The sequence below is a fragment of the Cnephaeus nilssonii genome (assembly GCF_951640355.1).
Source record: "Cnephaeus nilssonii genome assembly, chromosome: 15".
NCBI lineage: Eukaryota > Metazoa > Chordata > Mammalia > Chiroptera > Vespertilionidae > Cnephaeus > Cnephaeus nilssonii.
Genome location: NC_137086.1, coordinates 52,167,398 through 52,311,576, shown reverse-complemented (window position 1 = coordinate 52,311,576; position 144,179 = coordinate 52,167,398). Strand labels below are relative to the sequence as shown.

General features: G+C 39.8%; 1 protein-coding gene and 1 pseudogene across 2 annotated transcripts; both read left to right on the top strand.

The window, feature by feature from the left end:
- Positions 1-1,951: 1,951 nt before the first annotated feature.
- LOC307111664 (alpha-N-acetylgalactosaminide alpha-2,6-sialyltransferase 2-like) lies at positions 1,952-3,004 on the top strand (the record flags this gene model as incomplete). The annotated part of the gene is made up of 1 exon (XM_079791645.1): positions 1,952-3,004. The coding sequence occupies one exon, from the start codon at positions 1,952-1,954 to the stop codon at positions 3,002-3,004; it is 1,053 nt and encodes a 350-aa protein (XP_079647771.1).
- Positions 3,005-29,613: 26,609 nt separating this feature from the next.
- LOC307111663 (neurofilament light polypeptide-like) lies at positions 29,614-90,293 on the top strand (annotated as a pseudogene). The gene is made up of 3 exons: positions 29,614-29,752; positions 29,825-29,970; positions 89,133-90,293. The product of its transcript is annotated as a neurofilament light polypeptide-like (transcript).
- The last annotated feature ends 53,886 nt before the right edge of the window (positions 90,294-144,179 follow it).

Below are 144,179 nucleotides of genomic sequence, written 5' to 3'. Positions count from 1 at the left end.
TGTAAAATTGTCTTGTACAGGGGCTGAAGTATCCGTATAGCAACTGCTGTTAGTCATTGGTGAGGGGTGGTTCTTGGGGGTTGTTAATTCCCTGACACTACTGGCCTGTCACATGTGCATTGATGGGTTCCAGTGGTCAGAGAACCCTCGGACAAAAGTATCTGGTGCTGGTGGTAGTAAGTCTGGGCTATCCTGCATGGGAATGCTAAGTGCTTAAGAGCTATGGAGGAAACATTGACAGCACCTGTTACAGTTTAGTGCTGTGGGGACCACCGGAAGAGAGAATTTCTGGTAGGCGGGAGTAGTGAACAATGTCCAAAAAGACTGACAAATCAAATAAGTAAAAGTAAAACTGAGAATGAGTCATAAGCCAAGGGGAAGGAATAACAAATGGGGAACTAAAAGTAAGATGCAGTAAGAGATGGAATGAGGGTGTATGTTCAGTTTATAACTGAAATAAAATATGCACACAAAGGCAAATTAAATAAAATTATCATAAAAATAAAAATACCCTTTTTTTTTTCAAGTCCAATGTAGATTTTATTTCTTTCTTTCAGGCAGAATCTTTTTTGTTTTCTTAGCCAAAGTCTCAATATTAACAACAGGATCATTTTGACATACACATTTCTTTTTGGAGGAAAAGAAATTGAGGTGTCTATTGGTTCCACCCTATTTAAAGCAAGAAGCATAGCATCACTGTTATGTTTAAAGTTACATTTAGACATTCTAACATTCTAAAAATACCCTTTTATGTTTAATTCCTATATGGGCGTATTCAGGAGACTCTCTTGGAACGGCTAAGTCTGGCGTAAGCGCCACTTCTTTTCTTTCCAATACACCCTTTGCTTATTTTTATGATGGAATTTACCTCACAGACTCCAAATTATTCATTTACTGCCTATGCTGGGATGGCATCAGGCAGAGACACGTTAGGGCTCCATTTGGTTCATTTGCACTATAAAGCTCTGAATTACTTTGTGCCCAGCAATCTTAGGACACATGAATAGAAACTAAACCAGCGTCCTGGGGGATATCACAGTGTCCATTCCAAACAGGTTAGTCACATCCTTGATGCTTTCCCTGACACAGTGATGAGTTGTTGCATTACAGCCCTCCATCCGAATACAGAATGACTGCTTTTCAGCAATCACATTTCTCCAGAACAGGCTCTAGATGGAGATATTCATCTACTGTTCTTTTGTTTTCTCAACAGCTGAGATGAACAATAGACTCAACAACAGAAAAAGTAAATTAAAATTATTCCTCATGTTTAAGTCCCTCAAAGACTCACAGAAGTGATTTAGAGTGTTACATAAGGCACATAAGATATGGGAAATATTTTTGAATTGTTAATCTGGATAATTTATTAAAGTGGGAGACGGTCGGATATTACCTCTTCCCATATATGTACATTTTCTAAATAAGGTGCAAGCCAGCCGCCTTTTTATATGGAATAAACTTAATCAGAAATACAAAGGAGTCCAAACATTTCCATTTCTTTTTGAAAATCTGAGTTTCATAAACAACAATGGGGAGTAGCAAAGTCAACCGGCCATAGAGAAGAAAAGCAACATTAGCAAATGTTCTGGCGTAGATAGTAACATGTAGGTAAGGCTTAGAAATTATTAATATTATTATTATTATTTATTATTATTGTTATAGAATAATCGCGTGCGTTACTTTCCCAGTAAACAGGCTATTCTGCACCCCGAGTACCTAGCTTTAGGAAAGGAAAATTAATTCGGATCCCAGGGAGAGACGTGGTCTGATGGAAGAATTAACCAACTCCTGACACTGGGCGAGCATTAAGGTCTCTGAGCTTGTTTTCTCCGCTGTCCGAAGGGGGAAGTTCTCCCTGCTGGACTCGTTCTACAGACTGGGATTGTGACGGAGGGTAGACGCTGGGCTGAGTCTGGCCAGGTGGGGACCGGCCTCTGCCTGGCGCCGCAGGATGGGCCGCAGGTGCCCCCGGAGGCTCTGGCTGCTGCTCCTGCTGGCCGCCTGCGCCGGGCTCCTCCTGGGCTGGTTCTCCGGAGCCTGGCCCGCAGTTTGGAGTTCGTGGCCAGGGAGGCCGGAGGCCTGCCCGCGCCCCCTGGCCGCGGCCCTGCAGGGGCGCCCGCGCTTCCAGCGGCTCTTCAACCTGTCCATCCCCGTGCTGCTGTGGGGTGGCCTTCTCACCCCGCAGCTCTGGGACGCCCTGATCCAGCTCCGGGGACCCTACAGCTGGCGCGGCCTCTCCCGGGAGGCCATGGCCTCCACGCTGCGCCTCCTGAACGGCTCCGAGAGCGCGCAGCTGTTCCCCGGGTCCCGGGAGCCGCGGTGCCTTCGCTGCGCGGTGGTGGCCAACGGAGGCATCCTGAGGGGCTCCCGCCAGGGCCGGCGCATCGACGCCCACGACTATGTCTTCAGACTCAATGGTGCTGTGATCACAGGCTTCGAGAAGGACGTGGGCACCAAGACCTCCTTCTACGGCTTCACGGTGAACACCATGAAGAACTCCCTCTACAACTACAGGCACCTGGGCTTCCGCTCCGTGCCGCGGGGACCAGACTTGCGCTACATCTTCATCCCTGCCGACATCCGCGACTACCTGATGCTGCGATCCGCCCTTTTGGGTGTGCCTGTCCCTGAGGGTCGGGACAAAGGGGACAGGCCTGAGGCCTATTTTGGACCAAATGCTCCTGCAGGTAAATTTAAGTTACTACATCCCAACTTCATCCACTACCTGAAGGAGAGGTTTTTGAATTCCAGCCTTATTCACATAGATGCCAAAGGCATATACATGCCTAGTACTGGGGCCCTCATGCTGCTGACAGCTTTGCATACCTGTGATCAGGTTAGTGCCTATGGATTTATCACAAAAAACTACCAGAAGTTTTCTAACCACTATTTTGACCGAGAAAAGATGCCACTGAAATTTTATATGAACCATGATCTGTGTCTTGAGGCAACGCTGTGGGAAGACCTGCACAGGGCTGGCATCATTCAGCTGTACCAGCGCTGACCCCAACGTCCCGGCGCCCTTGCGTCTCCTTGTCAAGCCTTGGCTCTGATCCTCTCAGTGGCTGAAACCTTTTTCTTTTTTTAACCTATGAGAGGAGCTCCATCTCCCCTCCCCTTCTTTCCAAAGGGGGATGTGGAAGGTGGGAAGGTGGGTTCAAGACTCTCACCAAATGTGAGACACCGGATCTTGCCCCTGGCTCTTCCAAGAGAACTCCCCTCTGGATCTTGCATTCCAACCTTAGCCAAGGAAAAATAAGACACCTTTGCTGGATCTGTTTTAAAGTGAAAAATAACACTCCCAAGAAAATAAGCTGTATCTTAGCTCGCAGAGGCATGCATACCTCCGTGTTTGGCATCATTTAAAAAAATGATTATTGTTGAAAGTATTACACATGTTCCCTTTTTCCTCCATTGACCCCACCCCAGGCCTTCAGCACCCTCTTGTCTGTGTCCACGGGTTATGCATATATGCATACAAGGTCTTTTGTTGATTACCTCCCATCCACCCACGCTCCCCCACCTTCCCTCCAAGATTCCACACTCTATTCCATGCTTCCATGTCTCAGTGTTTAGCATCTTGAAGCCAGCATTTGGCTTTGTGATATGTTTGGAATGTCAATTCAGCCATTGCAGACCTATCACTGAACCAAGATTAAGCAGCAGTAGAGGCAAAGGCACAATGCCTACCCCAAATCGTCCCCCTGTCTATGTCAGGATTTCACAGAACACTCCAAGTCTTCAGCAATTCAAGGCTAAGTCTTAGGAATCTTTCTGTAAGATGTTAATTCTCCTAGGACACGATCAGTTTGCTTCTGCCCTATGGGGAGTGGAGACTTTTTGTCTGATAAAATGGGAGCACAAAAAGAAGAAGAAAAGACACTGCAATTTTAGTTTAAATAATTATGTAAATGACAAAAAATCATTTGTGGGTTTTCTTTGCTTTTTTTTGCATTGGGGATGTAAAGAAAGCATATAAAATGCAGGGTGAAGGGTGAAGATCACTTAGAATTCAAGAATCTGGTGAGGTAGATGGAGGGTTGAGAGAGGGGAGGGGTGTTGGGGGACTGGGTGAAAAAGTGAAGGGGTTAAGAAGCACAAATTGGTAGTTACAGAATAGTCACAGGGATGTAAAGTACAGCCTGGAGAATATAATCAATAATATTGTAATAACTCTGTATGGGGCCAAGTGGGTACTTGTAATATTAGGGGGACCACTCTGTAAAGTACTATGCTGTATATCTGAAAATAATACAGAATAATATTGAATGTAAACTGTAACTGAAAAAACAAACAAAAGAATCAGGAGTTTCTGGGTGTTTGATGGGAGTGTCAATAATAGTGAAGACTGCCTACCACTGGAGTAAATACCATTATTAATTTATTACTATCTTGTGACAAAAACCAATGGGTTAGGAACCCTCAGTCAAATCATGATTCCAATCAATTTGAACTGAGGTAGTCAATAATCAGTTTAATGGTTTTAGATGGAGTAGAGCTGTATCTTCTGGGCTTTTATTAAGACTTGGTTGCTTCCCAGAGTGGTTTAAGGAAGTCTCATCCAACATATTATCACCATACAGCCTGTTTAACCAAGCCTTGTGACAATGTCTTGATAACTATAGCTATGGACAGTCTATTCCACTATACCAGGTGTTTAGCTGACAAGAGACTTTCCAAGGGAGCCTTTGCCTGGAAAATTCACCAAGGACCAGCATCTGGCCCTCAGGTCTGTGGTTTTGGAAGACAGAGTTTATCAACACTAGGAATGAATGAACTCAACAACTAGAATCAAGAGAGTAATGTTTATTTAACTATAATAAATTTATAGAAAAATCTGATAAACAAAATAGGTTGTGAGAGTGTTGTAAGAGACATTACAATAACCTTTGAATGTTAAGAGAGTACTCAGGACAGATCTGACCTAGCAGTAGAAGCTCAAGTCTTGGAAATAAGGAAGTTGTAGATCTAACCTCTTGATCTGTTTTCCTGATCTTGAAAAGCCAGCTGATTTTGAGTCGGGTTGTTTTCCTGAGCAGGATGCAAGGGTGATTTCTTTCCCGGGCTTTTGTCCAGATGGATTCCAAGAATGAAGCCATGGATAAAAGGTGGTAGATGAAAAGATGGAAATTTATTGGAAGCAAATACAGACTACCACGTAGGGAGGGGATTCCAAGGGGGTAACACACCAAGCTCTTTTTTGCTAAGTTTTATAAAGGCTGCAGTTATTTGTCTCTTGATGCTCCCTTCTTATTGGTCACTATAGCAGCTTCAGAGCCCAAACCCACATGGTGCCCTCCTCTTTCTCTCCCCCTTCAAGTGGTAGAATTCTCTATCCTCTGTGAAAATCTGTTTTCCTCTTTCTCCCCATACCTTGTGGCTTTTCCTATCTTCTGTGAATGGATGCCTTCCTCTCCTCTTATCCTGTGGCACCCTCTTTTTTTTTCTTCTCTCTCTCTCTCTATGGATGTATGCCTTCTGGCAGCTCCAAGCCCTCACCTATGCACTCCTCCCCCATGGACCCTCTTTCTTCCTAAAACTCCCTAAACCTGCCTATTTTATCCCTAAAACTCCTTTCACATTTTCTGTCCCTTTCAAGTTATGACCTCACCTATCCATGTTATATAGTGTTAGCACATGGTGAAGCCCTAAAGGCGAAGCTGTCTGTGACTATAAACTGCTAATGTAATTAGCCAAGGAGATTGCTTTGTTCAAAGAAGTTCAAATTTCCTGAAATTCTAGTGGGTGAGACTCTTCTTATGCTTTTCAAATTTCTCATTTTTTATATGACAAAGAAAATAAGTAAGATTCCACACAGTGGTTCCTTATTCTCCACCCTATGTGCTTCAATTCTTCCTTTTGCTCTTCAGAGCTCTCCTCAGCACAGAGCTGTCTGGCCTTAAAACCTGTACTGCTCACTCCAGGCAACCTTGTCTTCACATAAATGTACTGTGTTCATTTATTTCTCTTTGCATATTTTTTTTCCTCCTGTGCCTCATGCGATCACCTCTGTTCCCTCTGCTTAGCCAAGTCATATCCATCTTTAGGGGCCACTCAACTCATTCAAAGCAACCTTCTTTGATCACTGCAGTCATTACTGGACCACTTTTATTTTGAATCCTTGAAGCACTTACAGCTCAGTACACATAAATTGTTTTTAAACACATTATCATGTATTAGTAATACTATTGCAAGTACATTAGTACTTTCTCTCAAACCAGAATGAGAGCTGGACCGTATCTTGACTCATGCCACTTTAGTATTTGTCAAAGTGCTTAGCACTATTCTTCAACATTATGTGACACATTTTTCTGTCTCAGACTATTAATGCCTAAGACTGGATCACTCTAATACTCCTTCACTACAGACGTAGTTAGTTGCTAACACTATATAACATGGATAGGTGAGGCCATAACTTGAAAGCAGACAGAGGGAAAGAGGAAAAAAAAGAGTAAGCAAGTGGGTGGAGACCAGAGGGACAGGAAAGGGCTGGGAGCTGGAAGGTTTATGTATCAAACAGTTTTTTAAAAATTACTCTAAGTTTTTAATTTTGTTTCAGAGAGCTGGACAAGGCATCTACATTCTAGCACATCTTTCTATTTAAAAAAAAATATTTTTGTTGATTTCCAAGAGGAAGGGAGAGGGAAAGAGAAACATCAATGATGAGAATTATTGATTAGCTGCATCCTGTATGGCCTCTATTGGGCATTGAGACCACAATCTGGGCATGTGTCCTGACCTGGAATTGAACTGTGACCTCCTGGTTCATAACTCCACGTTCAACCAATGAGCCACACCGGCTGGGCACATCTTAATAATCACTAACCAAATGAAGTATTACTTACTTATATATAAAAAGGTAAGAGAAAAAGGTCATGATTGTTTAACAGGGAATTGGAATCCCCAAATATATTACCTTACAAAAAAAATCAAACTTATTTTTTGAAACACTTTTGTATTGGGAAGAATGAAGAAAAAAAGTTCACACTGAAAAGAAAAATCTGTAGGCTTCTTTGCAAGTTGAGAACATCGTTTTTATACCTTAAATAATTCCTTCAAATATTTTACACAAATTTACATTTTCAAAAACAAGTCAAATATTTGCACTATATTTGCTTGGTCAACTAAAATGTCATTTATCAAATTGACATTAAACTGGACTGCAGATGCTATCCTGCAAATGGCATACACACATCACTGAGGCTGTATATGCACAGGTGCATGTTACATACATTTGAAATTGCTAACACCGCTATGCATACTACTTCCATAAGTAGTTTTACCCTATAAAAATTCTTTAGATTATATGATTATTGTAGACACTTGCTCAGGCATTTAAAAAAATCCAAAAATTATAATGCTGTTGGCATTTAAAGACTATTGAACATTAAGATATAAGTCAACACTGTTTATAAAATACCTGAATATGGAGAACATATTCAGCATACCCCTGTGAACAGCACATGGTGACTGTATATTATAGAGTTCTGGATTCTATAGGTCTAGTCCTGTTGTTTTATTCTAAATTTTACATGGCTTTAGATCCTTAAAAGTTGGAGAATTAATCCAATATTATTACATTAACTCTTTGTTCTAATCACCAACTTTAAAAGAAGTACAATGGAAGGGTATAGACCTTAATATACTTGTAGTTTTAAGGCCAATTTAATTTTTATTGTTATGCAATATTTTAATTAATAGATGCCAGTAATAAAAATGACTGCATTATGGTTTTGTCCATGACATTTAAGTGTTTTATTACTAAAATATTCCAAAATAGCCTGAGAGATGAGTCCAACTATTTTTATCAATTACAACTAAACTGGGATGAGAACAGCTGTGCTAAAACCCAGTCATCAAAATGTCTAAAACACTAATGCTTTCATCCAAGACAGAAAAATGAGCATCCAAAGTAAAGAGCACCCATTATTAATCAAGTAACCAATCAACAACCACTTCTCTGTTACTCAAGCTAGGCGTTTTGCAAAGTTTGACATTTCTGCCTTCATTATTATTGGCGGTTCCCAGAATCACATTTTCAATGTCAGATGGGACAGCTCTAAGGCCCTTTTGCCCAGCAGTAACTGTGGGCAACTGAATGTCACCGTTTATATTTGTGTAAATAGCTTGATCCTTCTGCGGACCATCATATCCATTCTGTGCCTCTGCGTACAGTCCTCTGGTGTCTCTTCTCTCCAGTTGCCTCCCAGTTTCAACCCTGAATGTTAACGTCTTCCTGTGGAAATAAATTGGAGTGCTACAGTTGGAGAGATGGCAAGCCATCTCTGGGACTAGGCATTTTCCATGCTGTTCATAGCACTGCTCTCACAGAATCTGACCTCCTGGTCTCTGATTCCTGCCCATCTGGGACTCTAGACCTGCCTGCTCCTTTCTGCCTTAGTGGACACCTCATCATGTCTTCCTGGATTGCAGAATCTGCTAGGCTGCTCTGCTCCAGAACCTTTCTCTTCCTGGCTCATTGTAAATAAAACCTCTGCACAACATGCTACCCTGTCCTTTGTTCTTTAAGGATCACAGACTTGAGGATCAGCTAAATGAATTTGCTAATTTTTATTGAATGTTTACTATGTACCAGGCACTGTTCTAAATGCTTTACTCACATCAACTCGTTAAATTCTTGTGGTGACTGTGTGAGCTCCCTATTAACAATCCCCATGAAGTAACTTGCCCTAGATCACTCAGATGTTAGGGGATAGAGCCAAGATTCAAATCCAAATAGTTTGGATCTCAAAGTCTGAACTCTACTTTTAAAAAAAGATTTTTAAATTGACTTTTAGAGAGGAATGGAGAGGAAGAGAGAGAAACATTGATGTGAGAGTGGAACATCAATGATCAGCTGCCTCCTGCATGCCCACTCCTGGGAATCAGGCCACAACTTGGGCATCTGACCTGACTTGGAATCGAACCAGCAAACACTTGGTATATGGGACAATATACAACAAACTGGCCAGGGCCCAAAGGCTGAACCCTTATCCATCACAACATAAGAACTCTGTAAATAAACGCCCAGGTGGTAAAATGTAAAAGAGCCGGAACAGCAGGTTGAATCATTTCATATTTATTGTTATTTGCATCATGCCTCAGGCTCTTATATATGCAAAGTTGCACCAGATAACAAGTTTACATTCTCTGAGTTCACAAGCTAGTGAACATTAAAATAAAGGAGAGTGTAATCAACACTAGATGAAAAATGTAGTCTGGTTGCTAAAAGAGCACAGAAGAAAGTATGAGCAGACCCAGGACAGAGGATCAGGAAATACTGCATGGTCGAGACAGAATTTGACTGGATCCAAGCATACTATTTGGAAATCCAAAAGGAAGAAAGAGGGGAGCACTTTCCAGGTAAGGGAGTAAGAGAGGGAGAGTCCCAAGGATGCACTGTGTACAGGGGAAGTGCATGATTTTGGACAGAACTTGGGTGAGAGCAGAAAACAGAGTTGAGAGGTTAAGGGCAGAAGTCAGAGACCTTATATGCCAGATGAGAATTTGCATGCAGATTGAAAGGTGACACATGTCAGTGGTTTCGAGCATGCTTCTGGAAGGATGGACTGGCAGCAGAGTGTGATGTAAACTGGAGCTAGGAGCAGCCAAACAAAAGGTTAACATAGTCTCTTAGGAAGCTTATCAGGCAGTATACAAGAGAGGGATGAATTTGAGGGCCATTTTGAAAGCAGACACAAAAGCCCTAGTGAGCTGAATATGAGAGGAGAGGAAGAGTGCGTTGTTGGAGCCAGTGGGAGTCAGGGTGCCCTGGCCCTCACCCATGGGTAAGTATCTTTTTTTCTTTACCTGGTTTCTTAGCACACTTCACCCAACAAGCATGAAATGCAAGGCCTCCACACTCACTACCCTGTCTTCTGTGACCCTCAACAGAGGGATAATAAAGTCGTACTTGACTTTGAGGTGGCGACTAATCAAATCCTGCTTGGTACATATGAAATTGATACTGACAAGTGCCTATACCACTTTTGGAACCTTACTTAGGTTCCATTTAGAAATTGCATTAATTCTTATAGCCACTGGTCTTAGTAGAGTCAGGGGAACTCCCGAAGTAGCCTAGATAGCCATCGCTCAAACAGGGAACAGTATGTTGAATTAATCGCGCTCTCAGACCTTTATTTTGTTTTGGGACCTTAGGACAGGGGAAAAGACGAAGTGCTGTCTGGAGAAAGGCTCTGAGAGCAGATGTGTGGTACTGAGTAGCAACACTGGTTGTGGGTGTTGCAGGGGGAATGATGGACGTGTACCACATACAAGCCATCCGAACTCAGGTCCAGTTTTTGTGGGATGCTAGAGGTGAAATAGGTGAGGATCTGTAGTGCCAAGCCCCCTTGGATATCTCTGGGGACTTTAGGGGCCTGGTTTTTGTCTATGATAAACTTTTAATGGAAATGTCTATAGCCCTTAAAAAGTGTATGGAGATGATCATGTTAACGAATGGCTGTAGGAGATGAGCAGACATGCTGGGTCTAGTTTGGGCAAATAATTTTACCTCCTTTTTTTCAGAGAAAAGAGTAGGACGTGGATCAATGCCTGGGGATCCCCATTTACTAAGATTTAATACTTTTTCATTAGTGGTGGCCTAAAAGGGCCAACTTCCCTTGAAATTCCCCTTCATAGTATTTTCTTTCCCTTGTCCCAGAAGACTGAGACAATGGGAAAGTCTGGGATGATTTAAACTCATCTGTCCTTCCTTGACAACCATTCTGGCACAGCCATGTGATAATGATGGCAATCCCAAAGTCATAGTGTTGGTCCGAAAGCATGCCCGGACTGGATATAAGGCTGAATGACCTCCACAGCCAATCCACTACCCTAGTCCTAACTGCAAATTGGAATACCGAGTGCTGCTTCTCTAATACCACTTTATCACATGCCACTTAGTATGCTGAGAGTCTGGAGCTTGCTGAATCATTACTCCTTTCAGCTGAAAACCGTTATCAAAATAACATGCAAGGTATAGTCTCCATAAGGAGCAATGAAATTTCATAAAAGAGGTTGATGTGACTGCCTAAATCCCAAAGTTTTACTTAATTTGCTCTCACCAATCCTAAGAGGTCTCATTTTTCTTCCTTCTAGGTGTTTGGATTAAGCTATTATCTCTAAATTTGTCCAGTATGAGTCAGGTAATGGCCAGCATTATGTTCATCCTGATTTTCACAATTGATGCCTGACCTTTGAGCAGATGGCAACCACTTTAGAGGTAGGGGCATAGACAAAACTTGGCAGTGACATGGCAAGATCCTTTGCTCAAGGGCTGGAATCAAGATCCGCTTAGCTATGAAGTCATCAGGATATGGCATGAGTAAGAGATGGCAGTTGAGGCCAATGAAGCCAGATTGCTTTATCTAGAATGCTAGAAGGGATTAGCAGTGGGCTACTCCTCAGTGAGCCCAGAAATCCTTCCTCCCTGATGGAATCTACTGGGAAACAACTTGTTCCCAATATGTCTGAGGTTTACCTTTGGCTCTTTGCACACTGTGTGAATATTCAATTCAGTAAATGAGGAATTAGGAAGAAACATTTTTACATGTGATTGTCTGAAATATTTTCATAGGATCAATAAAATGGAAATGCAACTCTTTAGAGCATCCGAATAAACAGCAATGTAGGAAAGCCATTATCATGATTTATACTGGAATTTATTCAAAGCTGCCACAGGTCCCAAAGCATCCTGGGGCCTATGATGGCTGCATAATAAATTGAGCAGAGGGTAATAGGAGAGACCATCCATAAAAAACCCTGTACTTTGTCTGTGTCCATGGGTTATGCATATATACATTTATGTTCTTTGGTTGATCTCTTCCCTTTAACCCCTTCCTTCTGAGAATCCTCAGTCTGTTGCATGCTTCCATGTCTCTGGATCTATTTTCTTTGTCAGTTTATTTTGTTCATTAGATTCTATATATAAGTGAGATAATGTGATACTTTTCTTTTTCTGACTGTCTTATTTCACTTAGCATAAGAACTCTCCAGGTTCTTCCATTCTGGATCAAAGGGTAAGATACCCCTTTTTACAGCTGCATAGTATTCCATTGTGTAAAGGTACCACAGCTTTTTTTATCAATTCATCTAATGATGGGCACTTGGAATGTTTCCAGATCTTAACGATTAGACTTCAAGTCAAGCATTAGGGCTTAATCAAACAATCAGAACTATATCTTACATTTTATAAATGCAAGGAGGGCTGTTCCTCAGCCCCATATCCAAGTACTCACAAATATGACTGCCTCCCAGTATCTGTGTCCATTATCACTGAATTGATTCAGCCTCGTGTTGTCTTGCTCAAGCCATCGTATTTGCCCTACTTGATCTCTTTATCTTCAGTTTACATTCCCTCTGAGTATCCAGGTTACCAGAGAGTTGCCGTTCTCAAAATCACACTTCCCATTATAACTTTCCTCCTTTAAAACTTACTTTAGATAAATACTGCCTTCTGGATCAAGTCCAGATGCCTTAACGTGGCACATTAAGTTCTTTATTTTGTGGCAATGTTTGCCTTTTCAGCTTCAACTCCTGCCACTAACACAATCTTGACAAATTCTGAATACACTAGGACATTTATAATTTTGTGCCTTTCTTGTTCACGGGTTTTCTTTCTCTCAAGAATGTTCTCCTTTCTCTCAACTTTCTGCATTCCCCTTATTCTTCCCCCAAGACTCAGCAAATAGAGTCATCTCTGAAGGTTTCCTGATCTAGCCAGACAGTTGGTTTCCTAACCCTGCATTATTCCTCAGACAGCTCTTGGTGCAACCTCATAACAGCACTTTACAATGCTCAAGTTTTACTTATTCATATTTGTCTCTTTTTTCATATTATGAGTTCCTAAGTATTCATTTTTTTGGTCTCAGTTTTTAGTGCTCAGCTTAAGTTTTTGAAAAGTTAGAATGAAATCTAAGGCCCTGGTTGGGTAGTTCAGTTGGTTAGAGCATCATCCTGATACTCCAAGTTGTGGGTTTGATCCCCATCAGGGCATATACAAGAAGCAACCAATGAATGCATAAATAAGTGGAACAACAAATCTATGTCTCTCTCTGTCAAATTAATAAATATAAATTAAACAAAAAATAATTCAATCTAAGTAATTGTCTCAATCATGCTACTGGTTAAATCAGATATGGGAATGAAGTGGCCAATAATTCCAAATGCAAAGTTTTCAAAGTATTTGGCATCAGAGTCAAAGCCTTGAGTTACTAGTATTTTGGAAATAACTAACCTGAGACCAGTAGAACTGCATTCAGGATAATATCACCGCACAACATTGCTATCAAAGATATGCATTTGTTTACCTTTCCATGCCTAATGGCAGAAAATATATGTGAATATATCTTATTAACAAGAAAAAGCAATAATATCCTGTGAGATTATATTGTACTAGTGTATATATTAATCTTCAGTTGGCTGGAATAACTTGTCTAATATAATTAGATGGAAGTGGTATAAACAATGCATATTGATATCAAGGGAACCCATTGTATTTAATTTTGATGGATGCTAACATTGTCAATTCATATGTAGTTCCAACAGCAATGGGTAGCAACATTGCTTTGAGGCACGAGCCGTTAATAAATAAAGCTCATTGTAAAATGTCAGCCAATGGGCATATCTTTCCCCATTGGGGAGAAAAGCAAACAAACACAGCCTGATGTTTAGCTCTCACAGGTCTGAGGGAATTGGGCTGGCAGATGACTAATGACTGTTCTGTATTGGAAATTCTCAGGTTTCTGAGAAAGTAGAGCCAAGTGGGCACTGCCTTCATAAAAATTTACACAGAGTAGTGGCACTCGACTCATTCTCTCTTCCCTTTTCTCTCTCTGCCAAAGTGACATGTTACTTGTTTGTGCCCATTCTGTTTGGACAGACTATTTTATATTGTCTGTACTTTAAAATACATCAGCTGTGTGATATGTACATGGATGAAAAAATTAATTTTACACCAAAATAATTGTTTAGCATTTGATGTGCCCTATTTAAGTATACATTCTAATAACCAGGAGTGCACACTCAGAGCAGCCTCAAACAGGCACTTCAACATCACCCTTTAAATCTGTGCTGGCCCCTACTATTCCGAGTGTGGCCCAGAGACCTAACGGAGGCATCACCTACAAGCTTGGTAGAATGTAGTGTCTCAGACCTTCAATCCAGACATAATGAATCAGTTTGCACTTTAACAAGATTCCTAGTGGATTCTGTGAGCATTTAATTTGAGAATCACTAAAGGAGGCAGTCTGTTAATTAGCATGAGATGTTAGAAATAATTGTTGTATTGGTGAAGTGAGTAATGACCAAACATGTGTTTTATTAGAAATATTATACAGGTACATCTGCCCATGTTGGAATTAGATATACGAATCTTGAGAGCCCAGTAACTTTTGGGGTGGCACCCCAAAATGAATCTAGTGCTCATTTGGTTCTGTATCCCCCTACTTAATAGGAGATTCTGGCATCTGATCTGACTGCAAGGTTAGCTGACCCTGTAGTCAAAATATTGTCACATTTGCATTGGTATGAAACTTACATGAAAGTTAGTAGCTTGTGCCTAGTTGGTTGTATGTAGCATTGTTCTGCACACCAAAGGGTTTCAGGTTCAATCTCCAATGGGGGCCAGTCTGGAAGGCAACCAATCCATGTTTCTCTTTCACATCTATGTTTCTCTCTCTCTCTCTCTCTCTCTCTCTCTCTCTCTCTCTCTTTCTCTCCCCCCCTCTCCCCTCTTTCTCTAAAAAAAAATCAATAAAAACGTATCTTCAGGTGAGGATTAAAAAAAAGTTAAGCAGTTATTTGCTTGTTATTGTTTACAAGGACAGAGAATGAGTGTGCCACATGATTATTTTTGTACTTGATAGCAAATGTTTGTATTTGCTTACAAGTTTGTATGTCCAAGACTTCTTGAATTATATCATTATAGCATGCCACCTGATAGTGAGCCCAGTAATCATTGGGAACTTAAACATTTACCAGAAAGGATTCTAAAAGGACCAAATTAGTTTGGGGGCAGTTTAGAACAGGACTTGGAAGCTACACAGACCTACATTTTTTTTTTCTAGTGGTGATCTTGGCTTACAGATAGTATCATGACTAAGATTGTTTTGTATTTAAAAAAAACACACCAACTTGAATACAAGTAAGATTTAAGACTACCACTAATAATATTTTGTTCTTAAAGCCACTAGTAGGATTATATGTTCATTTTGCAAAAGAACATGGCCCTGGATTAATATTTCTCTCTACAGCATAATGTTAATTGCCAGCAAATGGCACAAATAACCTTATACACTTCATAGACATTTCTGCAACATTCTCTTACTTTGTCATTTTCAGTTAAGGAACCAACTCTGTTTATTTACACATCATTAATTTCATTATAAATGAGCATTAAAAAGCCTAACCTATGGTATTCCCACAAACTTTGCTTCTGATTTCATTTTTATTATTTCTTTTCTTCTGCTTACTTTGAATTTAATTTGCTCTACTTCATCTAGTTTCCTAAGGGGGTACTTAGATTATTAGTTTTAAATTGTTTTACTAATGTATACATTCAATGCTATGAATTTCCCTCTAAGCACTGATTTTGATGCATCCAACAAATTTTGATACATTGTATTTTCATTTAGTTCAAAGTATTTTTAAAAATTTGCTTGAGGTTTCTTCTTTGAATCATGTGTAATTTAGAAATGTGTTGTTTAATCTCCAAGTATTTGTAGATTTCCCCCCCACACACACATCTTTCTCTTATTGATTTCTAGTTTAAATCCATTGTTACCTGAGAGCAGACACTGTATGATTTCTATTCCTTTAAATTTGTTGAGGTGTGCTTAATAGCAAAAATGTGGTCTGTCTTAGTGAATGTTCCCTTTGAACTTGAGAATGTGTATTCTGTTGTAGTTGGAGGAAGTAGTCTATAGATGTAAATTATATATAGCTGATTGATGATGTTGTTGAGTTCAACTATGTTCTCAACTATGATTTTCTGTCTGCTGGATCTGTCCTATTCTGATAGAGGGGTACTTAAGTCTCCAAGTAAATGGAATCACCAGTTTTTCATTGCAAATCTATTGATTTTTGCCTCACATAGCTTGATGATTTTTTTGTTAGATGCATACATTTTAAGGATTGATATATCTTGGAGAACTGATTTCTTTATCATTTTATAATGCTCTTCTTTATACCTAATGACTTACTCTGCTTTGAAATTTGCTGTATCTAAAATTAAGATAGCTATCTACTCCTGTTTTCTTTTGTTAGTATTTTATGGTATTCTTTTCTCCACCCACTTATTTTATTTTTTGATGCATGCAGAGAAATTTTAATTTTATTTACTTTTAACTCCCCACTCAGTTTTAATGAGATATAATTGACATATAACATGGGGTATGTACAATGTGATGTGTGGAATCTCAAAAAGCTGAACTCATAAAAACATAGTATATTGATAGTTGCCAAAGGCTTAGGGGTGGGGAAAATGGGGAAATCTTGGTCAAAGGGTATAAAGTTCTACATATATATATATATATATATATATATATATATATATATATATATACACACACACTTATATTTAAAGTGGGTTTCTTACAGACAATATATATAGTTGGATCATGTTTTCTGATCCAATCTGACCACTTCTGTCTTTTTACTTGGTAAATTTAGGCCACTGGTACTTAAATAGATTATCAATATAGTCACATTTATATCTACCAAATGTATTACTATTTTCTGTTTGTTACTCTTGTTCATTGTTTCTATTTTAATCTCCTCTTTTGTAGTTTTAATTGAGCATGTTTTATTATTCCATTTTGCCTCCTTTCTTAGCATATCAACTTTACTTCTCTTTTTATAAACTCTTTTTAGTGGTTGTCCTAGAGTTTGAGATATACATTATAACTAATCCAAGTCCACTTTCAAATAACAATATGTCACTTCATGGTAGTGTAAGTGCCTTATAATAAAAATAATCCTAATTCCTCCTTCTCATCCCTCGTATCTTTGCTGTCAATCATTTCACTTACTATAGATATGCATATATATGTAAATATACATAATAACATCCATTGTTAGTATTATTTTGAATACACTATTGTTAATAAAGAATAAGACACATAAAAATTTTTGTTTTACCTTTACTATTTCTTTTTTGGTGCTCTTCCTTTCTGTATGTAAATCTAAGTTTCTGACCTATGTTCTTTTCTTTCTTTCTTTCTTTCTTTTTTTCTTTCTTTCTTTCTTTCTTTCTTTCTTTCTTTCTTTCTTTCTTTCTTTCTTTCTTTCTCTCTCTCTCTCTCTCTCTCTCTCTTTCTCTCTCTCTCTCTTTCTTTCTTTCTAAAGAACTTTTGTTAATATTTCTTACAAGGCAAGTCTAGTAGTAAATTCCTCAATATTTATTTGTCTCAAGAAGTCTTTATTCCTTCTTTATTTTTAAAGGATAATTTCATAGAGAATAGGATTTTAGGCTGGTGTTTTTTTCTCCCTAAAACTATAAATATTTCACCTCACTTTCTTATTGCTTAAATGGTTTCTGAGAAGTCAGGTATGATTCTTATCTTTGTTCCATTTTTTTAAATAAGGTATATTTTTCTGTCTCTTCTTTCAGTATTTTTTCTTTATCTTTGATTTCTTATACTTGGAAAATAATATGCCTAGGTGGCAGGGTTATTTTATTTTATTTTTTTTTAGTTTGGTATCTGATAATATTTTGGGGAAATTGTCAGTCATTATTGTTTCAAATATGACATATGTTCCTTTTGATTTTCTTTCCTTCTGATAGTCCCATTACACATATTCTTGGATAGTCTCTTCTTTTTTTTTTTTTTTTTTTGGTCTTTGTTTTTTTTTTTTTTGTTTTGTTTTTGTTTTTTTAGTTCTGGATGTTACTATTGATATATCCTGTAGCAGATGTTTTTCCCTCAGCCATGTACAGCCTATTAATAAGTGCATCAAAGTAATTCCTCATTTTCATTACAGTGCTTTTTTATTTCTAACATTTCTTTTGGTTGTTTCTTTTTTAATATATTTTTATTGATTTCAGAGAGGAAGGGAGAGGGAGAGAGAGATAGAAACATCAATGATGTGAAAGAATCATTGGTAGGCTGCCTCCTTCATACCCACTACTGGGAATAGAGCCCATAATCCAGGCATGTGCCCTTGACTGGAATCAAACCCAGGACCCTTCAGTCCACAGGCTGATGCTCTATTCACTGAGTGGAACCGGGTAGGGCTCTTTCGGTTCTTTCTTTGATTTTTGTCTCTGCTTACATTGCTTATCTGATCTCTCACTTTCTTTAGATCAGTGTTAGCATGATATCTTTCTTCGTTTCATCTTTTATGCTATATGCATCTTTATACTTAAAGTAGGTTTATTCTAGAAAACATATAGTTGGGTCAGGTTTTTTGATCCACTCTGACATGTTTAGGATAAACCTAAAGAAATCCATTGCCACAGCATATAAAAAATGAATCTCTGAAAACTAAAGGCAAAGAAAGTTTCTTAAAGGAGCCATAGAAAAAATGTTTAACCTACATGGAAAAACAATTTGAATGACAAGAGATTTCTCATCAGAAACTATGGAGGCAAACAGTAAATATCTCAATTTTTTTAAATAGTTGCTGAAAGAAAAGAAAATGTAACTCAGAATTTCATAGCCAGTGGAAATGTCCTTTAGGAATGAAGGGAAATTCAAGCAAGATATTATCAGGGGAAGGGAAACTGAAATAATTTGTCACAGTAGATCTACCTTAAGAAGGTAGTTAAAGGAAGTTCTCTAAATAGAAAGAAAATGATGGAAGAAACTTTGAAATATCATGAAATAAGAATAGAGTAAGCAAAATATGAATAAATAGAATAGGCTTTTCTTCTCCTCTTGAGTTTCCTAAAGTATATTTGATGGTTGAAGCAAAAAAATATAATACTGTTTGGATTTCACGTCATTTCTTGAATTTGTAAGTTTATGTCTTTTACCACCTTTCAGAAGTTTTCATTCATTATTTTTTAGCACTTTTTTGCCCTACCTTTTCCTCTTCTCTTTGATTACAAGAATACTTTATCTTTTGTTAGAGTCCCAAAGATTCCTAAGACTCTACTTATTTTCTAATCTATTTTCTTTCTGTTGGTTACATGAATAATTTCTATTGTTCAGTCTTTAAGTTCATGGATTCTTTCCTCTATCTCCTCCATTTTATTGTTAGGCCTGTCCTCTGAACTTTTAATTTTGGTTTCATATTTTTCAGTTATAAAATTTCTACTTGATTCTAATTTATATCTTCTATTTCTTTGCTGAGACTTTTATTTTTCCTTGTTGGGGTTTTCTATTTTTCGTCCACTAAATTCAAATGTTTGTAATTGCTCATTGAAGCTTTTTTTTTAGGGAGGAGGAGAGATCAATGATGAGAGAGAATCACGGATTGGCCGCCTCCTGCATGCCCCACACTGGGGATCAAGCCAGCAACCCGGGCATGTGCCCCCAACCAGAATTGAACCTGGGACCCCCCCGCCCCACCTCAGTCTGCAGGCCAATGCTCCATCCAATGAGTCAAACCAGCTAGGGCATTTTTTGATGGCTGCTTCAACATCTATGTCAGATAATTCTAATGAGCCTGTCATCTTGGTATTGGCACCTATTGGTTGTCTCTTTTCATTTTGTTTGAAATCCTCCTGGTTGTTGGTATAATGAACATTTTTATGTTGAAATCTGGAATTATGTATTGTGTTGTGATTCTACATCTCACTTAAACCTGTTTTAGCTGGATTTCTCTGACATCACTTCAGCAGCTGAAGAGAAGGCACTGCCTCTTTATAGTCAGGTGGTTGTAGAAACCCAGGTTTCTTAGTCTCTGTTGACTTGTGGATAAGAGTCTTCTTATTATTATTTGGTAGCACACCATGGGTGGGAAAGTGCAGGATATCAAGGTTCTGGAGAAAGATGGCAAGGGGCAGATGTGTCCCCTGCAACTCCCCAGCCTGAGGTACTCCATCTTCCAAGAGGATAGCTCAGGTCATGGGGGACAGGATCACCTCATAGCTGAGTACTACACGGTGCTGGGGGGTCAGGCTGGTTGATGGCGGGGAACATTACTGGGAGGTGCACTATGAGCCAGATAGCAAGGCATTTGGCTTGGGGGTGGCCTACTGCATTATTTAAGAGTATAGGGAGACACAAAGAGGAGCCTCATACATTGGGAGATGGGCGTTACTGATAAAGGGAGAACTTAGTACATTTGACAAGACTAAAGTTTTCCTTTCTGCAAGCTGTCTGTGGTTATATGATGGCTAATGACACATGCTTATCATTTCACCTCTACCCTTAAAGGCCGAGGCCGTGCTTTATGGTCTCATCTACTCGATAAAACTCATACATTGTGGACTTATTCACAAGTGAGTGGAAGGACAAATGAGTTCCTGGTTGATGGAGTGGCTTTAGCCTCATTACTCTTGGGTGATTCTAAAAGTCCTGTCTCCTCACTGGCTTCTTTTGACTCCACCCCAGCAGAGAGGGAGAGGAGACACCTCATTATTGTGTGTGTGGAGGGGAAGTAGACGTACAGATTTCCCTCTTGGTCTCCACTGTGGATAAACACCAGTGATTGATTGAATCTAGATTCCTAACAAGTTCCCCAAAGTTAAACTGCCTCTAAATAAGACATTTTAATTTTCCAAAGGAGAGGATACAGTTGAAATTTTGAGAAATCAAAGATAGTGAAAAAATGAAAGGGGGAATATACCTTCTGATTTTGTTCTGGAAAGTTTGCCTTTCTGCCAATTGTTACTTAACATGTTGATTTCTTTTGCATTCTCCTAGTTTATCTATTTGTGTGTGTACGTGTGTGTGTGCGCGCGCGCTTCTGGTTTAAGACTGAGCAATTGTATTCTTAGAGGGAAAGTTATAGTAACTTCACAGAAATATTTTGACCTCTCTGAAAGAAATTGCTTTTGCAGTATTTTATCTGCATGCTGTTCTCTCACTGCATCCCACTTCTTTAACACACAACTTTATATGGATGAGTACATTGCTGGAAAAAATTTCTTCTACCCATTCTCTCAGGTCAGAAATCTTGGTTGCTGGAAGCTCATGGTATATTGTTCTTAAATGAAATAATAATTTTAGAAGGAAGTTCCGATCTTAGCCACATATTGGCAACATGTCAACATGTCTATAAATTTTTGTTTAAATTATCAACTTACTTTCGTTACCTTCTGTTTGATGTCAATTAATTGCATGGATTCACCCTGTATATGGAAATTACTTATTTAGGCCATGATGGAGAGAGTTATGACCGAAACTTCCCCTTGTCTTATGTGTACCTGTCACAGTGTACAGAATCAAATTTAAGAGGCAGCTAAGGAGATTAGACTCTAAGAGGCCTCAGTGTTTTAAGGGATATGTCAAAAACTGTTGATGTTCAGATTTCAGGATAAAGGGGGAAAATATCAATTCAGAAAGTAGACCCAAGCTTGAAGGATATGAAGAGGCTACAAAAGCAAGTGTAGGGAAGAAATATTATTTTTGATGAGGAATTATGACAAAGTATGAGACTGTCCACTTGAGGTGCTGATTTTCCTTTCCAAATCTTGATGAGCCTTAATTGTGATCATTATTGCACTTCACTTTTTAGAGGTAGTATTTCTCTGATTATTACAGATAATATCCAGTTCTGCCGTATAATTTAGAGGGATTTGTCTAGGATTTAGCTTGCAAAATGCAATGGTAGAGAAATAGAAAACGGCTACAGTTGTAAGTGCTTTAAAAGTGCTGCAGCTTAAAGACCTGTCAAGGAAAAGTGAAGAGAAATTTAGAAAAAAATATGTATATAAACAAGACATACTTAAGACTGGAAGAATTTTGATATTCAGGGTCAATGTGTGGAAGGGGGAAAAATGTTTACTTTTTTCTTTCTGCTTGAAATCTATTTTAACCAGATCTAGTTATTGGTATCCTTTTATAGATTTTTTTAAACCTGATGCCTAATAAACTCTCAATTCTGGTTTTAACTTACTTTTCAGCTTGAGAATATATGTTTCCATTTTACCTTTGATTATTGTGTCTGTCTCATTTACTCAGGTTTTCCTATAGTACCCTGGGAATCCACAGGCTTAATCTCCATTTTCTGTCTATCATGTTTGTTATCTATCACACATTTTCATGGTGACTTACTCGATTCTTGGAGAGTTCCATGTTTTTCATTCCCCTATTAAGATGAGCAGCTTCGGGATGGGAGGCACACTATTATGCATAGTCCCAGCTAAATTCCTGGAATTATGTGGTTAGTGAAAAATTGTAAGCCACAGACTACTCTGTTCTCATGTATTTTATTGTCTCTTCAGCTTCCTATGGCACCTTGACGCTCAAGGATGCAATGGGCCACTCTCTTCTTGAGATCTTCAGTGGAAGGGGATGAAAGAGGGTATTGTCAAAACCTGGTTGTCTCAAAACACAGAAATTTCTGTCTTTTTTTAAATATTTGGGGCAAGAACCATATTCTTAAGGAATGCTGAAATGTTGAATTGGTCTATCTTCTTCCTATGTGACTCATTTGTTTTGTTTTAGAAGTCAACGCTTATGTAACAGGTCAAAGCTGATATTTTACATTATGACCCTGTTTGGTGATATAGTTAATAGAAATACCTGGATCTTTTCCTTTTTCCTCATAACATTTATTTCCATCTGTAATATTAAGTTATCATTTGATTATTTGCCTATTGTCTGTCTCTCTCTATTAGAACATAAGCTCCCTCTGAGCAAGGGATCTAATTGCTTTGTTCACTGCTGGATTCTCAGGGCCTGGCATGCAGTATATATGCTCAGTAGATATTTGTTAAAAGGAAGAAAGGACATAACTGTAAATTGGTGAAGACAAAGATGATTATCAGGCTCTTTACTTCAAAGACTCTATGGTCCCAATACACAAGGTGTCCCAAAAAATGTATACACATTTTGGTTACCATTATTAATTCCAATGGATTAAATCTGAAAAGAAAGAAACATCAATTGAGCTATCGGCTGTTAAAGTATGTATACTTTTTTTGGGGGGAACACCCTGTATACAAGTGTCTCTAAATGAAGATGAATGATTTAGGAAGGGAAGATGGATGGTTTATTTTGAATATATTGGGTTTAAGGTGTCCAAAATACATCATGGAGATGTCAATTGGTTATGTAGATAGAAAATATGAAGCTAAAGGGGTAGTGTTATGCAAATGGAGAAACTGGCTATTCAATAACATCTATATAGTATGCAGTGTATAAAAAGCACTAAGCTGATTTTTTTGTAGCATGGAATGACTAGGGGCCAAAGACTCAAACCTCATGCACACTAATGTGAAACTGAGAAAAAGATTGTTATATAATTATGACCTTTGAGCTAAGAAAACTAAGTAAATGGACAAACTTTGGTCATTAAAGAGTGATTGAATAGAGACCTCCGGAGATAGGGATTTGTCTCCAGGAGCTACGATTTCATATTCCAAGGAAGGAGGGTACAATACCTGGGGGCATCTGTTTAAAATGCAAAGAATCATAAAATATCAGGGAGAAAAGGATTATCTCCGTATTTCTGGAGGGGAGAGTGGTAGCTATATGGTAGTTTCTTTTTAAGCTCCCAGATTCATACATTTGGGATTATTCTCCCACAGTGCTAAAGAAAAAGTCACTTGTGGATGCATGGTTACATCTGTCTCTCGTTGTGTCACTATGAAGGGAGAACATGGGTCATGGAGAACCAACCTATTTGTTGCTGTAAAGTAATAATACTATGACTTTGATCCAAAAATCTAATGTTTGATTTTAGGGCAAGATAAATAAACATGGATATTAAAAAACATTGCTAATACTTACATTCTAATAAGAGGAGAAAAGAAACTATACAGATGACTGAGAACTGGGAAAGGGTGACATCTTAGAAGATAATCGAGTTTTTCAGTGTTTAAAGAGGTCCCAGGTAGAAGATGGATTTAATCTAGATTATAGAGGGCTGTATAAAGGGCAGTTGTCCCAGAAGGCAAATTTTGGTGTCAGCATCTTCAGTGAGGAACCACAGTCTGTTAGAATAAGAGAAGTAATATGTTGCAATGAAAATAATACCAAAACAGGAATAGAACAATGCTTAGGACTTTCCCCCCCTTCCTCATAGCCATGTTGTTTGGGGCAAGCAAACATGATCATCTTTGAGTCTCTATTTAACCTGTCTACTTAACAGGACTTTCCTGAAGATCAGTAATTGTAAATTTTTAAATGTCAGATGAATCTTAAATACATTCTCCTGAGATTAGGTGGCCATCTCTCAAACCATCTTGGATGTCTGACATTCTGATAACTGCAACCCCCGATGTCTGAGGGCAACCTCAAGGGGGACCACAGTAAGAACCACCCCGAGTCTAGTCAGCCCCCAGAACCATGAGATACAATAATAAATTGTTCTAAAGTGTCATGTAGTGCTGCATAGCAATATGCTTCAATGCATTTCTGTGTGAACTGGGAATATACAAGAAACTAAAATACCTGAGGATTCCCAAGGCTAATCACCCTATGTTTTGCTAAAAGTATAATCTTTGCTGTTATCACACAGTTAAGTATAACTTTAAAATTTTTATGTGCTAGAGTGCTCATTTGCTTTAAGCCTCCAACTCAGGTCTCTGTGGGACAACTGCACTGTGACTCCAGCTCCCCCAAAGGACACAATTCAACGTTTCTTTCCAAAGTCATTTATGTTACCAGGGAGTGCTGCCAATATATTGCAAAGGGAGAACATATGGGTTCCCTTATAGTATTTTCTTTGTTTAAGAAAATAAAATTACATTAAGAAAAAAAGAAATGATTTTCCCATCCTTTGGGAGGTCCCATAAGCACCTGAGAATTGTTTGAGAATATGATCTTGTTTTTGAGGAAATTGTATTGAAATTTTGGGCATACTTTTCCTGATGATTGAACACTGATGTTATTTCACCATAGGACACAGTCATTTATCAGCAAGGAGGCAATATATGATGATAATAGAGATATACTTTAATTTTGCAGAATTCTTTTATATATATTAATAAAATTACAGAGTTTTAAAGTGAGGAATAATGTTGGACAATAAGTGCAATCCCTTCATTTTTTCAATAAGAACAATGGAGGTGAGAGGGTAAAGTGGTTTGCTCATGGACAAATATTCACTTGACAGCACACACAATGATTTTAAGGTATACCCAGATTTTAATTAACATAAGATTAATTAATTAATTAGTAATTAATGCTAGTATTCTATTTAGCTAGTTGGTGGCAGAACCCAGATCCTTCAATCTTTGTCCACTATCCATCATAGCACTTCTGTTTTGGGAGACCTTTCCCTGGTAAGTATAGCAACACTTCTTTGTTTAGTTTTATAATTAAGGAAGAATATCATTATGGTTGAGTGATTTAATTAAGGTCAAAAAGGCAATTTAAAACATAACCCTAAGCACTCTTAAGATCCCTTCTCATCCCAGCCATTCAACTCCTGGGCATATTCCCAAAGGAGATGAAAACAAATATCCACATAAAATTTTGTACATGCATGTTGATGGAATTACTCATCCCAAAAGTGAAAGCAACCCGAATATCCACCTACTGATGAGTGAATAAACAAAGTATGGTATTCCATTTGATGGAATATGCAGCAAAAGAAAGGAATGAAGTACCAATATAGTCTACATGGATGAATCTTGAAAATATGCTAAGTATAAGATACCAGACACAAAAGTTCACATATTATATGATTCCATTTATATGAAATATCCAGAATAAGCAAATCTATAGAATCAGAAAGTAGATTAGTGGTTCTCTAAGGTTGGAGGTGGGGAAAGAATGGAAGAATAGGGGTGACTAATGAAGGGTACAAGGTTTCTTTTTGGAGTCATAACAATATTATAAAATTGATTGTGGTGATAACTACACAATTGTGTAAAGATACTATTGAATTATACACTTTAAATGGGTCAATTTATGCCTTAGCTGGTTTGGCTAAGAGCATTGGCCTGCAGACCAAAGGGTCCAGGTTAGATTCTGGTCAAGGGCATGTACCTTGGTTGCAGACACCTCTCTGGCCCAGGACCTGTCGGGGCTCATGTAGAAGGTGAGCAATTCATGTGTTTCTCTCACATCAATGTTTCTCTCTGTCTTTCCCTCTCTCTTCCATTCTCTCTAAAAATCAATGGAAAAATATCTTCTGGTAAGGATTAACAATAACAAAAAAATAAAATAAATGGGTCAATTTTATGGCATGTGAGTTAAATCTCAATAAAGATGTTAACAAAAGAGAAAGAGAGAGAAGAAGAAGAAGAAGAAGAAGAAGAAGAAGAAGAAGAAGAAGAAGAAGAAGAAGAAGAGGAGAAGAAGGAGAAAAATACTCTTCATCATGACTTAGGAAGTCAGGATGGGTTTTAAAAATGGCACATTCTAGAACACTGAGATATGCCAGCTAAGTAATTATATTCAAATGAGATGTAAATAGTTAAGGGTTGCGATTTATTCCTGATGTGGGCCTGATTTTCCTAAAGCAGTATTTGCTAAAGGATTGTAAATATTCACTTGACAGCACACACAATGATTTTAAGGTATACCCAGATTTTAATTAACATAAGATTAAGTAATTAATTAGTAATTAATGCTAGTATTCTATTTGTGATGTTGATATAAACTTTTTTTTCCTTGAGTTATAAATAATTTACTGTAAAGAAACAAAAATATATAAATAATGGTACAGTTGGTATGAAGATACAGTAAAAGTTATGAAGATGGTATATGAACAATTGACTTTTGGGGAACTTTGGTCCAGAGAAAACTTCTCCCAAAGCTTAAATTATTCACTAAGTTTCTTTAACAACAGGCAGCTTTTGGTTACCTAGAGGGTTTAGCTGTCAGTGAGTCCATGGCTCAAGGTCGTCTGTTCTCAAACCATCAGGCTTAAAATGGCAAATAAATAGTGGCTCACTTCTATGTTTTATTTATGCCATATTTAATTCAATGATATAGTGAAAAGAATAAGGGTGGTTGAACCTAAGGAATTTGGATTTGAGTATTTGCTGTGTGACTTTTTGGACACATAATAATATCTTTGTGTTTGTGTTTCATTTATGAAATGGAAATACCATATTTTTTTGTTAATCCTCACCCAAGGATTTTTTTTTCTCATTAATTTTTAGAGGGAGTGGAAAGGAGGGAGGGAGACATTGTTGTGAGAGAGACACATAGATTGGTTGCCTCTCCCAAGAGCCCAGACCAGGGCCAGGGATGGAGCTGGCAACTGAGGTTTGTGCCCTTAACTGGAATTGAACCCACGACCTTCAGTCCATGGGCCAATGCTCTATCCACTGAGCTAAACCAGCTAGCACCCATATTTTTTAAAATATATTTTATTGATTTCAGAGAGAAAGGGAGAGGGAAAGAGAGATAGAAACATCAATGATGAGAGAGAATCATTGATTGGCTGCCTCAAGAACGCCCCCCACTTGGGATTGAGCCAGCAATCCAGGCATATACCCTTGACCAGAATCAAACCCAGGACTCTTCAGTCCATAGACCGACACTCCATCCACTGAGCCAAACAAGTTAGGGCCCATAATTTGTTTTAATAGTGTGGTTGTGTGGGTTAGCTAAACAATATAAGTGACATATATCACCTGAAGTAGAGTAGATGATTAAAGACCAGTTTCCTTCCTTTCTCTGTAGGTCATACAATCACATTTCATGGAACAGAGTGGAAAGTTAATTGACTATGTTTTCCTGACAAGAAGATACATGTTAAGTCTGTTGTAGGGTTGAAGGGTGAGGTTCTCTGGCTTTTTTAAGTCAAGTGCAGTTATTGGTCAGTTACACTCCAGAGGCAATTAACACATTCTCTGGACAAAGTTCACTTTCAAAAGACTTCTCTAACTCTGCCATTCTGATTACTATTCTAGACACCTTGGTTGTTATGCAGAATTTTTTCGTGTGTGTGTGTGTGTGTGTGTGTGTGTGTGTGTGTGTGTGTGTCTGGTGACTGCATCTTCTCTGTATAGAGACTGGAAGATCATCCAGGGAATTTTTTTTGGGCCCCAGACACTTCCTACAAGAGGAAGCTGATCCCCAGGAGCCTGGTAGTTTGGCACATCTATATAGGGCGTACCTCCAAAATGTATACACATACTTTGAATAATTATAAAGATAGTGTTTATTAAAATACATTTCATTTTCAAAATTGAGCTATCAGCTGTTAATATGTGTATACTAGAGGCCCAGTGCATGATTTAATCATGCACCTGGTGCACCAGCTGGCTGTCTGTCCGCTGGTGCCCCAGGCCTTCCGAAAGCCTCCGGCGCGGCGGAGGCTTTCGAAAGGCCTTGTGCCGGCGCAGACAGACAGACAGCTCCCCCGCTTTGGCTTTTGATCGCGGGGGAGCCGGCTGGCTGTCTGTCCGCCGATGCACCAGGCCTTCCAAAGCCTCCGGCGCAGCCATGACACAGACGCTGAGCTCAGCGTCCTGCTGGCCCAATCAGCTACCCCGGCCACCCTGAGTCCCGCCCCCTGCGCCTCCTGCTGGCCCAATTGTGGGCGTAGCGGAGTGATGGTAATTTACATATTACCATTTTATTATGTAGGATATATTTTTTGGGTCACCCTTTAGATGAAGCAGAAATGGCTTCCCCTTAAGTACCATTGGACAAGTTATATGTAATAGGTAACTGGGACTTTATTCAGTCCATGATGTGAGATGATGAGCAGATGGCTTTGCAGTTTTACATATTTGCATGTACCTGCTAGCTCTAAGTTTCATTAGCTTTATGACCACTACAGTCACTTGTCTCTCTTAATCTCAGGGTTCTCTTTGAATAAAAAACAAGAAAAAGGAAAAAAGGGAGGTGGAGAGAGAAGGAGGGGAGGAAGAGAAGAAAAGAGGAAGGGAGGGAGGAAAGAAGGAAATTAATATCTTTTTCACCAAACTGTTGTGAGAATAAATCAAAATGAGATAATTTGGGAGATAATTAGAGTAGGCACTTAATAAATATTTTTGTCTCCCCCTCCCTTTTTCTTAAAACTGATTTTGGAGTTTAAAAGCCTTTATTAAATAACGAATCTAGACATGATGGGTGGAGATTACACAAGTGGAAAGAGTATAGTCCCTGTCCTTAAGGACCATTACAACTTAGATAGCACAAAAACATGTTTTACATAAATTGGATTGCAGAGTCCTGGTCGGGAACTGTGCCTAAAAGCTAATAAAATTTCTTACAAATATCACTGAGGAGCTTCCAGCGAGAGACTTCTTACTCCTATGTCATCTTGTTACAGTGACATTTCAGCCAATATACTAGTATTTTTGGCTAGATGAATGTCTGGCTTTGTCCTCAGCCAGTGGATACTGTTTCACTAGAGAACTTGTCATATTTAGAGAAACTCCAAGATGGGGACTGTATTATCGCCATTGTATTGATGAGGGAATTAAGGCCCAGTGAGGTAAAGTGACAAGTTCAAGGTCATATAAAAAGGAAGGGAGCACCTGGGTCTGTTCTATCCACATCTGGAGACTTAATCCATCGTCACCATGTGCTGCAGCCTCTGCAGCTCTTGAAGAAAGTAAGGAGAGCAGGTTGTCTGGCAGAGAGCATGGCTTCCAGAAATGACACAATAGAAGCTTTGGCAGGTTCTGAAGGGAAAGACATTCGACAACTTGGCACATCTTGCATAGGGACATGGGATAACTATCGGCAGCGGCTGGAACAATTTGGGAATGCCACTGCTCCAGGTTTAGAAGAACAAAGCACACATGAGGCTGGATGCTTGACTCTGCAGTAATGAACTTCCTTGTGTTTTATAGGTTGGCAGGAGAAAGAAATGACTGTGCCACGACTTTCCTTCTTCCTCTTCTTATTAACAGCTCTGCAGTCAAAGCAGTCAGTTAATATTCTCACGCACAGGCACGTGGAAACCAACCCTTCCTATCTGCTTATGCAAAGAGCCATTGTGATGTGAGGTATAAGGACAATGTAACAGACTTTATCTTTTACGTGTTGAGGGGAATGGCTCCGTTTCTGTGAAACCATCCATTACCTTTAGAGTGATTTTCAGCATAATGCAGAGAATGCATGATTTTTACTGCCTTTTAAATGTTTGCAAGATGGATGCTGTTTTTAAAATATTGAGATAAAACTGCGCATAAGGAAGGATGCTATGTGGGGTCTGTGTGGTGAGTGTTAGAGGCATATGGGCTTCTTTTTTTAAAGTGAAGGCTGGCCTAGGCAAAGTCATAATTGGGTAAAGTTTGTCTTTGGGGCATCTCTTTCTCTCCTTTCTGTGACTCCCTCTCCCCTACCTCCGGAAATCCTATTCCTTCACGAAACTGCTCAGAGCAGCTTCCTCCCCAGGGTTTCATCCAACATTAAACACTGCCCTCTGACTCCAATTCCCAGAGCCAGAAGTTCAATTTTGTAGAAACAAAAGTGCTAAAAAAAAGGTCTATTTCTTTAATCTCAAGGGAAGCAAGCATGTGCCCAGCCTTGCCACTTAACGCAGGGCCCAGGGCCAATGGCATAAGACCACCTCGGAATTTGTTTAAAATGGAGGAGTTTGCGTTCTACCTGAGACCAATCGAATCAGACTCTGCATGTTAACACGTTTCTCAGTTGATAAAAGTTGGGAAGCTCTGCTCTAGAGACTCAAGGTCCTTCCATGGGAACAAAATCCGGAGCAGAATTTCCTAGGCATCATGTCTTCACCAATTCCATGTGGTCTTAACCTGTGCTAGAGTCTGAGGTCAGTTTGCTCAGCTTGGGAATCTCAGGGTTAAAATAAATTAAATTAAACAGGTCATTAGAATGATGAAAATACTAACATACCCAAACTGCAACCAGCTGCCATGTTTGAGTACTTATATTCAGGGGCACTTGAAAATTTTTCTGATTTATTTTTTCACCATAATTCTATGAGGGAAGTACAACACCTGTCTCTATTTCATGTGGGGAGAAACTTACCTTCAAGGAATTAAATATGTGGCCCAAGGCCACAGAGCTGGTGAAGTAGAGATTAAATTGAAACCCAGGCAACCCAACCCCAGAACCTAAATGACTGTTCTGACCCTGCTGAAAGTCTACAAGCCCCTACAATTCTGATCTGCTTTGTGAATCGGTAAACCACATCTATAGTTAAGGTTCCCAGAATGGATTTGGCCACAGAGCCCCCTTTAAAAGGATCGAGGAATTCTCTGAAAGAGACCCCCACAGAACACCTGGGAGCTGTCTCCCTTTGTCCCCTGTGCACTGGCAACCCTCCTCCTCCTGGTTTAAGGTCCCTATATCCAGCCTCTGTGGATGGCATTCATAGGACACACTTGCCCTCCAGCTTATGGTTGGATTCAGCCAATGGGTGTTTGATGGTCAGAATCGGGATGGATGGAGAGGTCAGGTTACTCATTCACTGGGCTCTCTGCCTGCTTGACTGCAATGCATGTCTACCAAGTGACAGCTTCAGGTCGGTCGTTCTTTCTTACAGCTTCAGGTTCAGGGACAGGAATGGACCCCTCTCTTAGGGCTATTCACTGCCCCTTGTTGGCTTCCCTTCATTTTCCCCACATATCTGTAGGTAGTCCTTTATTCAACTGAACAACTTCACCATTTGTTTATGCCATTTTTTTCCTGCTTAGATCTTGACCAACATATCAATCTACACGAATAAAAGAGAAACATGCAAATTGACCATCACTTCACCATGCCCACCAGCCAATCAGGAGTGAGTATGCAAATTAACCCAACAAAGATGTTGGCAGCCCTGCCCCCCAGCCGCTCCGGGACTTTGGGCAACATGCATGCAGGCACAGGGTGGCCGGGCGGGGCGGGACATCTGCTATGAGGGGGTGGGTGGGGGGCAGAGGAAGCTACAGGAGCGACACTCCAGCTAGAGCAAAGACTGAAGGCTCTGGCTGGAGTGAAGACTCCGGCCCGAGCGAAGACAGAAGGTGGCAGCCAGAGCGAAGGCCTGGGTCCCGGGTGCCAGAGGAAAACTGGTGCCGGCAGCCAGGGGAAGGAAGGCCTATTGCATGCATCTTTGTGCAACGGGCCTCTAGTAAAAATATAATGAGGTATATTTCCATGATGTTTTTTAAAAATTATTTACTTCTTAACTTCTTCCTCATATCCGCTCTCAATTCCTGAATCTTCAGATAAGATCAGTGTTTGAGAAAACGTACCTCCTTTCTCCACTGGCTTCTTTCAGGCATTTCCAAGGGTATTGTGAGTATTCCAGGTGGAGGATGTTGGGAAACTAATACAGACAGATGTTAGATGCTCACACCTGAGGGAAATGGGTACACCAAAAGCATAGCCCTGAGGCACTAATTTCTTCTCATCAGAAACACAGAGGAGCATGATGCGGCCACTATCTCAGAGGAAAACTGCTGGGAGCCATAGCATTAGGGTCTCCTAGGGGGTGAGGACGGGGTGGAGGCGATGGGTCCTGAGGAAAGGGGAGGCTATGAAGAAGACTGCTGCAGACTAAGAAAAGGAAACGAATTCTTTTCCTAGAAAGTGCCTCTGGCCTCAAGCAGGAGTGACAAAGTGGATCCATGGGGTCTAAGGTATATTTATGTTTGTGAGAGATGTCAACGTTAGCACATCTCTGAGTCCAAGTGGTGGCTGTCAGAACTGAATGCTCCTTCTGGGGACAAGAGACATCTGGACCAGGTCAGATACGCTGAGGCACTGGGGTATGAAAAGAGTAAAGAGAGCAGACAAAAAAAATAAGAGGCATTTTGAAGAAATGGAGGGTGAGTTAATGAGAGAAGAAGGGCTGTGAGAATAGCTTTCTCCCAAATACCATAAACATGAAGAGAAGGGCATTGAGGGCATGCTGCTGAAATGCTGCCTGAGCTCAGGGACGCACTGCATCCCCTGGAAAATGACAAGTGGACTCTGCCTCGTTCAGGAAGATGACTGCCAGGACAGAAGCTTTGATCTGGATCCAAAGAAAATGAGAAAAATGGGAGCTGGAGTTTCTTAAATAGATACTGCATCAAACACTTGAACATAGTAGTCTCATTTTAATCTCTTTATAGCATCTATTTTCCCCCCCTTTTATTGCATACACAAGAAAACTGAGGGTCAAAATTTACTAGCATAGAGTCACAAGACGAGTATCAGAGTCCAGCTCACACTCAGTGTGCTCTGAATCTGAGCCAAGGATACTAGGCATCCTCCTCCTGGGTCCAGAGAGGTCACTTTCCCACCTCCTCATGGATGAAGGGATCAGTGGAAAGCAGTCAGCATAATCTTGGAGTGGCAATAATTCAGGCAATTGAGAAAAGCTGATTCATGTTCCCAGCACCTGAAGGAAGAGGTCTGTGAAGTAGAAAGAGAAAAAACTGAGAAACTCCCTGAAAGGGACAGTTTTAAGCTTGCCACTTGCAGCCAATGGAGTTAATAAGGTGAAACTCCATATTTTAAACTCCCATTAACCGCATGTGTTACACAGTTATACCTCACAGTTCCCTTCCACTCCAGCAAATCTCGGTTGAGCATCAGAATCTATTTGAAGTGCTGGACCACACAATGATTAAATTGAGAGAGTTGATCTCAAATTGACGGTGCATGAGAACCACTGGGGACTGACAGTTAAAACATGGACTCCTAGGCCCCAGCTCTAGATGTTCTGATTCAATAGGTCTTGAGTACAACCCAGGAATCTGCAGTAGAGCAGCCACCTATGTGACTCTGATGGAGGTTGACCTCCTGCTTGAAGCATTGGTTTTGAGGCACCTGGGGTCTGAAATCTGACCTAGGAAAAGAGAAATCTGCAGGAAATAGGGACACATGGCAGACATGTAAATAAAGCTAGTTCTGAAAGTCTGATTAGTATAACTCTGTTTTTTCATCCATTTTTTTCACTCTCTGCTTACTACTCTTTACTCCTTTATCAAGTCACTCTTATACCATTTAATAGACTCAACCACTTGGGTTCTTGAAAATATTCTTTTTTACCCACTACATCAGGGTGAGGAATGTCCAACTCGTGTAAGTCCTGAGAAATCATTTGGTCACGCCCTGCCAAGGCATTAGGGGTGAGTTAATTAAATGTTTGACCAAATGTAGCAGGCTAATTTTTAAGTTGATAACTTTGTAAGGCCCATGAATGATGTTATCAATACCTAAATGACCCTTGGCAGACAAAAGGTTCCCCACCCCTGTACTACATTATACAATCTGATATACCCTAAAAGGTAACCTTCCCAAATCCATTTTATAATGCCATTCTTTTTTTAAAAAAACACACCAACCTTCAAGTTTTGTTAATGATTTTTTTTATGTTAACGATTTTAGTGATTAAGAGTTAAAGCCCAGTCTCCTTGACATGGAATTTAAAGTTGTCTGATATTTAGCTTCTTATTTTCTTGGATAATTCTTCTGCATCTTTTATAGAATAAGATTGTCTCCTCTTTTTTTTTTTTTTTTTACCAAGTATACTCTGAGCAGCCATTCTTCCATGTCCCTGCTAATACAGGGAAGGAAACTCCTCATGTCTTCCCACATTTCTACCTTGAGGGACGGAGGAGAAGGTGTGTGGATTAGGTGTGCTGGTAAAAGGTTAACGATCAGCTCTGTTTGGGGGGAAAAATAGGTCTGATTTTTAGCATTTACCAATTTTCATGCTATCAATAACCCCAATATGGCTGATTTCAAGATGACAATACTGTGGCACTGGAAGTGGGGTTTGGGGGTACTCTGAACATTGGGGGCCTCTGAGCCTCACTAAGCTAACTCCCACACACCACTGGGAATGGTGTGTGAGAGTTAGCTTCTTATTTCACACATCACAGTGTTGCCTGGCTGTAGGGGAAGCTCTGTTGGTCTTTTCTACAATGGGTGGAGGGGTGACTAGCCTACATGCCAAATTCATTCATCCCTAGGGCCCTCTGGTTTCAGGCCCGATGGCCCTTGTCCTGTGCAGTGCGCAGTGTTCTGCTAGCAGCTGCTAAAATCTTATTGGTGAATTATAACTTCTTCACTCTCAGTACTTTCAAGGCTCAGTGACCCTTCCCCATCAGCTGAGTTGCCTCAACGCAGCTAATGCTGGGACCATCGTCTCTCTTGCCTGTTGGCTCATGCTGGTCACCCACATGGCTTCCCAAAGCGGGCCTGCAGTCCCAGACTCAGTCAGCTTCCAAGTACACCCTGGGTGCAAGCAGGGACTTCCTTATCCCTAATCCAGGCAGCTGAGGAGCCTTGGGGGCAGTGACTGTGACCTCTCTTCCTTTATTTCTTTTCCTCCATGGAGGTAGGGTCATGCTAGTCACAGAGATTGTCTAAGAGAACTAGAAAGCTCCGACGTCCTCACCTGACAAACTGAGGAGGGCATGCCAGTGCTCTGGGCCCCCTAACCTGTTTGCTTGTTTCTAAAACCACCAACTTTCTTCTTTCTGAGGTTTCAACTTAGAGTGGGTAGCAGGATATATCTATATTTCCTTCTCTATCCTTCTCTTTTCTGTCTCCCCTGACTTTCATTTTTCTTGCTGAAGGACACCTATTTCCATTTCCTTTTAACATATCACCTTTCTCATATTGTGAGTTCTCACTAAAAATGCAGAAGATGCCCGATCAGCATGGCTCAGAGGTTGAGCGTCCACCTATGAACCAGGAGGTTAAGGTTCGATTCCCGGTCAGGGCACATGGCCTGGTTGTGGGAGTCATACAGGAGGCAACCAATCAATGACTCTCTCTCATCATCGATGTTTCTATCTCTCTCCCTTGCCCTTCCTCTCTGAATTCACTAAAAATCTTTTTAAAAAATTCAGAATAGGAAGAATGTACAGTGGTTAACAAAAGTAGGTTTACATTTGTGAGTACATAAAACAGTTTGTTCTTGTATTATTATTTATTAATTATTGTATTATTAGTTGTATTACAACTGTCAACCTCTTTTTCCCACCCCTACATGAGCAAATAAATACACTATTTATTTTCTCCAGGGGTGCAAAGGGAAATAAATAGCAAACAAAATTACAAAGTTTTTAATGACAGTCAGTCAGGACTCAATAAAAATTGATTATTTCAGACTGGCATATATTTTTTAATGTATTTTATTTGACCAATTAATAATTGCACTACATTTGATGTTTTTCAGGCTCTGCTAGGCAGCTATCCACTTTGCATACTGGAATCCGACATTTTACAGGGTGCAGTTATCTCCGGACAAGAGGGTTGTCTCTGCTGTGACTGAGTGGCAGGAAGAATTCTGGCTATCTTGCTTTCCAACCCCGTGATCGAGCCAAGACTCTTTAAAACCGAACCACAGATGAGTCAGCAATTACTCTGATGGCAATTCTCCCAGAGAGAAAACATTGAACAACTGGGAATGGCTTGTTCCTTCAGGGTCTTAAATATTTAGGGGGCTAATCTTCTCACTGGGTATCTCTAAATTATTTAAACTCAATTGGCCTGCACTGTGGTCTGTTCTCTGCCCCGTATTTGAAAGCCTGACTATTTCCTTCTCACAAGCCTGTAGGTTTACAGCTTAATCAAAATGACAATTACCTGAGGCATTGTGTCTGTTATAAAGCACATCCATTACAGGGTCACCAAGGCAGGGAAGTGGGAGGGGGTGAGGAAGAAGTTCAGGCTGCTGGTGTAGCTGGAAAACAGATTCTCCTCTGCCCCCCACTCCCCCAAGGGGAGGCATGAGTTTGCCCTTGAAGCCATTCACTCTTTTGGAGGCCAATTCTGAGGCCTGTTCCCGGGGTCACTATATGAACATGCTGGTTTCACAACCACATGGTAGTGTACCTGAGGACCAGGGATTCCAACTGCCTTTGTCCTTATGCCTCCAAATCATTTCTGTCCCGACATGAGGGACTTCTTTTATTTTGATGAGAGAAAAAATAGAGGGGTTGAGACATTCAGACCTGACTTGGAACAAATTTAGGGGCTGATGTTTGATCAAGGGATTCTATTATGCAATATGGAAGCTCCAAAAGTGGAATTGAAGCCAGTGGGTGAAATTTGCACTGAGGTTGCCTTCACTCTTGTCTAATCAGTCTGCTAGGTCACACCTGCGTAGCTAGGTATACGCAAAGAGCTATGAGCAGTAAATAAAATGTTTAGTGGCATTACGTTTTCACTACAGAACTGATTATTGGACAAAGTGGGACTCTTCCGGTACTGCTGGAATAAGCATTTCTGGAGGCCCCCGGGAGAGGATGAGATATGGTAGATAGCTTTACTTCTGTCGAATTACACCTCTGGGTTTCCAAAGCCCCATTTCCCTTAGTCCAGTCATGGAAGTATTGCCAGTATCTAGAGATTCCCTTCTATGTTGGAGCTGGGTCCAGTTCAGCATCAGGCTAGTTAGAGTCCACTATCCCACTGTGTGTGTGGTTTACATGGCTGTGGTCCACACTGGAGAGTGCCAAGAAGCCGAGCATGGGCCAGAGCCAAATGTGCCAAGAGGAACCAAGAGCACAAGAGCACCAAGAGAGTGAATTTCCTTGTTTAGTATCCCAAACCTTGTCAGGCTTGCAGTGGCCACGCCCATTCTGGCCAATGACCTTTGTTCCCAGGTGTGACTGACAGACAAGCACCTTCCCTAGTCACCCCCAGCTTTACTGGGCACGTGTTTATCTTCCCTGTGTCCAATCACCTTCCCCCAATGTTTTGCAGGGGGAATAGGCCTATAATGTCTGGCCTTCCATTTGCTCCTTTCCTATAATCAATAATTAGCTGATTACAATGATATCAAACTCAGTAAAAAACCCAGAAACTCCAGTCCCTCAAATTTTCTCATTAGAGTTCTCACGCTGGCATATATACTCATCTCAGATGGTCCGCAGTAGCCTGTTTCAGGTGCACCTGTTCCACTCCATGGTATTTCTTCTTGCTGCACTGATGCAGCTGAAGTAAATTGATGGACTTTTTGCCTCTTTCATGAGGTTATTAGTCACTTGATCTCTAGTCAGAGTAGTTAGTGAAGCCAATTCTCTTGCCTCAGGTGGTCATGACCGCTTTAGTACTGTAACCATTACGTTCTCTATTATTCCAAAACTGTGTGCTGCCCCTTCCCTATGGTGATTTGAACACAGTATTTGCACATAAACTTTTTGCTGAACAAATTAGGTGAAGTGAAGTGAGGAGAAAACTGGCAGAAGGGAAGTTTTTTTCTTGAGTCCTTAAAACAGGGAGCAATTTGTCCCTTAGATGAGATCATTGTCTGGAAGGCTCCCATGGCTAAGCTCATTAAAAAATAAAGCCATAAGCGCATCATAAACCAGGTAAGAGGTCTCAGTGTGGTCCTTAAAACAGTGTAAAGTAGAGAGAATCACAAAAGAAGGTTGGGGACCAAGATGAGAAATTACATCCACCTTGCTTTGTAGATATATTTCTCCAAATTACAGTAAAAAATGCTTAAAGGAAGAACATAGATAGCAATGTTGTTTTCTTTCAGGAGTATCCTTATTTATTAACCTTGAAAATAAGAATTGCCCTCTCTGTAAAGACTGGTAGAAATGGGATGGAATGATAAAATGTAAAGGATTCATGATTATTTTTTATTAAGGAAAAGCACTGAATTATTCTCTGTTATGAGAAAAGGAACAAAAGGAACAAGAAAGTAAGCACAGAATAAATACTTATAGAATGTAGTTTAGGGGACAATGTTGGGACATGTGGATACATGCAGTGGAGTGGGCGTTTTGAATCTGAAAACATTAAAGCCAAATAAAGTCATGTGTTTCCTGTGTGATGACTAGCTTCTGCTGTCATATTAGGGGGGAGGGGTTAGGCATTGGTATTGACTGTATGAGATTCTTAAATTCATGGCTTCTTTAAAATAATTTACAGGAGAGTGATACAAATTATTGGGTATGTTTGTTCTAAGCTGTCTTGGGGCTACCTGAAAAATTGGCACACAAAACTCATTTCTGTTTTGCTTAACTTGGAACTCACGCAGGGCAGAAAAGCAGTGGGCATCACCCCAAAACATTATAAAGCACATGGACAGCCAGCGGCCACCTGGGACAATATATTATGGTAGAGACAATAGGCAGCCTTAAACCTGGGAGTCAGGTATGTGGAAAGGCTTTTTTTGGGAAATTGGAGCATTTAAGAGTTCTCATGTATACATGAGAATTTATATAGACACACGCATGCCCAGGGCTGGATGCATGTTTAGAAAATATCTGAGAAAACCCTAAGCTTTGGTGTTTGGCTGATCTCTAGGCTCCGTGCAAGCAGAAAATTAAGGCTAAATAAGGCAGAGTTGTAAATGGCCCATCTGAGTGGGATTGAAAGAATGCCTCAGGACAGAGATGATCTGCAAAGCCTGGGAGAGGTGCTTTTAAGCTCCTGGTATTGAAGGAAACCTCTTTCAAAACAGTAGCTGGACACAAGCTAAAAAAACAACAATAAAAAGACCCACAGCACTTTTTGTGAGCATATAAGAAAAGGAATATAGCCTTTGCAAAAGTAGATTAGAAATGTCACTAATCAAATGGATGACTGCGCCCTGGCTGGTATGGTTCAGTTGGTTCAGCATTGTACCAAGCACTCAGAGGTCGCCAGTTTTAATCCCTGTCAGGGCACATGCCCGGATTGCAGGCTTGATCCCCAGTAGGGGGCGTATAGGAGACAGCCAATGGATGTTTCTCTTTCTCCTTTCTCCCTTCCTCCTTCTCTAAAATCAATAAAGACATGTTTTAAAAAGTGGATGACTGGGGACTTAAAAAAACTCACAGATAACATAATTAATGGTGAAAGATTATAAGTTTTCCATCTAGAGATCAGGAACTAGACAAAGATGAGCACTTTAACCACTGCTATTCAACAGTATAGTGGAAATTCTACCCAAAAAACCCTCCTGATTTTTGAGGTGCAGGTTTAGATATTGGTAGTGACTTCTTGGGTGCTACATCTATTACATTTCTTGGCTCGGGTGTTTTTTACACAGGTGGGTTTATTGTGAGTAATTAAGGAAGTTATGCCATTGTGATTTGTGCATTTTTATATCTAAAATTTTAATTAAAAATTAAAACATATACCATTGAATAAAAAATTAAAGTGACCATTGTGCCTCCAGTTTAGTTTTAATATAATTGCATCACTATTTTTGAATTAAAGTAAAATTATTTTTAAATAGAACGTAAGAAAAAAATACATAAAAACATACAGTGAGCTTCAAGTAAATGAGCAAGATGCTTTTCACAGCAGCTTCCAATGGACAACCCTGAGACATGGCATTTCTCATTTCGGCATTAAGCATTTCACTGGAGCTGATGATATAGACTAGAGGAAACTTGGGATCTAATTTTACATGATTAGCTTGGCTGTTTCTTTATTGTTTCTTCCTCTATAATTGTGTGAACATTATGGTGGGGAAATGACTCTTTCCCAAAAGATTGGCTTATAAATCATTACCCACTCATTTGTCTATGTTGATTTTTTTCCCTTTGATGGGAGTCTGGATATGTGGAGAAGAAATCTTTCTACAGTAATTGTACTTTGACTAATGCTAACTTTATTAAACTTTGTGCTTTTGGCATGCCTTTGACATTTTGGAAAGCATTTATAGTTTCTGGCAATAATATGATAAATCCAGAACCATTCTGATATTTTCTTGGTCAAATCATGAAATCAGGTGGTTTACAATGTTCCCATTGATTTTCCTAGTTCTACATATTATATTGCTTAACACTATTTTTGTTTTGTTTTGTTTTGTTAATCCTGACCAGATATTTTTTTCCATTGATTTTTAGAGAGCGTGGAAAAAGGAGAGAGAGAGAGAGAGAGAGAGAGAGAGAGAGAGAGAGAGAGATTGATTGGTTGCCTCCCAGCCTCCCCATGCACCCCAATGGGGCTGGGTATCAAACCCAGGTACCTGTCCTTGATCACGAATTGAACCTGTGACCCTTTGGCCAGGAATTAACCCTACTTTTTTAGGACAAGGCTTCATCAACCACTAAGCTTTATTTTTGCCCCAATACTTTACAAAAAGATGATCAAAGCCAGTGTGGAGGAAAACAGAAGACCCCTGCTACTGTGAAGTTGAGGCCATGTACCAGCTGTAGAAGGCATATTAACATTCTAGCAGGATTCTGTAGCTAGATACATTTTAGTGAGCATAATTATTTGCAAAAGCACTGTGAATGCTGGTTTTAAAATCTCAGTGTTACTAAACAACTACTATGCCCCTTTCTCCTTTGTTCATTAATACTGGAACACATGTTAATATAGGAGGATATTAGAAATTAATGACCCTCATAGTGCAAGTGAATAGATTTGAACTAATCCTATTTGCTATCAAATCTGTTCTTCTTCAGTGTGACTGATGTATTTTAATTATCGTACTAGCTGTCCCCTAGTGTTACAGACCGTGGCATCTTTGATTTTCTTCTTTCCTCTCGCCTTATTATAATATAGCAGTTGGAGCCAAACAGTTCTGGGTTCAAAATCTAGATTTGCCACTTACTATCTGGGACCTCGACATGTTATTTATCCTCTTGGTTTACTTTAGTTTTTTTATCTGCTAAATGTGGGATAATAATAGTCTTCATTTTGTGGAGTTGTTGATAGAATCAAATGGTAAAATGAAGGCATCTGACAATCAGTAAATGCATAGTAAATATAACTAATTGTTGCTGCTATTGCTAAGTACTGCTGATTCTAGCTTTAAACTTTCTGTTATTGTTGCACATTACTCTCTGTTTATACCAGTACTGTCTTGATTTAGGTCTGATCTTCCTGCTGCCCTGGACTCGTAAAAATCTAATTCAATCCACTCATTTTACCCACTTTTATTCCTTATATTAAGCTGTTTCCTTTAGAAACCTTTAATACCTTCCAGTTATCCAGAAAATCAGGTTAAATTGTCCTAGGGTAGTTTTTTAGGCTCTTAAGATTTTTGAATGGATGTCCCCTTTCAATTTTCTTTGGTCTTAATCTACTCTTAACCAGTTGTGTCTTAGATCAGCCACTAGACTGGCAGTGACGTTAATACTCTTAAGGTTTATTATTATTATTATTTAATTTATTTCATAGAAGTGCTGGTTTTGAGACCTCTCCCCCCGCCCCTCCCCATTAATTAGCAGAGTGGCTTTGGGAAAATCAACAGACTTCCCTGTGCCTTATTTTATTTATCTGCACATTGACAGCCTCTCAAAATTTAGTGTGCATAAGGATCCCTTTGAGAAAGTATGAAACATGTAGACTCTAGCCCTTATCCCAAAGATTCTGATAATTTTTTATTTTTAAAAGTGAAATATAACATACAGTAAGTACACAGAGTACACAAATATTAGGTGTGCATCTTTGCATCTTGATTTTTTATGTATGTATACTGTTGTGTGAACACCATCCAGTCAAGATAGAAAACATTTCCAGTACCCCAGAGGTTTTCCATACCTTCAGTCTATTTCCCCCCCAGAGACAACTACTATTACTTCTATCATGATTCCTTTTTAACTATCTGCTTAGATGGTTCTTGATGTTCCTTTTAGATACAGTTGATCTGGTTCTCAATTTTGAATAAACTCATATTGTTGTCCTGATTTAGGTATTTCTTAGAAACACATTACCTGTCCTTCCTGTCTCTAGCTCCGTAAGAAATACCAAAGGACTTTCCTCTCCTTTGATTCTTCACCTCTACAGACTTTCATAACCTTTCATATTCTTCAGCATTACAGTGTCCTCTTTCCAATCTAGGCTAGAAATATAGAACACCAAAGTTAGAGGTCAGGTATTCCAACCTCCATCACTTGCAGCAATTCCTTCTACAGTATCCTTGGAAAATGGTCTTTTACCTCTGTTTGAAAACTTCCAGTACCTGAGAAGTGATCAGATCCCATTTTTGGATACTTTTGCTAGAAAGTGCTTTTATATATTGAGATTGATAAAATATTCTTTGGTTCATTTGCTCATAGTTTTGCTCTTTAGAATGATAAAGAATATCTGGCCCTGGCCGGTTTGGCTCAGTGGATAGAGCATCGGCCTGCGGACTGAATGGTCCCAGGTTCGATTCCGGGGTCAAGGGCATGTACCTTGGTTGCGGGCACATCCCCAGTAGGGGGTGTGCAGGAGGCAGCTGATTGATGCTTCTCTCTCAGCGATGTTTCTAGCTCTCTGTCCCTCTCCCTTCCTCTCTGTAAAAAATCAATAAAATATATTAAAAAAAAAGAATATCTGGCCCCCTTTCCTTTCAAATATCTATGACTCTTGCCACATATACTCTAAGATTTTTTTCCCTACTAGTTGGAAACATGTAGACTCTAGCCCTTATCCCAAATATTCTGATAATTTTTAATTTTTAAAAGTGAAATATAGCATACAATAAGTGCACAAACTCCCAGCACTTTACTGGATCCTGTCATGCCTTTCAAAGACCCAAGTCTGAAGAGTACTATACAATTATGGGGAGAAATTACACTTTATGGTATAACATAACTGTGAGAGCAATAATTGATGGATGCTACCCTATGGGGCACAGAGACAGCACAAATCTCTTTCGTCTCCTCAGGACCAGCTTCATGACTTATAGCCTGTGCACTTTCCTGGGCTCATGCCTCATTGGTCGCCATGCTTGGTCTGGTGTTCTGCTGTTGTCATTTGAAAATTCTTAATATATTTTGAAGTAAGGGCCCTGTGTTTCATTTGGCATCAGGTCTCACAAATGAAATAGCCAGTTCTGCCTTTCTGGTTGCCTTACATTTGCTAATGCTTACATATTTTGATTTTTCGTTTTTACTCATACTTCCTAAAACTGCCATTAAAAATGTATTATATTTTATAGTTCTTTTACTTATTTGATAAAGCTTTTCCTTATGGCAATGAAGATAGGTTCAATATTGCAGTCATGCTCGTGTTACAGATGAATGACCTAAGGCTTAAAGAAATTCAGTGAACTGCCAAGTTTTTATAGCTTATTAGCAACAAAGCAAGGCCACAACTAGGTCTCCTGACTTCAGCATTCTTTGGATAAGGACCTCCTGCTCTTCCCCTGAAACAGTGCTATTTTCCAGATTCCCAGGGTTCAAGTTAAACACTCTAATTGTATCAACTTTCCAGCTTCCCCATGGTTCTCCTTTTTGTTCACTTCCAAGCTCAGTGCTTTGACTTGACACCATGTATTGCTGACTCATGCTTAGTCTAGAATTCCCTCTATTTGCTCCTCAGGTCATTTACCCATAATTGCCTAGTCCTTTCTTATCTAATAATTGAAGGTTATTTTTTTACCCTAAGTGATTTACCCTGAGTTTGCATTTTTTTAAAAGTAATCTCGGGTTAATTTTGAGAGAATTTCAATGCAATCTTATTTTTTCCTCCATCAATTATGATTCTGATCTATAGCTAATTTCCATATCATTAAGGATGCTCTAGTAATTGGAAAGAAATCTGCATGGTTTTGTTTTTTTAAAAGTGCTCATCTAATTTGTGAAGGAAGGTTAAACTACTTTAAGCTACTGAGACATACCTGATATTTGATAAAAAAGAAACCCAAGGCAATTTTAGGAAATTGTAACCTCCTTTGCAACTATATTAGTCAGGTGATGGGAAATGGAGGGTATAATGTAACAAGGTTATAATGACCATCTTAATATAGCCAAGTTGATAGTAGCATGAAGGCTCAACATTGGCGTTATCTCTGCCTACTCCACGGACCGACCTCAGTCTTGGGGGTTGTCTGGCCCCAGAAAAACTGTGCAGTTGGAAGTCTTCATCTTCTGGTGATGACTCTGATGCAGGCTCTTTCTCCTGGATAACCCACGTTGACATGTATATTTCACATGCAGTGCTCACACCTGAGTTAGCTTAACATCGTTATTTTCTAATTCCTGGAGGATAAAATAAAAAGGCTTGGTTGAGATGATTTCATTGTCCTTATGTCTGCAATGTTGCCAGTTGAGATGTTCCCACTTTAGGTAGATACCACCAACCCGGAAATAAATTTAGCTGGTAATTTGTATGCCAGTTAATGACACCACAATCTTCCCCACTGAAGTGTTGAAGAAACGGGGTGTTCTCCTTGTTCTCACCCTTTTCTTTACTTGCACATCCAATCAAACAACTAAGCCCTGTGCTACTATCTCCAAGTACATTCTAAATGATTTCTGCTCTCCATTCACAGCTATGCCTACACAATACATAATATGCCCACATGGTACACATTACACCCACACACTAAAACTCAAGACAGCACTGCTTCTCACCTGGTCCCTGCAATAAACTCATAAATTGATCTCCTTTGGCCTGTATATAGCGGTTAAGATTATACTTTCAATAATGCAAATCAGATAATGTCATTCCTTTTATTGTAGCTCTACCCTAGTTCTGTGTTGTTTTAAGTAGAACATGATACCATTTATATACTTTCCCCTTTGTTTGTATTGTTTTCTTCCTTCTCCTTCCAACCCCAAACTAGAATGAATCTTCTGGGCTTCCTATCCTATCATCATCTATATCTCCATGCTTATAAGAAGAGTGTTGGCACCCAGTAGTTGCTCAAAAATTATTCACTGAATAAATAAGTGGACCTGCAATCCAGGCCTGAAATACAGCCCATTTCTCTTTATTTCAGAAAATTCTCTCCAAAACTCCAGTGCTAATTCCAAGCTTTAGCAAATGACTGGCTCCTGTAGGGATGGCTCTTGGGGCTTGCACCTCCTTTGCTTATCCGTTTGGCTTCGCTGTAGCCAAAGACCTCCCTCTGATTGGAGTCTGGTTTCCTTCTTTCTTCCTTAATGACTTTTCAATATATCTTCAGCTCTGCAACTCTAGGAGCAATTGTTCCTCCTATTTGAATTTAGCTTTTGACTAGTCATGCCTTTCTATCTTTTCTTTATATACGTGATGTTGACTAGGCTGCCTTTCCTAGCTTCCAGTGCTCTGGCTCCCTCCATGAGCCAATTAATAGTTGCAAATGGTCATATACTCTTTAACTCCTGGAGGGTTCAATGGATCCCCGATACTTGGAAAATGTTTGGAGTGACTAAGCCAAATGCGTGCCTCCTTCTGATCATATAACATATTCAGGATACATTTCCTCTGCTGAGATTTGCAAAGCTTCATTGCTTACAGGTTAACACTTGTTTCATAAAAGTAGTCTGTATACTTTTGCTTACTGTGTCCATCTATGAATCCAGGGCTGAAATACCATTGCTTAGCACTCATAGAAAAATGAGCTGCATGTGATATATTCCAAACTGTTCTCTGACAACTAAAACTTAGTTGTTCACTTAGAAGTCAAGAAAGATAGCAATAAGCAGCTGGCAAAACAATCCTAATGGCAGAGATGGGATGCTGAGCATAACTTTGGCTAGCATTTTCAGGATTTTTTAATGCTTGCTTGCAACTGTCACTTCCTTAAGCATTTCATGAAGATTAATAATGTAAGAAAAAGGCCATCTTTCTCAAGTAACTGAACACAGTTACTGTTAGGACTTTTTCTGGCAAAATAGGGAAAGAGAAGAAATTTGTCTCCTTATATGTTCATCTCTACTCTATTTTTCTTTTTTTCTTTAAATATATTTATCCTGCTATTTGTCAATCATATATCATTAAGCTTGGAGAAATTACATTTCTGTTACAGTTATATCATGATAATAATAATATATAATAATAATATATTCACATATGCATATATGTAGACACCTATACATGTATGTTTGTGCACATATATATAATATTTGATAGGGTTGTTTTGATAATAACAAATGTGAATAAATGAACTGAACTAGTAAATGTACCATAGTTGGCACTCAAAAATATTAGCCTTTGTTATTGTTGTATTGTTATTTCTATAAATGATTAATATATTAATACAGAAAAGAAAGATCGACTTCAGCATGACAGTGTAAAGACCTTTACTGTTCTGCTCCCCAGTGAAACAAATGAAAACTATAAATATTATTTAAAAGTCTCTGCAAAATTATAATAAAGGCAAAAAGCAAATAAAAATATACTCAAAAGCACTTATGAAAAGTTTGTAAGAAAGGCAAGAGTCTGTGTTGTTTGAATTAGAACCATTTTCTCATAGCTCACATGGCACTACTATAGGAGCCACAAATTCCATTTGTAGGTATATACCCAACGGAAATGAAAACATGTACCTATACAAAAACTTGTATAAGAATGCTTATGGAAGCTTTATTTGTAATAGCCTACTGTGGAAAGAACCCAATGTTTATCACCTGAAGAATGAATAAACCAATTTGGAATTTATAATAATAAAAGTGTACTATGCTAATTAACCAGACATCCTTCCGAATGATCTTCTGGATGAAGCAAGGGCTGCGAGGGAAGTCTGGGTCCCGGGCGCCAGAGGGAAGCCTGGGTCCTGGGTGTCAGAGGGAAGCTGATGCGGCAACAGGGGGGAATTCTTGCAGGAATTTCATGCATCAGGCCTCTAGTATCCATACAATGGAATATTATTTGCCCATAAAAAGAAATGAAGTAGTAATACCATAGCTACAAGAAAAGAAAACTACAGACCAATATTTCATATGGACATTGTCACAAAACTCCTCAACAAAATACTAACAAACCAAATTTAGCAGTATATGGAGAAAATTATACAACATGACCAAGTGATGTTTATTACTGAAATGCAATGATTGTTCAATATTTAAACATCAATCAGTATGATACATCAGGTTAACAGAATGAAACCCCCACACATATAGTAATGTCTATTATAATGGCTATTACTTTTAAAAATGGAAAGTAAAAATGTTGGTTAGGTCATAGAGAAATTGAAACACTTGTGCATTGTTTATGGAATGTAAACTGGGGGAGCCACTGTGGAAAACAGTTGGCAGTTTCTCAAAAGGTTAAACATAGAATTACCATATGACACTCCTCTATCAGTAACTGACAGGTCTGGCAGGGAGAAAATCAGTAAGGATATAGTTGAACTCAACAGCATCATCAATCAACTGGATCTAATTGACATCTACATAACGTTTCATCCAACAAAAGCAAAGTGCACATTCTTTCCAAGCTCACACACCTGAGCCATAAAACACACCTTAACAAATTTAAAAAATAATAGCCATTATAGTAGGTGCAAATTGGCATCTCATTGTCATTTTGATTTGATTTCCCTAATGGTTAGTGATGTTTTACATCTGGGATTTCCTTTTGAGGTGATGAAATTGTTCTAAAATTGTGGTAATAGTTACAAGTATCTGTAAATACATTTAAAAACATTGAATTTCCCTGGCCAGGTGGCTCAGTTGGGTGGAATTTCATCCCCTGCACCAAAAGGTTGAGGGTTCCATTCCTGATGAGAACACATACCTAGGTTGCATGTTTGATTTCCCAGTAGGGGAATGTATGAAAGACAACCGATTGATGTTTCCCTCTCACATTGATTTCTCTTTCTCTTTCTTCCTTCATCTCTCTGTGAAAATCAATAAACATATGTCCTTAGATGAAGACTTAAAAACAACAACCTAAAAACATTGAACTGTCACCCTAACCGGTTTGGCTCAGTGGATAGAGCATTGGCCTGTGGACTCAAGGGTCCCAGGTTCGATTCCAGTCAAGGGCATGTACCTTGGTTGCGGGCACATACCCAGTAGGGAGTGTACAGGAGGCAGCTGATCGATGTTTCTCTCTCATCAATGTTTCTAACTCTCTATCCCTCTCCCTCTCTGTAAAAAATTAATAAGATATATTAAAAAACCCCAAAAAACATTGAACTGTCCGTTTTGAGTGGTATGAGAATTATATCTCAATGAAGCTGTTAAACAATGGAAAAAAGAGACAAGGAACAAGAAGAAAGCTTAGTATTTCTCTGTGTATGATGACATAAACATGCAATGATATGGATGTACTGCTACATCTAACTCTGAAGAGAAAAGCTGCTGCCATGCACGACTGAAATATCTCAGGGGGTGGGAAGGGGACTACATATTGGTCAACTCTCGAGAAGCCTGGGAGTGATTCTTTTGCTGGAAAAAATATTCATAGGTTTGTGGAGAACAAATGAAAAAGAGATGGAAAATGCTAGCTAAAAAAACGAGTTTCCTTCTTAACGAAGCAGGAGAAATTTTGGTGAGCTGAAACCATAAACTCTTAGAAGAAAACATAGGGGTATATCTTTGTCACCTTGAATTTGGCAATGGATTCTTAGATAGCAACAGCAAACACAGACCCACAAAATAGATAAACTGGACTTCATCACATTTAAAAAGGTTTGTGCTTTAAAGGACATTATCAAGAATTTGAAAAGAAAACATACAGAATGGGAGAAAATATTTGCAAATCAAATAGCTGATAAGAAGCTAAGATCTAGAATATATTAAAGAACATTTACAACTCAAAGACAAAACGGCAACCTGGCTAAATCTTCATTTTCCTGTGAGTTCTAGATAATCAGCCCTTCTTCTATGCAAAAGGGAGCAGAGTTTGGAGAAGTTGGGTCAACAGCAGATGAGAGTCTGCTGTTCCCAAGCCTCAGTCTCCTCAGCCTCTTCCTCAGGTAGGGGCTGGGGAAAGCATTGAAATGCTGGCTATAATGAAGGTACAGGGTTTCCTAGCCAGGGTGTGAAATCCAGGAAGGGAGGGTTTGCTAAACTCTCAGGTAAGTTACTTTCCTTCATTGGGCCTTAGGAGTGAGGAGAAATAAGTTCAGGACTTCTACAGCCCTTTCCTGCTAAACACTACTGGCTCTCAGAGATTTTGCCTCTATTACCAAGCCAGATTTTTGGTAATGGAATCTTTGGGGGTTGTGTGGGCAGCTGGCCTCTGAGAACAGAGATTTTGAGGTTTTGAGCGGTTCCAGGGTGGCTGGGTTAACATCATGTTCCCCTCCTCTCTCCTGTGGAAGAGGAGACCTTCCTCTAGGAAACCCCAAACCCCACCGATTACTGTACGCCAAGTGGAGGCAGGGTTTGCTAGGGATGCTGTGGCACCTGGAGCCTCCCAGAGCCTGGGCCACCCAGATGTCTCTGCTTAGAACCTGCTGGTCCTGGAGGACTCAGATCTGTGAAAAGATGAGGGGGGCTGTGTCCTACTCCCTTCCCCCAGTCCCAGAACCCAAGGATGCAGCCTCGATTGACCAAGCCCAGTGGGGGAGTGTGGTGGGGAAGGGGTAACATAGGAGCACCCAAATGTTAGCTATTATTGCTATTATATTATTACTACTAGAGGCCCAATGCATGAAATTTGTGCAAGAGTAGGCCTTCCTTCCCCTGGCTGCCGGCACCAGCTTCCCTCTGGTACCTGGGACCTGGGCTTCCCTCACAGCCCCGGCTTTGTCTGGAAGGTCATCTGGAAGGACATCCAGTCTAATTAGCATATTACGCTTTTATCATTATAGATTGTATGAATATATAAATCATATCTTAAAATAGAAAAGGAAAGCTTAATACTTTTCTGTGCGTGATGGCACAAAAACACAATGGCATGGATGCTTATCACTTGCTCTGAAAAGAAAACCTGCTGCTGTGAACAACTGAAGTGTCCAAGGGAAGGAAGATATGTGACAAGAGTCAACCTGGATGGTCTACATTCCTGCTAATAAAGGCTGGTCCACAGGGCACAGCAGCAGCAGTGCCTGGGAGAGTGTGAGAAATGCAGAATCTCAGGTCCTCACTCCAGATCTACTGAGTTAGGATTTGTCTTTTAACAAGATCCCCCTCGCACGTTCAAGAGAACACTGGAGAACACACAGCTAAATTAGTGCATGCCACAGGAAGTCTATGAGGGGTGGGATGGAGGACCATTCTAGGATCCCCTAAGAAGGAATAAAGATTACATAACCCTGACAAAGGTTTCAGTCCCACGGGTGGGAATTTTCTAGAGGATTCACATGGCCGGAAATCAGTGATTTAGTAGGAGGATTTTGCCAAGATCTCATTCTAACAACATAACCTTGCTTCATGTTCTTTGAACATATTTGGTTAACTCAGTGTTTAGTGTTATTCACTTTCACTTCATTTAGTCCCAGTGTTTTAGGAAAGTTAGTTAAAAAACTAAAATGATAACTATAATTCTAACACGGTTCTCAGTGATCCCCATGGACATTCAAGTTCAAGGAGCAGTGGGGGACATTCCACTCAGGTAGACAGAAATGGATGATCTACAGCAATTCTTGGAGAAAAATAATAACAAAAATACTATAATTATCTATAGTTTGGTAGGAAGACCTTGCACCCCACAACAGGTAGGAATAAATAAGAATATAAAACTGGGAATGGTACTTTAATTGAATAGGTCTATGCCAGCATGGCTAATTTAAAAATGTTCTGTGATACCACATTGGCATCACAAAGAAAACAACAACAAAAACAATGTTTTTGCCCCCAAATCTTTTATTTTTATAGCAATAGGGAAGGGAAGAACTGCACCCTAAAAGTGAAGTTCTGTGTCTCAATTTTGTTTTCTGCCCTACCTTGTGCTTCTGTTTCCTAATTTAAATTGAATGCTAATGTTTCCTTTACCATTCATGACTATGGAAAGTATCAATGTAATAATGTTTGTGAACATGCTTTGGAAACTAAATGTTGTGAATTATTTTTTATATGTTTTTATTGATTTTTTTTTTAGAGAGAAAGGGAGAGGGATAGAGAAAAACATCAATGTGAGAGAGAAACATTGATCAGTTGCCTCCTGCACACACCCTGGGGGATCAAACCCAAAACCTGGGTATGTGCCTGACCAGGAATCAAACTGGCGACCTTTAGGTGCACGGGACCTACGCCCAACCAACTGAGCCACACTGGCCAGCGCATGTTGTGTATTATTTTAAAAGCCACAGATCATTTCCTTTTCCTCTGTTCTAATGATGACTGCAAATCAGTTGGCATGCATGGTCTTCCCTTCCCCAAGAGCTCTCTCCTTGCATACCTGCTTGTCTTGTGTGTGTTTTCATGGGGAAAGGAAGATACTGAAGCCAAAGTGTTATTACAGGGTTAGCAGAAGCAGTGTGCTATTGTTTATTCCCACATCTCAAATCTTCTCATTGAGCTTTTCCATTCTGCGACATGGCTGAAAATGTTTCCTGAACACTATTGTTTGCAGTTATAAGCCTTTACATTTTCCTGGCTTCCAGATCCACCGCGTCTTTGCGCCAATCTGGAACACACACTGGGGACTATTTCATTTGCGGCTCCTTCCTGTTCATGCTTTTGGATGGTTGCCTGTTCACAGCACATGCAGCTTATTTAGGCATTAACATTTCAGGAAACACACAGTGGCATTTTAAGTGAAGTAGAAATTAGAAAATTCTGCTGTTCTTAGTTACTCTTTTCTCCCAAATTCAAAAAGAAATCACTGTCAAATTACCCAAGTCACATTTATCCTTTTGAAACGCCCTGAGTTGTTGTCAGTATTCTGCCAAACTCTCTGCTTCTATCCCCTTAGATAGACATTAAGCCCCTCTGGAGCAACAGTGGGGAGAAAACTGAAGCATGTTAGATTCAGAGAAAACAATTCTCTGAGGCACAAAGAACTCCTTCCCCCAGCACTTGGCTCATACTTCTGCTTTATGGCTCTTGTAATTGTGTCTGTGTGAATCCATGTTGCACCGACACAATTTCTTGATTATAGTTATCAATCAATATAAGTTGGTTGGTCAGTTTATTGGTGAAGATCCCTTCAACAAAGAAAGGGTGATAGGAGTTTCCAAGGCTAGGAAGGGACCCAGCAAGAAAAGGCTGGATAGTATCCATGGTTTTCTCCACACAATGTATTGCATGGGAACCAAACTTACCTTTTGCTTTACACCAGGTGGGCAATAATGTACTATTGCTCATTAAAAATAAAGTGGTATATCAACTAAAAACACAACAACAACACTAACCTATTTGGGAATGGTTAACAAATAGAGTCTCATATATTCACTACCACATTGGTAAGGAACTCAGTCCCTGCCCGGAAGAGGAAACTGGGGTGCTCACTCTCTTGCCTGAAACAGTTCAAATGGAAATACAGTTGATCCTTGAACAACACGGGTTTGAACTGCAGGGCTCCACTTATGTACAGAATTTTAAAAAAAATAAATACAGTAAATTTTTTTTCCTTATGATTTTCTTAATAACATTGTCTTTTCCCTAGTTCACTTTATTGTAAGAATAGAGTACATCATACAGATGCCATACAAACTATGTGCTAATTGACTTTGTGTTATCAGCAAGGCTTCCAGTGAACAGAACAGAAGGCCATTAATTCAGTGGACCCTCCACATTCGCCAATGCCCAACTTCAGACTGAAATTTTGATCCACAGTTGGCTGAATCCATGGATTCCAACCCATTGATACAAAGTACCAACTTTAGTTAAAATTTTTGGGATACAAACGTTATACACGCATTTTTTGACTGCATAAGGGACCAGGGGATTAGATAACCCTAACCTCCACGTTGTTCTAGGGCCCATTGTATTTTCTGATTAAAATTAGTGATGGAAAGAACCCTGCCTTGGGGTGGTGAACACACAACACAATATACAGATGATGTATTATAGAATGAGACACCTACAACCTATATAATTTCATTGACCAATGTCACTTCAATAAATTCAATGCAAATAAAACACAATACAAATGATCATACAACTAAAACACTACTTAAAATAAACAAAATAAAAATAGAAGTTTTAATAACCTGGTGTATTGGTTTTCTTCAGAGAATCAGAACTAAAACATTGTGTGTGTGTGTGTATGTGTGTGTTTATATGTGTGTATGTGGGTGTGTGTGCGTGTGTGCACACCTGTGTGTATGTATGTGTGTGTATGTGTGTGTGCGCGCATGCGTGTGTGTGTGTGTGTGATTTATTTAAAGGATTGTCTCACTTGATTGTGGAGGCTTGGTAGGTGCAAAATTTGCAGCATGAGTCAGCAGCAGGACAATCAGTGAAGAGTTGCAGGCTGAGTGCAAAGGCCCACTGCTGGCAGAATTCCTGCTTACTCAGAGGTCAGTCTTTGTTCTATTAAGTTCTTCACTGACTACTGAGGTCCTCTCACATTATGGAGAGCAATCTGCTTTACTCAAAGTCCACCAATTTAAATGTTAATCTCCCTTTAAAAACAACAACAACTCCTTCACAGAGACATTCAGAATTCAAAACCTGGCACCATGGTCCAGCCAATTTTACACAAAAAATGAACCATCACAAGGTTAATCAGAATTTTAAAAATACTTCATTGATTTTTAGAGAGAAGAAGGGAGAGGGAGAGAAAGAGAAAGATCAATTGGCTGCCTCCTGCATACCCGCTATCAGAGATCAAGCCCACAACCCAAGTATGTGTCCTGACCTGGATTGAACCAGCAACCTTTCAGTGCATGGGAGAATGCCCAACCTACTGAGCAACACTAGCCAGGGTAAGGCTAATCAGAATTTAATTTTAAGAATTCTTGTTAGTTGAGGTTTTATTTTTTAATTGGCTACATCTCATTGAGACATTACAACAACCTTCTCTTTCCTTATTCCAACTCCACCTTTTTTTGGCTTATGTTACTTCCTCCCCCCCACAACACATATACACTCTGATCTGACCGTGCTAAGCTTGGTGTAGCCGGTATGAAAGAATGGGGGTGCAGTTTGCACTGAGTTCTTAGAAACTTACTTTCTGTAAAGATGTAATGATGTTACTATTCTCTAGACCCCTGGAGCTTTTGTACCTTTTCATTTTGAGTTGCAGCCACAAGGAAGTTAAGATGATGAATGTGAAATGGAAATTTTCTGGTTCAGATACAATTATATGCTTTTCAGTGGCTTATTTTTTTATTTTAGTAAATAAGCATTTAGCAGAGTCAGGTAGTAGAACTAATGATTACAATTTTGCCTCAAACAACAGAGGAGACAAATACTGTAATTATATGAAGTACAAATCAAATCACCTAATTACATAGAGAAGGAATATCTGCAATAATTGCTGAGGTATAGGCCAGTTAGGAGTGCACCGAAAAAGATCCCATAATTTTAAGAAATACATCCATGCCTGATTTATCAAGAGGCAAATATAATAAACAAATGCATTTTTACTTAAAAAAATACAAGCTTCATCTAGAGTATATAACTTCAAATGATTCCTCAGACTTTCCTAACTCTATTTCTTTTCTTAGATATATATTTTTTATTCATTTCAGAGAGGAAGGGGGAGAGAGAGAGAGAGATACAAACATCAATGATTAGAGAGAATCATTGATTGGCTGTCTCCTGCACGTCCCCTACTGGGGATGGAGTCCACAACCCGGGCATTTGCCCTTGACTGGAATCGAACACCTTCAGTCCCCAGGCCGATGCTCTATGCACTAAGCCAAATCAGCTAGGGCTCTCTATTTCTTTAGAGAATTGAAAACATATATGTAAATGATCCATTTTATAGGAAAATAATATTAATACTTAACTGTACAAATTTAATACTTCTTTGTTCATGTCCAAACTCCAGGAAGCCTCGGTGATTACTGCCAGCTCATGATAGCTGCAGGATGTGCAAGAGCTCAGCTCTCAGCCATTTGCTTCCTCCATGTCTTGGCACCATGGTTGACATATGGCTTGCCCTGTATGCTCCAGTGATTTCCCAGAAGGGCTTCATCTGCCTGCCCAAGACTCTAAGTCTCTCCGAAACAGAAATTGTGCTTTCCATCTTTACTGTCTCTTCCCATTCCTACACCATTTACTGAAAGCATTACTCATTCCGTGTGTGAGTGTGTGTGTGTCCATGTAAGTGTCACACTCTGCCTTTGCCAGGAAAGGTCAAATGGGTCCCATCGTAGTATTGTGGGAAGCACTTTGGAGGGGCCTTATGCAATGCACTAACCAGTCTGGAATTTTACATCTGATTATTTTCTCACAAAATCTCGATAAAAACTTGACAACTATGAAGATCCTTTAGTCAGATAAAGCTCTGTGTTAATAACTCAGATTACATTCCAAATTTCCTATACCATTTCATCTTTATCTCCTTAAAGTGTTGAAGAGAATTTCTATTGACAATTCTCACCTTGTCACATTCCCCACAGCTGAGAGTTCAGGGTTTCTATTATTGCCCTCATCCTACCTGCTCTGGCTCAGTGGGTATCCTTACTCCAACTTCAATAAGGAAATTGCCAAATCCAAGCAATTTTCCTTAATTTCATTATATCCCACCTTGGAGTCTTCTTGTGTCTTCACTCTTTATTACTTTGGCTGGATCCCATTGTCTCCAACTTTTCCCAGACTTTGCTCTTCAATGATCAATCATTAATGTATTCCTTTTCAACTATAAACTTGCTCAGTCACTCCCACCCTAAAATCCATCCTAGTGCACCAGGGAACATGTCCTTCTCTGTTTTCTGTAATGGCTGAAAGCCTTCCATTATGTTTTCTGTACTCTTTCAGCTCCCCACATTTTGGTGTTTGTCCCACCATTTTCCTAAAACTGCTCTTTCAACCATTTCTAGCGATTTTAAAATGAATCAAACAAATAACCCAATAAAGTAATTATTTTTCAGTCCCTAGCCTTCTTGAGTTTTCAGCAACATAGCAGGCTATTTGGAACATTCTTGATCAGCAATGTATTCTTCTCTTAGTTTCCCTAAACTATGAACTTCTGAAACTCTTCCTACTTCCACTAGCATCCCTATCTCTGTCTCTTTCACTAGTTCTTCACTCAGTTTTGTAGTCTAATGGAAAGAGCAATGGTTTGGCAGGACAACTGAACTTTAATCATTGTCTCTCAAAACTCATTTTTAAAATTGGAGATGGCTTACTCTGGGTGGTTCTCAGCTTTTATAGCTGTATAACGGGGTAGTCTGCGACACTGCATTTTAACTGTGCTTTACTAAGTCCTAAGAATCCCTTTCACATTTCTTGGCCACCATCATGATTCCAAACACAACAGTTACACTGCATTCTGGTATATGGATTGGGTACCCACAGTAGATTTCCACTTCTAGGGAAAGATCTGAGTCTGGAAATGCAAGCAGTTTGGACAAGTGAGTCTAGAGACTGTTAGCCTAAATGAGTTGATAGAACCATTTTCAAAGATCAAGTCTGATGAGGGAAAACATGCCCTGCTATGGGACAAAAGGGATGCTGGGCATACCATCTACTGGGATGGTATTCAATCTGGCAGCCCATATTCTCCACATGCAATGGTGGTGCAGGGCTGGGAGGTGGGGGTGGTATCTGTACCAGTAAAAGCACTTTGCTATTGATGACCTAGGATTCACCTCTAAGATCACCTTTGATTCTAAATGTAAAAATTCAGTATTGATTTTCTGGAGTTGATATGAGAAGTATGTGAGATGATACTTTGAAAGCAGTTAGCACAGTACTTGGCACACAGAGATCAATTAATACATTTATTTGTTTTCAGTACGTTCTCTGTGACATTAAGTGAGGGCATACCAATGTGCATTTTACCATGCCCCACACCCAGTATAGTGGCCTAGCCACATCCTAGTTAAATATATTAACAGTCCAATTTCTGTTGACTCATTTTGCAAACCCAAGACATGGAAAAGTGGTTCAATAAGCAGGAAGGAACATTGGGAGAGGCATTTACAATTATTCAGCTATGAGGACTTCTCCTATGTTTCAGTGAGGGAAAAGGGTAAAAAAGACATTGCCTAGTTCCATCAGAGCTCCTGCTTTCTAACTTTGGAAGCCTGTCCACAGCATTTCTATCCGGAAAGCAGCAAGGATCTCACTTCTACTCTGCAGGGACACTTCCTCCCTGCAGCGAAAGTCTTTGTTTTATATCACATCCTGCTGGCGGGAAAGATAATCCTTGTGATTTCTCCTATATTCATTTCCCCTGAAAATTGCTACCAGGACTCCCCAGTCCTGTGCAGTGAGTCATTATTTTTATCACATCGCAAATATCAGCAACACCTAGCTGATTCCACTTAAAATCAAAAGAATGGAAAAAAAGAAAGAAAGAAAGAAAGAAAAGAAAGAAAAAACACCAGAAACATAGCCCAAACCTCAAACCAAGCATTAAAAGTCCCTGAAATTCCTGCAGCAAGCTTGCTGTTCTTTTTATGTAGGGAAATGGACCCCAGTCTGCAATGCAGTAGTGGCTACGTTCCTGATTTGCTTAGGTTTGTTATAAATGAATGTCTACCCTTACTGTGCATTTAAGTGTGAATGACAGAGAGCGGGAGAGCAGCTGTGGCCATTAGCACCATTCTCAGGCACCGATTCTTCAAGAAGTTGGACACTAAGCTTAAAAGCAGTGCAAAAGATGCTAAGTACATTACTTCTCCCTCTGCTAAATTTTATGATGACAATTATAGAGTGGGGTGTGCCACAGTTTTAAAGTCTCTTACAGTTTATTAAGCACTTTCACGTGTATTATGTTGTCCAGTCCCTATGCCCATCATGTAAAAGAGATAAGGCTGGATTAACCCTTTGCACTCGCTTGCTTTTTTCTTGATTCCTTTATTCTAATGCTAACTATGTCGAGTCACACTTGACATCCAAGTGCAAAAGGTTAAGCTCTTTATCTTCAGATGAAAATGCATGATGACTCAGAAAAGCGAAATGTGTTGTCTACAGTCACTGAGCTAAAAACACACACATACACACACAAAACCAGAGCTGGAGCTCAAAGCCAAGGATCCTGTTACTGAATCTGGAGCTTTGCTCACCAAAGGTCTTGTGTTTTCCACAAGAGGCTCTGCAAACAGACAGGCTTCTGCCTGAGGGTGACGCCATGCTGAGACCATTGTAGGCATTTGCCTTTCTTCCTCCTTTCAACATCCAGGACTCTCTCCCCATCCAACAGGTCCCCTTTGTTCTCTATTTCCTGGAGGGGTAGATGAGTCCTTGTTTGGCTCTGCACTTCTATGATTGACAGTGGCTGTATGGACTGAAAATTGCATCACCCCAAATTCTTTTGTTGTATCACAACCCCCCCTACCCATGCCCCAGTGTGATGATATTTGGAGGTGGGGCCTTGGGGAGATAACCAGGTATAGATAAGGATATAGGAATAGGACCTACATGAGATTAGTGCTCTTATAAGAGATACCAGAGAATGCTGGTTCTCTCTCTCTCTCTCTCTCTCTCTCTCTCTCTCTCTCTCTCTCTCTCCCTCCTCTGCCACATGGGAACACATTAAGAAGGACTGGAAGAGATGTCTTACCAGAACCAAACCCATGCTAGCACCCCGATTCCAGACTCTCAAATTTCAGAATGTGAAAATTAAATTCCTGTTGTTTAAGCCACCCAGTCTTTGATGTTTTGTTTGGCAGCCCTTTCTGACTAATAGGGTAGATTAATGCATTTCCTTTCCTGGTGTGTCCTTTATAACAGAAGTAACTCATAGATGTACATGCTTTTAAATTTTTTTTTTTATTGATTAAGGTATTACATGTGTCCCTATCCCCCCATTGCCCCCACCCCACTCCTTACATGCCCTCACCCCCCCCCCCCCCCGCCTTGCATCCATTGGTTATGCTTATATGCATGTGTACAAGCCCTTCGGTTTATCTCTTACCTCCCTCCCCGCTTCCCAGCCTTCCCGCTATAATTTGACAGTCTGTTCGATGCTTCTCTGCCTCGGTATCTATCTTTTTGTTCATCAGGTTATAAAGTTCTTTATTATCCATAAATGAGTGAGATCATGTGGTATTTCTCTTTCACTGACTGGTTTATTTCGCTTAGCATAATGCTCTCCAGTTCTATTCATGCTGCTGCAAATGGTAGGAATTCCTTCTTTTTTAAAGCAGCGTAGTATTCCATTGTGTAGATGTACCACAGTTTTCATCTAGAGCCATGAGCACTGGAGGCACCATGGTAGAGCGCACAATCTACTGAGGGTTCAGACTGGTCTGATCATAGGGGGATCTTTCCTTGGCTCATTCAGTAAGTTAATACTCTAAGGTGCACGTGCTCTCAGCTGCTGCTTTTCTCCTGCACAACGCCCCCCCCCACCTCCACCTTCCCCATCACAACAGCTCCCAAAGAATTAAAGACCGGTCCACAGGTGACTGGAAGCTGGCTAAGGAGTATTAGTCCTGGTTCATCCATATGGGTATCTGTGAATGCGGGGTCATTTTCTCCCTGGACTTCAGTTTTACACTGGTAAAATATGAGATTAAACGAAATCATTTGCTAAACCTGGCTCTCTTTTGAAAATAAACTCCTGTCTTCAAATGTAATATAATCTAGGTTGTCAATACCTAAACCATAAATATAGTGCTCTCTTTCTCTTTTTTTAAGAGTGACTTGCTATGAGGGCAGGAGCTGGCTATAAAGGAGAAAGCAGGAGATATGGGACTGAGAGAGATTTTTATCTATTTTGTGTGTGCATCTATTTAGCAAACATTTATTAAGCTTTTTAAAGTAAGTACGGTCTAGGATGCAAAGATATTATAAGACCCTATTTACACTTTGTGTTTGTAGGAGATAAGGCATCTATGGATCAATAACTAAAACACGAGGTGGAAATGACAAGGGGTCTTTGTAAGCTTCAGCTAAATTGCTGAGACAGTCCCTCAGTGAGCCATGAGAGAGACAGCAAAAGAGACAGACAGAGCGGGGAGGCAACCAAGGCAGCAGTTGGTCCAATTACTAAATTATTAGAAGGCATACAATTTCCCTGTTGAGTGTCATTTCTGAGTAATGACTTACATATTTAAAAGGGTGAATGGAAGGGGCAATGTGTGTTCAGTGCCACTGAGACTGCCTTTATGTCAGAAGATTATCCCACCCTCTCTGCAATGTCTCTTGCTCTTGCTCAGAAGATCCTCAATGGGACTTGGTCCCCACATTATCCAGATTGGCCATCTCTATTGATCAAATTTATCAAGTAGTAGCTAACCTCTCACCTAGAGACCTCCTTCATTTCAGTATGCCCTGAGAAAAGGCTTCCTTCATGGATCCAGACTTCTAAGTGGAATTTACAGCAAAAGAGTCTGATAGTATTTTAATTAACTCAGCTAAGCCTCCCTATTACATCCAGGAGCAGGAGTTTACAGGTTCATTTCATTTCCTTAATTACAATGATAAGGCCCGATAAAAATTCTGATACAGTACCAGGTTAGTAGTCAACATGCTGCTTTCCGTGGGGATGTGCTCACAGAACTTCAGATTTGCTAAAGGCACCTGTAGGGGAGGGCTTCTTGCTTACACAGAGCTGCTTGCTATTTCCAGACCTGGGTGAACTTTTGATTCGTGAGGCTGGAATTATTTCAGCTCCAGAGAGATTCTAGAACTCTGCTGTGGTCACAAGGCATTCTTATTCAGGAAATGTTCATGAAAACACTCATGAGCAAAAATTAGTTCTAGACTGTATTAAAGAATAAAAAGCATTTATTGAGCAAAAAGGAGTTGCAGCCCGGAAACACATATTTAGGCAGCAACCTAAATTGTGTTCCACTGAAGCAAAGGGGAGGCTGCCTTATATGTAGAAAGGTCTATCCTACCTAATAAAATAGTAATATGCAAATTGACCACACCTTTGCTACGCCCAAGCCACGCCCACCAGTCAAAGCCACGCCCACCAGCCAATCAGTGCAAGTATGCAAATTACCCAACAAAGATGGCGGTTAATTTGCATACACTGAGGGAGGAAGGGGTGAAGACTGAAGACAACTTAGAAGGAAGAGGGAGGAAAGGCAGAAAGCAAGGTGGCTGCCAGAGGGAAAGCCTGGGCAAGGCGGGGCGGGGTGGAGTGGGGTGGAGCGTGGCGGGTGGCAGTGGCCCGCGGGTGCAGGCGCGATGGCCGCGGCGACGGCAGCACACACGGCTGCAGTGGCTGCTTGCAGGATTCTTCCTGCAAATGGGCTACTAGTTTCATATAAATGAGGAATCCAAATTGTGCAGTTATGATTGGTAGGAGACAATCTATGAGGTTCTGATTGGACAGGACAGGTCTCAGTCCATTGGTAGAAAGATGAAACCAGGATTTCCCTGCAGTTGTTGACTCAGATGGTGTAAACAGCCGGGTACAGTGCAGGGAGCCGAGTTCAGTCTGAGCATCTTCTCAGTGTCCAGCATACATTTGGAGCCCCCATCAGCAAATGGATGCTAGACTCTTATTATTCATACAATTTGGGCCCTAGATTGAGCATGGGGAGTCCATCTCAATAGATAATTCCACCTCAGGGGGTTTACATCAAATGAATCTTTCTTCTTGGAACCCAAACACCTGATTAAAGGGAGAAAAATGCAACCATTTAACTAGTTCCCTTGCTTATTAAATTACCTCTCCTGTACTTGAGAGAGTGGAGTAGTGTAGAAAGGTTTCTCAACCTCAGCACTATTGACACATTGGATCAGATAATTCTTTGCTTTGGGAGTCTGTCCTGAACATTATAGGATGCTTAGCTGCAACCTTGTTCTCTACCTGCTAGTTGATAGTAGCATCCTTCTCCTACATGTGGCAATGCAAAAATGTCTCCAGACATTGCCAATCATCACCTGAGGCATAAAATTTCCCCTAACAAAGAACCATGGGTTATAGGGTTAAATGTGTAACTCCGGGATCAGATTAGTTTACATGCAGGTCCCTTCCTGTAGGGGCTCTAACCTTGGGTGCTTAAACCCTGGATGTTCACATATGTAGAAAGGGATCAGTGCACCCTCTGCATGGTATTGTGGTGTGTGTCACATAAGTTGACATATAAAAAGTTCTTAGAATTGTGCCTGGTACATAGTAAACACTTAATACATATCTACCATTTATTCATATTTTAGTATCTTCCAGATGATCTACATTTTACATATATATTTATACAGAAACAAGAATAATTAACCATAAAAAGCAGAGACAGACAGTTGCCATACCAAAGTTTACAACTGCTTAATGCCCTAGTTTGGTAAAAGACATGTTCTAGTTTGAAACCATAGACATAGGTACACATTCTATTTGGCAATAGATAACCTTCTCTTTGTCCCTCAGCATTCTCCTTGAAAGAAAGGTATCACCTGCCCCATAGGACTATATTATATTGTTCAAAATCATCTGGTACAAGACTGAAAAATAAAACCAGACTCCCCCTAACCCTGCCTGCTTTCCCACCTTCCATCCTTTTTTCTTCCTTTTCTCCCCTTCCTTTTCCTTCCCATGTTTGAATATCAAAAACTTTATTTTTTTGGTTCTTATTCTCAAATAACAGTGATTCTTAAACAGCTGAGAGCTTGTTAAGACACAAGTATGGAATTACTGATTCAGTAGGTCTGGGGGTGGAACCCAAGAATTTGAACTTCTAATAAATTCCCAAGTGATCCTGAGGGTGATGCCTTTGCTTTCCGACAACTCTGGGAACTAATGTCATACTATTTATTGCTAAGCTCTAGAACAGTGATTCTTGATCTTAAACAGGCATTAAAATCTTCTACAGGGCTTTTACAGGCACCCCTGGGCTCCATCCCAGAGTTTCTGATTTAATACATTGAGAACCACTGCTCTAGAAAGGTGGCAGCCTGGAGAGTTTTAAAATAAGGCCAAGTCCCAGCCCAGACCAGTTAAATCAGAACCTCTGTGGCTCATAAGGCTCAATGTGGGTTCACCATGTAACCAAAGTTGAGATGTGATTCAAAAGCAGGAAGAGAAATTTACAAACTCTGGGACTACAAGAAGGGAATTTGAGGATTTTGTATTTAATATGTTCAATTCTAAACTAAAAAAGCAATTCAGAGTTTTTGGTATTAATATGATGAGCTTATATCTAGTCCTGTCTACCTTGGACTAGCGATGCATTATAAAGACTCACAGGCTCTGGGGGCTAGGAGGGATGTTGAAAAATAGTGTTCAGGTCGAAAACATGGAAATTTTGTGGCCATCTGAAGCTAAAGTCAGAAATATATTTTTAAAAATATATTTTTATTTAATTCAGAGAGAAAGGAAGAGGGAGAGAGAGATAGAAACATCAATGATGAGAGGGAATCATTGGTAGTCTGCCTCCTGCATGCCCCTCACTGGGGATCGAGCCCACAACCCAGGCATGTGCCCTTGACTGGAATTGAACCTGAGACTCTTCAGTCCACAGTCTGATGCTCTATCTACTGAACCAAACCAGCCAGGCAGAAGTAGATTTTTAAGAGATCAGACAAATGCATGATTATTCAGAACATTTTAAAAGACAAATATTTTCAGAGGCATCTTTGACTATGACAGTTAGACAGCCTGGATTATTTTATATTCTTTTTCCTGATTCCTGTTGAGAGACATAGAGGAATTTGACTCTAAATGACACTCCTTACTGTTTAATGATTGAGCCCATTGTCCTCAAATAGAAGTCACTCCTTTCATTTTTCTAAAAGATTTTTGAAAATGCCTTGGTCTTCTTTCTTTCAGCATTACTTGGACTAGTAATCAAATATAGAAGTCAGAGGTATGCTCAGTGTTTCTGGATTATACAGCAATGGATTCTAGGAACTTCGGTGAGAGGACCAAGGAAACAAGGTACTATTGAGATGGAGGAAGAACAGCCTGAGGCCAGGCCTAGGTATATGATCCGAGCATGTCACCTGAGCTTTGAGGTCAGGGATGACCCTTAAGGAGACTATCTGGTAAAGACAGAAAAATGGTGGTTTGGATCTGTCTGGCTCTCAGAGACCTAGCAGAGGGTGGCAGTGGTCAGCTGGTGCTCTGTTGTTGGCAACCACACCGAGGAACTTATCTGTGCCTGTTCCCAGGCACAAGACAACATTACTTCTTTGAGAATGATAGAAAGTTTCTTTCCCTCAACTGTAATTACAGCACTTTAATTAAAAACCTGCCCTGTCAGTTTTCATATACTGCCATCTCTTAAGGAATGTGGGAAAAACCCCTTGAAAACATAAAGCTATCTAAGTTTCATCTTTCAATGTCACATTCAGAGCTCCTCCCCACACCCCATCAGGTCCTAGACTTGACCCCATAATATTTAATGTCTCCCTTATGCCATTTTGGGTTCCCTGGAATTGGGTACACCTGTAATTCTCCACAACTTCCTTCCCCCTCAGTCCTTGGGCATTATTCCAGCGAATACCTCCATTTGACCATCATTGACCTCACCAGATTTCTCGGGTTTCCTTAGCAGGTTCTTCTTTTATTTGGTTGTCTGTTGGCAGACCTAGTCCTGCATTCTCTTCTCCCTGCTCCTGGAACCACTCTGGTAAGTCTACGTGCCTGGTACCTAAGGTGAGTAGCTTGATTTTTATGTATCAAATTCAACTACATTTATTGCTAAAGCTATATAGGCTTTTAACTTATTACAGCAGGAGAGTGGTGAGGAATCAAAGAATAACCCTACCAATGAGAATTTTTCTCATGTTCTAAAGGCAGTGCTTCCCTCACCCCTACCCCCTGAATTGCATCTAACTAAAGATAATGATGCTTAGCAGTGGTATATTTTGAAAGTAAGATATGATTCCTATTTGCAAGTAGTTGAGCGAAGTCAACCTAGCTTCCTATCCCTGCTTCCCACAAGAAAAAGGCCAAAGAGAGAAGAATACACAAAGCAAACATTCCTAGATCATGCTCTTAACAAGTATAAAGTGACTTCATCTTGCCTTAATATATAGTGAAGATTTTTATGAACATCTTCCCAAAAGGCCACTTTTGAATTCCATGATTATTGAAGTAAAAATGAAGTCGACATTATGAAAAAGTCAAATAATAATAGAAACATGTTATAATAAGTTAAAGGGGTTTGATTATGCAGTGGTTTTCCAATAGGATTTCTCAGAGCCCTGGTGTTACCGAGTTGCTTCAGGTGGGGAGATGTGATGAAAGGTGTGTGGTAGGGGGACAGCATTCTATCAATTTATACTCCCACCATGCCAACAGAGCTACTCTGCTTTCTTTGTCTTTGTATGTGAGATATTAAATAGACTGACATGCTTTATATGACCTTATGTGCAGATTTATAGAATAATATATCATTAGATTAGTTTTAATCATTTCTATGAAAAGTTTTGCATTGGCTACTGGCCTGAGCAGTAAGGACTAGCATTTCTCAGTGGCTGATAAACTAGTTAAGGTAGATTTAACCTGACAGAAATGCCAACTCCAAAAGAGATGACTGTGGGACAGTGAAGGATGAAAGGGACCCTCAGCCCGCTAAAGGAGTAAGCCATATAACTCCCTGTGACTGGGTGGGTCTTTAGGCTGTTTAGGCTCCAGAAAATTACAATCTCCAGTTGGAGTTTGAAATGTTTTGTTTCCTTATACTTCATCCTAATATTTTCCTCAGGAGCTCAAATTTCAATAACCTTTTTTATTTTTTAATTGATTTCAATTATGAGAGAAAATCATTCATCAGCTGCCTCCTGCATGTCCCCTGCTGGGGATCCAGCCCACAACCCAGACATGTGCCCTGATAGGGAACTGAACCTGAACTGTGACCTCCTGGTTAATGGGTCCATGCTCAACCACTGAGCCACACTGACCGGGCTCAATAATCTTTTTTTTAAATATTTTTTTTTTAATTTTTTTTTTTTTAGAGAGAAAGGAGGGAGAATGATAAATATAAACATTGATGAGGGAGTAACAGTGATTGGTTGCTTCCTGCACACCCACCAGGGATCGAGTCTGCAACCTAGGCATGTGCCCTGACAGGGAATCAAATCAGTGAACTCTTAGTTCATGGTAAATGCTAAGCCCTCGAGCCACACCACCTGGGCTCAATTACCCTTTAATTAATTTACAATTAAGCATATTTAATTCAAGGTTCATGTTTTTATAGGTACAAAAAAAGCCTATGCCTCAGAAAGGCTAAATGACTTGCCTACAGTCACACAACTAAGATGAGATGCTGTCCTAATTTATTATCCAGCGATTTTTCCTCTACAACAGTAATTAAAACCATCTTTAGAAGTTGATGGGTTCATATTTTTAATGTACAAGAAACAAAATAGTAGAACTGCTTTAGCTGAAGCCATGTTCAAGATGGACTCTCAATCCTGCCTCATTCCATTGCTCAGGACTAAGAGTAGAGAACTAGAAAGTTGGAATTTGGGAGATGCTGGAAGCTATTTCCAGTGTGTCAGCAGGGCTGAATCATCTGGAATGGCTGAGGGCATTTCCCTAAACCTGAAAAGGATGCATAAATGATTGCTTGCTGCCAGACAGCTGAGGGCATTTTAATCTACATGTTATTGCCTCCTACTGGCCAAACACCTGAACAGCCATAGGCAATTCCCCCAATCTGACAATGGATTCTTATACTAAACCTTGGCCTTTGATATGTATATCTACCTTGCTTTAGGACAATTTGTGTTAATAAAAAGCAAGGGGTCCAGAGAGACAGGAGAACTTGCTTCCTACAACCAAGCTCCTCTGGCCCCCCCAAAATGCCTTCCAAAATTATGTTTTGTCTCTGGAGTCTTTAATCATTTACTGCAGCCCATTTTTCTAGATTCCTGAACCTTTCAAGATGCTGGATTAAGACACCCCCCCCCCCACAGGGAGACATGGGACAAATCATGAGAAGGATAGAATTTAAGGAACCAACTTTGAAGCCCACAGTGGGCAAGTAGCTGGCAGAGGTAAGCTGCCTGAGAAGGGTGGTAAAGATTTAACAGCTCTGAACAAATAATTATTGAATACTTACTGCTGTCATGGAGTAACTTATAGATCCTGATGTAGATGTAGTCTCAAAGCTGAATAAGTAGAAGTAAGAGCAAAAACAATAATAAGGCATTCAAGGGAAGGATGTAGTTTTAACTTGAGATATAGAATGTTGAGGGTCGGATGGAGGTTCTGCTAAGGAGCACATGAGATACCAAAGTGCTCCAGGATTTCAAATATATGATTTTTTAAAATTACCTGGCAAAATTTTTTAAAATTACCTTGTCAGTCTTTACTCAATACTCTGACATAGCTCAGACAGTTCTCAACCAGTGGTGTTTCCCTCCTTTCAAAGGCACAAGTAAATAATACTCTCAGAAAGGTCCTATGGGCTTCACTTTACCATTCCCAATCTTCTTCATTTTCCTTAGCTCTGGGCTATATTCAGACGGAATCACCATTTTACATGAAATGCCAAAAACTGGCTATGAAATATCTGCCCTGTTGTTTTGCTAACAGGAATCCTCTATTATTCTGAAACACAGTGCACATGTGCATTGTTAATGTGGGATAAGTTGGAATGTCGATGGTGAATGTTTTCCTGAACAGTGCAACCTGGAAGCTCTACCCGATGAAGCAGAGCCAGGGCACATTTTATTGTTCTGCTGGAGCCCTGCAATGCATCTGCTCCTGGAGCATCTGAGCAACACCCTTTGCTCCCTCGATACTTCATCTGAGACTAGTTTATCTCCCCGATAATGCCTTGCCTTGAGACAATTAGGTTTGATATGTATCCTCATTATGATTTTACGAAGCAGTAAATGCCACCCCCCAAGGAGGCAGCATCCACTGAAGGGTGAGACCTAGAACCAAATTGGTTTTTGAAAATCAAAGGAAATATGTCATTGGTAAATTCCATCACACCTGAAGCCCTGAGACATGTAGCTTTATGGAACTGCAGGAGAAGGAGTGGAGGCACACCAAAGGGCATTGTCTTAATTTTTAAGTGTGTTCGGTAGAAAGGCTTTTCCTCTGCCAGGGCCTTTGCTAGGGAACAGCTAGGATTCTCGGATGTGAATGAAAGTCTTGCCAAAAGAGATGAAGTGGAAATGAGGGCAGAGAGGGACTCTAGGGCTGGACTTGTTTAAGCTTTAGGATGACTCACAGCATCAAGAAGCCTAAAGTAGGAGGCAGACTGAAGAAACACACACACACACACACACACACAAACACACACACACACACACACACACACACACACACACACACACACACCACTAAACTTTTGGGCAAAGATAAACTTCTTGAGGTGGCTGTGTTATGGAATTTTGGCTGAGCAAGGCTGTGTATAATCACTGTTGTTATTACAGTTGATAATTAGTGCCATCTTTAACCTACTGATAAGCGTAATTAATGTAGTCTCTACCTACCTGGGAATGAAGCTGAGCAGTTTCTTAGGATGTCGGAATACTGGAGGTTTTGCTAAGAAAAGAGAGGTTTGCTTTATTCTGTCTAGTGGCAATACTATCAACCCAAATTAACTCATTATGACGTTACCAGTTATATCATGGAGGCCCATTGTTGTGCACTGGATGATTCTCTTTAATATTTAAGAATTTGAGATTTGGATTCATAATGCCTGGGTTCAAATCCTGGATTTTCTACTTCCTAACAGTGTGACTTTGGGCAGATTACTTAACTCTCTACATAGTCCCTCCATATATGAGCTAAAAATGACAATAGTACCTGAGCTACAACATTATAAGATAAAGCACTTAGCATAGTAACTGACACATAGTAAATGGTTTATAAATGTTATTACTGTTATGAATAATTAACTCTTAGATAAATTGCATTTAAAACCAGTTTAATAGCGAAATATAGAAGCACCTTGGTTATATAAATATTAAAGCAGGCAATTTCTAAAGTACAAAAGTTGGCAACCATGCTTGTGTATTAAGCACAGTCTACAAGGCAGTAATTAATCAGCTGTAGGACTATGTAAATTTCATAAGCAACAAGACTATAGGTTCTTGTCCCCACCTACATAGCTTCCCCCCACAAACCATCTTCTTTTTAATTTAGGAAACTCTAATCCCTTGAAGACAAGAACAACACAGTACATTTCTAATGCAAAGAACTTGGAAATTTAAAAATGTGTGTGTGATTTAAAAATGCTTGGAAAGCATTGACTGTGAGTTGCCATGATTTTACACTACGGACTTTAATCACATGAGTGATGTTTTAAAATCAGCAGGATTTATATTCTCTCTAGATAGCTGTAGAAGAGGAAGACCTTTGCTTTGGAAAAGAACTCACATAAGTCTATTAATTCAAGATGATTGACACTAATACTGGGTCAAAGGTGCAGGTGGTACCCATCAAGATTTGTTATCCTCAGGATTCTCCTTTGGGCCTCTTACTTTGCTTGAAAGGGACTCTGTATAGTTTATTATTTCCTGATGACAGCTCTTATCAGCTAAGACAGTGGTCGGCAAACTGCAGCTCTGTTGACTAATGAGTTTGCCGACCACTGACCTAGACTCTCAATTCCAATAATTACAGGCTGTTGTTGTTCCTTGTGATTAAGCCCCTATCCCAGTGGTCAGCAAACTCATTAGTCAACAGAGTGGCAAACCGCGGTTTGCCGACCACTGAGCTAAGAATTAGAAGCATGTTAGTTATTCTTTGTAGTTTTAAAGTCCCAGATGCAGCACAGTGAGCATCATGATGGCTCCAAGTGGCTTCTGAATAAATATGTGATCAGAGAGGATTGCATACATTTTCTAATTCATGATGTGGAACCCTATGAATACAGGCCACACTTAGAACTTTGTCAGCTCTTTCCTAATTTCTACTTTTCCATAGGTTTATTTACTGATGCAAATAATGTGCTCAGAAAGATTTCCCCCATTTTCTGAATTAAAAACAGAGCAAGATATATATAATTTACTGCCTTCTACCATTTAGTAGAGAAGATGTGACTGAATCTTTTATTGATAACTCTGCTTTTTGGTAGGCTAGCGATGTAGACTGGGCAGGGCACTACATATTGGGAGTTGCATTACTTTCACTATCTCTGACTTGGTGGCTCATTAAATGCTTCTTGTCCTCTCTTGGATTCTGTGTCTCGCTCATGGTGTCCTCCAGAGACTGGGAATTCTACCCTAAATACCATTTGATTAAAGCCCTGATTAGGAGCTAAGAACATGGTTTGTGGGGAGAAGCTATGTAGGTGGGAACAAGGACCAACATTCTTGTTGCTTATAAGATGCAGATAGTTCTACAGCTGGTTCCTAGTGATAACACATAGTGTTGGGTGACCTTTGGTAAGATTCTTGTTACATTTTTTCTTTATTAATAAAAGAGGGTAACAACCCTTACTGCTGGAGTTTGCAGAGTGTATTTGCAATAACATAATAACAGTAATAGTTATAGCATCATTGCTGTAGAGTTGTAGTGCTAGCTGATGTTTATTGGACCCTTATTCTACACAAGGTGAAGCACTTCACATGAACATCTTCATTTACTCCTTACAGCCGCCATGAGAAGTTTCTGTAATTATCCTCATTTGCAGATTAATAAACTGCATCTTGGACAAGTCAAATAAGCGGCCCAGTTCACACAGGTGTTAAATAATGCAACTGGAACTTAAGTCCAGTCTGCCTGACTCCAAAGCAAATGCACTTACCCGTTAGACCATATTACATTGTTTACTCACTGAAGAATCTATAAGGAAATAAATTAAGACTAAGGTTAAGAACAAGGAAGTTTGAGCTTAAAAAAGAAACAGAGAGAAGTAAAACCTGACCTGGAAGGACATTTGCAATATGCAGAGACCATGCAGGGTGAGCCGATTCTTTCATTGCAGCACTTCTAATGGGAGAGGGAGAAAACTCATGTGTCCCTATAGACTCAGGAAGCATAGCCCCAGTGATCCTTAAACATAGCCCCAGTGATCCTTAGCAAGAACAGAATTACTCTGGGACACAAAGTATTTTTAAAAAGTGCAGATTAGGCATTTTCCTCTGTAACATATCCTGGTTAGTACAGCTGTCTGAGCAGAATTACTCCCTGGTATGAAGGTAAACGTCAAAGAGCACCCAGAGTCTTAGTTAAGGTGAACAGTTATGCACTATAAAGTGATTACTGTGGCCAGAATGGAGGATGACAAAAGTCCCTTTTGGGGATGCACACCTGAGTAAAGAGGGTGCCAAAGAGTCCTGAAAATAATTCCAGTGAATTAGGAGTGATTATTTTCATGGAAACCAAGGCAGCATTTCAGATACTTCATAGGATTTTTGGAGGATAGGAGGAGATAATGTATACGAAGTGATTATTCCAGCATTTTCTTTCCCCCAGCAGTTTTCCCGTCAGCATCAGCTGCCTGCCTCAGCATCTTCCCCTTACAGGGCAGGAAGATTCACTTTGAAGGAAATTAGATCAACTTTAGAAACTGTAACTTTGGGGTAAGAACAAATGTGTTAATTTGGGATGAAACCAATAAATTTGTACTGCAATTCAGATTTCTGCAGTCAAGACCACAAAAAACTAAATTTATTTTTGGGCTATTTTCCAAACACAAAGGAACAAAAAATTGAGGAGAACTTTGTGATGGTTCACTAAATAAATCAACATCTAGTCTATCAGGCTCAAAACAGTTTTGGGTAATTTATCAAAACCAAAATGAACTCAGCACCCTCATAGAGTTAGTTAATAATGGTTCTAATGGAAAGTTAAGCTTTTCTGAGATGTTTAAATCACCTCCAATCATTTGGGTTGGTCACAGCTGAGAAAACCTTGCACAAATACCCTTGAGTTTTTAGAAAACGGGCATATATGTTTACTAGGTTCTGACTCATTTAAACCAGCTCTGACTTACCCAAAGTTGTTCTTATTAGTTTAAATTAATCTTGCCTCACCTAGTTCTGTTTAAACTTATCAAAACCATTTGAATCATGTGAACCCTGTAAAGAAGTCTTGAAACTTCAGAATAAACTTAAAACTTTTTGATTAGTTGTGCTTTCTTTTTGAATCCTACTGCTTCCGAATAAAGTCAGTGATAACCCTGTCTCACCTTGTTCAAACTGGATCAGACCCATTTAATGAAATTGGAAGGGTTTATGCCAGAGTTCAGGAGAAAGGCAGCCTAATGATCTGTTGAAATAAGTGCTACTATTAGGTCCCCAGGTACAATAAAAACATGGGAATATAACCAACTGGATTTTCAGGAATAGAAGAGGGAGGTAAACAAGATAGATTCATATGGCTGTAGGAAAGAACAGAAAATAAAACAAAGGCAAATCGTCCAAAAGGAAATAGTTGAGATATTCAAAGGTGGTATGGCAGGCCCTCCTCACAGGAAACAGATACATCAGAGACAGGAAGTGAGAAAAGGAAATACATCAGTATAATATTCAAGATGAAGGATATAGAAGAAGTCAATAAAAATGCAGCCATCATATTACTAGTATATTATATTATAAATCCCTTAAGAATGTTTTCAGGATTGAGAAGTGTACTTAGAGTAGCTAGAAACTAGAGTAGGGAAAGAGAAGGTAAAAGAGGAAGATTATTGCAAACATCCAGGATCTAAATTAATTCAGAAATGTGGTTAAATTACAAATGAAACCAATATTTATAACACAAAAGCCATTTAAACATCAGAGGCTAGAGATGTATCCTAAAGGGCTATCAGACATAAACATACAAGGAGCGCACAGTATATGCTTGGCACTATTGTAGCAAACTATAACTCATATATTGTAGAAAGAAATGGGCATGAATTAATGCCAAATATATGCCAGGCACTATTCCAGGAGAATATTGTCCTCACATAAAGGAAAGAAAGGAATATGTAATTAGTTACTAGTTTTTGCCAGGCACTGTTATAATTCATCAATACTTACTGAAAGGGAAAAGGAAAAACAATGCATCATTGCCTACTGATTACAAGGCCCTGTTTTTGTACAAACTGACAGATAGAATAAAGAAAACAAGGGTACATTTAACACCTACTATATGCAAGGCAGTGTCCTAGTAAAACATAACTTGCAAAGAAAGAAGCTAGCATGCATTAGATGCCTACTGTATGTCACATCATATTCTAGTGAAACATAACATACGTAAGGGAAGGAAAAAAGATTGTATTAAGCATCTTGTATGTGCCAGGCAATGTTACCCATAGGTGCAAGAAATAGGCATACTTTGATAATCTAAGGAATACAAGGAACCATTCTAATACAACATTACTCTAAGATAGCATGTGGAATTGTTTTTATCACATAGAACATGGAAGGCATTGCTTTAGTAATGTGTGCGGCATTAATAAAATGTCTTAAGTGATACTGTGTTAAGTACTCTGTGTGTGTTTGTGATCTGTGTTTAATAATATGTGAATGAGGCACTGTGTTTTGGGAAGTGTGTTTGAGGTATTTAATAATTTGTGTTTGAGACACTGCTTAGTGGTGTGCTGTGTGTAATAATGTTTTCACGATGCTTTTATGAGGCACAATGTTAAGTGATATATGTACTAGTCATTGTGTTAGTTGTATGTTTTGTGTGTGTAATAATAATGTTCGCGAACCCAGTGTGATATATTGTGTTTACTTATGTGTGTATGAGGAACAATGCTAGTGTTGTTTGTTGTTGATGATAAATGCATTTAGTGATGGGTGAAAGAGGTTCAGAATTTGTTCCTGTGTGTGTAAAACATGCGCCTGACACTAATAAACACAGTGTATCAACATACCTCACTAAACAAATTAGGAAATGTTCCATGCATTGACAAACACAGTGTTTCACACATTCATGACTGTACACAGTAACACATGAACTTGGAACTAAAAATTACAGTGCATCACACATATAATGTGAAACAAAGAGGTTAATGCATCAAGTATTGCTAAGTATACTGTTTCCCACACATGTCACTATATACAGTAACACATACACATGCCACTATTACTCACAGTGTTCAACATATTTCAACATGTATAACTAACTAAAGTACTGCGTATACCACACAGTGCCAACCACGGTGTGAGCAGCCATTCAGCACATGTCAGTAACAAAGGAGCATGCACAGCACATGTGGCTAAACAGAGTTGTTCACACAAATATCACCATGTGCAGTAACACATACATATAAAACGAATAAACAGGATTTCTATATCCGTCACTACACAAAGAGGCATAAGTACCATGCACTGCTATTCAGTGCTTCACACATGTATTTCTGGAGAAGCAACTCATACACCTAACACTGTTCAACAGTGTTTCACAGATACATGACTGTACACAGTAACACTTGAACTTAGAACTAAAAATTACAGTGTGTCACATATACAATGTGAAACAAAGAAGTTAATACATATCCCTGACAGTAGTACATTTACCACCTACTACTAAGCAATGTGTTCCACACATATATCTTTATACACAGTGACACAGACCTGGAATTATTAGCACAATATGGCAAGATAAACCATAGAGTACATATAGTATACACTGCCAGACCTTTTACCTGGAAACTTAGTGTCTTACACATGTATCACTAAACATAGTTGAGTTTGGGGATTATCTTCTGAGCTTGAAAAGGTTTAGCAAATATCTCTGTGTAAAATTCTAAGGGGGCCATGTTTGTTTCATAAAATGTTATAGATTCTTAGCTGAGGTATTGAGTTTAGAATTAATAGATAAGCTTGGCTATGTCCAGGCTGTCCTTCTGGGTATGAAGAAATGCTAACAGTATTTTTTTTTTCTGGGAATCACCTCACAAAAAAGCAGATGTTGTATGAACACAAAATGAACAAAGAGAGAGGGAAAAGGGGCACTCCTAAGTTGGAAAATTCACCCTCCTCTCTATGTTATGAAACCATTCATTGAGTGAGATGGATGTTTCTCACCTAAGAAAATCCTGATGTTGTAGGAAAGAGGACAATGCTTCTGTTTGGGGATTGGAGATGAGGTATTATTTGCTGCTTATGCTGTGTGAAAAGGTGACTTGATTTGCAAATTTTAATAAATTGTCAATCAAAACCTGAGATTGGTTTTGCTAAGTAACCTTCCATTTTAATTTATTTATGCAATAAATGGGATATAAATAAACAGAAGAATAACCCAGGGTTACTAAAGTATCTATGATATAAACTTTATTAATCTTATAACTTAATTTGATTATGAGCCTTTAAATAGTATACAGTTAATTTTGGCTACTTTGTAGTTATTGTTTTATTTTGCCTTTGTCTTTAGCTATACATTTAAAAAAAATCCTCACCTGAGGATATGTTTTAATTGGTCTTTAGAGAGAGAAGAAGGAAGTGAGAGGGAAACATCGATGTGAGAAAGAAACATTGAATGGTTGCCTCCCTTATGCACCCTGACCAGGAATCAAACCTGCCATGTTTTGGTGCATGGGATGATGCTCCAACCAACTGAGCTACTTGACCAGGGCTGAGCCTGTCTTTCCTTCTTTCTTTCTTTCTTTCTTTCTTTCTTTCTTTCTTTCTTTCTTTCTTTCTTTCTTTCTTTCTTTCTTCCTTCCTTCCTTCCTTCCTTCCTTCCTTCCTTCCTTCCTTCCTTCTTTCCTTCTTTCCTTTCTTCCTTCCTCTCCTCCTCCTCCTCCTCCACCTCCTCCTCCTCTCCCTCCTCCTCCTCCTCCTCCTCCTCCTCCTCCTCCTCCTCCTCCTCCTCCTCCTTCTTCTTCTTCTTCTTCTTCTCTCTCTCGCTCTCTCTTTCATAGTAGGGATTACAATATAGATCCTTAATATACCAGTCTTTCATGAATTGCTATTATGCCAATTAACATATAATATAGTCATCTTATAACAATATACTTCTATTTTAAATGAAAATTAGATCATAATTTTATTTTTGTTCTGAATCTTAACATATTTTCTCTCAACAGTAATGTCCTGAACAATTTCCATTTCTATGCATAAAGATTAACCTTTTTCTATGAGATTGTGTGCCATGAACTGGCCACAATTTCACACTTCCTCTATTGTTGAAAATTAGACTACTTCCAGATAGTTGTTCCATATTATAAATAATGTTATCATGAACATATTTACAGGAATACCCTGATATTCTTGTTTGAGTATGTTCATATATGACTGGAAGGGGATTGGTTAAAAAATATGTGCAGTAAATCAGACTTTATTTTGTTTTGAAGTAGTCCCATATTTACAGAACAGTTGTAAGTACAATACAAAGAACTGAATTTGTTTGTGTGGCTTCCTGCAAACAAGTATCTTTTCCCATATGGCCATGGTACGAAGATCAAAATTGAGAAGTTAACATTGACTCATTACTACTATATACTCCTCAGACTTCAGGCAAGTTTCTACAAGTAGCCCAACAATGTAATTTTTAGCAAAATTTCAGAAGCAGACATTGTTGTTTAGTTCTTATTCATTCTTCTTCGTTCTGGAAAAGTTTCAGTTTTCTTTGACTTTCAAGACCTGACACATTTGGAACAATGAATTTTAAATGGCCCTCAAATTGGGTTTGTTTGATGTTTCCTCATAATTAGGTAAGTTCAAGTTACACATCTTTGGTGGAGATATCACCAATGTAACATTGCATTGTATTTGATCAGTAAGTGCAATATTTTAATTCATACTAGTACCAACAATCTTCACTTGCATCATTTGATTAAGGTGGAGTCTTCCAGGCCTCTCCCTTGTATGGTTACTATTTTTTTGTTATTGTTAATCCTCACCTGAGGATATTTTTCCATTGATTTTTAGAGAGAATGGAAGGGAGGGGGAGAGATAGAGAGAGAGAAACATCCATGTGAAAGAGACACATGGATTAATTGCCTCCTGCATGGGCCCTGACCAGGGCCGGGGATTGAGCCTGCAATTGAGTACATACTCTAGACTGGAATTGAACCTAGGATCCTTCAGTCCACAGGCCAATGCTCTATCCATTGGGTCAAACTGGCCAGGGCTGGTTACTATTTTTTTTCTCTTTATAATTAGGTAGCATTTTGTGGGGAGACAATTGAAATGAGTAGCCATGTCATTCCTCATCAAACTTTGATTTAGTTATTCATTAATTTAGTTATATCTGTGATGTATATATACACATTCTTTGTATTGTATTTTCAATTTTTATCTAAGTATGGGATTGCTCCAAAATAAACACATGGTTTTCTATGTGACTCAATGTGTTGTAATATGTTACTATCTTTGAGAACTTTCTTACTCTTTGACACAGCATGATATTCCAAGCTCACCATTCAGTTGCCTTCCCAGCCACAGAATCAGGCATTTCTCCAAGGATTCCTGATTCCCTTTTAGTGGATATTGGTGTTTAGAAGCCAAAATCTTGGTGCTAGATATGCTCATTGCTACTGGGGTGTCACTATTTTTTACTCTACTTCCAATCCAACATCACAGGAGTCATTTTAATTTTCTTTCTTTCACATGTGTGATTCCCTTCACAAGCAGTGAAAAGCCTGGCTCTGATTTTCCTTAGTTTACATACTTACTTGACCCAACTCCTTATGTATAACCAATCTCCAGTCACTGCTGCCACCTGCTGTCTTGCAGGTGCCCTTCTCATCCTGCTGGGATGCTAAACTCACGTCTCAGCCACTTCCCCATATGGGTGTTTTCATCCTGCTTGGATTCTAAAACCCCACATAGCTTTAGTCTAACATACACATGCCCTCCTCATCTAGCATGGACTCTGATACCCCGTGCAAGACTGCTTCTCATATAGGTGTCTTTCTGCCTTTTGGTGGAGTGACACTCTCATCAGACTGCTTCCATATATGGGTTTTCTCCTTACTCTGCTAGGGCTCTGATATACCACACTGGGTCACCCCCACCTATGTCTTTGTGGCAATCTTCCTGTTCCTGCTCAGACATTGACCTCATACCAGGTTCCCCTCCTTTAAGAATGCCCCCCTCAGCTTGCTTGGAGCCTGACACAATGGAGTTGAAAGCTTAAGTCTCTCAGATATAGGGTGGGGCAAAAGTAGGTTTATAGTAGTGAATATGGGAAACAGAGCTTATTCTCATATTATTTTTTAATTATTGTATTATTTCCCATATGAACAACTATAAGCCTACTTTTTTGCCACCCTGTATTTGCGTTTGAAGAAAAGTAACTGTATTTATTCATTAAAAGAATTATTCATGTAAAAGGTCCGGGGTGCTGGATGAATGTAAGTAGATCTTTGCCCTTATAGAGTGTGTATCCTGGCACAAGACAAGGACAAAATACAATAAATATAATAAATGAGCACGTTATAATGTACTTCAAAATATGTAAAGTGCTATGGAAAAGGGAAAATGTAGACCAGGGTGGGGATAATTGTGTGTGTGTGTGTGTGTGTGTGTGTGTGTGTGTGTGTGTGTGTAGTGGGGGGAGTTACAGGTTGTAATTTGAAGCATGCTATTTGAATTTGTTGTCTTTCCAAAATAAAGATTGCATATAGGCAGCTCCTAGGATGAATCTGATTCTTAAATGGTTTTATTGAGCTCAATGTGTATTTATTTATTGCCAGCATTTAACAATTGGAAGATTTCATGTAAAAAAACCCATTTTCATCTCTTTGTGAAATGTCAGGAGGATTGGTGACCCTGGGCAAGCCCCTCCTCATGGCACTGGTGATGGGAGCTGAAGAATGCCTTCCTGTTTAGATGAAGCAAGCTTGCTCCTCTTTTCCACAGTCTGCACCTGCCATGGTTCATATAGTCACTCAGCCTGAATAGGTGTACCAGTGTTTGGGCCCTGATCGATAGTACCTGTATTTGTATTTTGCTGTGTTTGTGTTCTATAAGAAGTAGGGTAAATATTGTAGCTCTTGGCTCTGTTTTGTGCTGGACTCTGTTGTGGCCTACTATTGCCTTCAAATGTACAATGCTTTATTCCCTGATGACAAGGATGAGATACTGTTAAGAACAATTAAAACAAAAATGTTCGGGTGCCACATGTGCCGTGCCAGCACAGCCAAGGGTGAACCTGAATGGGTGCGATGAAGGATTTAGAAAAGACAGACAAGAAAAGAAAGCTGGGTCTGGGTGGGATGCTGCCCTCTTTGATGGAGAGAGACAGTGCCACAGCCTGTAAGCTGTCTCTTTATTTTATAGCCAGATTCCACGAGGCAAAGTAAGGGCCTGGTTACAAAGTTCTCGTGGGTTTCGATTCTACTCAATTACATGCACCTGAACTCTATCAAGCCCACATCACTCAGACACGTGGGACCACGTGTTCGGACCATAGGTTCAAGCTTACAACTATAGCCTTTGGCTATAATTGTGCTGAGAGGGCTCTGCCCTCCAAGCTGGGACTTGCACGTGGCAATGAGAGGACTGTGCCCTCTCATTAGTCCGAGGCTTGAACCTGTCCAAACACTGTAGCCGCTCTCCACACAAAGACACAGGCAAAATAAATTAATTCCCATAAATTTATAGTATGTAATTGAATCTATCCATTATCCACCAGAAACTTGAGAAGATTTAAGTTTTAAAATGAATGACCAGGACTCATTGGGGAGTTGATGTTGGTCATTTTTGTTTTTGGAAGCCACACCGAGTAGGCATTTGACCTTAACATGTGATAGACTCTAAGATGATGTCTATAAGGCAAAGAATACGTAATGTAATAACAATGATAACAAAAAACCCACACTTCTTAAGAGATGTTATTTTTATTGCAGCATTATTTACAATAGCCAACATATGCAAACAATGTAGGTATCTTTCAATAGGTCAATGGATAAAGATATTGTGATATATATTTGAGTCATAAAAGAGAAGGAAATTCTGCCATTTGTGACAATGTGGGTGAACTCAGAGGATATTATTTTCAGTGAAATAAGGCACACACAAAAAGACAAATAGTACATGATATCACTTCTATGAGGAATCTAAAAATGTTGAACCTAGAGAAACAGAGTAGAATGATGGTTACAAGCAGCTGGGGAATGCTGGAAATGGGAAGATATTGGTCAAAGGATACAGATTTTCAGTTTTTAGAGATAAATACATTTTAGAGATCTAATTTATAGCATGGACACTATAACTAATGATAGAGTATTATATACTTGAAATTTACTAACAGGTCAGATCTTAGATGTTCTAAACACACACGCGCGCGCACACACACACACACACACACACACACCATGGTAACTATGTGAGGTGACAGATATATTCACTAGCCTGATTGTGGTAATTACTACACAAGGTATATTTATATTAAAATACCACTTTGTAAACCTTAAATATATACAATATTTTGTTTCTTATCATACTTTAATAAATCTGGGGGGGAGTAAACCTGATCCCCAATTTTAAAAAATAATAACAAAAATAAAACCTTACCAAATGTCTTCTGTTTAATAAAAACAAAATAAAGAAAGAAAATGCTCCTTCCCTTTTCCAGCAACAACAAAGAGATGTAGCGAGACTCATGACAATTGCAGATAGTTGCTAATTTTATGATAAATAGAAGAAAACACATTCGAGTAGGAAAGCCTCTATCAGGAACTATGATTGTCACCAGCATATCAGCCTCATGGAGCTCAAACTAGTCAAGCAAGAACACAATGGCTTCAGTCCATGAAACTTCACAGTCATTGTAAAACATTCAGAATTGAGAAAGTAAAATCTAGTGCCAAGAATGTACTGAACTGGGAAGCTTTCGTTCTCTCTGAGTGCAATCATAAAAAGAACACTGCATTCAATTGGGCTGTGCTTTTGACTATCTTTGGAGTCCAAGCAATTCTTATTTAACAGCACATGCTGTAAGACTGTAGAACCTCAAATTTTGTTCGTAGACATAAATTTCACAAATAGAGCAAACCCACTGGTGAAGGCATTAATTTTTAAAATGTCTTATCACTTTAATTATATTTTTTCTTGGATGCTTTTGCATAATTCCTTTGTATCTGGAGTCCAAAAAGAGCCTTACAAAGTCTCTCTTGCCCCTTGTCTGGGGAAAAAAAAAGAAAAAAAAAAAAGATGTTCTAAAAGGCCCAAGTCATTATTTCACTCTTCAAAATTGCCAAGGGCACTAAATTACATCTTATCCTAGAGGCCTGGTTCATGAAATTCATGCATAGGAGTGGGGGGAGGGGTCCCTCAGCCCAGCCTGCACCCTTTCCAATCTGGGACATCCCTCTCGCAATCCAGGTCCGCTGGCTCTTAACCACTCACCTGCCTGCCTGCCCGATCACCCCTAACTCCTCTGCCTGCCTGCCTGACCGCCCCTAACTGCTCACCTGCTGACCTGATGGCCCCTAACTGCTGGCCTGATTGCCCTTTACCGCCTCTGCCTCGGCCTCCACACCTGGGACCTGGGCTTCTCTCTTTCTGGCTGGTTACAGGCACCTGGGACCTGGGCCAGCTTCGCCTGGGCTAGCTGCAGCCGCAGGTGCCCAGAACAATGGGTGGCTTCTCCCGGGCAGGCTGCAGGCACCCGGGACTGGAGGTGGCTTTGTGTGAGCCTGGCTTTGTCAGGAAGGACATCTGGAAGGTCATCTGGAAGACATCAGGTCTAATTAACATATTACCCTTTTATTGGTATCCCAACTAATAAAAGAGTAATATGCAAATTAACCACCACTCCACTATACCCACAAGCCACGCCCACCAGCCAATCAGGAGAGAGTATGCAAATTAACCCAACCAAGATGGCCACGGCCACGGAGCGAGCAGGAGGCTTGGCTCTGCTCAAGGCTACAAAGTTTCAATTATAGAAGATAAATAAATCCCAGATACCAGGGCCTCCTCTTGGGTCGCCGGGGGGCGTGGCCGGCCTGCAAACCACCACAGGACCCTTGCCCAGGCTACCCCATGCCCCAAGGGAACCCCCACCCTGATCTGGGACACCCTTCAGGGCAAACCAGCCAGCCCCACCCATGCACCAGGCCTCTATCCTATCTAATAAAGGAGTAATATGCAAATTGACCATCACTCCAACACACAAGATGGATGCTCCCATGTGGTCAAAGATGGCTGCCCCTATGTGGACACAAGATGGCCACCACAAGATGGCCAGCAGGGGAGGACAGTTGGGAAGGACCAGGCCTGCAAGGGAGGGCAGTTGTGGGTGATCAGGCTAGCAGGGGAGGGCAGTTGGGAGTGATCAAACCTGTAGAAGAGGGCAATTACGGGGAACCAGGCCTGCAGAGGAAGGAAGCTGGGGAGGACCCAGGCCTGCAGGGGAGAGCAGTTGGGTGGGGGACCAGGCCTGCAGGGGAGGGCAGTTAGGGGTGACCAGGCCTGCAGGGGAAGGCAGTTAGGGGCAATCAGACTGGCAGGGTAGCAGTTAGGCATCAATCAGGCTGGGAGGGGAGTGGTTAGGGGGTTATCAGGCTGGCAGGCAGAAGTAGTTAGGGGCAATCAGGAAGGCAGGCAGACGAGCAGTTGGGAGCCAGCAGTCCTGGATTGTGAGAGAGATGTCCAACTGCCCATTTAGGTAGGATCAGGCCTAAATGGGCAGTTGGACATCCCTCGAGGGGCCCCATATTGGAGAGGGTGTAGGCTGGGCTGAGGGACACACACCCCCATGCATGAATTTCATGCACCGGGCCTCTAGTAGATAATAAAAGGCTAATATGCAAATAGACTGAACGGTCGAACAACTGAACAGCCGGTCACTATGACGTGTGCTGATCACCAGGGAGTGCGCACGGAATGTGGTGGATGTCGGCAGCAGGCGGCAGAGCGCGGAACATGGCAGGCATTGGTCGTGGTGGGATGGTGGAGCAGGTGATCAGGGGTGCCAGGCCAAGGTGAGGCGCAGGTCACTGTCATCTGGGCAAGCCTCTGATGGTTACTGAAAATTCTTTGCTCCCGCGCACCAAGGTCCCACCCAGTGCTCACACCTACTGCTGGTGCTAGCTCTACTTACACCCACTGCCCATGCTGGAGCCATGGCTCACACCCACTGCTGGTGCCCGGCGCTGGCCCTGATCACTCAGTGCTATCAGTGGGTGCAAACGGCGGTTGCTGGCCCCGATCACCCTTCAAGGCTTCTCCACCTCCCCCTGCTCCTGAGGGGCAATTGGGACTGGCAGCCACCTCTCACACTCACTGCTGGCGACAGCCCCATCACACCTGCAGCTGGTGCTGGAAATGCTGCTCGCACCTGTTGCCGGTGCCTGTCACTGGTCCCAATCGCTCAGCACCATCAACGATGTGAACAGCAGCTGCCGGCCCTGATCACCCCCTGAGGGCTTCTCCATCTTCTCCTGCTCCTGAGGGGTGATGGGGGCAGCAGTCACTGCTTCCACCCACTGATGGTGCTGGCCCCGCTTGTACCTGCCGCTGGTGCCAGCCCCAATCGTTCCGAGCCGTCAGTGGGTGCAAGTGGGGCTGGCGCAGTTAGCGCGTGGGAGCTGAGGCAGCTGGAGCGGGGCTGCCAGCAGACAGGGGGCCAGGGGCCACAGTGGGAGGGTCTGGGCAGGGGCGTGGAGGATGGGCTGAGACCCCCCACTGTGCCTACCACAGCCTCACGACCCACAGTTCCTTTCAAGGTGCACAAATTCATGCAGTTGGCCCCTAGTATTTATATATGCACTGTACTTCAATTTACCCTGACATTATGCAACTACTCATTGGGTTTTATATTTATTGAGCACATATTATTATATTCCTAGTGATGGCCCAAGTGTCATAGAAGGAAGAATTATGCGGGTATGTAATGCAGCATGTATCTATAAAATGTCATAGAGTTAAATTAATTGAATCAGGTATGGACCTTGCCCTCCAGGAGATTATAAGAAACCAAGAAAGATCAAACAAAACACAAATAATTTTAACAGAAGGTAAAGGACCAGGATCATGAGAAACATGTGATAAAAAAATGAAGGAAAGAAAAGAGAGATGAGATATAATCTCTGGATGGAGAGCTGAGGTGGCTGGAAATTTCAATGAGGAGGAAGATCTGAAAAAATATTTGTGCTCTACTGAGAATTTTGTAGGTTTATATCAAATATCCCCAACTTTCTCAAATAGTAAATTAAGCAGAAGTTGCATGAGCAGTTTTATGTTTGGAGCAACCAAACTAAATGGAAAGGTAGACATGGCACCGAGAACCTATTCCTTGATTTCTTACACAGGCACTATTCTAGGCCTGTTCTGTTTCCCTTAACATTTCATCACCAGCACTTTGAAGAGTGTGTGGAAATTGCCGAAACCGGTTTTGCTCAGTGGATAGAGCATCGGCCTGTGGACTCAAGGGTCCCAGGTTCGATTCCGGTCAATGGCATGTCCCTTTGTTGTGGGCACATCCCCAGTAGGAGGTGTGCAACAGGCAGCTGATTGATGTTTCTCTCTCATCGATGTTTCTAACTCTCTATCCCTCTCTATTCCTCTCTGTAAAAAATCAATAAAATATATTTTTAAAAAAAAGAGTGTGTGGAAATTTGTAAACACTCAATAGACATTTGAGCAATTAGAGAAACCAAAGGACATGGGAATCTTATGGTTTAGTCATCTTTCCTCAGAATACGTGACTTAAGGTCTAAGCAAATGGGGGAACACAGGAAAAAGTGATATGTATAAAACAAAGTATTTTTACTTCAATAGACTAGTTCTCTGTCTACTTATCATCCTATCTAATAAAAGAGTGATATGCAAATTAACCATTACTCCACTACACCCACAAGCCATGCCCACCAGCCAATCAGGAGCGAGTATGCAAATTAACCCAACCAATATGGGAGCTAGCAGGAGGCTTGGGTTTTCCACGGTAATGGAGGAAGCCAAGCTTTCACCACAGCCTGGATTGCCTAGGCCTCTACTCAAGGCTACAAACTTTCAATTATAGAAGATAAATAGATCCCAACAAAAATGGCGGCAGCCACTGAGCTGGAGAGAGCAGGAAACTTGAGTTGCTCCCGGTGATGGAGGAAGCCAAGCTTCCTCCTCTCAAGGCTACAAAGTTTCAATTATAGAAGATAAATAAATCCCAGATACCAGGGCCTCCTCTTAGGTCGCCAGGGGGCATGGCCAACCTGCAAACCACCTCAGGCTCCTTGCCCAGGCTGCCCCATGCCCCAAGGGAACCCCCACCCTGATCCGAGACACCCTTCAGAGCAAACCAGCTGTCCCCCACCTGTGCACCAGGCCTCTATCCTAATAAAATAGTAATATGCAAATTGACTGTCACTCCAACACATAAGATGGATGCCCCTATGTGGTCAAAGATGGCTGCCGCCATGTGGACACAAGATGGCTGCCACAAGATGGCCAACAGGGGAGAGCAGTTGGGAGAGACCAGGCCTGCAAGGGAGGGCAGTTGGGGGTGACCAGGCCTGCAGGGGAGGGCAGTTAGGGTTGACTACGCCTTCAGGGGAGGGCAGTTAGACATCAATCAGGCTGGCAGGGGAGTGGTTAGGAGGTGATCAGGCTGGTAGGCAGAAGCAGTTAGGGGCAATCAGGAAGGCAGGCAGGTGAGCAGTTGGGAGCCAGCAGTCTTGGATTGTGAGAGGGATGTCCGACTGCCTGGATCGGGCCTAAATGGGCAGTTGGACATCTTTCAAGGAGTCCCAGATTGGAGAGGGTGCAGGCTAGGCTGAGGGACACACACCCCCTCCATGCACGAATTTCATGTACTGGGCCTCTAGTTGATTTATAAGCTAGGATACTGGAACGATCTTTATTTATTTATTTTTTTAAAGAATTATGAATAAAATCCATCTATGTCAATTGTCAACTTTCTAGGCGTCTTTTCTCCCAGAAGAAACTGCGTAGAGGTGAGACTTAGTCAAGCTTCACGCTTCCACAGTTTTCATATAAGCCAGCCCGACTTTGTGAAACTCACCTTGATCTTATATTGGAATTCTTACGAGGCAGTGTTGAGCATTTCAGTGCAATTTTTTTTTTATGGTTTGCTCATGCTAAGATGATTTACTTTACACCTGTATAGGAATACTCAAGGGAAAGGTCATGGTATACAGAAAATATATAAAAATACTAAGGCAATTATAAACTCTAGATAAAAAAAAATTATAAGAAAGTAAATATACTTATATCATATTTTATATCTCAGTTTGAATAATTTTAACATAATCATAATGACTTATTGGGAAACAGAAGAAAGAAAAAGTATGCATGTATGCATATAGATGAAAGAGAGTATAAGAGGTAAATTTCCATCTCTATAAAAGAAAGACAAGAATTAATAGTTAAATGTAAAATCATGAAATATTAGTATAAGCCTATTATTTTTTGTGATATGTTTTTTTAATTGTTGACACTATTACAAACAAATAGTAAATAAATGAAGCATAAATGGCAAATGAGAGGGTATAGAGTGATCATTGCTTATTGTTTGGAATAAATGATATACAGTGTATTAAATATTAATGTAAAGATTGAATTCTTTTTTTTTCTAAGATTTGTCCAATGGAATTATGCTAATCCTATCCAGAGGCAAACATTTTATATTTGTATTAAGTGTTGTATTCAATAGTGCTTTCAAGTACACATTATCTCATTTGATAATGGAATAAAAACCAAGTGAGAGAAACAGTGGTTTCCAGTTTATAGAGAAGGACAGTGGGGCTTAGAAAGAGTAAAGCCCAAGTTCATAGATGTTGGAACAGAACTGCAAATTTCAAAATCCATCCTTCTGCCTTTTCACATTAGAATTCTAATTGTCACAGAGGAAGGAAAATCATTAGATAACGATGCAAAATAAGTGAATCTTTTCTATAGCCCTGTTCATAGCATGGCCTTTAGGCAACTAACAAAAAGAAATAGGCAGAGAAAGGTGACATAGAACAGAGTGAGGTCATGATCAAAGTCTTGGCGATGTCTGCTCAGAGTGAGATATACTGCTTTCTCAAGGGAAAGCCAGGTTGGTACTTCATGCCTGTGGAAAAGAACTCCTGACATGGAAAGATGCTGCTCATTTTGCTCTTAGTCCTCCAACTTCAACCACAACCACAAGAGTAAAGTGGCCACTGATGAGAATGAGATCACTTTTCACATAAAATTGGATTAAAGAGTCCTGCTTCCCTCCTTAAGGACTCCTTGAAAAAAATGCACACTTTCCTGTTGAGGATCTTACAAATTATTGCTTTTAATGGATCTTGCACCATAAAGTGCACTGTGCTTGAACTCCAAACTTGTGCCATGCCTTGGTGAGTATTTTATGAATTGTAAAATTGAAAAGTAAGTTAAGATGCAAAAGTGGCTGCTGGCTCTTCCATCTGATAAATCTTATTTGGGATTAGAATATAATATTCCCTTTAAGACCTCTTTTTTTTTTAAATGGAGTTTAACTGAATACCAATAAAAAATTTAAAAATTCTATCCTGTATCTTTGCTTCTTCATTGTTAACTATATATATATATATATATATATACATATATATATATATAGTTATTACTTAGCTGTGCAAATTTCCTTTCTTATAAATGATTTCAGGTTTTCTGAAAATGTCAGCATCAGACTTCACTGTTTTCTGATTTTCACACATTGCACCATGACTGATAATGTGCTTGGAGATATATTCTAAAATAGATGTTTACCTACCTGGCCAATGTGGTTGAGGGCTGTCCCATGCACCAAGAAGTCACCGGTTTGATTCCTGATCAAGGCACATGCCCTAGTTGTGGGCTCAATCCTCAGTAGGGGGTGAGCAGGAGGCAGCTGATTAATGATTCTCTCATGGATGTTTCTATCTCTTCCTCTCCCTCCTTCTCTCTCTTTAAAATCAATAAAAACATTTAAGAAATAAAATAGATGTTAACCAGTAGAGGACCAACTTCTGGAGTGCAAGAGTAAGGGCCTTGATGAACTCTCCTTCTAAAACAAAACAAAACAAAACAAAACAAAACTAAACAAAAGACAAGCAAAATAACTAAAATCAATCCTTTCAGACCTCTGGCAATTAACCAAAGTACCAGAATGAGCTGAAAACTGTTCATACAAAAGAAATTACTAAACGATGGTAAGACAGCAGGGTCTGTGATGCTTGAAGTTAGGACTATTCTCATCTTTCACTTCTTCCCCAGCTTAGTGGCGTAGCAGGGAAAAGCCAGCAGCACCTCAGAGAATGGAAAGTTTGCACTGCTTTGGAGCTTCATTAATAACATTATACCCTGTGCAGAGCCAATATTTGTCTGAAATGTTAGCTCCCTGCGATATTTCTATGCTTAGATGGCTATCTAATATCTCAGAGCAGTGGTTGCTGGAGGAACCTGATACCAGAGTTGTTACAAACAACTCTATTTGTAACAAACAAACAAACAAACAAACACCAGGAATGTGAAGAAACAGGAAAGTGAGTCTGCATACAATAGAAAATGTCCTGAAGGGGGAAATGATTTTGAACTTAGACAAAGACTTTATATAAGCTATTATAATTATTCAGAGAACAATAAAGAATTAAGAGAAAGTATGAAAATGGTACTGGCCAGGATAAGTTCATCTACACTATTAAAAGAGAAAGATGCTCATTGACCATATCACTGCTATGCACACCAGCCAATCAGGAGTGGTATGCAAATTAACCCAACAAAGTTGGTGGGCAAATTTGCATACTCAGGTGGGGCGGGCAGTGCCAGATGCTGCCTGTGGGGTCCAGGCCACAATCGGGGACCAGGCAGGCAGGGGTGACCAGCGTCTCCGGGATCACTGTCTGCCCCTGGGCCGTCTGCGGACACCAGTGGAGCAGGCCCGGGTTGAACATTTTAATGAAAATGGGATGCCTGTGCCCCACCCCACTGCGCCCCATCCCTGGCGAAGAGAGGGCAGTGGGCAGTTAGGAGGCACCAGGGCTCAGAAACGACTGGGAGCAACCTGAAGGCATGCTACCAGGAAGAGGTGCTGAACCATGAGGACGCCGAGGGCTGGCTGATGGAGGCGCACAAAGGTACAAACAAGGTGGCTCTCACCGGTGCTGAGCTGGAAAAGTGCATCGACAGCCTGATGGATGAAATCGCCTTTCTGAAGAAGGTGCATGAAGAGGAGATCGCCGAGCTGCAGGTGCAGATCCAGTATGCTCAGATCTCCATGGAGATGGACGTGTTCTCCAAGTTCGACCTCTCTGCTGCACTCAAGGACATCCGCGCCCAGTAGGAGAAGCTGGCTGCCAAGAACATGCAGAATGCCGAAGAATGGTACAAGAGCCACTTCACTGTGCTGACCGAGAGCACTGCCAAGAACACCTACGCAGTGCGCGCTGCCAAGGAAGAGGTGTCCGAGAGCCGCCGCTTGCTCAAGGCCAAGACCCTGGAGATGGAAGCAAGCCGGGGCATGAACAAAGCGCTGGGAAAGCAGCTGCAAGAGCTGGAGGATAAGCAGAACATCGATGTTAGTGCTATACAGGACACAATCAACAAATTAGAAAATGAGTTGAGAACTACAAAGAGTGAAATGGCATGATATTTAAAAGAATACCAGGACCTCCTCAATGTGAAGATGGCTTTGGACATTGACATTGCAGCTTATAGGAAACTCTTGGAAGGTGAGGAGACCTGGCTCAGTTTCACCAGCGTGGGAAGCATAGCCAGCAGCTACTCCCAGAGTTCCCAGGTCTTTGGTCGATCTGCCTATGGTGGTTTACAGACAATCTCCTACTTGATGTCTCCTTGCTCCTTCCCTTCTTAATACACCAGCCACATCCAGGAGGAGCAGATCGAGGTGGAGGAGACCATTGAGGCTGCAAAAGCCGAGGAAGCTAAGAATGAACTCCCCTCTGAAGGAGAAGCTGAAGAGGAGGAGAAGGAGAAGGAAGTGGCTGAGGACGAGGAAGGAGAGGAAGAGGAAGAAGGTGACAAGGAATAATTTGAGGATACAAAGGAGAAAGAAGGAGGTGAAGGTGAAGGAGAAGATGCCCAAGAAGCTGAGGACGAGAAGAAAGATGAAGGTGCTGGGGAGGAGCAAGCAACCAAGAAGAAAGATTGAGCCCCCCTTTCCTTAATTATTTCAGGAATAATCCTCCTGAAACCAGGTCAACCCTGTCACCAACCAAGCAGTTGAGTTCCTGATGCTATATGAATTAAGAAGTCAATATATATAACATTTTGAAGTGACTCGGGTTGGACATTAAATGTTGTGCTATGACTTTTCTCCTTATGCAGGGTATCTGTTTGCTTGCAGAGTGGCTTCCTGGCTTGCTGCCAGCCTGTGCATGTCAACGCTTATGAGTTCAGGATCTATGACAATGTGAATAATTCAGATGTTTACAATAAAAACACATGACTACATGAATTCACTGATGTTAATGTTAAACTTCATGGAAAAAATAGTCTTTTGAATCTTTGGTGGTGAGAAATTAAAGACCTCAACTCATCCTATCTAATAATAGACAAATATGCAAATTGACCATACCTCCGACACACCAACAAGCCACGCCCACAAGCCACGCCCACCATCCAATCAGAACGAGCATGCAAATTAACCCAAACCAAGATGGCTACAGCCACAGAGAGCAAGGTTTCCTAGGTAACAGAGGAAGCCAAGCTTTCTGCTAGCCGTTGCAGGCCTAACCCTCCACTCAAGCTACAAAGTTTCAATTATAGAAGGTAAACAAATTCAAACAAATGGCGGCAGAATGGAGCCCCAGGCTTGGCTCTGCTCCAGGCTACAAAGTTTCAATTGTAGAAGGAAAATAAATTCCAGATACCAGGGCCTCCACTTGCATTGCCAGGGGGCGTGGCCGGCCTGCAAACCACCACAGGCCCCTCGCTCAGGCCGCCCCACACCCCAAGGGAAACCCCACCTGATCCGGGATGCCCTTCAGGGCAAACCAGCTGGCCCCCACCCCTGTACCAGGCCTCTATTCTATCTAATAAAAGAGTACTATGCAGATTGATCATCACTGCAACACACAATATAGCTGCCCTCATGTGGTCAAAGATCCTGCCCCCATGTGGACACAAGATGGCCACCACAAGATGGCCAGCAGGAGAGGGCAGTTGGGAGGCACCCGGCCTGCAAGGGAGGGCAGTTGGAGGTGATCAACCCTGCAGGAGAGGGCAGTTAGGGGTAAGCAGGCCGGCAGAGGAGGGAAGTTGGGGCCAAACAGGCTGGCAGCAGAGTGGTTAGGGGGTGATCAGGCTGGCAGGCAGAAGCGGTTAGGGGCAATCAGGAAGGCAGGCAGGCAAGCAGTTGGGAGCCAGCAGTCCTGATTGTGAGAGGGATGTCTGATGCCCTAAACGGGCAGTCGGACATCTCTTGAGGGGTCCCAGATTGGAGAGGGTACAGGCTGGGCTGAGGGACAACCCCCCTCCGTGCACGAATTTCGTGCACTGGGCCTCTAGTATGCAATAAAAGTTATACTGAATGATAAAAAAAAATACATTAGGGGCCAGGAAATGGTCAAAGAACTGGGGAACCCTTCTCAAATCAGGAAGGGAAGTCACAGGGTGTATATTATTGCTACAAATACAGTATTTCCTACTACTTACAGCATATACAATGTAATGTATTAGATGCCTTCCTATCGCATGAAGTACGTATTCTCATAGAGTAATACTGGTAGATATGTTCTAGTTATGGTAGTATGTCATATCCTATCTATATTAATAAAATGGTAATATGCTAATTAGACCATGAGACCTTCCAGACATCCTTCCGGACAAAGCCATGGTGGCGTGGCTGAGGCAGAGGCAGTTAGGGGTGATCAGGCCAGGAGTGGAGGGCAGTTGGGGGTGATCAGGCTGGTGGGGGGGCAGTTGGGGTCAAGCAGGCCAGCAGAGGGGACCAGTTGGGGGTGAGCAAGCGAGCAGGGGGGGTGAAGTTGGGGCAATCAGGCCAGCAGGCAGAGTGATTAGGGGTGATCAAGCAGGCAGGCAGGTGAGCAATTAGGAGCCAGCAGTCCTGGATTGCGAGGGGATTGTCTGACTGCCGGTTTAGGCCTGATCCCACAGGGGTCCCAGATTGGAGAAGATGCAGGCCAGGCTGAATTTCGTGCACCAGGCCACTAGTAGATATTATAAAAGGCTGTATAAAATTCAGTTTTGTTTGTAATTCTTTTCTTCTCTAATCATGTTTTGAAAGGCAACTGCAAACAATAAATATAAAACTTTGCTAGTGGGCTTATAATACAGAGTATCCCCCCAAAATGTATACACACACTTTGAGTAATTATAAAGGCAGTGTTTATTAAAATACATTTCACTTTCAAAATTGAGCTATCAACTATTAAAGTGTGTGTACATTTTCTGGGGGATACCCTATATATGCAGATGTCCATTTGTACAAAAGACAGAGTAGGAGAGGGAGTATTTTAGAAGTTTTTGCATGTTATTGAAATTAAGTTAGTATTAATCAAGTAGATTGTTTTATTTATTTATTTATTTATTTATTTATTTTTTGCGGTATTCACTTTATTTAATTTATTTAATTAATTAATTAATTAATTTTTTATTGAGGTATTATATGTGTACATATCTTACCATTACCCCCCCCCACCCCACACCCATACATGCCCTCACCCCCCAGAGTTTTGCGTCCATTGTTTATGCTTATATGCATGCATACAAGTCCTTCGTTTGATTTCTTATCTCCCCCACCTCTCCCTAACTTTCCCCCTGTAATTTGAAAGTCTGTTTGTTGCTTTACTGTCTCTGCATCTATCTTTTTGTTCATCAGTTTATAATGTTCTTTATTACCCATAAATGAGTGAGATCATGTGGTATTTTTCTTTCATTGGCTGGCTTATTTCACTTAGTATAATATTCTCCAATTCCATCCAGGTTGCTGCAAATGATGAGAATTCCTTCTTTTTTATGGCAGCATAGTATTCCATTGTGTAGATGTACCACAGTTTTCTGATCCAGTCATCTGCTGACGGGCACCTAGGCTGTTTCCAAATCTTAGCTATTGTAAATTGTGCTGCTATGAACATAGGGGTGCATATATCCTTTCTGATTGGTGTTTCTAGTTTCTTTGGATATATTCCCAGGAGTGGGATTACTGGGTCAAATGGGAGTTCCATTTTCAGTTTTTTGAGGAAACTCCATACTGTTCTCCACAGTGGCTGCACCAGCCTGCATTCCCACCAGCAGTGCACGAGGGTTCCTTTTTCTCCGCATCCTCGCCAACACTTGTCGTTTGTTGATTTGTTGATGATAGCCATTCTGACAGGTGTGAGATGGTACCTCATTGTTGTTTTGATTTGCATCTCTCGGATAATAAGTGACTTTGAGCATGATGTGATGTGTCTCTTGGCCTTCCTTCTTTCTTCTTTTGAACATATTCTGTTTAGGTCCGTTGCCCATTTTTTAATTGGATCATTTATCTTCCTTTTATTAAGTTGCATAAGCTGCCTGTAGATGTTGGAGATTAAACCTTTATCAGTGATGGCATTTGCAAATATGTTCTCCCATGCAGTGGGCTTTCTTGCTGTTTTGTTGATGGTTTCTTTTGCTGTGAAAAAGCTTTTTATTTTGATGTAGTCCCATTTGTTAATTTTCTCTTTAGCTTCCATTGCCCTAGGGGCAGTGTCAGTGAAGAAGTTCTTTTGGCATATGTCTGAGATTTTGTTGCCTGTGGATTCCTCTAGTATTTTTATGGTTTCCCATCTTATGTTTAAGTCCTGTATCCATTTTGAGTTTATTTTTGTGTATGGTGTAAGTTGGTGATCTAGTTTCATTTTTTTGCATGTGTGTGTCCAATTTTCCCAACACCATTTATTGAAGAGACTGTCTTGACTCCATTGTATGTTCATGTCTCCTTTGTCAAATATTAATTGAGCATAGTGGTTTGGATCGATATCTGGATTCTCTATTCTGTTCCATTGATCTATATGTCTGTTCTTGTGCCAGTACCAGGCTGTTTTGAGAACAGTGGCTTTGTAATACAGCTTGTAATCTGGTATTGAGATCCCTCCTACTTTATTCTTCTTTCTCAGGATCGCTGCAGCTATTTGGGGTCTTTTTTTATTCCAGATAAATTTTTGGAGAGTTCTTTCTAGGTCTGTGAAATATGCTGTTGGTATTTTGATGGGGAGTGCATTGAATCTGTAGATTGCTTTGGGTAGTAAGGAAATTTTAATGATGTTGATTCTACCAATCCATGAACATGGTATGTTCTTCCATCTGTTTACGTCTTCCTCTATCTCTTTTTTCAGTGTCCTGTAGTTTTCCGCGTATAGGTCTTTTACCTCCTTAGTTAAGTTTATTCCTAGGTATCTTAATTTTTTTGGTGCTATGGTAAATGGGATTGCTTTTTTAGTCTCTCTTTCTGTAAGTTCACTATTGGTGTATAGAAATGCCATAGATTTCTTGGCGTTAATTTTGTATCCGCTACATTGCCGAATTCATTTATTAATTCTATTAGTTTTTTGATGGAATCTTTGGGTTTTTTATGTACAATATCATGTCATCTGCAAATAAGGACAGCTTCACTTCTTCTTTTCCAATTTGGATGCCTTTTATTTCTTCTTCTTGCCTAATTGCGATAGCTAATACTTCCAGTACTATGTCAAACAGGAGTGGTGAGAGTGGGCATCCCTGTCTTGTTCCTGTTCTTAGGGGAAATGGTTTTTGTTTTTGCCCATTGAGTATGATGTTTGCTGTGGGTTTATCATATATAGCTTTTATTATGTTGAGGTATGATCCTTCTATTCCCACCTTGTTGAGAGTTTTTATCAAGAAAGGGTGTTGGATTTTGTCAAATGCTTTTTCTGCATCTATTGATATGACTATGTGATTTTTATCTCTCAATTTGTTTATGTGATGTATCACATTTATTGATTTGCGGATATTGTACCATCCTTGCATTCCTGGGATAAATCCTACTTGATCATGATGTATGATCTTTCTGATGTATTGCTGGAGCCGATTTGCTAGGATTTTGTTGAGGATTTTGGCATCTATGTTCATGAGGGATATTGGTCTGTAATTCTCTTTCATTGTGTTGTCTTTATCTGGTTTTGGTATTAGGGTGATGCTGGCTTCATAGAAGGAGCCTGGAAGTGTTCCTTCCTCTTGAATTTTTTGTAATAGTCTGAGGAAGATAGGTTTTAGTTCTTCCTTGAAAGTTTGGTAAAACTCTCCTGTGAAGCCGTCTGGCCCCGGGCTTTTGTTTGCCGGAAGCTTTTTGATGACTGCTTCAATTTCTTCCATAGTTACTGGCCTGTTGAGCTGTTTAGATTCTTCCTGATTGAGTTTTGGAAGGTTGTATTTGTCTAGGAATATGTCCATTTCCTCCAGGTTGTCCAGTTTGTTGGAATAGAGGTGTTCGTAGTATTTTGTAACAATCCTTTGTATTTCGTCGGGGTCTGTTGCTATTTCACCTCTTTCATTTCTGATTTTGCTTATTTGGGTCCTCTCTCTTTGCTTCTTGGTGAGCCTGGCTAGAGGTTCATCAATCTTGTTTATCCTTTCAAAGAACCAGCTCTTTGTTTTGTTGATCTTTTGTATTGTTTCTTTAGTCTCTATGTCGTTTATCTCTGCTCTGATCTTTATTATTTCTTTCCTTCTGCTTACACTGGGCTTTTCTTGTTGCTCTCTCTCTCTAACTCTTTGAGTTTTGGGGTTAGGTAATTTATTACCATTGTTTCTTGTTTTTTGCAGTAGGCTTGTAGAGCTATGAACTTCCCTCTCAGGACTGCTTTTGCTGTGTCCCATAGATTTTGGATTGTTGTGTTTTTATTGTCGTTTGTTGCCATGATGTTTTTTATTTCTTCCTTGATGTCTTTGGTAACCCAGTCATGGTTTAATAGCATGCTGTTTAGTCTCCATGTGTTTGATTTCTTTGGGTTGTTTTTATTGTAGTTGATTTCTAGGTTTATGCCACTGTGATCTGAGAAGATACTTGATATGATTTCTATCTTCTTGAATTTGGAGAGACTTTGCCTATGTCCTAACATATGGTCTATCTTTGAAAATGACCCATGTGCACTTGAGAAGAATGTATATTCTGTTGCTTTGGGGTGAAATGTTCTGAAGATGTCGATTAATTCCATCTGGTCTAGTGAGTCATTTAGGATTGATGTTTCTGTGCTGATTTTTTGTTTAGAGGATTTGTCCAATGGTGATAGTGGGGTATTGAAGTCTCCTACTATGATTATATTGCTGTCAATCTCTCCTTTGATATCTTCCAGGAGTTTTTTAATGTATCTTGGTGCTCCTGTATTGGGTGCATATATGTGTACCAGAGTTATTTCTTCTTGTTGGATTTCTCCCTTTAGTATTATGAAGTGGCCTTCATTATCTCTTGTAATGTCCTTCACTTTGAGATCTAATTTGTCAGATATAAGTATTGCTACCCCAGCTTTTTTTTCATTTCCATTCGCCTGGAAAACCTTTTTCCATCCCTTTACTCTCAGTCTGTATGCGTCCTTTTTTTTGAGGTGGGTTTCCTGTAGACAGCAGATATATGGGTTTTGTTTTCTTATCCAATCTGTTACCCTGTGTCTTTTGATTGGGGCATTCAATCCATTTACATTTAAAGTTATTATTGATAGGCACTTATTTGTCGCCATTTTTATTCTATACCCCTGTGTTCCTTCTTTGCTTCCTATTTCTTTCTTTCTTTTTACTTTTTTTTACAGCAGACCCTTTAGCATTTCTTTCATTGCTGGTTTGGTGGTGATAAATTCCCTTAGCCCTTTTTTGTCTGTGAAGCTCCTGATTTCACCTTCAATTTTGATTGATAGCCTTGCTGGGTACAGTATTCTTGGTTTGAGACCCTTCCTTTGCATGACTTTGTATATTTCATTCCATTCCCTTCTGGCCTGATGAGTTTCTGTTGAGAAATCAGTTGCTAGTCTGATGGGGGTTCCTTTGAATGTAACTGTCTGTCTCTCTCTGGCCGCTTTTAAGATTCTTACTTTGTCGTTGGTGTTTGCCAACTTAATTATAATGTGCCTTGGTGTCTGTCTTTTGGGGTTCATTTTGCTTGGAACTCTGTGAGCTTCTTGGATTTGTGTGGGTTTTTTCTTCCCTATATCAGGGAAGTTTTCTGTTATTATTTCTTCAAACAGGTTTTCTATTCCTTGCTCCGTTTCCTTTCCTTCTGGTACCCCTATTATCCTGATGTTGTTTTGTTTTGTGTTGTCCCGAAGTTCCCTTAGGCTCTCCTCATGCTTTCTAATTTTTGTTTCTAGAAGCTGTTGTAATTGGGTATTTTTTTCCATCTTGTCTTCTAGCTCACTTATACGGTCCTCTGCTTCTTCTAGTCTACTCTTGATGCTTTCTATTGAGTTCTTTAGAGCAGTAATGTCATTTTTCATTTCTTCTTGGTTCTTCTTCATTTCCTCTTGGTTCTTACTCATATTGTCGAATTTGTCTTCCATCCTTTTCAGCCACCTTATGACCATTTCTCTGAATTCTCTCTCTGATAGGTTGTTTGCCTCTAATTCGTTTACTTCCTTTTCTGGTGATGCCTGCTTCTCTTTCCTGGGGGGGCTATTTCTTTGTCTCCCCATGGTCTCTCTTCTCCGGATGTCTGGTTATATAGTACTCTCTCTCTGGCGTTGATTTAAAGGTACAAAATACAACACAACCAGGCACAACATACAAGGCACTGAACAGAATTGTATTCACGATATTAATAACCTCCAATAAAGGTAACCACCAGAGAAAGACAAATTAGGGAATAGGAGTGGAAGAGGGAGAGTAGCAAGAAAGAAAGAAAAAAAAAGAGTGTGAATCTGAACTTGGGAAAAGAGCAGAAAAAAAAAGGAAAAGAAAAAAAAGTAAGAGAGACAAGAACAATACTAAGAGAGAAAAGGGGAACAAACTATATATATAGGGAGTAGACTCCACTAGAACAACCACTAATCCCAGCAAATTCCAGCAACATGAGCCTGGAGATTAATACAAACTGCAACACCAGCTAATATCAAGTGAGGCAAGGGAAAACAAAAGTAAAAAACAAACAAAAACAAAGCAAACAAAAGAACCAACCAAACAAACAAAAAGGATAATCAAAACAATCTCATAAAAAAGCATAAAAATTCAATCTAATCAACATTCAAGCAAACAACAACAAAAGGCCAGAGAGAAAAATAATTTTTTTTAGGTAGAGTAGAGAGAGGTATGTATGGATTTGGAGCAGGGGGTTGGGAATTAGATATATAAGTAGGGTGAAATTTTAGCAGAGGGTAAACTGAAAAAGTAGGGAAAATCTATAGCCAGAAAGGGTTAAGAAAAACAGGAGACCAAAAGGGGAAAGGTTAGGAGGAGAGTGATGGCAAAATGTTAGCGTTGAGATAGGGTAAGGGAAAGATGCAAATAGAATGTAGGACACTAATCCCAAAATACAAGAAAGGGAAAATCAAATGACATTAAAAAAAAAAAGTAAAATAATAGTAATAATAATGCTGATTGAAAATAAAAATGTAATAATTAAAAAGGTGAAAATCGAGTGAGGAAAAAGAAAAAAATTTAGTTTCTTAAGTAAAAGATGCAAAAAATGAAAATAAAAAAATTAGAATAAAAAAATTTTAAAAAAAATTGAAAAAGGAATTAAAAATTAAAAAATAGGAAGACTAAAATGTGCAGTAGCGGCTGTCATTCACTTCCTCTAATATTCTGTTTGGTATGCCTGTTTCCCAGTCTGGGCGGTATTTCAGTTCAGCTTCGTTCCACTGCTTCTCAGTGTTGTAAGCCAGTCCTGCTTTTTGAGCCGGCCGTGTCTTAATTTCTCATATTTATTTTTGATTACACCAGAGACAATTAGCGTTTCAGCCCCTGGGTGGCAGTGTTTCTGAATTGACTTCAGGGCCTCTCTAGCTTTTTTTTTTTTTTTTCCCCTCTATGGCACTCACTACCGGTTTGTGGAGGTGTGCGCCTCAGAGCTGCCTCTCCGATGGTCACACCCAGCTCTGTTCCCAGGTTCCGAAAAAACAACTTCCCCCTGCAGTCTTTCAGGGTTTTTCCACCTGGGTTTTCCTATGTATTGGGCTTAGTAATCAGATTCGGAAAGAGCCCAAGTGTGCGGACAGTGGGTCTGTGTGCCAGACTAAGTAGCCTGCACTCCTTTGAAAATTCTTAGTCTGATCCTCCTCGTCAGATTAAAATGAGTTGCTTTTAAGAGGTCACTTCTGTTAGCAGCTCAGAGGACCCCCTTCCGCATTCACGGATCACGGCAGTTCCAACTGCCGCCGATTTTTCTAGGCACAGACCTCCCGGTTCCTGCAGGTCTTGCAGCTTGCGCGCTTCCCTCCCACCGCGGGGATTAGAAACCACACCTTATTTCAGGCGAAATATGACCTTTCCGTGGTGCAGTGAAGATTTCCTTTGAATCCGAATGTTTGCGCCGATAGGGGACCGGTGTTCTGGTGCTCGCAGCTGTTCAGTGTTTGCAGTTGTCGCGGAAAGTCAGGTTTCCAATAAAGTCCTCCTTTCCTTGCAAGATGGCGAGGCGCCCGGTGAGCCCGCAGCTCCGGGAGGAGACCCAGCCCCTGTGGGTGCTGCATGGTCAGGGGAGCCCTGGCCAGCACTCCCCCGCCTTCTCCTGTAGTTTAGCTGTCCCTTGGCTTGCCAATATACAACCCCCCTGCGAACCTCTGCTGCTCCTACTCTCCCCCCCAGGACCAGACTCCAAACAGGACTCTATTCCGTTGCCATTTTTTTTTTCCTCTCCAAGTAGATTGTTTTAAATTTAACTGTTTTAAACTAATTATAATTTCCAAAGCAGATGATCTCAACTTTTTTTTTTGCTTATTTAGAGAAATACCATTGATATGTGTGTATGAGCTTTTAAAACCACATATTCCATCTTGATCCAGCTCCTGTACCTACTACTAAAGCTCAACTTTGTAGAATTCAATAACATTAATGATATACCCAACATGTATGTGTATGTGTGTGCACAGTAGCCTGCAGCCAGGACTGTGCTGTGACTTATTTTCATTTTTAGACAAAGAGATTTATGAACAACCGCTTGCTTGGCGTTTCTTGTGATAAAGAGTCAATATTCTTAGCTGCTGTAGCTAGAGATGAAGCCGTTCCCTTTAACTAACCCACGTGGCTCAGTGAGGAATTTAGTGAAGTCCTTTTGGGCAACTCAGGATTGGCTTTAATAGATGTTATTAAAGAAATTCAGCAGATGAGAAAGTAGAGATGCAGTTAGGTTCACATTTACATCACTCAGTTTTAAATGCTGCTGTGTGCCAACCAAATAAAAGGGTGTGAGACTGGTTTATATTTTTCATATCTGGCTAAATGGAACATTAGTTCATCTTTATGGGTTTGAATGCTTCTCTGACTGTTTTCATGCTGCAGCTGAATTTGTGCTAAACCCTAGTCTTTATTTCTTTCTGGATGACAACACTTGCTTTAAAAATGGCCCTGTAACTAGAGCGTGCCCAGTGCCTCCCCTCCTTGTCCTCTTCCTGGGACCCAGTGCATCTGAGGTAACAATGCTTATATAGGTTTTATTCCTCTGCTGAAAATCTAGCAACCAGTTTTTAATACAATTAAAAGTCACATTATTTAAACTTTTAAAATTTAATTTTCTTAATACAAGTCTATACAAAGATACAGTACTAAATCATATTCTAACACCTAACTATGTAGTGGGCTTTAATATGAGATAATCTTAAATAGTGCCATATGTGTGTGTGTGTGTATATATATATATATATATATATATATATATATATATATAATATATATATTAGAGGGACCCGGTGCACGAAATTTGTGCACAGGTGTGAAGGGTCCCTCAGCCCAACCTGCACCCTCTATAGTCTGGGACCCCTCGGGGGATGTCCAACTGCCAATTTATGCCTGACATCCCTCTCACAATCTGGGACCTCTGCCTGATTCCCCTAACTGCCCTCCCCTGCCGACCTGGTCACCCCTAATCGCCTCTGCCTCAGCCCCTGCCATCGTGGATTTGTCTGGAAGGACGTCCGGATGGTTGTCTGGAAGACATCCAGTCTAATTAGCATATTACCCTTTTATTAGTATAGATCCGTGGTCGGCAAACTGCGGCTCGCAAGCCACATGCGGCTCTTTGGCCCCTTGAATGTGGCTCTTCCACAAAATACCACTGCCTGGGCAAGTCTATTTTGAAGAAGTGGCGTTAGAAGAAGTTTAAGTTTAAAAAATTAGGCTCTCAAAAGAAATTTCAATCATTGTACTGTTGCTATTTGGCTCTGTTGACTAATGAGTTTGCCAACCACTGGTATAGATGATCACCTGATACAACTAAAGATAAAATAATTCAGTGATCTAGTTTGAGGTTAATGAAATGGTTCTGAGACAAGTGCAGAGGATACTAAAATGTGTCCTTTTTGTGTTGTATTTCAGGTCAGTGAACCGTCGTTTACTGAGAACAGTTTATGTCTATGACACAGTGTTCCATGCTGTGGGAGTACATGAAAACTTCCAGTAGATTGTCTCCCAGGTCTGTCCATGGCTGTATTTTATGAAAACAAACATTACACATATTACCTCTTTTAAAAATATATATATTTTATTGATATTTTACAGAGAGGAAGGGAGAGGAATAGAGAGTTAGAAATATCGCTGAGAGAGAAACATAGATCATCTGCCTCCTGCACACCCCCTACTGGGGATGTGCCCACAACCAAGGTACATGCTCTTGACCGGAATTGAACCTGGGACCCTTTAGTCCGCAGGTCGATGCTGTATCCACTGAGCCAAACTGGTTAGGGCACATATTACCTCTTGTCAATTCTTTTCATACATCTTTAAAATAGCCTGAATTTTTTAGTGTGCCTCAAATCCCCTAGTATTATTGTCAGTGGATATTGAATACTTTATGGGTAACTCAAATTCAATATGCTCAAAGTTTACATAATTGTTTCTCATCTCCAAATTGATGTCCCAGAATCCATTTGAAACCTCTTCTTTAAAAATTCTAAAACCTCTCAGTATCAAAATATGTACCTATGTCAGAAGTTTTTCAGAGAAATAGGATATATGTGTGTGTGTGTGTATATATATATATATATATATATATATATATATATATATATATATATGTATATCCTATCTAATAATAGACAAATATGCAAATTGACCATATCTCCGACACACCCACAAGCCACGCCCATCATCCAATCAGAGCGAGCATGCAAATTAACCCAAACCAAGATGGCTACAGCCACAGAGAGCAAGGTTTCCTAGGTAACAGAGGAAGCCAAGCTTTCCGCCTGCCCTGGCCAGGCCTAAGTCTCCACTCAAGCTACAAAGTTTCAATTATAGAAGGTAAACAAATTCAAACAAATGGCGGCAGAATGGAGCTTGAGAGAGCAGGCCCGGGTTGCCACCGGCAACAGAGGAAGCAAAGCTTTCTGCACACCCTGGCCAGGTTCACCCGCTTAAGGCAACAAAGTTTCAATTATAACCCCAACACAAATGGCTGTGGGCCTCGGAGGGAGCCCCAGGCTTGGCTCCGCTCCAGGCTACAAAGTTTCAATTGTAGAAGGAAAATATATTCCAGATACCAGGGCCTCCGCTTGCATTGCCAGGGGGCGTGGCCGGCCTGCAAACCACCACAGGCCCCTCACTCACGCCACCCCATGCCCCAAGGGAACCCCCACCTGATCCGGGATGCCCTTCAGGGCAAACCAGCTGGCCCCCACCCCTGTACCAGGCCTCTATCCTATCTAATAAAAGAGTAATATGCAGATTGACTATCACTCCAACACACAATATAGCTGCCCCTATGTGGTCAAAGATCCTGCCGCCATGTGGACACAAGATGGCCACCACAAGATGGCCAGCAGGAGAGGGCAGTTGGGAGGCACCCGGCCTGCAAGGGAGGGCAGTTGAGAAGGACCAAGCCTGCAAGGGAGGGCAGTTGGAGGTGATCAACCCAGCAGGAAAGGGCAGTTAGGGGTAACCAGGCCGGCAGAGGAGGGAAATTGGGGCCAAACAGGCTGGCAGCAGAGTGGTTAGGGGGTGATCAGGCTGGCAGGCAGAAGCGGTTAGGGGCAATCAGGAAGGCAGGCAGGCAAGCAGTTGGGAGCCAGCAGTCCTGGATTGTGAGAGGGATGTCTGACTGCCCGTTAACGGGCAATCGGACATCCCTCGAGGGGTCCCAGATTGGAGAGGGTACAGGCTGGGCTGAGGGACAACCCCCCGCCGTGCACGAATTTCATGCACCGGGCCTCTAGTATATATATATATTTCACTCAACTGATCTATCTACCTATATACATATTTCATAGAGGTATTATATCGAGATATTACTTTACCATAAGGAATAAGCTCATGCGATTATAGAGGCTGATAAGTCCAAAGAGCTAAATACCAAGGAGAGCCAATAGTTTCAGTTTCAGTCCAAAAGCTGGCAGGCTTAAGATCCAAGAAGAGCCTGTTTTTATTTGAGTCTAAGGGCCCAGCTCAGTCAGGCTCAATAAATTCCCTCTTAGCATTTTTATTCTATTCATGTCTTCAGTTGATTGTATGAGGACCACCCACATTAGGGAAGGCAATCTGCTTTACTCAGTCTATCAAGTCAAACATTAATCTCATTTGAAAATATCCTCACAGACTCACCCAGAATATGCTTGATCAAATATCTGGGCACCCCCATCGTTCAGTCAAGTTTACACTAAAAATTAACTATTATAAGGACCATATGTCGTTTATTGCTAGTGAAAAAGTTTGTCATTTTGATCTGCACATTAAGTGGCCCATGATCCCCAGAGCTAATAACATCTCATTATCTAAAGCATTTATTAGAGAAATTCAGGAAGACAGAAGTCTAAAAAATGGAAAGGAATATCTAGTGTGTGGCTAACATCCACTCTGTGGGTCTAGAATACTGACTTTTGCTAATGGAGAGTTAAGAATCTTTTTCTTTAGCTGTTTCCAAACCTGTGTAATGTACTTTATATCATCAATGTACCTTGAAAGAGAACATTTTGTACAACAGGAGAACATTTTCCAGTCTCTTGACAACATCTGAATCTTTGAGTCTTAGATAATTTTAGGGTGAAATCTCCCTTCCACTTTCATTTCTGAATTGAGAATACACAGCAGTTTCTAGACTACCTTGACCCATGGTGTTTTGCCTGGCAGACTTTTTTTTAGTTAATGTGGTAGTGATTAATGTTCTGATAGTCAATACCACCAGTCCTTTAACTTTAAAGGAAGTTCCAGCAGAGCTCTTTTGTCAATATAGACTATTAATATTACTTAGATGCTTATATTACTTCCAAGTTGTTAAAGCTTTATATTCCTATACCAACAACATAAACAGTAAATAGTGGAGCAACATATTGCCTTTTCCAGAGAATGTTTGCATTTTATGTGAGTTCTCAAAATTTAGCCCATTGTTTTCTCAAAACATGTTCCTAAGGGCACAAAATAATTCTTTGGAACATGATTTCCTAGTCAAAACTTTTGGAAAATACTGCAGACTACTTGTCCTCTTGGAGGTTAAAAAAACATGTGTGCCTGGCCCTTGTGGCTAAGTTGGTTGAGCATCGTCCCATGAATCAGGAGGTCACGGTCCAATTCCCAGTCAGGATACATGCCCAGATTGTGGGATCCATCCCCAGGAAGGGCTATGGAGGAGGAAGCTATTCAATGTTTCTATCTTTCTCTCCCTTTCCCTTCCTCTTTCTGAAATCAACAAAAACATATTTAAAAACCACAACAAAAACATGTGTGCATTCTAAGTGCTCTGAGAAGGTCTTCAATAAAGAAGTTAATTCATGTTTCCCAAACTTTATTGCATACTGAGGCTTTTTCATCTATGCTTCTTAATGTTCATTCCACCCATTAACATCATAGTTAATATTCATTAAGCTTTTAGTATATGTTAGATACCATCTGAAGTGTTTTATATAATTTCTAATTTTACTCTCATAACCATCTGAGGCATGTACTGTTATTATCATCATTTTATTGATGAGGTGATTGAAGCTCAGAGATGTTCTATACCTTGCCCAAGGTCCACCAGAGTAAGTAGTGGAAGACCAGGGTTTGAGCCTGTATTCATTTTATTTTGCTGCAGTAATGAATGACCACAAACTTAATGATTTAAAATAACACAAGTTCATTATCTTACAGTTCTGAAGGTCAGAAGTCCAAAACAGGGCTAAGATCTCACTGGGCTAAGATCAAGGTGTGGGTAGGACTGCATTCCTACACTCCATAGGCTCTAGGGAGGAAATGTTTCCGGTTCATTTGGGCGTTGTTAGAATTCAGATTCACACATGTGTAGGAATAAAGTCTCCATTTCCTTGCTGGCTATCAGCTGGAGGCCTTCCTTCCTTACTATACGCCTCTCTCTGGTCTTTGCACATTGCTCCCTACATTACCAACACGAAAACATGACATTTTTCTCATCTTGCCATCTTTCTTGTCCACCTTTCTGTCTTTCTCTTCCACTTAACATGAGATATATTCTTAATAAATTTTTAAGTATACAATACGGTAGTGTTGACTATAGGTATGATACTGTGTAGCAGATTTCTAGAACATATTTATCTTGTGTAACTGGAATTTCCCCCCAGGCCCTGGCAACCACCATTCCACTCTCTGCTCCTATGAGATTGACTCTTTTAGATATTTCATATAAGTAGAATAATATAGTTTGTGTTCTGTGACTGACTTATTTCACTTTAAACAAGGACCTTAAAGTTTATCCATGTTGTCATATATTGCAGGATTTCCATCTTCTTAAAGACAGTGATATTCTACTATATGTGAACTCACATGATTAAATTGGGGTCACCCAGATAATCCAAAATGATCTCTCGCATTTCAAGATCCTTGACTTTGATCACATCTGCAATGTCCCTTTTGCCATGCAAAGTAAGGTTTATCACAGATTCCAGTGATTACCACAGACTTCTTTAGGGGGACGGTTATTCTGCCATCCACAGAGTCTGCTTGCTTTACTTCAAGGCCATGTGGTTATCCACCATGATCTTCTGTTGTTTTAAGAATATCCCAGGAGCTCCAGTGGCGCAATCGGTTAGCGCACGGTACTTATAAGAATATCCTATACAACATAGAACGTTGGGAAATATTTTTTCTAGTTCAAAATAGCAACACAAGTAGTAAAAATGTTCGCCTGGGGCTTGTCTGAGGAACAGCTGGTTGGGTTTCCAGGTGTCAACACACAAAAGTGGCTGCAAAATGCTCATTTGGGGGGGGGAGCAAATGCATCAAGCGCAGCACGATTCAAGAAACTCCAAACCAACTTATTTCTCAGACCTTGAGAAAATCAGTGAGAAAGAGAAAGTGTACCTTTAAATATGATTTCTCTGGCTATATCCCCCTGATAAAGTGCCCTGTAACTCCATGAAAGCCCATTTTGTTTACAGATGATTTGTTTCTAAAACTCACTGCAGTGATTTAAACCATGGGAAGCAAAATTGCTTCATGTATTTCTTATATGACTCTAGCTTTGGTTTTAACATTTCCGGCTTTAGTAAAGCCACATACTTGAACATTTTTACAGGGATCTTTTTCTCTCCCATACTCAGCATTGCTTTTGGGATAGTTTTTGAAATGGCAAGTAGCATATAGCTGAACACTTATGGTGGCCTGGCTACAAAATACAGTCCTTGCCAGATGTTCAGTATGTGCTTCGTTATGTGAGAAACTCATCTGTTGGGTGCCCTATTATATCTTCAATATTTTCACCCAGCGTTTGTTTTAATTTGAGGAAAAATAGTGGTTAGAGTAGTTATCAACCTGGGGTAGAGTGGCTTTTTTTTCCCCCTCTGGATTTCATATTTTTGTTTTCTAAAATTAATCAGTTTATATCAAATATTTACTAGTACAACATCATCACACGGTATTGCTCACTGTGAGTGAAGCCATCCTTGGTTAAACCTCCCTTATCACTCTAGAATGGTTCCTCTTGACTATATTCCAGTCATAGTTTAGTCATAGTTGTTTAGTCATAGTTTAGTCATAGTTTAGTCATAGTTGTTTTGCAAATATTTTCTCTTAGTCTGAGCTTCCTTTTTATTTTATTAGGAGTTCCTTTTTCAGAGAAAAAGTTTTAAAATTTTATAGAAGAATTTAAATAACAGGCTGACTATTTTGAACTTGTTACTATGTGGACATATTTTGACCACTTCTAATAAGACTAGATTTCTCTTCAGCCGTCTCCTGCATTCTTGCATTTTAGCTGCTTATAACATTTCTGCAAAATAGACACCATTTCATTTTAGAAAAGAGGAAACGGATGCCCTAGAGATCCAGTGGATTGTATGTATATATTGCCTTTTCCTTGGCTTTCATTGTTACTTTGCAAAATCAATATCCTATATAATAAAAGGCAAATATGGAAATAGAGGGAATGGCGGTAACAACCAGTAACAACCAAACAACCAGTTGCTATGACATGTGCTGACCACCAAGGGGCGTGTGCAGAACATGGCGGGCATTGGCCGTGGTGGGATGGTGGAGCAGGTGAGCAGGGATACCAGACCAAGGTGGGGCGCCAGTCGCTGTCATGGGGGGGAGCCTCTGAAAATTTTTTGCTCCCACATGCCGTGATCCTGCCTAGCACTCACACCCACTGCCGGTGCCAGAGCCACCACTCGCACCCACTGCCAGCGCCAGCCCCACTCGCACCCGCAGCTGGCGCCAGAGCTGCCATTTGCACCCACTGCTGGTGTCTGGCGCTGGACCTGATCACTCGGTGCCATCAGCAGGAACAAGTGGCAGATGCCGGCCCTGACTGCTCATGAGGCCATCTCCTGAGGGGCAATTGGGGCAGCAGCCGCCACTTGCACCCGCTGACAGTGCCGGCCCCATTCGCACCCGCTGCTGGCACCAGCCCCAATCCTTCCACGCTGTCAGCGGGTGCGAGTGGGGCTGGCACCATCAACGCATAGGAGTGGTGGTGGCGGGAGCAGAGCTGCTGGCAGACAGGGGACAGGGGGCTGCAGAGGGAGGGGCCGGGCAGGGGCGTGGAGGATGGGCCTAGACCTGCCCCTGTGCCTACCGCAGCCTTGCAGCCCACTGTTCCTTTCAAGGTGCACAAATTTGTGCACTGAGCCCCTAGTGTTATCATATTTTACCCTTAATTTGTTATAGAGATATGACTATATTTATGGAAGAGGGAGGCATTTTAGGGCTTCATGAATGATTTTGTAGTTAGCATCCTCTACTTCTGAAAAATAATTCAGTCATAATCACAAGAAACCATTCCATGTAAAATCAATGAAGTTTCCCTTTGGAATATTTCAGTTATTTTATAAAGACTCAGGGAATGGTGATGTGAGTAGTATGTAATTACTTGCACCTTGCTTATAATTATCTTTAGAATGGTTTTCCTGCTGTGTAATCTTTAGCTACCTTATGAACTGCTAGTCTCTTTGACTACCTTGCATTTCCCAAATTTTGCGATTGACATTCAAAAGGCAGTACAATTATATTCACTTATAGCAGAATAGTCACATAGCAGTAGAATCTTCCACATTTTAGCCAAAAAAGTTGGATGTTTTCACACATTTTATTTATATTCTGACATTTATATTTTATTTTTGAGATAAATATGGTCTGCTATGCTTATTATTCAGCTTCATTCCTCCTCTTACTGACTGTGGTCCTCCAATACTTTGCCAATATTGATAGCTTAAAACCAACCTAATCTATCAGTAACTGTGTATAATGAGGTTTACCTGTCCAGTACACATCCTGGATTGATTAAGCTGGCTGTATCAATAGCTGCCTATATGACTAAGTATCAAGTGCTTATCTGTGACTGGTTTCATTAGTCACTCAGTAAGAATCTAAAAAAAAAAAGGAAAGAAAAAGAAAATACTTAAAAGAGAAAAAAGGCTCAGATTTATTAACCAAGCTCTGATAGAATACTTGTAAGTAGCATCACTGTTTTCCTCTCTCTGCACAAAGGACAATATAATTCTGTGAATTTCCTTTTTAAAATATGATGCTAGAGGACAAGTTGTAATATGTGGTATGTTTGAAATTGTGGACATAATAATGAGTTGTTCTGTCAAAATGTATTCTAATATCTAAACCAGCATAATAAATTATTTTCCTGAATTGGTTATATGTTCATAGGCCTATGTCTACATTAGGTCACTGACTTAAACCTGAACTAGCAGAGGGCAAGACCGGGAGAAATTTACACATCCCATCTCTTGTTAAAAATAGTATCTAGGTAAACTTTACTCATTTCAAAATGAACAAATAGAAATACCAGCATGGAAGCTATGGAAAACAGATTGCAAATGAAGGGAAAGAGTTTTTTTTAACACAGATGACTAAGAGGGAGAACACAGTTATAAAGTGAATTTATTTCCTCAACCAAAAGAAAATTTCAGGCCATTATTGTAAAGTCTCAAGAGGATAGGAATCATGGCCAACTCCTTGTCATGGAGTTAGTTCCTTCGTATTTTTTAAATCTCAGTTTACAAGTCATCTTCTGAAACAGTAAGGGCTTTTCTGACCTCTATGTAAATTAAGTTAGCCCCTTTATTGTTGCTTTTGCAATTCATTCACTTCCTTTACAGTACTAATTATAATGTTAAATTATGTACTTGTTCTTTTAATTCACTGGCTCCTGAAACAGAACATAACTCCATAAAGGCAGTTACAGTATAATACCCAAGAAATATTTTACCATAAGTAACTGATAAAATTTATTGAATACTTTGATTAAAAAACAAGACACAGGAAGTTGTGGGATACCTGGTTGACCAAGGAAAAAACAATAGCCAACAAAAAAGTTAAAATAGAATTTTGTATCAGAAAGACCAAGTGATTTAGGCTTTAAAGATATACTTTTTAAATTTTCTGTTTTGTTTTTCAAATCAATAAATGATGCTGTATGGCTTATTCCAGAACAAAAAACATCATAGGAAATGTACCAGTTGATGGAACATTATGATTAACAGTATAGACTGTGATCCTATAAGGACCAGATTTGGTTATTTGAATCTACCATTATCAGGGGTAAAACAATATGTAAATACTTAGTGAATCTAAAATTTATTTTATTTAGCTGTAAAGTGAACACAAAATAAATTCTACTAAATAGAATTGCTTTTGAGGATTGATCATGAAATTTTATATAAATTACACATTACCGAATAGGTAGAACACAGTAAATATATAAAATTTATCACAGTATGGGGCACATAATAAAACATTTATCATACATGAGCTGTTAGTATCTTTTTTATGTTAAGTGAATAAACTAGACAATAAAATGAAACATAGCATGTGTACCATCATTGTACAAATATCTTTAAGAAACGACTAACCAGACTTACCAGTACCATGAGTAAATAAGAATGCAAGATGGGCTAATAAGCCAATCTATTAGCTCATTATTTTATTCTATAAGAAAAATATATAATATAGTGGAACACTTAATATGTATTAAAAATAAAATGTCAACAGTCATCATTGTTAAAAACTTTATGAAAGGCTTAGAAGATGGTGGCATAAGGTAAATACCTAACTGTTGCCTACCACAACAATTTTGAAACAACAACTGGAAAACAGAGCGCACACCGTCCAGAACCACCGGAAAGCTGGCAGAGTGAAAAACCTACAACCAGAGAAAAACAGAGAGGGGGACGCTGAGCCTCAGGAGCTGTGGAGGTGCGGAGATCCGTGAGCGCGGAAAGGGCGGGCGGCTGAATACGCGGCAGGCTTGCTCGCAGGGCGCGCGTGCGGAGAGGGAGGGCAGCAGACACTGCGTGGCTAGCTTTCTCGTTTGGGAGAAAAACAAAACCTCCAGTCTGCACTGAAATCCAGCTGCGGTTGGGGAGAAACTGGGCTGTTTGGCAGTGGATGAGGCTCGAAAGCTGCCTTCTCTCAGAGGCGCGCAGCCATTAGCACGGAGAAACCGACCCTCTTAGGGCGGAGCAGACGGGAAACCAAGTTTGTCTGCGCCATTCTGAGACTCCGCCCCATCCAAGCTGAGCACAGCCCTCCCAGTGACTGGATTTCTGGTTCGGGAGTAAAGCAAAACCTCTGGTCTGCACTGAAACTGGTCTGTTAGGCAGCGGGAGAGGCTCGAAAGCTGGATTTCTGGTTCGGGAATAAAGCAAAACCTCTGGTCTGCACTGAAACTGGTCTGTTAGGCAGCGGGAGAGGCTCGAAAGCTGGGGAGAAACTGGTCTGTTAGGCAGCGGGAGAGGCTCGAAAGCTGCCTTCTCTCAGAGGCGCGCAGCCATTAATTCGGGCACGGAGAAACCGCCCCTCTTAGGGCGGAGCAGATGGGAAACCAAAGCTTGTCTGCACCACCCTGAGACTCTGCCCCATACAAGCTGAGCACAGAAGCTCTCCCAGCGGAGACACTGCGGATCCTCACAGCCAACTGGCTTGGAGATCAATTCCCGCCAGTGATACCAACAATCCCAAACACTCTGAACTCCAGTTTCTGGGGACACGCAGGGGACCCAGACGCCTACGGGACTCTCGGCCATCAGTCGGAGAGTGAGAGTGACTTTTCTGTCGGTGTGGACGACACCAGATTTCAACCACTCTCATAAGGGACACATTCAAGAGGCAGACTCAGTGAGCACCAAAGCCCTACTGTGTCTCCAGCACTGCAATTCTTCTGTTATAGACACAGCAGGCCCTCACAACCAATTGGACCGGAGGTTAATTCCTCCCAGTGTACCAACAGCAATCAGGGCTTTTAACTACACCAAGACTTTCCACTCAGTTCACAAAGGGGAGTACCAAGAGCGACCACCTAGGGTGATTGGGGAAGCTGAACTACCGGCCCCTATAGGTCACCGACCACACAAAGCCACTCCATCAACACAGGGAGGCAGCAAAATGTGGAGACATCGAAGTATGTCACAAGTAGGAGAGATAGATGAAAGCCAACTAATGGACGACACAGTGTTCAGAACCATATTTATAAGGTTACTCAAGAATCTTCTAAAAACCGCTGATAAACTTGAAGAGACCTTCAAGGAGCTAAATGAGAATACCAAAAAAATGGAAAAGGACCAGTCAGAAATTATGCATACACTGTCTGAAATAAAGAATATACAGAGTAGACCACCGCACCCGAAGAGTCAAACCAAAGATCTGGAATATGAGGAAGAAAAAAACACCCAACCAGAGAGGCGGAAAGAAAGAAGAATCCAAAAGTGTGAGGATAGCATAAGGAGCCTCCGGGATGGCTTTAAGCGTACCAATATCCGAATTTTTGGGGTGCCAGAAGAGAGAGAGCAAGATACTGAAAACCTATTTGAAGAAATAATGACAGAAAACTTTCCCCACCTGGTGAAAGAAATAGACTTACAGGTTCAGGAAGCGCACAGAACCCCAAACAAGAGGAATCCAAAGAGGACCACACCAAGACACATCATAATTAAAATGCCAAGGGCAAAAGACAAAGAGAGAATCTTACAAGCAGCAAGAGAAAAACAGTTAGTTACCTACAAGGGAGCACCCATACGACTGTCAGCTGATTTCTCAACAGAAACTATGCAGGCCAGACGGGAATGGCAAGAAATATTCAAAGTGATGAATAGCAAGAACCTACAACCAAGACTACTCTACCCAGCAAAGTTATCATTCAGAATTGAAGGGCAGATAAAGAGCTTCACAGATAAGAAAAAGCTAAAGGAGTTCATCACCACCAAACCAGTATTTTATGAAATGCTGAAAGGTATTCTTTAAAAAGAGGAAAAAGAAGAAAAAAGTAAAGATAAAAATTATGAACAACAAATACATATCTATCAACAAGTGATTCTAAAAATCAAGTGAATTCAAAATCTAAGGAACAAAATAAACTGGTGAACATAATAGAATCAGAGGCATAGAATGGGAGTGGATTGATAATTCTCAGAGGGAAAGGGGTGTCTGTGTGGGGGTTATGGGAAGAGACTGGACAAAAATCATACACCTATGGATAAGGACAATGGGGGGGAGGGAACCGGGTGATGGGGAGATATGGGGGGAAAAAGGAGAAACAATTGTAATAATCTGAACAATAAAGATTTATTTTAAAAAAAACTTTATGAAAGTGAGAAATATTGGGAAACTTTCTGATCATTTACAGAATATTTGACTTTAAAAATTGTACTCATTCATTCAATTATTCATTTATACAACAAATACTTATTGAGTACCAATTATGCTAGTCAATATGGGCATTGTAATCAATAGAATAATCCCCCCCCAAAATGTTTATGTCCTAATTCCTTGAACCTATGAATATGTTACTTTATATCAAGAAGGAATATTGACATTGCAGGTGGAATTAAGGTTGCTAGTCAACTGATTTAAGATAGGGAGATTATCATGGATTGACTAGATTTATACTAATCACAAGGGTCCTTAAAAGTAAATAATTGAGGCTGAAAAAAGGTCAGAGTGAGAAGGCATCAACCCACTTAGAAGCTGGAAAAGGCAAATAAATCAATTTCCCTTAGAGCCCCCAGAAAGGAATAGAACCCTTGCCGATACTTTGATTTTAGCCCAGTGTGACCCTTGCAGATACCAGACCTACAGAATTGTAAGATAATAAATCTGTGTTGTTTTATGCCACTAAATGTACGATAATTTGTTATACAACAATAAAATACTAATACAGGTATGACAATAGATGAAAAGAAGCATGAGTCCTGACCTAATAGAACTTACTGTCTGGTAGGAGGATAACTAATCATCTAATAATATTAAATATCAGTGTAAAGCAGTAACTGTGTGAGTGCTATGAAAAAATATTGGCTTTGAGATGTTTATTTATATTTAAAAACAATTATGCTTGAAGGTCAGTATAAAATGTGCAAATCATCATAGTTACGATTAATTCTGAATAGCTCTAAATTGTCCATATGAAGTTTATTATACATGATTTTGGATATATTGGATGAAACAGTAATTCTTAGACAAACTAAAGCATGATGACCAATAAAACAGATAAAAAAAGAAAAGCAAAATTCATATGCAGAGTAGTTGGATGTCAAATGTGTCCACTTTTTAGAAAACAATTAAATAACTAACAATGACTGGAATTTGGGATGCAGAGCATGCTAAAATATTTCTGCTTTTCTTCAGCATTTGCTGTTTTATTTTTCATATAAAGCTTTTAAAACTTCATTTTCAATAGTGAAGTGCTAGATCTAGTCACATTAAATTTAAAATAAAATAAGTGCTCCATGAATTTTAATACTTTTAAAAGTCATTCTAGACATTCTAATCAATGTAATGCGACAAAAATAAGAGCTGTAATCATTATAAAGCTTAAGATAAAAAGAATTTTTTTAAAATTTTTACTTTATTATGGTAAAAACATTTACAGATAATATTATATACCTAGAAACTACAAGAAAATAAACTGAAAACCACTACAAGTATTGGTAAAATTATTACATATAAAATGAAACAATAGCTTTCTCTTAGAAGTTATATCTTAAAAGAAAAAAATCATTAACAAACAAACCATAAGGTCCCAAGGAAGACCCTAACCAGTTAAGATATAGAATCTGAATAAAGAGAAAACATTAAACAAACAAACAAACAAAAACACACACAAAAAAAGCCATGGAAAATGCCCTGTGGATTAACTAAGAGCATTTTAAGTTAAAGACCTATGTCAGCATGTTTGGGTAGGAAGAAGATTTGGGGAGGAATACTAGGGAGCCACAGCTTATACAAGAATCTAATAGGGTTTGAGAGAAATCTTAGAAACCAATGGGAAATGAGAGTGTTCAACAAATTACTTTGGAATAAAAACATTGGGTCCTTGTTGCACATAATTTACCAAAATAGATGTCAGGTATATTAAAGTGCTAAAATTTTTAAATTAAAATCTTATTGCTATCTATAATAATAAAAGTGCAATATTCTAATTAGATCATACATCCTTCTGGATGTCCTTCCAAACGACCTTCCAGATGAAGCCGGGGCTGTGAAGGAAGCCGGGATTCCGGAAGCCTCCTGGCGACCAGAGAGAAGCCAGAGTCCTGGGTGCTGGAGGGAAGCCGGTGCTGGCAGCCAGGGAAAGGAAGGCCTACTCTTGCATAAATTTTGTGCATCGGGCCTCTAATGTGTGATATAAAAGAAAATGTAGATGCCCTTAAATTAACAGATAATGGAGGACTCAATAAGCATAAAAAAAAAAAGAAAGGTCAATAGATTTAACAGTACAAAAATATAAAATGTTTGCATGGTAAACATCTTGTGAAAATTTAAATATTTACTATAAACAGAATAATATTTATAGCAACCATAGTTGATCTAAAGTTAATAACCTTTATGAAGAGATCTAAAGACACAATGAGAAACTTGCTAATTAAAAAAATTAAACATGCCCTAACCGGTTTGGCTCAGTGGATAGAGTGTCGGCCTGCTGACTGAACGGTCCCAGGTTCGATTCCGGTCAAGGGCATGTACCTTGGTTGTGGGCACATCCCTAGTAGGGGGTATGCAGGAGGCAGCTGATTGATGTTTCTCTCTCATTGATGTTTCTAACTCTCTATCCCTCTCCTTTCCTCTCTGTAAAAAATCAATAAAATATATTTTAAAAATAATTAAAAAAATTAAACATGAATATATTCAACTTCTCTAATAATCAAATATTCTATATGCAAATTAAAGTAACAAGAATATATAAATTTTTACTTATTACCTTAGAAATGATGATGTATTAAATATCAATATCAAATACTATTAATTTTATAGTAGGATATTGCTGTTTCTGGGATTATTAGTAAAGAAGTAAAGATGCTTCCCCCCCTTTTTTTTTTTTTTTAGAGAGAGAGGTAGGGAGAAGATGTGGGAGAGAAACAAAGAGAAACATCTATTGGCTGTCTCCTGCAGGAACCCTGTTAGGGGATCAAGCCCACAACTGGGCATATGCACTGACCAGAAATCCCACTAACAACCTTTTGGTTCTCAAGACAATGCCCAACCAACTAAGCCACACAGGCCAGAGCTAGATACATTTTTTTGAAAATCAATTATCAGTATATAGCAAAAGGCCTACATATTTATGTATTTTAAATAATATTCTCAATTTTTGGACTCTCTCATAATTAAATAATCATAGGTTTTGACAGGGAAGATTTTTGTATTATGATTTTAACCCCAGAATTTAGTACAATGAAGGCATTAATACATACTTTTAAATAAAAAATAACCACACTTTAAGGGGCAAAAATAAAATAAGCCTAAATATCCAGTAGATAAAATTTATATATAAATATATAAAAAGTTATATACAGTTATACAAATTATGTGCAGTTAAGGTAAATGTGGCAGCCAGCTCCAAGATGGTCTCAGTGACCACTGCCTCCTGGTGTTCACGCATCTGTGTAATGTCCTCCCCTTGAGTATGGGTTGGCATTAGTGACTTGTTTCTAATGAATAACAGGGTGGAAGTGATGGTATATGACCAGAAGACTAGGTCATAAAAGGCAGTATAATCAACCAATCTCTATCTCGCTCTCTTTCTCTCTCTCCCCTGCTCCCCTGTCACCCCCTCAGGGAGAAGCTATGTGGGAGCAGCTCTATGGAGAAGTCCATGAGCCTCTCCAGTCAATAACCAGGTGAGTGACCTTCAAGTGAATCCTTGGGGCCAAGTCAATTCTCCTGCAGCTGCACAACCCTGGTCACAGCTTGACTGCAACCTCAAGAGACGCCCTGGGCCAGAACCTCCCAGCAAGGCCCACCTGAATTCCTTACAGTCAGAAACGCTGTGACATAATAGATACTTGTCTCAAGTTCTAGAGTAAATTATTATGCAACATCAGATACCTAATATAGTAAGTCCCAAGATGAAATATCAAGCAGTTGTAAACTCGTGTTCTCAAAGACTATTTAATGGCACAAGTGCTTTCACATGGGATAGCATCAAGGGTAATAAAAATATGAAGTAGAATATTATGCACAGTATAATTTTAACTTAAATTCATCTTTATACATCTTAAAAGAAAACATACCCCAAAATTGACAGTAATGCTGCATATGATATGGTAATTTCACATTTAATTTTTCTGCATTTTCCTATTTTCCCCTGAATGTTCTGTAATGAGCTTATATTCCTTTTATAGTCAGAAACCATAAAGGAATCATTAAATGTTGCCTATAAATTTGTACAAATATATTTCCATGAAATCCATTCGAAAAAAAGAATAAAACATTGTCACATCCAAAGGGAAATAAATGAAAGAATAAGTTATAATATTTATTGCATATCTCCTTCCTTATTGCTGGTCATAGTTAGGAATCATGTCTTCTGTATAGTCAGAGCACACCTTTCTTTTACCATTGAGGATGTTTCCCTTAACCTAACAATTCCTATAATAGTGGATGTAAAATCTTTTGATCTTCATAATTTTTCTCACTCATGTTCCTCTCTTTGAATTTCCTTTGCCCTTGTGAATAAGTTGGCTTGTAGACTAGGTCAGTCTCTGCTTCCCTCCAAGGTCCAGCAAACTCTTAAGAGGAGGAATATGGAGACAAGTCTCCACACACCTTTAATGGGGCCTTAGGTGATGAGAAACAACCTCTGGTACTTGATAGAACATAATCTTGGGTCACACAAATATGAATTCATTTGTTTGTTCATTCACTCATTTATTTACTCAACAAATTTTTACTAAGTATTTACTGTGTACCATGTGTCATGCTTGATATACTAGTATAATGTTAGTTCCTACTCCCTAGAAATTAATTTGTGAAGGTGGAGTTGGAATAGCACAGGTTAAGACTGGGGTGGAAGGAAGCAGGGTGTTTACTAGGGACTGAGCAAAGTTCTTCATGCCAGAGTGGAATGAAAGCTTGAATGTGGTTCTAGATCTCAGTGGAGAGTTGGTAGGAGGCTGTTCACAGAGCGCTTTCAGACCATTTAGGAAGTTCATTCCAAGCCCTTGGGTGTGGCGGATGGGAAGACAGCCCCCTGACATTTGAAAGCTGGCCTGAAACTCACAGCAAAGCTAAATTATTCTCCTGTTAAACATAAACAATTTCTGAGAAGACTAATCTTAGACAAGGTTACTTATAAACCATGATAGAATGAGACAAATTACAACCCCTCAATAATTTTTTCTAAGTAAAGGCAAAAAAATAAAGTCACTGTGCTACCTGCAAAATACCAAACACTCCATTCCTTAGCCACAATATATAACTACTGCTTCTTTACCTTTTATAGTTTTATCTTTGTGGTTATCTAGATTTATTGAGATACTCAATCATTGATTAGCCCCTGCTTTTTGACAGCATTCAAACAAAAGTGAAAGTACACTTCCTTAGACTGCTCCCTAACCTATTCAACCAAATCCTAAATCCTAAAATAGGTTCTTTGTAACACCCTTTTACTTTTATTGAGATCCCCCATGGTACCCATGGTGTGTGTTTTCCCTCACTGCAATGAGTAATAAACTCAACTTGTTTTACTATGATTATAGTGTAGATGGTCTTTGCCTAAAGGATATTGGTATCACTTGAAGTGTTTTTTTTTAAATTGTTGACAATTTCTCCCCACTTTGCCAACCTCCACCCAGCCCTTACCCTACCCCCGGCTTGCCCCACACTATTGTCTGTGTCCATGGGCTCTGCATATATGCACACATGTTCTTTGGCTAATCTCTTCCAGTCCCCCTCATGCCCCCTTCCCTCTGAGATCTGTCAGTTTGTTCCATGCATCCATGCCTCTGGGCCTGTTTTGTTCCTCAGTTTATTTTGTTCATTAGATTCTACAAATAAGTGAGATCATGTAATACTTGTCTTTCTCTGACTGGCTTATTATACTCAGCATAATATTCTCTAGGTCCATCCACACTACTGCAAGGGATTAAAAAAATCCTTTTTTACACCTGCATAGTATTCCATTGTGTAAATCTACCACAGCTTTTGTATCTACTCATTTACTGATGGGCACTTCAGCTATTTCCAAATATTAGCTATTTTATTTTATTTTTATAATTTAAATTCTTTACTGTTAAAGTATTACATATGTCTGCTTTCTCCCCTATTGACCTCTCCCAGGCAGCTCCCACCACCCAGCACATGCCCTCACCCCCCTACTGTCTGTGTCCATGGGTTATGCTTATATGCATGCATATGAGTCCTTTGGTTGATCTCTTACTCCCCCCTCCCAACCTCCCCTGCCTTCCTTCTGAGGTTTGAGGATCTGTTTGATGCTTCTCTGTCTCTGGATCTATTTTTGTTCATCAGTTTATGTTGATCATAATATCACACATATAAGTGAGATCATGTGATATTTATCTTTTTTTGATTGGCTTATTTTGCTTAGCATAATGCTCTCCATGTCCATCCATGCTATTGCAAATGGTAAGAGTTCTTTCTTTTTTACAGTATTCCATTGTGTAGATGTTCCACAGTTTTTTAATCCACTCATCTGCTTACGGCTGTTTCCAAATCTTAGCTATCAGGTGTTTTGGGATTCTTAGGATATATTCACAGAAGTGGGATTGCTGGGTCAAATGGCAATTCCATTTTTAATTTTTTGAGGAAACTCCATACTGTTTTCCACAGTGGCTGCACCAGTCTGCATTCCCACCAGCAGTGTAGTAGGGTTCCCTTTTCTCCACATCCAGATAACACTAGTTTGTTCCTTTATTGACAGTAGCCATTCTGGCAGCTGTGAAGTGATGCTCATTGTTTTCTTAACTTGAGCTTTTTAAAAAAACATACTCAGAATAAATTTTGACAAGATTTTATTGAGAAATCTAATAACATGAAATGTAAACATAGTATAGTACCTTCAATTCCTATATAGGCCAAGATGGATCTACATGGTCTTTCCTGGATTAATAATCTCTCTTCTTTTCAGTCCTCTTCATGAATTCAAGGGCAGCTTTTAATTTTCCTACATCACCTTACCTTCCCTGTTGACCTCCACACATATTATGGAAGCACTTTATATAATCCCTTATCTTAGAACGTGAGCAAAATTAAGTCTATGATTTCAAAGATTACTGGGAAACATTTATTCCTCACACCACTTGTTTTAGTTCCTGTCCTCTAAAATGAAACCTTGAGATGAGGATTCATGTGCCAGTGGTTTGTTAAAGAATTGCTCCCATGAGAAATATGTAAGACAGTAAAGGAAAAGGAAGGAATGAAGTCAAGCAAGAATGCAATTACAGGCAAAATCCCAATTTCCACCTGGTCCTCAGGGAGCCCTGACATGTAGGTTGCACCTCAGAATTTGTATCAACTTGAGGTAAGAACCTAGGCTATTAGACTCTGACATTAGTCATTGGTTAATGGATGCTCCAGAGGCACATAAACATGCATGAACTTCCAGTGTCAGTAACCAAGGAAAGCCACACAAAGAGAGATACAAATGGGGGTCATTTAGAGCAAACGCAAGTGAGGGCAGAGATGTCACATAAATAGTCAAAGATTTTCCAAGGGATCTGGTGGAGCACTTCTATTTTCCAATCCTTGTCTCCCCATCTTCATTTTCTACCACTGGACTGACCTTCCTAAGAATAATGACAATGGAAATATAGTGCTTTGGATGAAACTCTACAGGGACATGGTGTGGCCCATTGGTGCCTACAAAACAGTTTTACACAGCAGGACCTTAGTCTAGATCCTGACATTTATTTTAATTTAACCCTTTGCACTCGCTTGCTTTTTTCTCGATTCCTGCTACCGATGCTAACTGTGTCGAGTCACACTCGACATCCGAGTGCAAAAGGTTAATTATCCTGAAATTCTCTATTTTAAATATAACCCCATAAGGAGCATCTCATGGCAAATTCAGATCTCCTTGCAACAAGTTCAGTTTTGTTTCTTTTTCATTCTCTCAGTAAAAGTGTTCAAGGACGTACGGGGCCAGCTTTACCATCTGTCGCATCAATGGATATGTTAGACATATAGTACATTGCCTGGCACTAAGTAGATCTTAAGTATATAGTAGCTATCTTTATGATTGTTTCCTTCTATAGCCCTGTAAGAACAGGAAGTGAAATGCTAAGGCAGACAATTACCTCTTTTTTTGCTGTTATTGACCAGTTATCTACTATCGTTTCTGTCCTCCCAAGACCTGAAAGATGTGTTGACCGCACTATGTGACAGGACCATCTGTAACTTACGCTTTTTTGGAACCGGAATATCTTCTTCCCTTATATTTACCCAGCATAGCTGCAGTGGCTCAGTAACAAACACATGTCTTGCATGACTTTGTGGAGGGAAGGTTTCCAGAAGTCTCTGTGACTGCTTGGAAGCAGCAAAGGAAGGGAAGATAAGCTGCCAAGATACCTCTTCCATCATAATGAGCACTAATTGAATGTCTATTTGAAAAATAAGTAACATTATAAAGACATCATCACTCAGATGATTTGGGCTGCTGCCTGGCCGATGCAATTCTGTGTCTCAGACATGATTTCATAAGCCAGTTAAGATATGTTACATATTTTAAATATTGTATTGGCTTGGAGTGATCAAGTATTATAGGCCCTTTTTTTTGGACCGGCCCTCAGAAAAATGGTGAAGTGAAGCCTCTGCCCAAACCTTCTTCAGCTTTGGGACTCTCTACCCTTCTAGGTTCTCATCTGAGTATATCCTGCCTTCCCAAAGTGCTGGCCTTTCCTGTCTCTATCTCTAATTACAACTTGCTCATTCACTGTATGCTAACTCATTAGGCCCGAGGTTATGAAACAGGGAAAGGCAGGGATTTAGCTATGGAACCTAGACTAGGAATATTCAGCTAATTGGGGGCATAGTCAGAAATGGATTTCATAATAGGTTGCATAATTTTATTGAATTCCTTGATAAGAATAAGAATAAGGGTGGATGTTTGGTGGTATTTTAATGGAATTACAGCCAGGGTCTTTAGAATGCCTAAATGCTGCTCAATCACTCCATCCTCTCTCATCAAGTTCAGAGAAATCTAAGTGCATAAGGAGGAAAAAAACAGCAACAACAAAGAGAACAAGAATAAATTTATTTGAAATATATTGACAAATATGTATTGATCTCTAACACAGTGCTGTTTGGCAAAATGTTAATTATAAAAATGTAGCCTGCACTCTGTTTATGAAAGGAATGTCTGGGGATCTAATCAATCAAGGCATCATCTGTGTTGAGGCAAATGCTGGGAATGGACATTAGCAGATTCAGTTTTGGAAAGAAAATAGAGCTGGAAATTTTTCTTATCCAACCTTTCTTGGTGTTTGTTCTCTTTCAAATGTATAGAAAGCCTAGAATAAATTAAGCAAAGCTGTGGCTTCTGTGACCCACCTCTATGAGACTCCTCCAATATCTTTCTTTGTCTCTTTTTAATCCTCTTGGAGCAGTGATTTTTAACTAGTATGCTGTAAGAATTTTTAAAGTGCAATATATGACTAGTTAGGGATACTGACCGCTTTTCCCTTAGATTGTCAAGTAAACTAAAAAATGACAATAGCCAGCACAATAATAGCTGTCCGGTGTGAATGCCCTGTATAGAACCATCCTACCTAATAAAATGGTAATATGTAAATTACCATCACTCTGCTACGCCCACGATTAGGCCAGAGGGAGGCGCAGGGGGCGGGACTCGGGGTGGCCGGGGTAGCTGATTGGGCCAACGGGATGCTGACCTCGCGTCGCCAGCGGAGGCGCGAGCTCAGTGTCTGCGCCATGGCTGTGCTGCGGAACAGAAGGAGCCTCTGGGGCAGCGAGCTCACGTCCCGCCGCAGACCATCAAAAGCGGGGGAGCTGGGTGCCTGTCTGCTCCGGCACCAGGCCTTTCAGAAGCCTCCACTGCGCCGGAGGCTTCCGAAAGGCCTGGTGCACCAGCAGACAGGCACCCAGCTCCCCCGCGATCGAAAGCGAAAGCGTGTAGGGGACCCTACATGTGCATGATTCAATCATGCAATGGGCCTCTAGTAAACATATAATAAAGTTGCATCTTATTGGTCACATAGCATAATAAGGTTGTGTCTGATTGGTTAGCTCTTGGTACCATAAGTCCTTATATACAAGTGTAGGCACCTGATTTTTTTAAAAAGTAATTTAAAAGTAAATCAATAAAAATTGTACCTATATTTTTTGTCAGATCGGCAAAAAATACTTCAGAATTCTAGTAATTTATGTGTGCTGTAAGATGAAAAATGTTGAAAATCGCTGTCTTAGAGTAACTGAAATGGTTGTCTCTGAAACTGACTAGAACAAACATTAAGTTAACTTTAAGGCCAAACTATTCATTAGGCTGAAATTGCACTCTCCATTTTATTTAGCAACCTTATATTAATAATGGTAACCAATAACCAACTTTTGATCTAATTCCAGGATGAGACTTCAAATAAAGCCAAACAATAATGATCCAAATATGTAAATTCTTTACAAAGCTCTTTTTATTCTAACCCCTGATTATCTAAGAGAAACAGAAGGCCCGGCGCTTGAGAACAGGGTGCTCTGAGCAAGCATGCCTGGTACAGTCCAGGCTGATACATAGGAACTAGATGACATTGTTATATAATTTATTTAAAGAGACATTACTGGGCCGGGAGGGGGGGGATTTATTCTATCTAGATTTACTTTCCAACACACTAGTGCAAATCTATTAAAAAGCCCTAATTTTAGGAAGTTATCTTTCATTGAGAGTAGATTTTGATTTTTTAAAACAGCTACCACTTAGATATAAAAGAGAAATAAAAACTATGGTAATATGTTCTTTTTTTCAAAGTGATGCCATAAATAAAAAATGGTATGTTGTTTTAATTTTATTTCTTTGGTTGTGAGTGACCTTTAAATATGTTTTCATGTGTAGTTGGTTGTCCTCCTTGCCCACACTCCCCACCGTTGGAAGATGAATTGCCCACTCATGACCTTTGCCTATTTTTATATTGAGGATTATTTTTTCCTATGGAATTGTATCTACTTATATTAAGACCTTCATACATCACTTTCAAATGACAGGGGGAAAGTTGTGTTCCAAGTAGCAGGGCTCATGTTACTAAAACTCATAAATGCCTGGCTTTCATCCTCTCTTCACTTCCTTTGGCTCCAGATCCCCATGTAGTGCCATCATGTTTATTTTTGTTATTATTGTGAGCACTGATGGCCCTCATCCTCTTCAATCTGTAATATTCTCTATTTTTCTCCCCTTCTTTCTCTCAATATTTTCCTGTTTTTCCCTCTTTTTGGTGAGAATTCATTTCTTAGGATCTTTCCTGCCATCTTTCTTATGTGTAGAGTCTATCCACTATTGCTCTCATTTGATACTTAGATTACCTTTGTTAATTTCAAGAAACATCTCATTGAACCCCCCCCTGTCAAAGGCAGAGGTCTCCTTCAGTAGTAGTTACAGTCCAGTTCCTCCAGTAATTATAAGAACAAAGGCACTGTGGGAGTGAGGGCTGCTTCCTGTGAAGAGAACCTCTGTGAGGACACAGACTTGCAGAAGAGGTTGTGGGTGGGGAGATGTGCTTTTGAAATCATGATCTTGGGCCTGGGAAATCACGGACTAAACCAATTCTTTTCACGCACCTGTTCCCAAACCTATATGGAAAAGATGATGTGCAGGGCATTGATAAAGGTGAATATTTCCTAGAACAATGCCAATACATTTTTCAAATTATTTCTAGATTTCTTGACATTGTCTCATATTCTCTTCTTCAAGAATGTAAATATGAGAATTGGTTAACCTTAAGGCAGGAACAAAAATTTTATATCTTTTTTTTTTAAATAATATTTTTATTGATTTCAGAGAGGAAAGGAGAGGGAGAGAGAGATTGAGACATCAATGATGAGAGTGAATCATTGTTCAGCTGCCTCCTGCATGCACCACACTGGGGATGGAGCCTACAACCTGGGCATGTGACCTGACAGGGCAACTCTTGGTTCATAGATCAAAACTCAACCACTGAGCAATGCTGGCCATGCAATATATCTATTGATAATTGAGACAATAAGCTTTCCTTGGGCATTCATGATGTCAAAGCACACTGGCAAGTATTATGGAGTAAGCAAAGGGGAAAGGACCTGAATCTCTGCTCTCAGGTTTAAAGAATAGAAAAACAGATTTGAGACATTCGACAATAGATTGACAGATTTAGAAAGTTATTCCATAATAGTTGCTAGTTAACTGAACATTTGAAATTCTTACCTTCTATGTTCTCATTATTTTTTGAGAAAGTATGACTTGAATATGGTCTTGTATTCAATATCAGTTGAGTGGAAAACATATTTCCTTCTGATCTTATTATCCTGGTGCCATTTGAAGTGAGTTAACTGCTCTAGGGTGAAATATGACACATAGACAAAAAAATCCAAGACTGATGGTGATGACTGACTGGGTCAGCAATTAGGAAAACAGGCAAATATATGGGAGAGGAAACATTCAAATTTAAAGGTCAAAATAAAAAATTATACTAGTTATTATTAATTGAGTACCTAGCAGATTTTATCCAAGTGCATTTGGACTTTGGCCTTAGGAAAGTGCTTTGTGAAGTTTGACTTAATGTATTTAGACATATATTTTGCCAGAAATAATAGAGGGTTATTAAAAAAATAGTAGTCACTATAGAAATTAAGAGGGGGGGCAGATATTAAGATTAAAAATCTAGAAAATTTGGAGGTTTTTTCTTTTTTTGTATTATGGAGAAATCAGAATGAAACAGACATGGAAAAGAAGGAAAACAGTGTTTGTTATAATGTGTGAAAGGAGGGATCAGGTACAAATTATGTGGGAGAAGTTTCGCTTGGTGAGCTGCTTTGTTTGGACTGGTTTTTACTGGTTCATTTGTGGGTAGACCAACTTCTATCAGGAGTTGTTTCAGAGGCAATGAGCAGTTCATGCCGGAGCTCACCATGCTTTTCCTTTATGAAGTGATGAAGGATTGCTCCTGGATGATAAATGTTACCACCGTACCAGGGGAAATTGTTAGGAGCTCAGAGGGGCTTAGCAGATAACAGGCATTTGTTCCGAGGTACACTGACACTGCAGGGCAAAGCAGGCAGCAATTTGTTATTTCATGGTTGGCCAGGGTTTAAGACAGCTGATTTAATGGACAGAGCAAGAGAACAGCCCTGTCTGTGATCATGCAGATCACCAGAAAACCTGGCAAAGTAACACATTATTTCCCCATCTATATCTACCTGCCATAATAAGGGATATATTTCTTTTTCAAGTTTTCCATTTAGTTTGAAAATCACATGATGATAACAAATCAAAGAGAAAAAAGCAAAAGAAAAAGAAAATCACATGATAGGTCCAGTCTGATGTGAGCAAACAGACAACACTCACCCATGAGCACCTTTTCTGACACAGATTAGGAGCATAGTAAATATTGTTAAATACATTTTTATAGTTGGCATCTTTGTGTGAAGATTGTATAAGTCATTATGCATCTTATTCCACAAATGTTTATATTTCTATTTCCCACTTTATGTCACCAATAGCACACCTGTGTAATAGGCTTGAGCATAAGACCAGCTTTATGGATAACATTATTATCAGGCCAAGAGGTTCCAGATGCTCATTTGAAGCAGTCTGGCTGCACACCTGTATGTCGTCAGTGTGGAGTGACCCTAACCCATTTACTCAATCATGAACCAATCCTTAGAAAGAGACGTGAATTCTTTAGTTGAAATGGTAAGACATTGAACTCATAAAGCCCATCTGGTGCCACAAATGGTCTTTTGAGTTTCAATTTCCCATCCAAAGGCTTCTGCCAAAACCTTTTAAATAAAACAAGAGTTGTGATCATCTTTGCAGTTCCCAACTGACCCACCAATATTACGCATGAAATTTATGAAAGTTGTCATCTTAGAGCATACTTTTCTTAATGTACATGATATTTAATTGTACCATTTACAAATGGAGATAAGCATCTTGAAGAACCACAGCGGTTTTATATCTTATAAAATTTAATTTTAACCTATACTTGTCCACTTCCCATTGCTAGTTTTTATTTTCCTATTGTTTTTTTATTAACAGACTAACTGGAATTTAGCTCCTATTTGTAGTTCAGTCATTCTTATTTGATTTCCCTAGAAATACTTCAAATAATTCATGTAAGAATAAAATAATTTATTTTTAAATGTTTATATTGATTTTAGAGAGAGAGGAAGGGAGAGGGAGAAAGAGATAGAAACATCCATAAGAGAGAAACATTAATTGACTGCCTCCTGCACATCCCCGGGTATGTGCCCTGACTGGGAATCAAACTGGTGACCTCTTTCTGCATGGGATGACACTCAACCAACTGAGCCACACCAGCCAGGCAAGAATGAAATAATTTATTTTATGATTGAAAAATACTCAAGCATTTTCCCACCCTTCTGCTAATTTTTACCAGATTAGCCTATTAGTTCTTTGAATTGTTTCCTAGGAGATTGATTCCAGACGCTCATTATTTTAGTCATTCTTCACCAAAGGAGTAGACATTATTGGACCACTATTACTATTAATGCACCCTAAGATCCATATTTTCATCTTTAGTGTTAATATCTATAGAACATGATATAAACAAAAAAATCAGGTTAATATTACTCTTCATTAATTAAATAATTTTCTTATTTCCCTGACTCTATCAAAGGACAAGATTCCTCTTTTACACTGCATTCCAGTTTTCATTATCTTCTCATGTGTGCTTTGATAATTTTTTAAATATGTATTGTTGCAAGTATTATGTATGTCCCCCTTTTCCCCCATTAACCTACTCCAGCCCAGCTCATGCTTTGATAATTTAATAAATAACCCCAAGGAGCTTTCAAAAGTGGAAGGCACTAAAATAATCTGGCAAATAATTATCTTATATAACCGCCACAAAATCACTAACAGTTTTCTATACACAATAAATTTCACTAGGTATTACTTTTTACCATGGCCAAAATAACTATTTGTTTAAAGAAAGACCCAAATCAATGAAATAAACAAACACAAAGTAAAACCTCTTGTATGGAATGGACTGTGTTCTAAAATGGGACTGATGATCACTGCAGATAAAATTATTCAACCAAGAAGCCCAATTGGAGATAAATTGGTCATATCTCTGTCCAAGGGCATTCTGTGGTAATTATCTAGCTCAGAGCTGCCTTATGTATAAAAAACACACAGGGACTATTGTATAAATGGATAAATAGATGAATATTTACCAATAGTTGAATAAATACCAAGAAAATCTGGCTGCCTCTAAACTAAGGTGACCAGACGTCCCGCTTTTGGCGGGACAGTCCTGATTTTTAACAATTTGTCCCGCGTCCCGCAGCGTTTTAAAAAAGTCCCGATTTTTGGAAAGAATGCACGACAAGCTAGGGAACAGCGGGAGAACGGGAAGGGAATATACGGTTTTCGGCGGCCATGTGGCTATTTAGCCAGGATATGAGTTTTATATTATTTTTGTTATTTTTATAATGTTAAACTTTAATAATAACAAATAATTGTTGAGAACTGATTATCGAGAACTGCTTATCAAAGTTCGCATTGTTGATCAGTTGTTAGAATTCGACCACCATTGTTTGGACTTAATGAACAATGGCATTTTTTGGGATTGGCAACGATGAAAACATTTTGTAACTGTCTCTCAGACGATACACATAGTACTGTGTGCTAGTAAGCTAGTTAAACAAGTGATGTCATTACAAATCAGCTATTCAGATAATTTAGGTAAGTAATTTATTTATTTATTTCATAAATACATAAATTTTCTTGACTTTAGCAGACAGTACTCATATTATTTATATTTTATAGTGGCGGCAAAAAGTCTAGCGCCAGCCTTGAAGTGACACTTATGACTTACGTTACGGCAAATTCACGACCTTTTAAACAACGACAGCAATCTACTAAAAAAAATTCACTCAAATGAGAAATATGCCAAAGAATAAAATAATACTATACATAATTTTTTATTTATTACTAGAGGCCCAGTGCACGAAATTCGTGCACGGAGGGGGGTTGTCCCTCAGCCCAGCCTGTACCCTCTCCAATCTGGGACCCCTCAAGGGATGTCCGACTGCCCGTTTAGGCCCGATCCCAGGGATCGGGCCTAAACGGGCAGTCGGACATCCCTCTCACAATCCAGGACTGCTGGCTCCCAACTGCTTGCCTGCCTGCCTTCCTGATTGCCCCTAACTGCTTCTGCCTGCCAGCCTGATCACCCCCTAACCACTCTGCTGCCAGCCTGTTTGCCCCCAACTTCCCTCCTCTGCCAGCCTGGTCACCCCTAACTGCCCTCTCCTGCAGGGCTGATCACCTCCAACTGCCCTCCCTTGCAGGCTTGGTCCCTCTCAACTGCCCTCCTTGCAGGCCAGGTGCCACCCAACTGCCCTCTCCTGCTGGCCATCTTGTGGTGGCCATCCTGTGTCCACATGGGGGCAGGATCTTTGACCACATGGGGGCAGCTATATTGTGTGTTGCAGTGATGATCAATCTGCATAGTACTCTTTTATTAGATAGGATAGAGGCCTGGTACAGGGGTGGGGGCCAGCTGGTTTGCCCTGAAGGGTGTCCCTGATCAGGGTGGGGTACCCTTGGGGCGTGGGGCGGCCTGAGCGAGGGGCCTGTGGTGGTTTGCAGGCCGGCCACACCCCCGGGCAACCCAAGCGGAGGCCCTGGTATCTGGAATTTATTTTCCTTCTACAATTGAAACTTTGTAGCCTGGAGCAGAGCCAAGCCTGGGGCTCCCTCTGAGGCCCGCAGCTATTTGTGTTGGGGTTATAATTGAAACTTTGTTGCCTTAAGCGGGTGGGCCCGGCCAGGGTGTGCGGAAAGCTTTGCTTCCCCTGTTGCCACCGGCAACCCTGGCCTGCTCTCTCAAGCTCCATTCTGCCGCCCTTTGTTTGAATTTGTTTACCTTCTATAATTGAAACTTTGTAGCTTGAGTGGAGGCTTAGGCCTGCAACAGCTGGCAGAAAGCTTGGCTTCCTCTGTTACCTAGGAAACCTTGCTCTCTGTGGCTGTAGCCATCTTGGTTTGGGTTAATTTGCATACTTGCTCTGATTGGATGGTGGTTGTGGCCTGTGGGCGTGGCTTGTTGGTGTGTCGGAGGTATGGTCAATTTGCATATTTGTCTATTATTAGATAGGATATTTGTAAATTGTACTTATGTTGAAATTTAAAAATATATATTACAATACTATTTTTGCGTTCTATGAAAATTTTTGTTGCTCCATATAGACCAAATTTTTAATCAAGAACACCCCCCCGCCTCCCCCCCCCGCCCCCCCCCCCCCCGGTCAATGGTGTCCCGCTTTACCAATGTTAAAATCTGGTCACCTTACTCTAAACCGAGAAGGGTTGCTGCATAAGCTAATCTCTAGCAATGTCTTTTCTGTTTCTCTGTAAAGTTGTAAAGCACATACATCCTTTCTCTGTTTATTGAATTAGTTGCTGAAAAATGCCTGCACATCCAGATGCATCTTGGGAATATTTGCATCTATTCATGATCATGCATTAGGAGGAATATGGTTTGAAAAAGTACTAGCTGTTGGGCCAACATGCCTGAGGAGGCTGACAACAGGAGAGAGCCATTAAAGGGAATTGATTTCTAGCCATCAGGATCTCTCTCTCAGGTGTTTATAGCCTGTTCTCTTGACATGGAATTATAAATATGGTTATGGGCATAAAGCAGGAAAATAAAGATCATCTTTTGGAACAGCACAGGCCTTCACAATAATCCATAATGCAAATAGGAAAACTTCAAAAAATTGTATAGAACACAAGTATATAGAACACTGAGGCCATAATGGAAGTCTGCGGTAACCCCAAGGCACTGCCTTGGGTTGGGAATTCGGTTTACAATCTGAGCCAAAGTATTTTTTCTCCAAAATTTAAGTAAAGTTTCAATTAAAGACCCAAGGCTCAAGTTTTACTCTTTGGAACTCTCTGCTCATTATAATGTAAACACCGGTGTTTAACTTTTAGTGAGAGAAAATGAATTAGACACCGATTCAATTCCTCCATGGAGAAAAATGTATAGTTTTTAATGATTTAATGTTGCACAACCTAAATCATCATCATTAATATTGACTCAGCATTTACTATGTAACTCAGACTTCTAAGACTTATATGAGGCATCTCATTGACTCTTCCCAAAGCTGAAAGAGGTGAATGCTATTACCCCCATTTTATGATGAAGAGTCTAAGGCTCAAGGGAGTTAAATTTTACAAAGCCACAAAACTCTGTGCTTTGTGTTGGTATGTGCACTGGTTGAGTCAGAATTTAAGCCTGGACAATCTGAGGAAGGAAGTGTATGGTGTTGGTCAGTGGTTAGAACACCAACCCACAAATCCAAGGGTCTCAGGTTCTATTCTGCACGTGCCTCGGTCACAGACTGGATCCCCAGTTCTGGTTGGGACACATGCAGGAGGCAACCAATTGCTGTATTTCTCCCACATTGATGTTTCTTTCTGTCTCTACCTCTCCCTTCTGCTCTCTCTCTCTAAATTAATGGAAAAAATATCCTCCAGTGAGGATTAACAACAAAAAAATCCCCTATGGTGGAGCCTGAAAAATCACATGTAGGTTTTCAGCTCGGGCTGGACTCCTCAGTAAGCAAACTCAATATGGGGAGAGAGAAAGTCAACTACACATTGTCTTTCTAACCTCCCATTGATTCTATTTGTGAAAATCTCTCCATAAGAGTGCCACTGTGACTGAAATAATTATGCTCTCCAGTTAGAAAGAAAATTAAATTACTAGCTAGATTTCTGAATAAACATAGAAAATCAAAGTAAATTTAAAATTCATAAATTCACAAGATTATAAAGAATGAAAAGGAAGAACACTAATGAACAGGAGATGTCAACACAGTATTGGAAGATGGAAAAATGATGGGGGCTTAGGAAAAGGGAGGGTACCAATTGCAGAGGACAGCAATAAAAGGCAAGGTAATTGCATTCTAGGATCCAGTAAAGACTCAGAAATGGGAGGCTCCACGTACCACAAAAGGTGATTCTGATTAAAGAGTGCTTGACAGGTCTACCAAAGCACAGTTCAGTGACCTCCCTTCTCTCATGAGAGGAACAGGGGTATAATCTTAGAGAAATCAAACCCCAAAGGCAGAAGATTGTGGTTTACTAGACACAGTAGAAGCTGAGGGTGAGATGTGGGAATGGAAGTGGGAGGTCACATGCAAAGTAGGATACTGAGGGTTGAGAAGCCCAGCCACCTTTCCCATCTTGCTCACATGGTTTTGGTGGACAGGCAAAAACACTTTAGGCAGGAAACTGGAGGCTTTCTCTGGAGAAACTGGGTACAATAACCAACCACAATTGGGTACAATAACCAACATTCAGTTCCCTGCCTATTACTCCAAGAGGGAAGCCCAAAACATGATAAGGATTTTGCATATCCACACAACTGCCAGTGGGCCTTTAAAATACGACTGAGAGTCAAGGATGATTGATATTTGAAGAAATTCTTCAACTCAAAAGACAGATTCACAAAGAAAGAAACTGAAAGCAAAGAAAGAAACTTTGAATATTCTGTAGTCAGTATTCTCAGAGAGCCTAAAGAAGGTATTGCATCTATTTACAAAAATATAATGCTAGAAAAGTGGAATCAGAAATAATGCACAGGTTTTAAAAAGGACCAACATGTTAGCTTAAATTATATATACATATATAAAAAAGCATTCTAAGCTGATGGCAGACAGAGGTCACGATGCTAGAGCCCACGAACCTTTATTCTCTGCATTCAGTTGCTCAATGATTCAAGCAGTTGGTCTGGATTTTCAACACGATATCATGTAGAAGTGAATATTTCATTTCATAAATACATGCAAAATAAAATGAAATATGTGACATCTGTGTATGGCCAGAAAGACTACCTTGGTGTTTAGTTTTCATGCAGAAATAGAATTTTTGAGAGCTTAGTGAAACTTCAGAGTTGACTTACATTAACCAAGCCCATACATTAATGTGCTTAATTGAAGTGCTCATTTGTTAATTTCACTTGGTAAATAAAGAACTTCGAATATTGGAAGTCTTGAGCAAGATTGTCCTGCACTATCTATCTATCTATCTATCTATCTATCTATCTATCTATCTATCTACCTACCTACCTATCATCTATCTATCATCTATCTATCTACCTATCTATCAATATAATCTATCTATCTATCAATATCTATCTATCTATCTATCTATCTATCTATCTATCTATCTATGCAAAATCATGTAGGATGAGCATAAAATTAAAGGGATTGATTAATTATCCACTGGCTAAATTAATTATCCACTGGCAAAATTGAAAATCTTGTCAAAGTGATAGTCTCAAAATTATGACAGGAATGTTAAAAAAAAGTCAACACATTAAATCCTCTGGATAATAATGATGTGACCCTGACATTGCATATCTCTGTGATTCTTTCACCACCTCTCAAGCTTCCAAACCCATAGTTTACTCAGCTTCACGTTTGCATGCTCTTCTGATTTTGTTGATTCTGGAAGCTATTTGGGCCTCTTTAAATCACCTCCTTATGAGGAATTCTGGTATGTTGTGTGTGAATGTCAATATTATTTACTTTATTATATAGTTGTGAAATTGCTTCTGTATTTTCCCATTACTTATAGTGGTTTCCTTGCTATTTGGGAGGCATTACTTTCTAATTTCCTATGGTTCCTTAATGTTAATCGTTTAACACTCCTGGCATCTCTGTTTCATAATCTATTTTCTTTCTGATGAGTGACTTATCTGTTGGGTAAATCTGAGGTAAATACACTGAGCATAATCAACTCATGCTCACATGAGCTTCCCTAGAAAGCAGCTATACACTGCTCCTTCTTGTCACATATCAAACCTGGACAGAGTCCCCAGGCATTACTTGTGACTACATTAATAATATCCACAAATATGGATGTATTTAGCTAATCCATTTTGCTATTATACTGTATTATATGCTATAATTTAATTTTATAAGTAATGAAGTGGTTTTGGTTTTCTATTCGCATTGCTTTTTTTCCCCCCAACTAGCTCAGAACTTGAGTGAGAAAGAGGAGTCATATTTTAATATTTACTGGTTGGCTTGAAGAACTCAAACATTTGTACTATGAGATGTCTTGGAAAATACTGTCTTAATTTTATGTTATTGAAAGAAAGCTGGACTGAGTTTTAGGTCTAATTTTCCTATAACTTTAAAATGTGATCTTGGGAAACATTTTATTTCTTTAGAAATCAAATTTTCTATTGCAGCATAAAGTAGGTTAGGATAGATGGTTCCGAAGAATTAATTAGCCATGAGTAATTTGTGGATTTTCATAGATTTATCAATTCAAGTAACTATGGTATAGAGGTATATCAGTATATTTAGGAATACTCAGGGGATTAGTTTTTCTAGGTCAAGTTAAATGACAACTCCATCACTTTTCTATAGATTTATTGAAATTGAACAAATATCAGTTGAAATGTCTTCCATTCCTTATGCACTGTGAAAACCCTTTACTAAGCTTCCTGTGTGATTTCTGTATACCTTGGCCTTCCAATTACATGAACTTACATATCAATAATATTTCCTCTATTCCTCTTTCATAGTCACATTCTTGACTATGTCACACCTAGAATTACACAATTTCTGAAATTTGATCATTATCTCCATTTCTCACAGCGTATTGATGCATATAGTTCACATTAACGATGCTTTGACATCATTGAGAACCACAGGCTTGACTAATTAATTGTCTTTCTAATATTCTCCTTATGTCCTTACCACCTTTTACCTAGCTTAGGTTCCCTTTTTCACCATAATTACCACCTCATTGCAAATAACTTAATCTCTGGGAAAAAAAATCTCCAGACAAAGTCTGATTCTGGTTTAAACCACAGGGAATGGTCTTACTTTGTCCTCAGTAATTCTTCAATGAGTGAACAAATAAGTGAATCAGTATGAAGAAAAAAAGAGGCAGAATATTTAATTTCTGGAATTCTTGACATGCACCTCGCGCTTTGGATGATATAGTCTCTAGAAGAAGAAAGCAGATTCAGCACACCTCATTAACTTAAGATTACAAGATACCTAGGAGAAAAGGAAAGATTTGCACTCAGTTCTAGCTTTGGACTATCTCTTGTTATGTGTCTCCAATGGATAATTTCTGCAATAACCATTCTATATTTCTATGCCTGTAGGATGGTTATGGTCCTTTCTAAAAAATGTTGTCTCCTGATCTTGGCTACTCTGGAGAAAGCAGTTGTTTCCAGATCCATCCCCAGACATTTTATTCCAGCTCGTGTTCCACTGACCTCTCCAGCCATTTATATAATTAATAGACGTTAGTTTACTTCTTTACCTCAACAAACAGTCATTGTATAATCATGACTTTACTAAGGACATTGCTGTTATCTTCTGACATCAAAGTCTCTGGAATGAAAGGATAACGTAAGAGAGCAATACTTGATCACTTTATGGTCAGTCCATTTCTTTGTTTGTCCCGTCCAACCTCGCAGAGTGTGTAAGAGTTAAAGCCACAATAGATCAGGGTAGAAAAATAGCACAGATAATAAAAGAGTCAGCAGAAATAGCTTCTGTCCTGCTGCTTCTGCTGCAGGGCCTTTAGGAATATTACAAACTGCAACTATATATACGTTTATGTGCCCTTGTAAATATGTCACATGTAAATATTTTGCTGGAAGCCTGGGAAGGCTGAATCAATGTATGACCATTTTTCCTCCCGTCAGAAGCAATAGAATTTTTACTAGCATAATTTCCATTACTCAGCACTGACTATGATCTCTGGGATCAAGCTAATTAGAAATAGTTACACTTTGTACCCTAAGATATATCAAATTTATTAGAAACATTATGTATGTGCACACATACAAAATAAATAGCGATATTAAATATAAAGATATGACATTTATGCCAATGGTTGGAGTGAGGAGGCATTCTAATTAGATAGTGAATATTCTTAAAGTATGGATTTTTTTATGTGGATTGCACTATTTGGTTAGAACTACAATTGCTAATACAACTTGAATGTATAGAGGAAGGCAAAGATTATTTTTGTGTGTGTGAGAAAACAAGTCAATCTGTATTTTTGCCCAATGTTATGTGTCTTTGCTAGATGCTATGATGAGAAAAATGAGTTTCCGGCATCGAAAAGTTTTTAAATATCACTTGAGGACAAAGATTACGCTAATCTAAATAGCTAGTATACAAAAATAGAATGTTATAATATCTTTAACTATGTGTTAAAGGAAAGAACAGATGGACTTGTTTAGAAAAAAGATTTAACTTTGAGGTTGGAAGACCTATCTATGGAGTGGGTGAGACTTAATTGGTTTTAAAAACTGAGTTGAGATAGAAGATCAGTATGTCAAGGAAAGAATGGATGAGAACTGGAGATTACTTCCTGCTCCAGGGACTTAAATCATCCACGACTGAGAGACTTGGACCCCAGTCATGAATATGCAGTGTGTCCAGACAATATTGCTGATATTTATGTGGAAGATACCATGCTAGGAGTTTAATGGGATAGGTAAACCAGAAGTGCTGGGTGCTGCTGTTGGAGTTTCTCTTGCTGTGGTTGTTATGATTCTAAGCGCTCTTATATAATCACTTCAGAGGTCATGAGAGAAGAGGCTTTCCTAGTGCTTGGCAGTTGTGGAAAGTGTTTATGTGATTGATGTAACCTGGATGCTCCCCGTTCTTACCAGTCTGTGAGATGCATGGGGTCATGTTGCTGTGGTAACCCGTGCATTGTACAGGTCTTAGGTTTTGTTGTACCATCCCTATCAGTGAGCACTAAGGTGCACATCTATCTACATTGCAGCTTCAGCATCCTCACACAGTGCCCGTTGGAGCCCCTCCCCGTGGCTGTGGCATCTAATGCCCTCCAATGTGATGGAGATCCTGACTCTGCATTTTGGCAACGCTCCACTCACAAACAATATACAAATCTTGAAAATTACTACCTGCTGAGGCCCTTGATAAGCTTCCATTGAACTAAAATTGATGTCTATTCTACTCTGGAGGGCCAGAAGAAAACAATATCAGTTTGGAATCCTCCTGCCTCACTTGATGGACATTCAAACATGGGGTAGTAACTGTCATTCCCCTTGAATCTGGGAGAAAGTGTCTTTCCTCCTCAGAGAAACTTACTTGTACTTGCTTTTACATGGCCAGACTTTTTTTTTTTTTTGTCATTTCTGAGCTCCTCAGTTAATTGTACTCAAATTTTGTAGAGCAATGGGCAAAACCAATATATATTTAGCCATTTGAAACTCACAGTTCCATCATGGGATTAGTCTTTAAAAAGTCTGTTTTCTTCTGCCCTTGGTTTTTATTTACACTTCTTTGTTCAGAAGCCACAGTGAATGACTCAGAGCAACATTTCTCTTTAAGAAAAATTAATCTGCATTGGCAAGAGTCAACAGAGGTGAAAAGATTTGTTTTTTAAATTGTCAGCAAATAAGCAACCACATACACAGTCATTAAAAAAGTCAAAGTTATAACTTTTAACCAGCAGGAAGCTATCAGGTGGAAAGCAAAAGTATTCTCTTTCCCTTATCTTCACATTTCACCTTATGTTTTATTAAATTAAATGTATTTAGATTGCTGATTACTAAAAGTGCTAAATATACTGAAAATAAGAATAGGAGTGGTATACAAATATAGTATGTGTGTATATGTACACACAAACACACGCAGGCCCATATTTCTATACAACTTTCACTTAGGGTAAACTTCTTGGAGGAGATAGATCTCAAATCTTTTTTCTTTCTTTTTAGGAGGAAGTGTATTTGTCTAGGTGCTAGAAATGGAGAGAAGGCTGGGTATGTGGGATCACTTGGTTTGTGCAGGTCAGTAATTTCCATATAGAATTGCCGCCTGTTTAAGTTCTTGCCCAGATGACAAAAGCATACTTTTGGATTGACTCTCTGTATTGGTTGTTGGCAAATATGGTGACTTCTAACAGATCACTATGGACTGTACTTTCTAAACTATGTTACAATAAGCAATTGAGTAATAAATTATTGATTAAAAAATGGCAACAGGAAAGTATAGGCTCTGAAAAGCCTATGTCTATTAGAAGTTATTATATAGCATAACAAGCATTAAAACTATACAGGGGAAAAAATCTTCAGTGCTGAAATAAAATTTTTCTTTTAGGTGTTAGTTGCTCTGGGCTAGTCAATCATCTAATACACCAGACCAACAAGTCAAATCTTCCCCATGTTGGACACAACTAAAATTTTATTTGTTTCATAATCAGGGCAATGAAAATAAAATAAAGAAGGGTATCCCATGATATTTTTAAAATGGGCAAGAAAGAATGAATTTAAAATAGATCTCAAATGCACAGAACTGAATTGATTATAATCTTAATCTCATTATTTGTCCATCAATAACCCTGTGTATTTAGTTATATTTTCCTAATTTATTGTACTTTTAAAATGCAACTTAGAAACCCACCATCTTATAAGTAGCCTTGAACTTGGAAATTAAACATCTACTTATACCTACCCCCTCATCTGAGGAACCATCATTCTAAATCTGTGCTCATCATTCCTTTCCTCGATTTTTTTTAGTTTTATAACAGTTATATGTATTGTGTATACATATAGATATACATATAATACACACACTACATATACATATATAGATGGATGGGTTAACTTCTAGACTTTCAATTAAATTCTCTTGGAATTTATGTTTCTCTCTCACAGTTTCTTGTTTAAAATATACCACAGTGTCTTGTTTAAAATAGCTTTTTAGTAAGTAAATTTATTTTAAAATAAGTGTGTGTGTTTGTGTGTGTGTGTGTGTGTGTGTGTGTGTGTGTGTGTGTGTGTGTGTGTTAGAATTGCCATCTGGGGTTTTAGCCAGAAGAATCCTCAATATGTATTAAAGACCTAAATGTAAAAGTAAAATGATAAAACTCTTAGAACTAAAGAAAACATAAGGGTAAGTCTTCATGTGCTTATATTTGGCAATGATTTTGTAGATATGACACCAAATTCCCAAGAAATAAATCTGCATAACTGCTAAGGAAACACCACCCCTTTATGTTCCTCCAAATTGTCTTAGATAGTTTTCAACTTTTGCTTTCCCAAGAAAATTTTAGAATCACCTTTTCAAGTTCCATGAAAAAGCCTGTTGCAGATTTATTAAAATTTCAAGTATTTTAAGAGGGTGAGGCATCTATATGATGAAGTATAAAAATTATTAAAATACCAAAATATTTAAAATAGTGAGAAATAAATGATCCAGCGGCTTGAATAGGAAACCCCTCAAAAAACAAAAACAAAAACAAAAAACACTGATAGTATACTCTTGATACTGTTAATAACCTGGTTATTATTAAAAGGAAAGAAGTAAAGGGAAAACTAAATAAGATAGGCATGCCATTTATACAGCTTTGCCCAAAAGCTGAAGTTCATCACTTTCCAAGTCTACTCCCCACAGATGGATGGGGGAAAGGACTGGACAAAGGCAGTTTAGACACATGGCTAGTAAGTAAGTCTGGGTGATGTGGGAAGGTCACATTTATCAGTCACACCTGCAAGCAAGTCAGTGACCAGAATAGGTATGGCTGCTGCAAGGGTTCAAAAAAAGGATCTCTCTCTCTCTCTCTCTTTCTCTCTCTCTCTCTCTCTCTCTCTCTCTCTCTCTCTCTCTCTCTTCTCTCTCTCTCCTCTCGGGCTTTTGGCCTTCTTGCTCTCTTGGGACTCCTATTGCAGAGGGTGCATTCCTTTACTTTCGCCCAAGTGGCTCACAGCCAAGTAGGACCACACAATGGGTTGATGGACTGAATCTAGCTCGATGCTCTGCCAGGCTCAACTCCACCATGAAAGGGAAGCTCTGGACATTGGCTTTGTTTTTAGCTCTGCTGGAGGCCCAGCTGCACCTTTTTCAGGACTGAATTAAGGGACATGGGGTTTTGCAATCTGAGAGATATAATTTAATGTGAATAAAAACAATTCACTCTCTCATGCCAGTCTTAGAATATTCATTTTCTGAAGATATTGTAAGAACTCCAATGCAATTAGTGATGGAGAAATCCTTTTCTCCAGCAACACTCTGAAACAGAGTTTTTAACTTTGATAAAGTGCAATATATCTATTTTTGTCTTTGATTCATTGTGAGTTAATTGTTGCATATGATGTGAGGTAAAGGTCCAACACCATCATTTCATATATGGCTGTCCAGTTGCCCAGCACCATTTTTTGAAAAGACTATTCTTTTTCTACTGAATGGCTTTGGCATCATTATAAGAAATATCAGATGACCATAAACACATGTTTGTTTGTTTTTTCTGGACTGAAAGAGAAATAAAATCATTTAGTTATTGTTCCCTATAGTTTGAAATCAATATAGTTTGGGAAGTTCCTTGGAAAGTTACCTTTCATACAATTCCATAACTATGAGAGCTTTTCATTTCTGAGACGCGGGTACTTATTATGTGCAAATCATTTTATTTAATCCTCAAAGTAACCCTAAAAGATGGGTTTTATGTGATTACTACTGCTTAAAGACAGAGAAGATGATGAGTCATTGCAAGCACGTTGAAGACCTACCACCTGGGTTGAATCCTGAGTTTAGCATCATCACCTTTGTAGCCATCATGCTCTAGGCACTGAACATCTCTGTTTCAGTTTCCTCATTTGTAAAACAGCATCTACCTCATAGGATTGATGTGAAGATTAAATAATTTAATATACATAAAACACTTAAATTAGTGCCTAACTCAAAGAGCTAGATAAATGTTATAATTATTTTGAGAACAGGAAGACTTGGATACATAAAATTGGACATTTGTTTCAGGTAATTAGACATTTATGTACTTGATAAAGCAAATGACTTCTGTGCTTATGCTCCTGATTACTCTGTTTTCTGCCTCCCAAGATGTTTATTTAGATTATTATTTTTTTATTGTTTTACAGGTGACTGGTGATGCCTGTTTTGAAAATTTCCCAGTGAAAAGCATTTCCGTTTAAATGGCATAGAATTTTGGAAAAGATCTTCATTTATCTCTGAGTTAGACTGGTCTCCATGTGCAGAGCTGGATGCATGCTCAGACGACACTTGAGAAGACTCTAAGCTTTCATCTCTGGCTGACCTTCAGGCTTCACACAAGCAAAAAGTAAAGGTAAAGTAGAATTGTAAATAGCTTGGGTAAGTGTTGAAGGAGTGCCCTCACACAGAACCAATCTGCAAAGATTAGAAAAGGGTTTTTTTGGGGGGAGGGGGGCAGGGAGAGGCAGGAGTTTAAGAAAATCATTGTCAAAATATTTGTTGACCACTAAGCTAATGGAACAGAGACTTCAGTGATCACACACAACAGAGAATAAAGACACAGAGTAGTTTGGTAAAGTCAGTAAACAAATGAACAATAATGACCCACAATAAGCAGCAATAGCAAATCCTGGGGTGGGGGAGAATCTGATTTTTAGATTGTCACATTATAATATTTAAAACTAGTAGCCCTGCACACGAATCCATGTGCCAGTAGCTCGCCAGTAGCTCACTGCCGCCCTCCAGTAGCTCTCTGCCTGCTGACCCGCCCTCCTGTAGCTCCACCTACCCCCTCCTCCTGCCCCCCCAATAGCTTGCTGCCCTGCCCCCTCCCCCTGCCCCCCCTCATAGCTTGCTGCCCTGCCCCCTCCTGTAGCTCTTCTCAGCCCACTTGTAGCGAGTAGCTTGCTGCCGCCCTCCTGTAGCTCTCCCAGCCCCCCCATACCCCCTCCCCCCTCATAGTTTGCTTCCCTGCCCCCTCCTGTAGCTCTCCGCAACCCGATTGTAGCTCGCTGTCCCACCCTCCTGCTGATCCGTGATTCGGTTGTTATGCAGTCGGTCGTTACGCCTCACAGCGTAACAGATAATTAGTATATTCCTCTCTTATTATATAGGATATTATATAGGATGTCCTGTTTTCAACAGCAACAACAAATTATGACCCATGTAAATAAAAAAAAATCTAGTTCACTCAGAGGAACAAAAGAAAAATTAATAGAAGGGGTTCCTTTGCCTGCACACATCAAAGCCCAATAAGACAAGACCTTGCAGCAAAGAAAGTAAGGTTTTATAACTTGAGAAGTGGCCCAGAGTCACAGGTGAGGTAATGCTCAAAGACCTGGCTCCCCTTTGGCTTCTTGGGAAGGGTCATATAGGGGAAAAATCATTAATCATGGTGACTAAAAGAGTTAGGGTTGTGGCCTCTACATATTGGCTGGCACTAGGGTAGGGGATAGTTGATTAATGCATCTGGTCCTGATATCACCATGGTGTCTCTTCATCTGTTTTTGCCTATTTTCTGGGTCTGGAGCTGAAACACACCTAAAGCCTACATATTATCTTTAGTTTGATTGAAACTCTGTCTCTGTGGTCAATAGAAATGAGTCTTTGTTCCTAAGATTATTTGATACAGACCCAGGGCCTCATTGTCCTGAGGGCTTAATAATTAAGAGACTGTATGCAAGGCAGAAGGAGGCAGGTGAGTCACGGTGCTGGATGAGGCAAGTTTGAATCAAAAGGGAAGAAAGAGAAAAGGTCATATTAAAGAAATGAAGTTTCTGTGTGGTTATAGAAACAGTCCCCAAGAAAGTGTAGGCATTGGACTTACTAAACAAAGATTTTAAATTGATGGTTTTAAATATCTTCCAAAAGACTTAAGGAATCCAGGAACAAAGAATTTAGCTATGAGAACCCAGGGTGTATTACCAAATAGATAATATCATTAAAGATAACTCATAAAAAGGAACCAAATAGAAAAGCATAAGGGAAAGATTTAATCAGAGTCAGAATAGGATATCTCCTTTTTTTTTTTTTTTTTTTTTTTGAAACTGGTGTTAGAAGGTAAGGGGGTTTCCTCTACAGAAAATGCTTAAAATCAGGGATGGAGAATTGAGAGGTCACAACTGAAAGCTTCATTTTGCTCTGGGTCAAGGTCAACTGCTGAGAAGAGGGAAGGAGCTCCACTAATTTGAGGAATGATGATGATGTACATTTGGATAAACTATGCTTACTATCAAGTATTACTGGAGATCATGAATTGAAATGGTGAGAATTTGCACCACTAGGATATTTCATCCATCAACCACAGAGTAGGAGCAGAAAGGCCATGTTGTCATATTGATCCAGATTTGTTAAACATTTAACCAGTACAATCTCCTGGTGTTCTCTTTAATAGTACTTCTAACTAGTTTTAGTATAAGGAAAGGATGTCTCTCCTAAATATTTTATTTTATTTTCAACAAAGGTTTTCATTAAAATCTTTTTCAGCAGGTGTTAGAAAGTACAGAACCAAATTTCCATTCCACTTGTAGAAACTACAAAGAATCATATAGTATGCATTTCTATGGTTAGTTTTCTCTTCACCAGCTTTCCTATAACAGCATGTCATAAAATGGATATTACTTGGAACTCAGTTCTGGAAATTTTAGCTTGGTAACTAAAGGCTGAATACTATATATTCTTCTTTGAAAGTCAGAAGTTACGTTAGTATTATCCAGAGTGTGCTTATATAACAAATAATTTAACTATTGTTAAAGCCAGTTTTTCTCATATTAGTTAATTTATTTATAGCCTTTTAATTGATTTTATTACTCAAAAAAACTTCATATTTATTTAGCTTTCTGACTCTGTGTTTGTGCCTTCAACACTTTCACAATGGATTACTACTCCTCAGTAAGGAAAGCTCGCTTGATCCTGTCCCGGATACATTTAGCTCACATGGATCCACCCCAGGCCCTGCTGACATGTTTATCACTTTAGACAACCTCATTATAACTTTAGGTCTCACAGCATGAACTCCACAAAGTCGGCCCAGACACAGGATACATGCAGATTTTGGTGCTTTCCCAGCCTTCTTGGTATACTAATAAAGGTAAACATTTCTATTACCAGGGGTTTGGGACAGCTTGGTTTTGTAGAGACTATTGTAGGACAGCCTCCTCTGATGGCATGTCCAATGCTGGACCATTCTGAATGCCTGTAGCCATCATCCTGGAAGAGGCTCTCATATTTATTTTGTTACTGCAACATATTTTATAAACAATGCTGTGATTTCAGCCTTAATACTTTTTTTTCATTCTCT